Here is a 121,896-nt window from a genome sequence, read left to right on the forward strand (position 1 = left end):
AATCCTCTGAACCTAAGATCCAAAATGTTAAGTGGAAAAAAATTGTAAAGAGCAGAGCAGAAATAAAGCACCGAGAGAGAAAAATCATGGTCTGGACTCGGCGCCTGTAGCTCAAGTGGCTAAGGCACAGCCACAAACACCAGAGCTGGTGAGTTCAAGTCCAGCTGGGACCCGACAAACAACAATGACACCTACAAACAAAAAATGAGGAATGACCTGGGTGGGAGATGATTATAATCTGAATTAAGGTAAAGGAGAAGAAAAATGAATTGATTTAAGGGAAACTTTTAAGAGATTCAATTTATGGAACTTTGTGACAATGAATCTGAGAGCTATGGGCAGAGAGGTTTCCATCAGATGCTTAGAATGCTGCTAATATAAATAGGAAAGAAAAAGGGAAAAGCAGCTGAAGATGGAAGGAAACGAGTTTAGTTGGAGTTAGAGAGTCTAGAGATGTCCTACAAACTGAGGAAGTACAGGCCTGGAAATCCACAATAAATTAGGATGAAAGAAAATGATAACAGGAGACATCATTACAAAGATGATGTTTTAAAGATTCTGTGAGAACGAAAGCAAGACAGAAGGGAGGCACAGGCAGATCCTTAGAAATAGTACATCAAGGTGACAGAAAAGGAAGAAGGAATGTCCCACGAGGTAGGAAAAGATAAAAGAAGATGGATAAAGTGGAGGAGGAGGAGAATAAGAATATACTTTGGAAGCCAAAAAAGAAAATGTTTCAGGTGGGGCTAAGTGGATCGTGCCTGTAATCCTAGCACTCTGGGAGGCTGAGGCCAGCAGATTGCTTGAGCTCAGGAATTCAAGACCAGCCTGAATAAGAGAAAGACCCTATCTCTAAAAAACTATCTGGGCATTGTGATGGGCGCCAGTAGTCCCAGCTTGGGAGGCTGAGACAAGAGGACTGCTTGAGCCTCAGAGTTTGAGGTTGTTGTGAGCTACAAGGATGCTACGGCAATCTACCCAGAGCAACAAAGTGAGACTCTCTCAAAAAAAAAAAAAAGAAAGAAAAAGAAAAACTTTCAAAAAGAAGTAGTTGGTCTGAAGTGTTCAGTGCCTAGAGATTGTTTTCTTTCTTTCTTTTTTTTTTTTGCAGTTTTTGGCCAGGGCTGGGTTATGAACCCACCACCTCTGGCATATGGGGCCAGCTCCCTACTCCTTTGAGCCACAGGCGCCACCTGAGATTTTTTTTTTTTTTTTGTAGAGACAGAGTCTCACTTTATCGCCCTCAGTAGAGTGCCGTGGCATCACACAGCTCACAGCAACCTCCAACTCCTTGGCTTAGGCGATTCTCCTGCCTCAGCCTCCCGAGTAGCTGGGACTACAGGCACCCACCACAACGCCCGGCTATTTTTTTGTTGCAGTTTGGCCGGGGCTGGGTTTGAACCCACCACCCTCGGCATATGGGGCTGGCGCCCTGCTCACTGAGCCACAGGCGCCGCCCAAGATTTTTTTTTTTAAGAGGGTCTCACTCTGTGCTCAAGAGTTCGAGGCCAGTTCTTCTTTTCACTCTGTCTCCCAGGCTGCAGCACAATGATGTGATCATAGCACACTGTAGCCTCAAGTGATCCTCCCTCCTCACCATCACAAGTAGCTGGGATTACAGGTGTGAGCCACCACCCCTGGATCTAGCATAGAGATGGAGAGATAGAAGGATTGCAGAAAAGTTCTTAGATTTGGCAATTAAGAGGTAAGAGGGTAATCTGCAGAAAATAGTATGAGGGCACTCTGGTGAAGGTAGAAGACAGATTATAAAAGATAAGGTATAATTTGGTTTTTGGGGTGGGGGGACAGAGTCTCACTGTGTTGCCCTGGGTAGAGTGCTGTGGCTTCACAGCTCAGAGCAACCTACAACTCTTGGGCTAATCGATTTCTTGCCTCAGGTGCCCGCCACAACGCCCAGCTATTTTTTGGTTGTAGTTCTCATTGTTTGGCAGGCCCGGGCTGGATTTGAACCCGCCAGCTCTGGTGTATGTGGCTGGTGCCCTAGCCACTGAGCTACAGGCACCAAGCCTAAAGAATAAGTTTTGAGAAAAAAAAAAAAAAAACAACTTTTTTTTTTTAGATGGAGTCTTATTTTGTTGCCCTCAGTAGAGTGCCTTTGTATCATAGCTCACAGCAACCTTTTAAAGTTGAGAGGGCTTGATCCCTGGGCTCAAGCGATCCTCTGGTCTCAGCTTGAATCACTGGGTTCAAGAGATCTTCTTGCCTCAGCCTCCCCAGTAGGTGGGACTACAATGCCTGGCCATTTTAGAGATGGGGTCTCACTGTAGCTCAAGCTGGCCTTGAATTCTTGAGGACAGGCAATCCACCCACCTGGGCCTCCCAGAGTGCTAGAATTATAGGCATGAGTCACCTTGCCTGGCCTGAAAAAAAAAAGAACTTTTATCTGAGGAATGTGAGTCCTTTTAAATTATTAGACCCAGATGTGTGGTGGCTCATACCTATAATCCCAGAGTTTCTTTTTTTTCCTTGACAGTTCTCACTCTGTCACCCAGGGTAGAGTGTTGTGTTATCACAGCTTACAGCAACCTGAAACTCTTGGGCTCAAGTGATCCTCTTGCCTCAGCCTCCAAGTAGCTGCCATTACAGGCTCCTGCCACAACACCTGACTACTATTTCTACTTTTTTTTAGTACAGACAACATCTTATTCTTACACAGGCTAGTTTCGCACTCCTGAGCTGAAGTGATCCTCCCACCTTGGCCTCCCAGAGTACTAGGATTACAGGCATAAACCACCTTGCCCAGCCTTCAATCCCACAGCTTTGGGAGGCACACCAATATGTGAGACCCCATCACTATAAAATATTTAAAAATTAGCTGAGCGTGATGGCACATTTCTGTGGTTCCAGCTATTGGGAGGCTGAGATAGGAAGATTGTATATGAGCCCAGGGCTTCAAGGTTAATGTGAACTATGATTGTACTGCTGTATTCCAGCCTGGGCAGTAAAGTAAGACCCTGTGTCTTTAAAAAAAAAATTATAGGGTCCAAAGAGAAATTAAAATGAAACAGAAGCCAGGTGAGGTGGCTCACACCTATAATCCTAGCACTTGGGAGGCCAAGGCTGGAGGATTACCTGAGCTCACAGATTTGACCCCAGCCTGAGCAAGAGCGAGATCCCCATCTCTAAAAATATCCAGGCATTATGGCTGGCACCTGTAGTCCCTGCTACTCTGGAGGCTGAGGCAAGAGAATCACTTGAGCCCAAGAGTTTGAGGTTGCTGTGAACTATGACACTATGGCACTCTACTGAGTGAGACTGAGTGACAAAGTGAGATTCTGTCTCGAAAAAAAAAAAAAGAGAGGGCCGCGTCTGTGGCTCAAAGGGGTAGAGCGCTGGCCCCATATGCTGGAGGTGGCGGGTTCAAACCCAGCCCCGGCCAAAAACTGCAAAAATAAAATAAAATAAATAAAAATAAAGTACAGTGCTACAATACTTTATAAAAAAAAAAAGAGAGAGAGAGAGACAGAAATCACACCCTAATTGCCTTCTCCCCCTTTTGAGATATGTATTCATCTCTTGAAACTGCTTGCTACTGCTACAAGTAGCTTTAAATTAACCTAATAATGTCACACTGGGCACTATAACCCACACCTACAGCTTAACAATGTATAGCCAATCACGAATCCATGTTACTTCTGTAAACCAGTGAGAATTCCTGACAACTTTGTATGAGACCACTCCCTGTCCTTCTTTTATACCTTTAAAAAACTGCTTGTACAATTCTACCTGGCAGCCATGAAAAAAAAAACTGCTTATAACAAAGGCTGAATGGCGCTCATATCCAAGGTTACTTAGGGCTGAGTCTTCTGGGCAGCTGTCCTCACGTTAGCTCACGTAAACTCTTTAATTTTGTGTCTCAGCCTCTCCCTTTTAGGTTGACAGTATATAGTTGGATACTGAAGGGTAGAAAAGTAAAGAGAGGAAAGTAGCCTCAAGAAGACAGTAGGATCAAGGAAAAGCAGACTTTGAATTAATGATTACTGAAGTGATTCATTATTCATTAGTGAACTTTAAACTTGTCCTAGACATTGAGCTTACTGCTCAGAAAAGCCAGGTTTTCATTGTAGCAAAAAAGTGGATAAGCTTTTAAAGAAAAGGTTAATGGCTAAAGAGATTTGTTCACAAAAAAAAAAACAAAAAAAATTGAGTCAGCAGAGAAGCAGACAGGTGTATTTGATAGAAGGGAGGAGTAGAGCTGAGTTGTGTGAGAATAATTCAGAAGGAATGGCAGAGTTACAATGATCAGAAATGAGGAAAATAGAGGATTGGGCAGTGGGCTCGAGATGTGTATTAGTGATGGGATGGGGGAGGACAGGCAGGTAGCACCAATCAGATTATAAATCTAGACAGAAGCTTTGCAGTCGGTCCCACCTCCTACTTCCATTGCCACTCCTCCACCTTCCACTTTAAAACATTGATGAAGTATGGATTGGCACCTGTAGCACAGTGGTTATGGCACCAGCCACATGCACCGAGGCTGGCGGGTTCAAACCCAGCCCAGGCCAGCTGAACAACAATGACAACTGCAACAACAAAAAAATAACCGGGCATTGTGGCGGGTGCCTATAGTCCCAGCTACTTGGCAGGCAAGCGGCAAGAGAATTGCTTAAGCCCAGGAAAGAGTTTGAGGTTGCTGTGAGCTGTGATGCCATGGTACTCTACCCAGGGCGACATAGTGAGACTGTCCAAATTAAAAACAAAACAAAACAAAAAAAGCAAACCATGGATGAAATAATGTTTTAAAATGACTTTCAGAGACCAACCATTGTGGCTCACACCTGTAACCCTAGTACTGCAGAAGACCGAGGGAGGTAGATCCCTGGAGCTCAGGAGTTTGAGGCCAGCCTGAGCAAGAGTGAAACCCCCATCTCTACCAAAAATAGAAAAACTAGGTGGGAGCTATGGTGGGCACCTGTAGTGCCAGCTACTTGAGAGGCTGAGGCAGGAGGATTGCTTAAGCCCAAGAGTTTGGGGTTGCTGTGAACTGTGATGTTATAGCACTTAAACCAGGGGGTGATGGAGCGAGACTCTGTCTCAAAAAAAAGTTTTCAGAATTTCTACAACAATCTTATTCAGTCTTTCAAAAAAGTTTTTTAAATAAATAAATTTATCTTTTTATTTACTGAGATACCTTTTCCTTCTTGGAATCTTATGCAGTCTTTTTTTTTTTTTTAGCTTCACAAATTTGCGTGTCATCCTTGCGCAGGGGCCATGCTAATCTTCTCTGTATCGTTCCAATTTTAGTATATGTGCTGCCGAAGCGAGCATGGAATCTTATGCAGTCTTAACCATTTGCTTGTTTCTCAAATAATGCCCACATTCCTTGGTTAAATATTCAGGCTCTGAATTCAGATGGGTTGAGTTTGGAATCCTAGCTATATTCCTAATCAGCTGTGGTACCTTCCTGGAGACAACTTACTTGACTTCTTGGTGCTTTCCCATTTCCTCATCTGTGAGATGGGGGTAATACTAGGTTATATAGCCAGGTCCAGTGGCTCACGCTGTAATCCTAACACTCTGGGAGGCTGAGGCGGGTGGATTGGTTGAACTCACGAGTTCAAGACCAGCCTGAGCAAAAAGTGAGACCTACTCCATGTCTACTAAAAATAGAAAACCTGAGGCAAGAGAATCACTTAAGCCCAAGAGTTGGAGGTTGATGTGAGCTATGATGCCAGGGCACTATACACAGGGTGACAGCTTGAGACTTTGTCTCCAAAATAACAAAAAAAACAAAACAGGTTTGGCTCCATGCCAGTAGCACAGTGGTTATGGTGCTGGTCACATACACTGAGGCTGGCGGGTTCAAATCCAGCCTGGGCCAGCTAAACAACGACAACTGCAACAACAACAACAACAACAACAAAAAATAGCTGGGCGTTGTGGTGGGCGCCTGTAGTCCCAGCTACTCGGGAAGCCAAGGCAAAGGGATCTCTTAAGCCCAAGAGTTTGAGGTTGTTGTGAGCTGTGATGTTACAGCACTCAACTGAGGGTGACATAGACTCTGTCTCAAAAAAAAAAACCGAGGTTATATGAGACTTAGATGTGTTGACTTCCATACAGCGTTTTGGGTAGCATCTGGCATGTGGTAAACATGTTAGCTTTTTTATTCAAGAGCCTACCTTACATCATAATCATCTTTTTTTTTTTTTGAGACAGTCTCACTATGTCACCCTTGGTAAAGAGCTGTAGTGTCACAGCTCACAGCAACCTCAAACTCTTGGGCTTAAGCGATTCTCTTGCCTCAGTCTCCCAAGTAGCTGAGACTACAGGCACCCACCACAATGCCTAGCTATTTTTTGTTGCCGTTGTCATTATTGTTTAGCAGGCCTGGGCCAGGTTCGAACCCGCCAGCCTTAGTGTATGTGGCTGGCCCCATAACCACTGTGCTATGTGCGCCGAGCCTCATCATTATCTTCTGCTGTTCTCCTTCATGAACTCTACATTCCAGTTCCACAGGGCCTTGTTCAATTATTTATGCAATAAATATTTATCAAGCACCTGCAAAATGTTCAGCACTTGCTAGGGGACCATGGATAAAATGGCAAACAATGCAAATGAACCTTACAATATGGTACGGGAACCTGAACTCAGTACATATTGTATGTTTTGGAAGTTTATGATGGGCGAAAGAGACCTGAAAGGTCAGAGAAGCCTCCTTTGAGCAAGTGAGATTTTAATTGAGAAATGAATGGGAGTTAGGTAGTGAAAGAGAAGAGAAAGGATGTCTTATACCCCAAACTTATTTTGTACTTTCCTTCCCCAGGCTTTTGATCGTCACTGTATTCCTTCCCCACTTGAATACTTTTCTTTTCTGCCTATTAAAATGCTCCATGCCTTTCAGGCCCAGCTAAAATGTCTGCTCCTCAACAAAGCTTTCCCTGAACTCTCCAGCTGAAAGCAGTTTCTCCTTTTCCCACAGCACGGAGTTTTCATTTTCCTTTGACATTTCTCCCTTTCTACTGTATTTTCTGGTTATTTATCCACATGGCTTGTCTTTTTGTACTAAATTTTCAAACTGATTAAGAACAGAGTCTGCTTTTTATTCATCCTTGAGCTCCCGGAGGTTAGCACATTCCTCAGACACAGAAGTTCTGGAACATATATCTGTAGCATAAATTAATCCCTGTTTGACATCCCTTCTCAAGTATGTTGTAATTCAAATGAAGGTATTGTTCTAAGTTATGCCTTTGGGACTGAACTCACTCTTTGGTTAAACCAGAATGCCATAGTTGAGGTCCCCATGACTGATTAGTGTTCGCCACAATGACCACAACAACCCTAACAAACAAGCCACTGTTCTTGACTGACAAGCGTTTGGCAACAATTGCCAGTTCTCCAGGGTAGGCTAAAATGAACTGAGCAAAGACTGTGAATTGAGTGTCCAGTGGGGCTGTATTTATTTCTTTGCAGTTGGGCTACAACAGCCAGTGACCTAGGTTTTGCCTGATGTGAGTTGAGACTGCAGAGGATGGGTGGCAGTGAGGCTTTTTAGGATAACAGAAACATTAATACTTGTAACAAAATTATCAAGGATCAGAATCAGTGGAAAGCACAGTAATTTGAAGCAATGTGATAACAAGAAGGGAGCTTTGAAGACAGACCTGGGTTTGAATTCTAACTAGCTATGTGATTTCACCCGTGTGCCTTCTTTGATCATCAGGATTTTTTGTTTTATTTTATTTTTATTCATTTATTTATTATTCAGTACCCTGGAGAGATAAAGATTTTTTTTTTCCCTGACAGAGTCTCACTCTATTGGTCCAAGGATAGAGTGCCATGATGTCAGCCTAGCTCACAGCAGCTTCAAACTCTTAGGCTCAAGAAATTTCCTGCTTCAGCTTCCCGAGTAGCTTCCCGCCACAATGCCCAGCTAATTTTTTCTATTTTTAGTAGAGACGGGGGTCTCACTTCATTGCTCAGGCTGGTCTTAAACTTTTGAGCTCGAGCAATCCTCTCGTCTCAGCCTCCCAGAGTGGTAAGATTACAGATATAAGCCACCACACCAGTCAATACTTATTTATTCTAAAGACAGGGTCTAGCTCTGTTGCCCAGGCTGGAGTGCAGTGACCCAGAATAGCTCAATGTAACCTCAAACTCCTGGGCTCCAGCAATGCTCCCACCTCAGCTCCCTGAGTATGTAGGACTACAGAGGTACACTACCACACTGGGCTAATTAAAAAACTTTTGTTTGTAGAGATTGGGTCTTGCTAGGCTGCTCAGGCTGGCCTCCCACCTCCTGGTCTCTAGCAATCCTCCTGCCTCAGCTTTGATCTGGTCTCATTGCACGTCAGCCTGGGTGATAGAGTGAAACCGTGACTCTAAAAAGCTAAAATAAAATTCTTGATACGACGAATTTGGAAATAAAAACCAAGTGAAATTCATGCCATTCAATAAAAAAAGGTAAGATAGGGCGGCGCCTGTGGCTCAGTGAGTAGGGCGCCGGCCCCATATGCCGAGGGTGGCGGGTTCAAACCCAGCCCCGGCCAAACTGCAACAGAAAAATAGCCGGGCCTTGTGGCGGGTGCCTGTAGTCCCAGCTGCTCGGGAGGCTGAGGCAGGAGAATCGCGTAAGCCCAAGAGTTAGAGGTTGCTGTGAGCCATGTGACGCCACGGCACTCTACCCGAGGGCCGTACAGTGAGACTCTGTCTCTACAAAAAAAAAAAGGTAAGATACTTTATAAAACCTGAAAAGGAAAAAAGTATGGTGGAGAAAGAAGAAAGGAAGTAAATGTAAGAGTAACAGGAAGTAGGAAGAGAGACTTACGGGGAAAGACACAGAAAAGAATAAATTTTGAGTAGAATAAAAAATTACTTAATCAGAATAAGAGCTTGTACACTATCACTGTCCTTTAAAACAGTGATTTGCCCATTAATCACTCTTCCTAGTTCTTAAACTTTAATTTCTTTATCCTTAAACTATTTATTTACTAATTTGGTTATTTATTTGTTAATTTATTTAGAGACAGTCTCAAGCTGTTGCTCTGGGTAGAGTGCTGTGGTGTCACAGCTCACAGAAACCTCCAACTCATGGGCTTAAGTGGTTCTCTTGCCTCAGCCTTCCAAGTAGTGGGGACTACAGGCTCCACCACGATGCCCAGCTATCTTTGTTGTTGTTGTTGTTTTAGCAGGCCCTGGCTAGGTTCAAACTGGGCACACTCTTTGTATGTGACCTGCACCCTACCCACTGAGCTATGGGTACCACCCTTAAACATTATTTTTAATCTCTAAGAGTGGTTAAAGAGGTGGCTTGGTGCCTGTGGCTCAAGCGGCTAAGGCGCCAGCCACATACACCTGAGCTGGCAGGTTCGAATCCAGCCCAGACCTGCCAAGCAACAATGATGGCTGCAACCAAAAAAATAGCTGGGCATTGTGGCGGGTGCCTGTAGTCCCAACTGCTTGGGAGGCTGAGGCAGGAGACTCGCTTGAGCTGAGCCCAGGAGTTGGAGGTTGCTGTGAGCTGTGATGCCATAGCACTCTACCCAGGGCGACAGCTTGAGGCCTGTCTCAAAAGAAAAAAAAAAAGAGTGGTTAAAGAGGAAGAATTATTATTAATTTTTTTTTTGAGACACAGTTTCACTTTGTTGCCCTCAGTAGAGTGTTCTGGTGTCACAGCTCATAGCAACCTCAAACTCTTGGGCTCAAGCAATCTTCTTGCCTCAGCCTCCTGAGTAGCTAGGAATACCACAACACCAACTAAAAAGAATTATCTTTCAGAGCTTGACAAAAATTGAAGAGGTTTTTATCTTAGTAAAAAAATGGGGGAGATAAAGTTATTTCATACGACTGCAAACTAATACAATCTCTTTGGAAGAAAGTATGGAGAATCTTCAAAGAACTCAAATTAGATCTCCCTTTGATCCTGCATCCCATTACTAGGCATCTACCCAGAAGAAAAAAAAACCCTACATTTTACCATAAATTTGCACTAGACTTTGTCGCAGCTGAATTTACAATTACCAAAATATGGAAACAACCTAAATGTCCACCAACCCAGGAATGGTTTAACAAGCCGTGGTATATGTATACCGTGGAATACTATTCAGCCATTAAAAACTTGACTCGGCGCCCATAGCACAGTGGTTACGGCACCAGCCACATACACTGAAGGTGGTGGGTTCAAACCCGGCACAGGCCAGCTAAACAACTGTAACAAAAAAATAGCTCGGCATTGTGGTGGGTGCCTATAGTCCTAGCTACTTGGGAGGCTGAGGCAAAAGAATCGCTTAAGCCCAAGAGTTTGAGGTTGCTGTGAGCTGGGACGCCACAGCACTTTATTGAGGGCAACAGTGAGACTCTGTCTCAAAAAAAAAAAAAATGATAGAAACTTTACATCCTTTGTATTAACCTGGATTGAGATGGAACACATTCTTCTTAGTAAAGCATCACAAGAATGGAGAAGCAAGAATCCAATGTACTCAATTCTAATATGAAGCCAGTAGGTGATCCAATACAACGTGGGGGGAGGGTAGCAAGGAGAGGGGAGGAGGGAGGGGGATGGGGGCTCCTGGTATATGGCACTCCTGTCTTTTCCTAACAAATGCAATCAGGGTTGTGCCTGTGGCTCAAAGGAGTAGGGCACCCCATATGCCGGAGGTGGTGGGTTCAAACCCAGCCCCTGCCAAAAACTGCAAACAAAACAAAACAAAACAAAAAAGCCCCTTGGGCGGTGCCTGTGGCTCAAGGAGTAGGGCCCCGGTCCCATATGCCGGAGGTGGCGGGTTCAAACCCAGCCCCGGCCAAAAAAACAAACAAACAAACAAACAAAAAAAAAAACAAATGCAATCAGTGTAACCTAATTCTTTGTACCCTCAATGAATCCCAAGCAATATAAAAAAAGTTATCTCCAAAAAGTGAATGGCATTAGCAAAGATAAGAAAAGACTGTATCTGAAGAACATAGAATGCTCTTTTCGCAACAAAAGCTTAACATCTACTGAAGGGACAGTAGAAAATGTTGCCAGAAGGCCTTGATTAGCAAGCTAAGGAGTCAGATGTTATTCAGCAGGCAGTAATTGCTGTTAAAGGAAGCAGCAGTTGTGGTGTGAAAAAAAATTTCTAGTTGTGAGTTCAGAACACCAGAATTATTGTGTGTTATCCTGGGAAGTCCTATTGCTTCCCCGCCTTTTGGCTAAGATCAAGTGTATACTGGGAAGTCCTTACCCCAAACCTCTTTATTTCTAAATTAGGAATATTAAGGTAGTCGTAAGGATTAAATAATATAACCAAGTGTGTTTGCTTTGGAAATGTGAAAATGTTATAAAAGTGTCAGTCTTCATTGTTGTGAGGATATAATTGATGCTTAAGGAAGACTAAAGCTGTAAAGTCACTAACGTGAAGGCTGTAGGATTTAAAAGGGGGCAATTTGAATAATAATTGGGAAAAATTCAAAATTTACACATTTTTAACTTAGTGATTAGGGAAGAGGGATATTAATCATAGAAACTGGGAAGTCAGAGGGAAATAAGTTTGGCTTTAAACAAATACTGTAGATGTCAGAACATTTATTAGAAATGTAGAACTGTTGATGACAGTTGTGCAGTAGAAATAAAAACATGAACAAAAGAAATGTAGGCAAGGAGCTTCGGTAGGACATCAAATTATGAACTCTGAATAAAAGCAATAGTTGAAGCCTTTGAGCAGAATAGGTCACCAACTGAGTTAATAATGATCAAAAAAGGGGGAGGGTATTTTATTAATACCTGTATATTGGTAGAAGAAGAACCTGGATAAAAAGAACAATCAACTGGGAGAAGATCAGTGAAGATAGTGCAGTTCCACAATATTCAAAGAAGATTAAGCTTTTTGAGATGGCGGTGAACCATATAATTCATTCTAAATTAGTGAACGTAAATATGTTTAGGACCTGGTTAGGAATGTTTTGGGCTTTTATCCAGCCTTGGTGTGGGGATTGGACACTCAGCTGCTAGTGATGATTCTAGTGCTGATGCTGCTGGTGCTTTAGACAGCAATTGATGAAAGGTTCAAGGACCTAGGCAATAGTGATTTTTGTTCTGTTTTGTTTTTGAGTGGTCTGAAGCAGTTCTTTGGGCAGGGGAGGGATTTGTCTGGGTGGGTATGCACACCCATGTAATCTGAGGGGTTGTCTGCCCTTGTATAAGATTTTGAGATTTTGTTCCGTACATCTTCCATTCGTTTTTTGCATATGCACTTATCCATATTTTCTCAAAGATTCTCTCCCGCATTAGACTTTTTTTTGGCTTGTCTCTCCACCCCAACTTCTAGAAGGCTGCGTTGCCTGCTTTTCTTCTGGGTAACCAAGCAGGCCGCAGCCAGCAGATGGCACTGTTGCAGAGAGGAGCAGAGCCACTTTAGGTCCTAGGCAACCATCTCAGGCTGGTAGGTAACCTTAGAATTTCTGCCTCGGAAGACTCAGTGTTGCACTTTCTCTCGGATTCAAATAAAGCAGGCGAATTGTGTGCAGTTAAGGATTTCCGTTTACAAATCTCGTAGTTTTGTGTCCTCCTCCCTAACCCCATCATTAGACTGGCGATGTTTTTTGTCACCTTGTCAAAGTGTCATCAGAGAATAGATGTGCAGATATCCCCGATGTCTGGCTAACGTAGCGAGGTCACCCCAGCATGACGCGAACCCGTCAGGTTGCACTCCGGAGCTAACTTTGCAGCTCCACTCAAAAGCTACTTGGTTACCATGGCCACGCAGGAAGCCGAGGGCGTAGGTTCTTTTTGCCTTACGTAAGCACGCATCTTCTCTAGTTCGGCAATCGGCTAGCCACTCCCGATAGCATTCGGCACGCACCTACAGCCCCCTGCGCCTGCGTGCTGCGGCTCCTGCCCGTCACCGCGGCCCGGATCGGGAAGTGTCAAGCGGGAGTCGGGTTTCCCAGCCCTCGGCGCTATCACCGCTGAACCCAGACTTTCTATCTAGGTCCAGGCCCAGCCGCCATGACGAACGGTGAGAGCTGGTGCCCTGAGTGGAGGGTGGGAGTGAAGGACTTGGGGGAAACGTGGCGGGCGGGGCCGAGACTGACGTGGCGGTTCTCCCCGCCCCCTCCCAGTCCAGCCCCGCCTGGCCTCTCGGCCCCCCTAACTTGTGTTCCCTATACCAACCACTCCATGGATGCCCCCTTCCTGTATCCATCTAGGACCCCCTAACCCTTAGTGCCTGTCGTGTCCACACCTCGAATCTTCGCTCCCTGTCCTTTACTTTCCCTGTTCTCTTTCCTAGAAGTTCTGGCCCTTGGGAAGCCCAGTCCCCGTAGAACTGCTGTGTAGACACAGGGGAGAGGATCCTCCATCCGGCCCACTACGTTCTTATACTTTCAGACAGTAGGCTTGTTGAGAGGACTGAGAAATCATAGAGAATATAAAATCCTACACTTTTGGGAGTAGGTGAATGTAGACCTCCCAAAAGTTCCCCTTGTTTTGAGAAAATGCTGGGAAGCCTACCCTTGTTTATGAAGTTCTAAGTGGGTGATCCGGTCTGGACCCCCGGCTAGTGTTGCAAGGGATGGATTTGGACACTGCCTCTTCTAAATGATGTGGCAGTTGTCACCCTGTTTATCTGACCTAATTTTCCAGACCTCTTCAAGCTTTTTATAAACATTTCCAAACAGAACCTTTAGTCAGCCCACGAGAAAGGAGAAGAGAAAGCCTTTTAGGCAGTATGATTGAGGGTCTCAAGAAAGCATTGCTCAAAGGTCCCTTGTCTATTGACCTACTACTGGAGACTCAAATTTCACTTCCTTGTGAATTTTGGTCTTGTCTGCAAAAACTTATGGGAGAATAAGAGTAGTGTAAAGGTATAGTACCTCAAAAAAACTTAGTGTATTGATTTACAGTATCCTTTCTTAGTGACAGTTGTGGGACAGTTTACTGGAGGAAGAGGTAGGTAGTGTGGTCTAGAATTGGCAGACACCAGTTATACAGGGTGGCCATAAAGTTCACATGCAGTTAAAAATAGCACCCTGTATGTCATATTCATTTAGAGCTTCCTGGGAAGTTAGAGGCCTCTGGATGCTAAGCACAGTAAGAGAAGGGACATCACCTAAAGCAAGATAAAATCTGAACCAGGAAATAAGAGAGCATTCTGACACATAGTAATTGCTGAATAAATTTTAGTCATTTTCCTCACTGTTGTGTTCTAATATCTTTTCTTGCTGTGATTCATTGTGCTTACCTGTACACGAAATAGATTGGTTTACATCTGTAAGAAATAGAGAGCTTAAAGTTTTCTACTTTGTTGAACTCTTAATTTTTTTTTTTACAAGAATCTCTTATTATTCTGGCAGAAATTTGGTTTGTAAGTAGAATACTATGATAAGATGTAAGATAAGTATAGGAAAATTGTAATCACATGGATTTTAACTCTTGCAACAGATTTTTAGTCAACAGATGCAGATCTGACAGAATTGGCTAAATATCTAGCTCTCCTTTATCATTTATCATAAATGATTTATAACAACAACATGTTTAATTCTCTGTGCTCAGTCTCCAAGAATTCTTACACCTCTTTCAACTATTGCCAACATTAGTTGTTTCTGGGAAGCTAATTCCATCCACATAAATTGATGTACTCTATCCAGGCTTTCTGGCTTCTTGAAAGGTAAGGGGAGCAGTGAATTTGTTGTAAAGGGGATGGATGTCTACAAGAATTTTTTGGAAGCAATAAATTAACCTAGTTAGTCCTAGGACTTTGGTTCCCTTCTGTCAAGTGTTGGCATTCCCACTTGAGGTTATCATTTTGTTATCCTATCACACTCTGTCTTCCTGAGAGTTCAGGGGATTGCCTGTCACAAGGTAGATCCAAACCAAAGATTTTCTTTTCTTCTTTATGTAACAGTATACTCCTTGGATGGGATTCTGGTGTTTGGTTTGCTCTTTGTTTGCACCTGTGCCTACTTCAAGAAAGTACCTCGTCTCAAAACCTGGCTGCTATCAGAGAAGAAGGGTGTTTGGGGTGTGTTTTACAAAGGTAAGGCCATGTCTGGTAGGGAGAGGAGATTGCAATCTCTTTCGACAGTGTGGTGCTAGAAAGTGGGGGATGGGATGGTTTGGGATTGTATTTGTTATCTCTTTTGTTTTTTATATTTTTTCTGAGATAGAGTCTTACTCTGTTGCTCCCTGGATAGAGTGCCCTGGTGTCATAGCTCACAACAACTTTAAGATCTTAGGCTCAAAGGATCCTCTTGCCTCAGCCTCCCAAGTAGCTGGAACTACAAGTGCTCATCACAACGCCTGGCTAGTTTCTTCTATTTTAGTAAAGATGGGGTCTCACTCTTGTTCAGAGATGGTCTTGAACTCCTGAGCATAAGCAATCCACCTGCTTCAGTCTCCCAGAGTGCTAAGATTACAGGCATAAGCCACTGAGCCTGGCATTTGGCTTCACTTTCAGAAAAAAATCCCTGAGCCTGACAGTCTGCAAAATTAAATAATCATTTTGCAAAGTTGAGAGAAGAGGTAAATGTAAAAATTTGCTGTTATTTAAAAACATAATTGTTGGTTTAGCGCTGGTAGCACAGTGGTTACAATGCCAGCCACATACACCGAGGCTGGTGGGTTCAAAACCAGCCAGGGCCAGCTAAACAATAATGACAACTGTAACAAAAAAATAGCCAGGCGTTATGGCGGGCACCTATAGTCCCAGCTACTTGGGAGGCTGAGACAAGAGAATTGCTTAAGTCCAAGAGTTTGAGGTTGCTGTGAGCTGTGATGCCATAGCGCTCTACCAAGGGTGACATGGTAAGACTCTTGTCTCAAAAAAGTAAAATAAAATAAAAATAAACATAATTGTTTATTTTAACACCCATGTAATTTTAGTATTCTCCATGGAATAAAAAGTATACACATTAAACAATTTTAGGCTGGGCTGAAATTTTTCCCTTCAGTGGGAGAAATATTTTTCCCATTAAAATTTTTTTTTTTTCTCTTTCGGTTTGTTTTTTTTTCATTTTCTTTTTTTTTTTTTTGTTGCAGTTTGGCCGGGGCTGGGTTTGAACCCGCCACCCTCGGTATATGGGGCCGGCGTCCTGCTCACTGAGCCACAGGCGCCACCCCCCATTAAAAATTTTTATGGTCCAGGCACAGTGGCTCATGGCTATAATCCTAGCACTCTGGGAGGCTAAGGCGGGTGGATTGCCTGAACTCATGGGTTCAAGACCAACCTAAGCAAGAGCCAGACCCCCGTCTCTTACAAACAAACAAACAAAAAAAAATAGCTGGGCATTGTGGTGGGTGCCTATAGTCCCACCTACTCAGGAGGTTGAAGCAGAGAATTGCTTGAGCCCAAGAGTTTGAGGTTGCTGGGAGCTGTGATGCCATGGCACTCTACCAAGGGCAACAAACTGAGACTCTGTCTCAAAAGAAAAAAAAAGGGGCGGCGCCTGTGGCTCAGTCGGTAAGGCGCGGGCCCCATATACTGAGGGTGGCAGGTTCAAACCCGGCCCCGGCCAAACTGCAACAAAATAATAGCCGGGCGTTGTGGCGGGTGCCTGTAGTCCCAGCTACTCGGGAGGCTGAGGCAAGAGAATCGCTTAAGCCCATGAGTTGGAGGTTGCTGTGAGCTGTGTGAGGCCACGGCACTCTACCGAGGGACATAAAGTGAGACTCTGTCTCTACAAAAAAAAAAAAAAAGTTTTTGGATGATTGTCTATCAAGGATATATTAGAGTCTCTTTTAAGTTTTATTTTTCTTTTACTTTTGGGAACATTCTTCTGGAATCCTCACCTAAATCTTTTTTCAGAAAACGGCAAAATATGGTCAGATACAGTGGCTTACACCTGTAATCCCAGCATTTTGGAAGGCTAAGGCAGGAGGATTGCTTGAGGCCAGGAGTTCAAGGCCTTGTCTTTGCAAAAAATAAAAAAAAATTGACTGGGCATGGTGACACATGCCTGTAATCCCAGCTACTCAGGAGGCTGAGGCAAGAGCACTTGAGCCCAGGAGTTTGAGGTTGTAGTGAGCTCTAACTGTACTACTGCACTCCAGCCTGAATGACAGAGCAAGACTCTGTCAAACAAGCAAACAAACAAAAATACTCCCAGGTCCTTGAGACCCTTGATAAATGTCTTCATCTGTGACTAGAGATTTCAAAATATCACTTAGAAAATGAGAACTTTTGTGAAGAGCAGCATGTGGTTTTTTTCTCTTTTTACTTTGCCTGCTAGCTGCTGTGATCGGAACCAGGCTGCATGCTGCTGTGGCAATTGCTTGTGTTGTAATGGCCTTTTACGTCCTGTTCATAAAATGAATTCCAAAGTGTCCAGCTCATCAACTGCCAACCAAGGGGACAGGGATGAAGAACCTGTTGGAGGCCTGGACCCAGTGTAGGAGAGTTCAGCTAAAATCATCAGTCTCCAGGATGACACCACAGTATCTGCCCCTGCCACATGTGAGGAAAACTCCTTATAGTCATGAACATTACATATGCTTCAGAGGACTCTATAAAGCCAACTTCCTTTGATCTGTGTGTAAATCAGTCTTTGGCAGAGTGCATATATTGTCCAGATAAATTACACTCCTCGATGGTTAAGATTACATACCTTCTGCTTAAAAACCTGTCACCTGTTTTGTTCTTCAGCCCTTCAGTAGGGTCTTTGCAAAATGAGGTTCATTAGGGAAGGAAATAGGCTGTGTTCAGACCTCTTGGGAAGAAAGATAATTTTCAAGGCTTGAGTTTTTTTTTACTGTTTGATTTGGATCTGGCAAATTGGGGAAGGGGTACTAGGTGGAAAACAGGAATTATGCAATGCCAAGAAATTGTTTGGCTTTGGAAATCTATCTTTCATATACCCATCTGGGAGCATAAGCAACAGACATGGTCCTGTTGCAAAAAGAGAACAGATGATGTAGCTGTGCTATGTGCTGGTAGTTCAAGAGTTTTGCCAAGAAAATCTGGGCCTACATAAAATTTGCGATTATCTGTCTGTGATGAGACCAGAAAGCAGTGGTTTAGACAAAAAATTTGTTATCAGTACCCCCAAAAGGAGATGTCATTCAATCAAATGACATACGAAAATGAATCAACTCTTACTACGTGTATTTGCTAAAGTCTTTTTATGTTTTCTAAATTACTTAGCGCTAGATACTGTTGCTCAGTTTGAAATGCCACCAATAGGGGAGAAAGAAACTATTGAAAAAAATAATTGCTTAATATATTTACAGTTAGAGAAGAAGAATAAATCTAGTATGTTGATTGATATCCTAGTGAATTCATCTAGTATAAGAATTTATTGTAATGTCAAATGGAAGTTTTGTCATGTTATAAAAGATACAGACTTTTTTGTGTGTAAGTCTGGGTTGTTATGGCAATTTTTAGTTGAATACTTGTTTTTCTTGGCCAACTCTTATTTTTTTTCATATTGCAGTACTCTTTAGTTGTCTCTGAAAATTCTATGATATTTGTGGTAAGAACATGAGAAATTCAAATGAGAAATGTTGTTGATATGCATTAGCATGTTTGGACTGTACAGAGGATCCATGAATAAAATGAGGGTGTTTCCTAAAGTAAAGGAAAACAGGTTTGTCAGCGAGATTAAAGGTCTTTGCTATGGAGTATAGTAACTCCTGAGCAAATCATTTTAAGTGACTTAACATTCACAGGGAAGATTTCTCCATTCCATTTTTCTTATATCTGCAAAAGGATCAGCTATTAGGTTTATGAAATCTAGAACTTCTCTATTTAAAAAAAAGTTAAGTCTAAAATTAAATTGTTATAAGCAAGAGTAAGCATAGGTCAGTTGTCCAGTTGAACTGTCCACTATAGTAAAACTTAACTGCTGACAAGTTAGCTTAGCTGTGGTTGATTCCTGTGTTGCAATAAATTGTTTTTTGTAAGCAGACAAAAAAATAAAAGCTACTAGAAGTTTAGATTCTGAAATATGCAGTCCAGTGTTTGGAGGGTTTCTGGAAGTATAGAAAGTCATCAAGTGAACACTACATGTCTAATCATCTCAGAGTTGTGGCTGTTACCTCTTCAGGAATTGGTCCACAGGGTAAATTTCAATGATTCATCTATTTTTCCATTGTCATTTCTGAGGACTTTTCACGTGACAGAAAGGAAGTCTAATGGGACAAGAAAGAAGAGTTATACCTTGTGGGTTTGGGACATGTTGGCCAAAGGGAATGTCACTCCCTGGAACTAGGTTCAGCATGTTTTGCACTTACTATTTTGTAGCTTTAATGACTTCTTTTCTAATAGGGTTAATGTCTGTAAGCTTGATGCTTAGAGTTGCTTCATATTTAAAGTAGTTTCATTCCACAGTTCTAGTTCAAACTGATTTTTACAGCCTCCTGAGTCAAGTTTATCTTGATCTAAACTTTTGAGTTGTTATATTTTGAGATGTCTTCATACCAGAAAGTACCAAAAAGTGCACAAGGTGAAGGTAATTCACAGCAGGAAACAAATACACAGCTTATTTCATTTCTTGACTTTATGTAAGCAGATAAGCATAAACTTGTTTAACTCATTACTTTGATTGATGTGTCATGTATTTTTAAATAAAAATTATAGGAAGTTATTCCTCTGGGGGATTTTTTAGGGGTGGAGGAATGGGGATAGCAGTATTGCCTAAAATTCAAACTGGCATTACCAGAAACCCTGTTTGCCAAGGTGGAATGAAGTCAGCTCCTTTTTATAGATGAAATACAATTTTTTATTCACCATTGTATGCACAAATCCTTGAAAATAAACTTTCCTTCCCTAGAGTCTCTGTCCATTTTATTTGTCACATGCTGAATTTATTAAAATTTGTGTACTGGGCACGGTGGCTCACACCTGTAATCCCAGCACTCTGGGAGGTTGAGGTGGATGGATCACCTGAGCTCACGAGTTCCAGACCAGCCTGAGCTAGACCGAGACTCCGTCTCTAAAAAACAGCCCGGCATTGTGGCGGTGCCTGTAGTCCCAGCTACTTAGGAGGCTCAGGCAAGAGAATCGCTTGAGCCCAAGAGTCTGTCTAAAAAAAAAAAAAAATTTGTTCAGTAATCCCCTGGGTTCTGCCCATAGTGTACTTGTTAGCTTACATTAGTGAGTACCATCATTTGTATTTTTATATACTATATGAATAATTAGGTTTTGAGGTACATTAAATAAGGTAGCTATGGCTCCGCGCCTGTAGCACAGTGGTTACTGGTGCCAGCCACATGCACCAAGGGTGGCCAGTTCCAACCCGGCCCAGGCCAGCTAAACAACAATGACAACTACAACAAAAAAAATAGCCGGGCATTGTGGTGGGTGCCTGCAGTCCCAGCTACTTGGGAGGCTGAGGCAAGAGAATCACTTAAGCCCAGGGGTTTGAAGTTGCTGTGAGCTGTGATGCCATAACATTCTACAGAGGGTGATAAAGTGAGACTCTGTCTCAATAAAATAAATAAATAAATACTTTATTTCTCCCTTACCCTTTATAAAATGGTTGCCTTCTCCCTTGGGAGGACCAGGGATTGCTGTTTCCACGAGAAAGAAGTAATTCACCTATAAATCTGAAGTTGAATCATCTCATATCCAGAAATGGGTTAAATTTAAAACCAACAATGGGTTAATTTAATTAAAGTCAAGATCAAAGAAAAACTACTGCTTGTGCCTGTAAGCCTAGCACAATAGGAAGCCGAGGGGGTAGGTTCAATTACAGGTCAGTAGTTCAGCCTGAGCAAGAGCAAGACTCCGTCTTTACCAAAAATAGAAAAAATTAGCCAGACCTGGTAGCCTGCACCTGCCCTAGCTACTTGGGAGGCTGAGGCAGGATGATTGCTTGAGCCCAGGAATTAGAGGTTGCAAGTGAGCCGTGGTGACGCTACTGCATTCTAGCCAGGCCGTCAGAATGATACCTTGTCTCCAAAAAACGTCAAAAATTATTGATGCATGTATAAATATGTAGCTTAAACAAAAATCAAAAGACAACTACGATTCTGTATTGTAGGAATGAGTCCAGCCTTGCCATGGGATCTGGGTTCCCTTCCGAGCCTCAAGAGGGCAGCAACGCGCACTGGGACAAAACAGGCAGCAAAGTTGCCCGCCGGCGCGCGGTGTTTCCTCCCAGAATCCTCCGGGGCGCGAGAGGTGGGCGGAGGATTTAAAAGAGGCTGTGTACTTCCGGCGCTTACCGGAGGGAGAGCAGCCAGCGGCGAGGTTGTGCGTGTGGTGCTGCAGTGTCGCGTGGAAAGCGCGTGTGGGCCGAGTGTGAGTGGGCGCGCGAATGGATGAGTGTGCGCGCGTGGGGCGTGCTAGTGAGTGTGTGCGCCCGCCCTGTGCCTCTTCCTACACCTACACTTTGATCTTATTTGATCGGGTTGTGTCCCCAGCCCCGCCGGGCCGACCCGAAATGAAAAGCTCTCCTCCTGCGAAGCCTCCTTTCCGGGGCGCTGTGCAGCGAGGCCCTTTGGGCGGCGGCAACGCCGCGGTCTCCGAGGTCTCGGAGTCGGTCCTGCGGGGCCCGGCGCTCAGAAGTGATGAATTGATCAGATAGACGAGGCCGGGATCGTCCCGGGCCACTGATTATCGAGGCGATTCTGATCTGAGCCCGGCCCCAGAACACAGCCGCGGGTGGCGGCGTTGGGCCAGCACGTTAACGGTCGGCGACTGCCGGGGGCGAGTGAGCCGTCATCCCGTCCCCGGGAGCGGGAGCTGGAAGGTGGCAGAAGGCCTTCCTTGTTCGCCGCTGCAATTTTTCTTCCCTGGTTCTCTCTCTCTTTCTTCTTTTTTTTTTTTCTTTAGGCTGGGCTTGTCTTACGACTTGTGGTTTGGTGTCAAGGCTGGGGGCCCCTAGGCTAAAGCCTATACGGCCTCTAAGAACGTATACACACGTGTGTGTGTCTGTACAGGGTGGCTTGAAAGTTCGTGTGCATTAAATTGCACGCAGACTTTATGGTCACCCAGTATATGTAAATATGTCCATTAGGAGAACGTGAAGAGCTTATGGAGAGTCCAGAATCTGGGGACGCACCCGAGAGTTAATTAGAATTATCAGAGAAGTCTAGGACTCTGAATTTTAAAAGCTACTATCTTAACCCGCATGAGTTCTTCTTTGCCTTTATTTTATTTTAGACAGTCTCATTATATCGCCCTCGGTAGAGTGCTGTGGCGTCACAGCTCACGGTAACCTCCAACTCTTGGGCTTAAGAGAGTCTCTTGCCTCAGCCTTCCAAGTAGCTGAGACTACAAGGCGCCTGCCACAACGCCCACCTCATTTGTTCTATTTTAGTATACTTGAACTACTGAGCTCAAGCGATCTGCCCACCTCTGTCTTCTAGAGTGCTAGTTAGGATTATGGGCTTGAGCCAACCGCGCCGGCCCCTCATGAATTGATTATCCAGAGAGTCACCTCTCTGCCACTTTCAGCCATTCTAAATGAGAACTGAAACTTCATATTGCCATTTGGCAGCGGATGCTATCAGAATAGATAGGAAAGACCCAGTGGAAAGTGACTGTGACAGTTTGGTTTAAGAACCTGAGTATCTGTGTGGCACCCATGGCTTAAAGGAGTAGGGCACCAGCCCCATATACCGGAGGTGGCGGGTTCAAACCTGGCCCCGGGCAAAAACTGCAAAAAAAAAAAAAAAAAAACCTGAGTATCTAGCTCCGAGCCTGTAGCTCAGCGGTCAGGGTGCCAGTCACATACATGGAGGCTGCTGGGTTTGAACCCAGCCAGGGCCTGCTAAACAACAATGACAACTACAACAAAATAGCTGGACATTGTGGTGGACGCCTGCAGTCCCAGCTACTTGGGAGACTGAGGCAAGAGGATCTCTTTCTTTTTTTTTTTTTGTAGAGACAGAGTCTCACTGTACCGCCCTCGGGTAGAGTGCCGTGGCGACACACGGCTCACAGCAACCTCTGACTCTTGGGCTTACACAATTATCTTGCCTCAGCCTCCCGAGCAACTGGGACTACAGGCGCCCGCCACAACGCCCGGCTATTTTTTTGTTGCAGTTTGGCCGGGGCTGGGCTTGAACCTGCAACCCTCGGCATATGGGGCTGGCGCCTTACCAACTGAGCCACAGGCGCCGCCCGGCCGCCCGGCAAGAGGATCTCTTGAGCCCAAGAGTTTTGAGGTTGCTGTGAGCTATGATGAGGCCATGGCACTCTATCCAGGGTGACAGAGTGAGACTCTCAAAAAGAAAAGAATGGGCTATGTCCATTCTTGTTTCCTCAACACTTAGCTAAGTGCTTAATAAATAATGATTGATGGCTTGGTATGCTTGAAGTGACTTGCATTTACAAAATGTGAATAGCTGTGTTCTGCCAAGAACTACTGCCCTGTCCCGAAATCTTTTATCTTTTAAGGTAAAATAACTTTCTAAGTTGCAAGTATACTTAACAGATTAGTTTCTAGAAGTTGGGAAATTTCCCTCTCATGTTTTAGGAGTAAAGTAGCAACTCAGTCCGTGTATAACAGGCACTTCACACTTTATCTTGCACAAATCTATTTAATGGAGGTAAGCGGCAGGATGTTCCACTATAATTAGTCCAGGGGCCTGTGTACCTTAGGTGGAGAAGAAGCCACCATCATTCTTTCGGGAATAGCCTCCATTGGTGGCTGCAGTGTGAGGGGACACTGTGGAGAAAGAAGAGGGAGTGGGCTGTAAATTTCAGACCTTTTGCCTTTTCTGGGAGCCTTTAGTAACCCATACATTTGTGGATACTATGGGTACATATGCCAGTTTCCACCTGGGAAAACTGGCATACGGAGGCGTGAGAAGTTATTATAACTGTTACATGCCCAGGTTTCTGCCCTGTGCTGTAAATGTTTGTCCCCTAAAACCTAAGGCTGCACTAAGAGGCCCTGAAAATTTGAATTTCTTTTTTATCTCTATAGTCAGCATGTTCCTGGTATTAGTATGATATGTACCCAACTTAATTAGTGTCTTCCAAGATCCTTAGTAACCCCTGGTCATCCCTATTAGCCAGTCACCTCAAATCCCTAATTCCTGGACCCATTTAGGGAGATTGCACACCCCATCTACCCACCCAGTCTTCTAATGCTTACCTATGGATCCCAGGATGCTGTGGATGGACTCCTTCTTAGGATTGATCCAGTGTCTGATACTAGCCTGGGAAGTGATGGGGGTTGCTGAGGGAGAAGGTAAAAGTTTCCCAGAGAGTTTTATCTTGTATCTAGAAAATGGTGTGGGCAAGAAGAGAAGACAGTGAAATCAGAAAGATGAGGGAAAGGTAGTGGCGTACAACCTCAAAAATAAAGTAGGTAGGCTGGGTGTGGTAGCTCACACCTGTAATTCTAGCGCTCTAGGAGGCTGAGGCAAGAGGACTGCTTGAGCTCAGGAGTTCAAGGCCAGCCTGAGCAAGAGTGAGACCCATCTACAAAAAAATCGAGAAATTAGCTGGGTGAGGTGGCTAACATCTATAGTCCCAGCTACTCAGAAGCTCTGAAGGCTGAGGCAGGAGGATTGCTACAGCCCAGGAGGTTACGGTGAGCTATGATGATACTACTATAATCTACACTCCAGCCAGGGCAACAAAGTGAGACTGCCTCAAAAAACCCCTCAGCCAAAGAGGCCCTTTTCACCTATGTAGTTAACCAAATATTTTGTTTGTTTATGCAGATGAACACAACCTGAGGGAATTTTGTTCATTTTGGACAATGAAAATACAAAAATTACAGATAATAGATATAAAAATACAGACATATGTATACACACGAGTACCTGTTCATTGTTATTTCCCAGTTATCGTTAGCGTGCAGAGGCCTCTACCACTTACCCACGGGTATCCTGGATAGTCTCCTGGTGTAACAGTATCTCATTTTTGTTCTTGAACATCCCAGTGTGGTGGTTGTACAAGGCTGATAATCGGAAATCCAGGTCATCCTTTGGTACCTACAGAAGTCAATCCCCCAAGGTTAGCTTGGCCACCTATGCCCCTTTTCTAGGTAGTTCTTTTGGACTCTTAGCAGTATAGTGAAGGTCCTCTTGGGCCTGAAATCCACCAAGTCCTTACCCACTAAATTGTACATGATAACTTAAATCTTGTCAATATGGAATTGTTTACCTTACAGATAGACCAAAGGAGTATTGAGCTCTCACTGACTTGGGCTCACTCTACATTACCTCTTTTATATTTATATTCAGCCCTTGTTTTCATCAAAAGAATGAGAAAGCTGGTAAAATGATTTGTTCCAGTTAACTGCCCAGGGTAAAACTCAAGACTTCTCACATTCCAGAGGGCAAATAAATTGGCTTTTGGCTTTGGATTTGGTGGGATCTTTGGTTGGGAATAAAAGGAAAGATGCTAAAGCAGTCAGGGACAGACTGATTTCAAAAAGAATATTTTTTTTTTTTTTTTTAGAGACAGAGTCTCACTCTATGGCCCTCGGTAGAGTGCCGTGGCCTCACACAGCTCACAGCAACCTCCAACTCCTGGGGCTTAAGCGATTCTCTTGCCTCAGCCTCCCGAGTAGCTGGGACCACAGGCGCCCGCCACAACGCCCGGCTATTTTTTGTTGCAGTTTGGCCGGGGCCGGGCTTGAACCCGCCACCCTCGGTATATGGGGCCGGCACCTTACCGACTGAGCCACAGGCGCCGCCCTCAAAAAGAATATTAATGATTCCTAAGTGGAGGGAAAGAGAAATAGCTTTTCAATGCTCAGTACCTGGGAATCAAAAAAATAGGCTTCCCGCCTCATGGAAGTAATTGTGGGAGTAGAGCTGAGCCGACTCCAGGGTTCCTCTTGCTGAGCCAGGTGAGGTGGGTTCTTGTATGGCAATTTCTGCAAAAAAAGAAAAACCATATCCAGGATGACCTGGTTACAGGAGGCCTTGCTGATGTCGCTTCAGTGATATCCCCTTATTCTATCCTGTTTTGAGTCTCAGAAGGACATCTGCAAAGACTAGAATGAAATGGGATAACACTTCCCCAGGCTTTTTAAATTTTTTTCCCACTTCCCCAGGCTTTTGATGTAAGTTTTCTTAGTATGAACCAATAGAAATGGGCCAGGAGGCTCCGTGCCTGTAGTTCAGCGCCTAGGGCGCCAGCCTCATACACAGGAGTTGGTGGGTTTGAACCCAGCCTGGGCCTGCCAAACAATGACAACTACCACAAAAAATAGCCAGGCATTGTGGTGGGCGCCCATAGTCCCAGCTACTTGGGAGGCTGAAGCAAGCGAATCCCTTAAGCCCAAGAGTTTGAGGTTGCTGTAAGCTTGTGACACCACAGCACTCTACTGAGGGTGACATAGTGAAACTCTGTTAGAAAGAAGGAAGGAAGGAAGGAAAGAAGACATGAGAAGGATGGAGTGGAGCAAAGGTGAGGTGAAGGTTGGGCAGCAGATAGGAAAGATGAGGTGCTCAGGTTTTGATGTCCTGAGTTAGAAGAAAAGGTGGGAATGGGCAGGTGCAGTGGCTCATGCCTGTAATCCTAGCACGCTGGGGGGCCAAGGTGGGAGGATCCCTGAAGCTCAGGAGTTCATGAGCAAAGCAAAATCCCTGTCTTTACTAAAAATGGAAAAATTTTTAGGCTGGGTGAGGTGGCTCTCACGCCTGTCATCCCAGCACTTGGGAGGCCAAGGCGGGTAGATTGCTTGAGCTCAGGAGTTCAAGACCAGCCAGAGCGACACTGAGACCCCATTTCTAAAAACTAGCCAGGCGTTGTGGCAGGTGCCTGTAGTCCCACTACTTAGGAGGCTGAGGCAAGAGAATCATTTAAGCCCAAGAGATTGAGGTTGCTGTGAGCTGTGATGCCACAGCACTCTATTGAGGGTGACAAAGTGAGACTGTCTCAAAAAAAATTAGCCAGGCATAGTGGCACATGCTTGTAGTCTGAGCTTCTCAGGGAGGCTGAGGCAAGAAGATTGCTTGAGCCCAGGAGTTTGAGGTTGCTGAGAGCTAGGCTGAGGCTATGGCACTGTAGCCCAATACAAGTGAGTTGGGGGGGGGGAGCCCAAAAGGGGGTACAATCAGAAACAAAATCAGCAGAGTGCAATGTCTAAGCAGATGGGAAAAAGGTTTCAGTATAAGCAGGTCATTGATGGACCACAGGAATTCAAGCTCTGACAGCAGAGCAAGACTCTGTCTCAAAAAAAAAAAAAAAAAAAGGCCCCTTAATTGAACAGTATGTATCAGGCACCATGCTACCACCAGAGAGATGAAATATGAAAGAAAACTACAAATATATATGATGTGAGTACAGGTTCAGCTATCCTTTGATATGGCTACTTAAAGCTCATGTCTATCACAGAAGGATGAGATTATCTTTCACTGAGAAAGTCAAGATTGTCAAGCACAAATGCTATCTTCACATCCACTTTGCTTCTATATCAAGGAAAGGAATGTCCCTTTTGTTCAAGAATAACCCATCCTCCCTGAACTGAGCCACTCCCTGTTCTTCTGAGACCTGCACCGTCCCCTTTCTTCTGAGTTACCAACCACCCCATCACCTTTCCTGTAAAACCAGAGTTACTCAAGAACCAATATTTCCTATTTCCACTTCCTTTTCCCATCCCCTCCTCAGTTCACTACAGTCTGGCCTTTGCCTCAAGCACCCACTGAAATTGCTCTTACCAGTAACCGCCAACCTCTGTGGCGGGTGGATCCAGGTCAGGTGGATCCTTTTGAGACCTGATTTGATTTGATCTCTATGGTTTCCAGCACCACAACCCTGATTCCCTCAAATGCTTTCTCCAGTCTCTGTGAGCCCAGCTCCTCCTGGTTTTCCTCCTGCCTCTGGCTCTTGTCTGCTGCCCTCTGGGCTCTGCTTGCTCCCTGCCCCTGAGCAGTGGTATTCTCCAAGGGCCTGCTTTTCTTACTCTCACATTTGCTGGATGAGCTGATTCCTTCCCATGGCTTCATTCGGATACCATGGCTCCTGACATGCCTCTTCAACCTAGAGCTCTCAGCCCTATTGCCTACTATTAATCTTCACTTAAGTGTTCCTCAGGCACCACAAAAACATGTACGTAATTGATCTCAACACCTTCCTCCCCAAACCTTCGTCCCTGGAAGCATCTCAGTGAATGATATCAATTAATGCCTCAGAATCCTAAGAGTTATTTTAGACTTGTCCCCGCTCTTGGGCCCATATCCAGTCAGCCAGTGAGTCCTATCAGTCTGGCCTTTTGCATCTTTCTCACTTCTGCACCTTCTTGCCATCCCCGGTGTCACTGCTATAGATCCATTATTCTTCCTCCGGGATGTCAATGCACCTGCCTCTGCTGATCCCTTGTCTCATGCTCATCCTGTCCAGTCCTCTACCACTCGTGCTTTCTAAAAAACTCATCTAATTGTGTCACTTGAGTGCTTAAAATCCCCCACGATTTCCCACATCCTCAGGATGAACTCCAAGCTAACTAGCACGCTATACACAACACACCCAGCCCACCAAGGGCATTTCCCCAGCCCCTGTCATTTCACATCTCCATTTCACACCTACACTTCAGCACTTCTGGACTATTTATAGTTCCCCAAACAGGCCACTCTCCCTCTCCTTTCCAAGTATTTGCAAATGCTGTTTCTTTTGCTCTAGCTCCTTTTTTCCTTTTTCGAAACTCACATTCTACCCTCTCCCTCACCTGGTTCAACTAACTCATATTTGGATGTCAAAACCCACCCTATCTGGGAAGCTTTCCTTTAAGTTCCTGGTTCTCAGGGCACCCTACGTATGTCACAGCACATGTGCTATTGTGCAAACATTTTTGCTCTTGCTGCTGTTGGTCCATGTTTTCTACTAGAGTTCCGTGAGAGCAGGAGCTATATATACTTTACGTATATATTTTCAATGTTTTGCAGTGTCTGGTATACAGTAAATAATAAACATTGAATGAATAAAAAGAAGCTCTTTGATATTATTAAGCCACAATTACAATTTATTTCACTTTATTTTGCACTACTTTAAATATCCTGAATGCTTCTTCCAGAAGAAAGATCATCTGAATTTCTAAATCTCTGACCGCATCGTGTTAAACACGCACATATATAAACACATTGCTGCATTAGCCACAAGACTGACACAGAGGGCTCTCTCTGAGGGTTCTTTCCACTCCATATGTCTGCGTCTCTTCAAAGAACAGTTCTCTGAACAGGGAAAGTAGTTTGATTGAACTGTACCTTTCCATGGCTTATACCAATCAGTGCTTTGGGCTGAGAGAGTCCCTTGTTCCTCTGGACTAGCGCTCTACTCTCCTCTGCTCAGAAGCGCCTCTGAAATGTTTGCAGACCTGAATATGGGGACAGGCAGGCAGTCCCCGACTCACCAGAGTCCTTACTCATCTCTGCCTGTCACACCAACAGAAAGAAGACTTCCGGAGACCCTACCGGGAATCTGCGCAAAAAACCCACAGTACCTTGGAAGCCCGCGGTTCTCCCAAGTAGGAATCATCGTTATCTAACGTAGGGTGCTGGAAAGGGTCCCGGGTGGGAGGCATGGTTATATGGTCAACTAGACCTTCTTATGAGGGATGCGAGGCCAGTGCAACTGCAGCACAACCTGGCGGGCAGAGGATCCTCGGTCCCAATTGTTAGGAACGTCCTTTTGCGGTTGCCTGGCAACCGCCCCGCCATCTATGACCCAGATGAATTCCCTTCAAGAAGGGCGCCCCCTGGCGGCTGAACGCGGGAGGCCGCTCGGGAGGAAGTGGCCGCGGGTGTCCTGGAACCCTGAAGTCGCGCTCCTGAGCCTCGGTTGAAAAGCGCCGGCCTCCTACCGTACACGACTTCTGCGAAAGACTTAAACTGAGGAAAGACGTCCTAAAAGATGACCTAGAAATTTCCTTATCCCTCGCACATAACAGAAGGCTTTCCTATTTTCAAAGCAATGTGAGAATGAGGATGTCAAGAGACCAGCGAGCCCAAGAGTGGTACTTGGAAAATTGCCATCTAAAGCAAACTCGGTTTAACTACACGCATCTTAGTGCTTCTCATAGAACCAGTTGTAAAAGCACGGATGGATTTGGCGGGATGGAAGTAAGATTTCCGGAAGCGGTTTTTGTAGTGGGTAACACGGCCTGGAGTCGCTCTTGTAGGCGACAGGTTGTGGAAGGGACAGACGGCTCTCCACCTTCTATCAATCAGTTCACGTGCGGCATATGCAAAATCAGAGATGCTTATAAATGGCCCCTGGCCCGAAAGGGCAGTAGAAAACTGGAATTCGTGGGCAGGGGTTTGGAGAGGGTTTCCGCCGCGTTCCTCACGCGAGCCCCGGATCCGCCTGTTGGGTCGGTTGCCCGCCGCGGGCGCGCGCACTCACACGCCGCGCGCGCCCTTGGTGGCGGCTGCCATGGCGACCGGCAGGTGAGCGGCAGGGGCGCGCGTGGTCCCTGCCCCACCCGCGCGCAGCCAAAGAGGAGGCGGTTGTCAAGGCGACGCGGGTAGGAGGAGGAGAGGACGGAGGGAGGAGGAAGGATGGGCGGCCTTGGCGTAGCCGCCAGGAGGTGACTGAAGCGAGCCCAGCCCCTTGCATCCTCCCCCTGTGTACCTCCCTCCCCTTTTTTTCCGCCTGCTACCCCAGAAGCTGCGGCCGCAGCACCTGAGCCGCTACTGCCGCTCACTCCGGGCAACGCTATGGCTGAGCCGGGGCACGGCCACCAGCCCGGTGCCGGAGGCTGGGGAAGGAATGAGAGGCACGCGTTCCGGCTTCTGCGGCTGCTGCTGTGGGCTGGGACCGCCTTCCAGGTGACCCAGGGAACGGGACCAGAGCTTCACGCCTGCAAAGAGGTATTGCCACCCCCTGACCTGACCCCACTTAGGTCACAAAAATACTGGATCCAGGCAGAGACCTTGGGGACCAGGCGCAGACAGTTTCAGAGGCCGCGGAGTTTAGGTTTCTTTGGGGATGAAGCGTGGGGGGAGGAAGAGGAGCAGACTGGCGTCACGGGGAGGCCAGTCCGCTGAAGGACTCCCGAAGTAGATCATCCTCACAGCTTGGGGTGCTGAGCTCAGCGAGAAACGTCCCACCTCCAAGATGGGGAGTGACCTGGGCAGCTGGACTCAGAACGAGGGAGGAGGAAGGCTTGAGTTGTTTTCCACCTGGGGTGAAATTACCTTAAAAGTGGTTGACAGCAAATGACTAGGTACGGAGAAGGAAAGTAGAAAAAGGAGCGTGGTGGGATAAGAAAGGCGTTAGGAAGGCCAGAGAAAGTAGCAGAGTGAAGTGGGATCCTGTGGTTTTTATCATGGCTTCAAACAAGAGTGTCAAGGTGGGAGAATTGTGAGACGGTAGGATCCCATCGACTCTCCCGTTCCTCAGTGTTAGAGTTACCCTGCAGGCTGCTAACTGTGGATCCTCATCACAGCTCAGCCTTTCCCCAGCACACTTTGTTTAGTGTACGTACCTGACAGCACGTAACCCACCTTTGTGCTGATTTAGGGTTCTTTAATATCTCATTTTCTACCAGTTTCTACTCTTATCTGGATTTCGGCTAACATATGTCTTAAGTCTTTTTCAAGATGTTTCCAAAATGCAGGCAACAGAATTCAGACAATAGGTAGTGAGTGTCTTCCAACCAAAAATGTATTTTGACAAATCTTTTTGGAGGGGCACAAAAAGGTTGTTCAGAGTAATAAAAATAAGTAGTTTCTATATTATTGAAATAACCGTATTTTGGTTGTTCAGAGTAATAAAAGTGAGTAGTTTCTATATTATATAAAATAATCATATTTTGGGCACAAAAAAGTTGTTCAGAGTAATAAAATTGAGTAGTTTCTATATTATTGAAATAACCATATTTTGTTGTGCTCTGAGTAACCTTTTCTAACCATATGACAGAGGCAACAGTGAAATATTTACAAGAACTGTATTGTGGAAGGCAAAATAAAAGTTCTGTTAGCTCTGTGAAATGTGAAAGACTTCCTGAAAAGTCAAGAATCTAGCGCTGTGGATGTAATCCCAAATGCCAAATTTGACTAAGGTTTGAAGATGTTAAAATATTTTCATAAATTATTAGAGTTAACTGATTAGCAACAGCAACATTCCATATGGAGGTATATTAGTAAGCATATAAAGGTGTTCTAAGCCTTAGAAGGCCTACAGCATAGCAGATCATGGAGGAGGAGAGAGATTTTTGTGTGACTAAAGATGTTTGGCTTTGAAGATTCATGTATGTGACATAAGTGACCCCAGTCAGTGGGACTTTTGATAACTTTTGTTAGTCCTAATAACAACCTGCCTTGGGCCATCTGCATTTCCACACAGCCCCTTTATGACTTGTTTTAGAGATGTCTGGGAACAGGATGATCTTACCAGTGACTCTGACTCACTGGCCTTAATGTCCGATGGTCTAACCAACCAAAATAATGAGAATATAGCCTGAGATTCTTTGCCTAAGAATCAAACATGGGAGTCTCCTGAGTGGAAGGTAAGAATCTTACAGTTCAACTACCAATTCTTGTCAACTATGAAAAATATGAGACATTTAAGAAATTAAACACTTCATACACATGTCTTGTTTTAGAGGGAGGGAAGAATATTGATACTTGACAATGCAAGCTTGCATACAAAAATTTGCCTTTAGCCCTGTTTAAATGATCAATATTTGCCAAAGCAAAGGGTCTTTAAAAAGCATGAGCTTAGAGTAATGGAAAGCTATGGAGCTCAAAGTACCTGGGTTACTTACTTACCACAGTTTTGGGATCTGTAGAATGGGTATTACAATAACACATACTTCAGAAAGGATTGCTTTGAGTATTGAAAGAGAAAATACATATAAAGAGTTACACAATCCCGTTCCCTATTTGACTTTTTTTTTTTGAGACAGAGTCTAACTCTGTTGCCCAGGCTGGAGTGCAGTGGTGTCATCGTAGTTCACTGCAGTCTCAAACTCCTTGGCTCAAGAGTTTCCTCAGCCTCCCAAGTAGCTGGAACTACAGGCATGATCCCCCACACCCAGCTGATTTTTCTGTTTTGTAAAGAAGGGTCTTATATGTTGCTCAGATTATCTTGAACTCCTGGACCCAAGTGATCTTCCTGCCTCTGCCTCCCAAAGTGCTGGGATAACAGTTATAAGCCACTGTACCCAGCCCCTGTTCAGCTTCTTTACCATTAGATTTATACCCTATGCCAGTTGAAAATGACTTAGAAAGCATGCTCATTGGCCACAGGTGTCAGCAACTCCTGTTTACACTCCTCTTGAGCAAACAGTGGCCACTGAACACCCTTGACTCAAAAACAATAAGGAAGAGAATAAACCCATTATTAGAATGTTCTTCATTTGGCAATATGAACTGATCCAACAAGTTTGGGGGCTTCCAATGCTAAATAGTGTAAAACCAATTCAGGGTAGACTATCTCTTCTCTGTTCTTAATCTTCATATGAATTTCTTGTAAGCCTGTGCTGGGTGTTGATGGCAGGGACTCTTATCAGGCTAACGCTGACCCTACCAACAACACTGCCACCCCAGCCTTGTTTGTGAAAGCTGAGGCATTCCCCTGGATCTAATCAGGAAACAGAGAGGTTTAACTTGAGGCCTAAACTGAGGTGATAGAGAACTGAGAGTTCTAGACTGCTAAATATGTGCTGGGGCTTGGCGTTCCTCTCACAGTTTTACAATAATCAGGGCCACAAGTGGAAGTAAACATCCTGTATGATGTTTGTTTTTATGAATCATTTCTTAAGCCCTATGCTAGCCAGGCTAAGTACTGACTGAGAGTCAAAGGAGCATTTCCCATAGCACAATGAATCAAATCAAATGAGAGAGGAGCAGAAAACAGCCTTTAGGGCGGCGCCTGTGGCTCAGTGAGTAGGGCGCCGGCCCCATATGCCGAGGGTGGTGGGTTCAAACCCAGCCCCGGACAAACTGCAACAACAAAAAAATAGCCGGGCGTTGTGGCGGGCGCCTGTAGTCCCAGCTGCTCGGGAGGCTGAGGCAAGAGAATCACGTAAGCCCAAGAGTTAGAGGTTGCTGTGAGCCGTGTGATGCCACGGCACTCTACAGAGGGCAGTAAAGTGAGACTCTGTCTCTACAAAAAAAAAAAAAAAAAGGGCGGTGCCTGTGGCTCAGTCGGTAAGGTGCCAGCCCCATATACCGAGGGTGGTGGGTTCAAACCCGGCCCCGGCTGAACTGCAACCAGAAAATAGCCGGGCGTTGTGGCGGGCGCCTGTAGTCCCAGCTACTCGGGAGGCTGAGGCAAGAGAATCACTTAGGCCCAGGAGTTGGAGGTTGCTGTGAGCTGTGTGAGGCCATAGCACTCTACCGAGGGCCATAAAGTGAGACTCTGTCTCTACAAAAAAAAAAAAAAAGAAAACAGCCTTTAACAGGATCTGTCTTGTCCTGAGGTGCCAATGCTAATTGCCCCCAAAAGGATTTCTCACTGTATATTGAAATGCCCATGAGGCATAGGATCTGGCAGACATGATTTGGAATAAAATTTGTTGAATGAATGATGTGATTTAGTAAGAATGGGAGCAAGTTAATTAGCCTCTGACAGCCTCAGATTCCTATCTGTAAATGGGGGTAATAATACCTCACAACAGGGCCATATGAGAACTAAATTAAATGACATAACACTTGTAAAGCAGTTTATACCCCCCACTTTTTTTTTCTTTTGTAGAGACAGAGTCTCACTTTATCGCCCCTGGTACGGTGCCATGGCATCATACAGCTCACAGCAACCTCCAACTCCTGGGCCCAGGCGATTCTCTTGCCTCAGCCTCCCAAGTAACTGGGACTACAAGTGCCCGCCACAATGCCCGGCTATTTTTTTGTTGCAGTTTGGCTGGGGCTGAGTTTGAACCCGATACTCTCAGTATATGGGGCCAGAGCCCTACCCACTGAGCCACAGGCACTGCCCATAACCCATACGTTTTTTTTTTTTTTTTTGTAGAGACAGAGTCTCACTTTACTGCCCTTGGTAAAGTGCTGTGGCGTCACATGGCTCACAGCAACCTCCAACTCCTGGACTTACGCGATTCTCTTGCCTCAGCCTCCCGAGCAGCTGGGACTACAGGCGCCCGCCACAACGCCCGGCTATTTTTTTGTTGCAGTTTGGCCGGGGCCGGGTTTGAACCCGCCACCCTCAGCATATGGGGCCGGCGCCCTACTCACTGAGCCACAGGCGCTGCCCTAACCCACACTTTTTGAGACAGAGTCTTGCTGTCACCCTGGGTAGAGTGCCATGGTGTCATCATAGCTCACAGCAACCTCAAAGTGTTTTTTATTTTTTATTTTTTTGAGACAGAGTCTCATTATGTCACCCTGGGTAGAGTGCCGTGGCATAATAGCTCACAGCAACCTCAAACTCTTGCACTTAAGCAATTCCCTTGCCTCAGCCTCCCAAGTAGCTGGGACGACAGCTGCCCACCACAACCAGCTAGTTTTTCTATTTTTAGTAGAGACAGGGTCTCCACTCTTGCTCAGGCTGGTCTCTAACTTCTCAGCTCAAGCAATCCTCCTGCCTCGGCCTCACAGAGTGCTAGGATTACAAGTGTGAGCCACCACATCTGACCTTTATTGTACATACCTTTGACATGTCATAGGTGCCTAATAAATGTTGATGGGCTGAAAAGTTAAGTACATAAATAATGCCATATAAATGATGATGTAAGGTTAGCATGTGGTAAACAACATAGGAGCAGCAATAGAAAAGTTAATAGGAGGGCGGCACCTGTGGCTCAGAAGGTAAGGTGCCGGCCCCATATACCGAGGGTGGCGGGTTCAAACCCGGCCCCGGCCGAACTGCAACAAAAAGGCGGGGTATTGTGGCGGGCACCTGTAGTCCCAGCTACTTGGGAGGCTGAGGCAAGAGAATCGCTTAAGCCCAAGAGTTGGAGGTTGCTGTGAGCTATGTGATGCCATGGCACTCTACCTAGGGCCATAAAGTGAAACTCTGTCTCTACAAAAAAAAAAAGAAAAGTTAATAGGAAAAGAAGGAAGAAAACTTATTTGAACAGTTGAGACTTGATCTGCTTGTGGAATAATCAGTAGCATTTCAGTGGGCAGAGACAGAGGAAGGGTGCTTTCTAAATAGAGGGAGGAGCCTGAGGAAAAGTCCACAGATGGAAAAGGCAGGTGATGGAGAATTGCAAGTAGACTGTTAGCTGAAACGTGGTGAAGGGAGTGGGGGGTGGGGGAGAGGAGTACAACAGAAAATAAAGCTGGAAAGTTAGACGCTAAGTGCTAAGTGTGGAATCCCTGGAGGATTTCTGGCAGATAGCAGCCTGCTCAGAGCGGATTAGCATAAATAGTAAGTAAACTGGTTGAGGTGGGCTGAAAGGTGAGAGCCCAGGCTGGGGCATGGAGACCAGAAGAATTCACTGAGGTCAAGGAGGAGGTTAACAACAGCACTGTACTGGCTGGTGGCAGTGGGGTGACTGGAAAAGCAGAGATAAGAAAGATAAGCTGAAGGTACAGGTTAGAGGACTTGGCAACTGCCTGGAGGGGTGGGGTGATGGTGAGGGGCAGGTTGAGGATTTTTGTCAGGATTTTAGAGCGGGAGAATGGGAGGAGTTATTAGCCCAAATGAAGAAAGAACAGCTTTGGGGAGCAGAGTGATCCCTTTTCTTGGCTCTGACTTCCCTGGGATCAGCCCCTTTAGTAGGTGGGGGAAAGTTCTAAGCTTTTGGCATGTGGCTTCAAAGTAGGATCATAGTTTCTTGGCTTGTATATGTTTTCCTGCATTGGGCTCAAACAGATTAGTTGATGTTTGAACCCCACAAGGAAATGGCTACATCTAGAAAACATTTAGAACTTGTGAACGTTCAGGAAATATTTCAGGAAAGCATAAAATTTAAAATGACTCCTTTGGTGGAGAACCATTGAAGCTGGATGTTTAAACCGCCCTGCCATATTTGACGAAGAGAGAAAATGAAAACTCATCATTTATCATGAAGCGCAGATAGCATAGCAAGAGGGGCTGGTTTTGTTTGTTAACAGAGGGGGCTAAAAAATAGCACGTTCTTGGGATCTGAAGACATTTAAGAAGCCATTTTGTCTATTCTCCTAACTCAAGATAAGTGTATACTGAAACCAAACTAAATTGATAATCACACACACACAAAAAAGCTTTAAAATAACTCAATTTAATATAAATTAGGGGAAGAGGGAGGGAACTGGGGTGTTCTTATCTAATGGGTACAATGTAAGGGTAAAATATAGGGAAGTATTGGTGCCTGTGGCTCAAGCGGCTAAGGTGCCAGCCACGTACACCTGAGCTGACAGGTTCAAATCCAGCCTGGGCCCGCAAACAATGATGGCTGCAACTAAAAAATAGCCAGGCGATGTGGAGAACACCTGTAGTCTCAGCTACTTGGGAGGTGGAGGCAGGAGAATCGATTGAGCCCAAGAGTTGGAGGTTGCTGTGAGCTGTGATGCCACCACACTCTACCTGGGGCAACAGTTTGAGGCTCTGTCTCAAAAATGAATAAATAAATAAAATAAAATATAGGGGAAAATATAGGTAAGTAAGAAGAAGGAAATAAAATTACCTATAATCCCACCTCTCAAACTATCATTTTGATGTAAATACTTGTGAGAGAAAGGCAGAATAATGGTTCACAGTATAGGGCCTGGATAAAACTGGGTGGGCTGTGTTCAACTTCTGGCTCCTCTACTTAGCAATCACATGACCTTGGGGGATGTTAATTAATCCTCTCACGATTCAGTTTCTCCATCTTTAAGATGGAACTATTAATAGAGTCCCCTTAATTATTGTAATATGACAATTAAATGAGTTAACACATGAAAAGTGCACAGAACAGTTCTCAGTGCATAACAAATTCTCAATAAACGTCAACTGTCATAAATGGATTTTTTGTGGAAGTATAATTAATATTGTCTGGTGTCTGCTATGGACTCCTAATTGTACCATTTCTGCAACATTTCCTTGAGTACAATATTCACCTCTCTTAGCCTCTACTTTTTCATCTGGAAAATGGGGCTAATTTAGTTCTTGCCTTTTGTGGATTGCTGGGAGAATTAAGCAAGATAATATTTGAAAAGTGCTTGGCAAAATGCATTGCACACATACCTCAGTAAATTGCTTGTACTATTTTTTGATTTGCTTTTTTGTTGTTGTTATTGTTTTTAGAGACAGAATCTCACTTTATTGTCCTCACAGCAACCTCCAACTAGGTGATTCTCTTGCCTCAGCCTCCTGAGTAGCTGGGACTACAGGTGCCCGCCACAACGCCCGGCTATTTTTTGTTGCAGTTTGGCCGGGGCTGGGTTCAAACCTGCCACCCTTGGTATATGGGGCCGGCGCCCTACCCACTGAGCCACAGGCACCGCCCAATTGGTCTGCTTTTCAAAAACTTAACAGGAACATTGTTTCAAGTCATTAAATGGTCTTTTTATGACATAATCTTAGTGATGAACTGGGTGGACGTGGCTAATCTCTCTGGCCCTTTCACTTTGATTACCTGCCTTACGCTCATCCCTTCCCATCTACTATAGGCAACACCACAGCATTCATCCCTCTCTCTAGAGTTGTTCCTTTCCCCCTGTATTGAATTATTTCTATAAACCTTCAAAAGTGCTATTATTTTTCCTATTTTAAAAATAGAAAAATAGGAAAACAACTGAACAACTTCCTTTGGTTGTCACTTCCTCTCTAATGTACTGCTCCCCTATGCTGCAAAAGCCCCTGAAAATCATGTCTATAATCACTGTTTCTAAACCTTCTCTTACTTTTTTTTTCGAGATAGAGTCTTTCTGTCACCTGGACTAGAGTGCCGTGGTGTAGTTGTAGCTCACAGCAAGCTCAAATTCCTGGGCTCAAGTAATCCTTCCACCTTAGTCTCCCAAGTACCTGGGATTGCAAGCACATGCCACCACACCCAGCTAATTTTTTTATTTTTGTAGAGACAGAGTCTTGCTGTGTTCCCCAGGCTGGTCTTGAACTCCTGGGCTCAAGCAATCCTCTTGTCTCAGCCTCCCAAAGGATTACAGGTGTGAGCCACTGTGCCTGGCCACAGGTACAAAATTATTGAAGGTATAAACCTAGAAGTGGGTTGCTGGGTTGTGAGGTGTGTGCAGATTCACCTTTGTCAGAGAATGCCAAATTGTTTTCCAAAGTGAGGGAACTAATCCTAATTTGTTCTTCAGTGACTCTCTAGAGATTGAGATTCCATGAAGGACCTTAGTCACTGTTATGGTCTGAATGTCTGTGACCCTCAAAATTCATATGTTGCTACCTAATCCTCAATGGGGTAGTATTACGAAAGGCGGGGCCTTTTAGAGATGTTGGTTCCATGTGATTAGTGCCCCTAGATAGCTTGTTTGCCGTCGTGTGAGGACACATAAAAGGCACCATCGATGAGGAATAGGCCCTCACCAAATAATCGCCTGGTACCTTAATCTTGCATTTCCCAGCCTCCAGAACTGTGAGTAATAAATTTCTGTTGTTGTAAGTTACCCAGTCTAAGATGTTGTGTTATACCAGCCCTACCAGACCAAGATAGTCACTTTGGCCCCAGATATGCTAAGTGAGGGCTTAATTATGGGGCCACTCTTCCTTCATAAGTGGTATCATTTCTTCAGAGCCCTTGGGATCTATGTTTGCCTAGAATTTTAAAGCTTTCTTCAGTGATTTGTAATCTGATAAGTCCCAGGTTGGATGGGTTTTCTCCTATTGTAGAATCTGGACAGATGTATTCACACTCAGATCACTCACTAGAGTCTGGGCAAAAGCCTCTCTCGGGCGAGGCTTCTGGAAATCTGTAGCATCTAAGGTTTTCTTAGGGAAAAACACAAGTGTCACTAGATAGGAGCAAGCTACTGCTCTCCATTCTGCCTGAGAGGAGTCTTAGTTATTGTAATGGCTCTCAAGGAAGGGCCTATGGGCACAACTTGCCCCTGTATCCGTATTTGGTGGATTCTGTTACATTTTAGAGTTTCCCTTTACATTTAAGATGAATCCTCAAAAGAGGGGCATAATGCTGCTGGTACTGGAAGGACTAAGTTTTGAGTAAAGAAGATTACCAATATATTTTAAACACACACACACACATATTTTTTAGGGGCAGTGTTTCTCTCTTGTCACCCAGGCTGAAGTGCAATCTTATGATCATAGCTCACTGCAGCCTTGAACTCCTGGGCTCAAGCAGTCCTCCCACCTCAGTCTCTGAGTAGTTAGGATGACAGGCATACACCACCGTACCTGGCTAATTAAAAAAAATTGTTTTGTAAGACTCTGGCTATGTTGCTCAGGCTGTTCTTGAACTCCTGTGCTCCAGCAATCCTTCCATCTCAGCCTCCCAAAGTGCTGGGATTAGCCAGCCAGGCATGAGCCACCACACCCAGCCTACACACATATATTTTAGTTGTCCATCTCTTCTGACTAAATGTAAACTCTGTGAGAGCCAAAATTCTTGTATGTTTTATTCATTTCTATATTTCTAGTGCCTCCCACATAATAGATACTTAAAGATTTTCCTGAATGAATCCCTATTTTGCAGATGATGAAACTAAGACACAGACCAGCCTTCCAAGGCTACTTAGCTAGTGAATGGGCAGGAACTCAAGAAGCTGGGCTTTTACCTACAAAGCTATTTTCTGCCTGTCCATGCTAAAAATTCAAATAGTACAAAGGGAATAAGCTGAAAAATAAAAGTATCCCTTACCCCTGCAAATCTCAGAAGGCTAACCTCTGTCATCACTTGCTTAGATACCATATTCTTCTTGGAATGTCATATCCCTATAGAAGAATATCGATCTATTCACTTTTATTTTTTGTAAAAATCATGTCAGAATATTTGCCTTATTCTGTATTTTACTGTTTTCATTACTATAGCTCTGCCTCTTTATTTTTAACAACCAAATTGTGATTCATTTTGTGTGTGAACCATAATTCATTGAAACAGAAACTTCTTGATGGTCTAATTCGAGTAGTTTATATTATAAAAATGCTACGGTGAACATCCTCCTACATACATTGATGCATACTGGAGTCTTATCTGTAGAATAAATTCTGTTTGTTTTTTTTTTTTGTAGAGACAGAGTCTCACTGTACCGCCCTCGGATAGAGTGCCGTGGCGTCACACTGCTCACAGCAACCTCTAACTCTTGGGCTTACGCGATTCTCTTGCCTCAGCCTCAGGAGCAGCTGGGACTACAGGCGCCCGCCACAACGCCCGGCTATTTTTTTGTGGTTGCAGTTTAGCCGGGGCTGGGTTTGAACACGCCACCCTCAGCATATGGGGCCGGCGCCTTACTCGCTGAGCCACAGGCGCCACCCATGTAGAATAAATTCTTAAAAGTAGAATTAAAGAAATGTGATCAAAGAAAACGTCTATGAGTGTTGACATTTTGACAGAAGCATGTCCAGTTGGTGGCATGGATTTTTAAAGACATCATTAGCTTTCTCCCTCTCTGGTCAGCAGTCGTCGGGGTGGGGAGGAGACTTTGGCCATGAGGATAGCCAAGAGAGCTCATTTTCACCTGGAAACTTTGAGGACCAGGACCAAGAGCCTGTCAGCTTTATGAAGCCACCATCTTGTCCAAATCAGGGCAGATGGGCCAGGTGGCTAAATTCTGCCAAATTTTTTGAAAATAACTTAGCCAAACCTATCTTTTCCTCAGTCTGTATTGTCCCTCTGCTAAGGGATAAAAATCATGCTGTTTGTCACATTTCTTTCTTAAACTCTCCTTCTATGTCATACCAGATAAAGAATAGAACAGATAATTATAGTTAGTGGTTGACAGCCACTGAAAGGAAATATATTCTTCATACTTTGTGGGCTCTCTACCTTTAAAATTTTTTTAAGCCTGAGAAACCTAATATGAGGTTATCACATATATTTTTAATCTTGGATTTGCCATTTATCATTAAATTGAATTTTTACTGCTGATACAAAATAAAAGGCAAAAAAACCAATGGACATTAATTATAAAAATCTTGCATGCTGGCTTTGAACCCAGTCCAGGCCAGCTAAATAACAATGACAACTGCAACAAAAAAAAATAGTCAGGCATTGTGGTGGGTGCCTGTAGTCTCAGCTACTTGGGAGGCTGAGGCAAGAGAAGTGCCTAAGCCCAAGGATTTGAGGTTACTGTGAGCTGTGACGCCACCACACTCTACCGAGGGTGACACAGTGAGACTGTGTCTCAAAAAAATAAATAAATAAATATGGGCGGCGCTTGTGGCTCAGTGAGTAGGGCGCCAGCCCCATATACCGAGGGTGGTGGGTTCAAACCCAGCCCCGGCCAAACTGCAACAAAAAAATAGCCAGGCGTTGTGGCAGGCGCCTGTTGGCCCAGCTACTTGGGAAGCTGAGGCAGGAGAATCGCCTAAGCCCAGGAGTTGGAGGTAGCTGTGAGCTGTGTGATGCTAAAGCATTCTACCGAGGACAATAAAGTGAGACTCTATCTTTACAAAAATAAATAAATAAATAAATAAACAAAAAATAAAAATCCTGCACGCTATTTGGAGTATCCCCCTTTTTTACTCCATGCAAAACAATAAAAGAAAACAGAAATTGGCTAATTTTCTTCTTGAAATTGATTATTTCAACCTCCAGCCCGAATCACATGAAAATAAAGTGGCTAGGGTGGCGCCTGTGGCTCAAGGAGTAGGGCGCCGGTCCCATATACCGGAGGTGGCAGGTTCAAACCTAGCCCCGGCCAAAAACCACAAAAAAAAAAAAAAAAAAAAAAAAAAAAAAGAAAAGAAAGTGGCTAGTAAGCCACTAAGAGAATGTGTAATTGTGGCCAGTAGACTTGATTGCCTTTAATGCGGGAAATTGCTTCAACATTTTCATTTAGTGAAGTGATGAGTAACTAAAGGGGGTGGACATGAATGAATATGAGCAGATAAAGATTGTACCACTGGGATATGCAAATAGACTTCTAGGAGCTTCTCTGCAAGGGGAGACATCCCTTTTATCTTAATTTTTTATATGCAGAAACTGAGGCCTGTTGAGATCAACAGGTTTGTTCACTCTGGCAAGTGTTATTTACAGATAAAATTGTGACTTTATGAAATGCTGGCATCGGCATGGATCTTAGTGGCCATCCAGTCCCAAGGCATCCTTGCCAGCTCCCTATGATACCTGGATGTGGCCTTATCCTCAGGTGGACATGCACGTTTCTTGTTTAGCAAAGAGAAGCTCACTCTTTCTAAAGGAAATCCATGATATTGGGATATAAAAATTATTATTATTATTATTATTATTTTGAGACAGAGACTCGAGCTGTCACCCTCAGTAGAGTTCCATGGCATCACAGCTCACAGCAACCTCGAACTCTTGGGCTTAAGCGATTCTCTTGCCTCAGCATCCCAAGTAGCTGGGACTACAGGCACCCACCACAACGCCTGGCTATTTTTTGGTTGTAGTTGTCATTGTTGTTTTGGCAAGCCTGGGCTGGATTCGAACCTGCCAGCTTCGGTGTATGTGGCTGGTGCCCTAGCTGCTTGACCTACGGGTGCTGAGGCTAAAAATTATTATTTTTTAAATTATTATTAGTTTTTCAGAGACAGGATCTCACTCTGTTGCTCAGGCGGGAGTACGGTGATATGATCATAGCTCACTGTAACCTTGAATTACTAGGTTCAAGCAATCTTCCTGCCTTAGCCTCCCAAATAGCTGGTGCTATAGATGTATGCCACCACTCCCAGCTAGTTAAAAACATTTTTTTTTTTTTTTGAGACAGAGTCTCACTTTGTCATCCTGGGTAGAGTGCCGTGGCGTCATAGCTCACAGCAACCTCAAACTCATGGGCTAAAGTGATCTTCCTGCCTCAGCCTCCCGAGTAGCTGGGACTACCCACGCCTGCCACAATGCCCAGCTAGTTTTTGTAGAGACAGGATGTCACTCTTGCTCAAGCTGGTCTCAAATTCCTGAGCTCAAGCAATCCACCTGCCTCAGCCTCCCAGAGTGCTAGGATTACAAGCGTGAGCCACTGTGCTTGTCCTAAAAACATTTTTTCATCTATACCCACTCTTCCTATGTTGCCCAGGCTGGTCTCAAACTGCTGGCCTCAAGTTACCCTCCTGTTTCGGCCTCCCAAAGTACTGGCATTATAGGCCTGAGCCATTGCACCTGTCTAAACATTTCTAATTGTTAAACGATTCTTGAATATTGTGAGCTAAAACTTGTTACTACATCCCTTTCTAGATTTCACATGCTTCAAAAAATTTTTTGGTTTTTTTAATTTTTTTTGCAGTTTTTGGACAGGGCTGGGTTTGAACCTGCCACCTCCGGTATATGGGGCCGGTACCCTACTCCTTGAGCCACAGGCGCCGCCCCATGCTTCAAAATTTTTTACCTTAGATTTGAGACCAGAGTCCAAATGGATCAAAGACAGGGTATTTGTACAAATCCGTGCATTATTCCCTTTTGCCCAAGACCAAGGATATTATCTCTATAGAGCTCAATTTCCCAGAGTATAAAATAAGAGGCATCATCAGTCTCTTAAAGGCTTGGTTGGACTGAGAGCCTGCACTCTGCACATTTATCTAGCTCATTCTGGTATGCATTTAAGAAAGTAATTTAAGATTAACCTCTAGTGGTAACTGCACATTTTCCCTAAGACGTTGTGAATTGCTGTAACACATAGAAGGTTGTTAGACACTAGAAAGGAATCTTTGTTGTTGTTGTTGCAGTTGTCATTGTTGCTTTAGCTGGACTGGGCTGGGTTTGAACCCACTAGCCTCAGTGTATGTGGCCAGCGCCCTACTCACTGAGCTATGGGCGCCTCCACTAGAAAGGAATCTTGAAGAAGATTCTTTAGCTGAAATGCCTTTAAAAATCCTACAGATACCCATTATCCTCAGCTGAGAGGAAGAGGCTTTGTGAACCCTGTGCAGCCTTTAGAATCCAAATACATGATACAGGGAAAGGAAACATTTTTCCACTGTCACAGGAAGCTTCAAATTTACCAATTAAGCAGTGTAACTGGTCACTCGATGGCCCCATTATTTCTGACATTCATTTCCTCCACCCTATACCCTTTCTGGTTTTTATTCCTTTTAGGAATATTGATAAATATTATGCATTTTGGTACCTGGTTTCAGAGAACAGATATCATTAGAGAATTGTTATGTTTTTCTACCTGATAATTATTTTCCCTCTTATATTTTCAATTTTTTACCCTCCGAAAGTAGGATTTATTAAACATAATGGACTGGAAGAGACATAAAATTGTCTGATATAAAACCAATACTGATAGACTGGGCACCGTGGCTCATGCCTGTAATCCTAGCACTCTGGGAGGCTGAGGCGGGTGGATTGCTTAAGCTCACAGGTTTGAGACCAGCCTGAGCAAGAGCGAGACTCCGTCTCTAATAAAAACAGAAAAACTGGCTCGGCACCTGTGGCTCAAGCAGCTAAGGCGCCAGCCACATACACTTGAGCTGGAGGGTTCAAATCCAGGCCGGGCCTGCCAAACAACACTGACGGCTGCAACCAAAAAATTGCCAGGCATTCTGGTGGCCGCCTGTAGTCCCAGCTACTTGGGAGGCAGAGGCAGGAGACTCGCTTGAGTCCAGGAGTTGGAGGTTGCTGTGAGCTGTGATGCCACAGCACTCTACCCAGGGCAACAGCTTGAGGCTCTGTCTCAAAAAAAAAAAAAAAAAAATTAATTAATTAATTAGTTAAAAAAACAGAAAAACTGAGGCAACAAGATCGCTTGAGCCCAAGAATTGGAGGTTGCTGTGAGCTATGACGTGATAGCACTCTATACAGGGTGATAGCTTGAAACTGTGTCTCAAAAAAAAAAAAAACACAAAGAACCCAACACTGATGAAACAAACATCCTTAGGGGAAACCATTACAAGTAGTTACAGATAGAGATTAAGTGTATGATGGAATGAGGCCAGTTAGGAAGGAGAAATGGGCAGCCTTTGGGGATGAGTTCATATCCCAGGTGAAGCTGCACTGGCTGTGAGACTCAGGCAGATTGCTGAATGCCAGCATCTCATTTTTACCAAAGGAGCTAATCGTATTTGATTCAAAGAACTGCTGTGGAAACAGAAATAAGACGTGCACCAGTCGTATTAGTTTCCCAGGGTGCCGCAACAAAGTTCCACAAACTGGTGACTTAAAACAACAGAAATTCATTTTATCATCTGGCGCCTGTGGGCTCAGTGAGTAGGGCACTGGCCCCATATACCGAGGGTGGCGGGTTCAAACCCAGCCCCGGCCAAACTGCAACAACAACAAAACAAAATAGCCGGGCATTGTGGCGGGAGCCTGTCGTCCCAGCTACTCGGGAGGCTGAGGCAAGAGAATCGCCTCAGCCCAAGAGCTGGAGGTTGCTGTGAGCTGTGACGCTACGGAACTCTACTGAGGGCAACAAAGTGAGACTCTGTCTCTAAAAAGAAAAGAAATTCATTTTATCACAGATCTGGAGACTGGAAGTCTGAAATCAAAATATCTACAGGGCCACACCCCCTGTGAAGGCTCTAAGAAAGAATCTTCCCTTACCTTTTCCTGGCCTTGGTCTGCCAGCAGGCCTTGGTGTTCCTGGGCTTGCAGGTGTATCGTTCATTCCAGCCTCTGCCTCCATCGTGCATGGCGTTTTCCTGTGTGTCTCCTTGTGTCTTCACATGGCCTAAGGACACCACTCATTGAAATTAAGGCACATCCTGATTCAGTATGACCTCATCAATGCTGTTTCACAAAAAGGTTACATTCTGAGGTCTTGGGTAGTCATGAATATTGGAGGGACGCTGTTCAACCCAGTACACTGGCGTGGTATGTACTCAGTAGGTGGAAGCTGTTAAGGTTATCAAGTGCAAATTGCTAATAGCAGGGACAGATTATTTGCATGGGCTAGAGTGGTTAAGGAGAGCTTCACAGAAGTAAGAGTCATACAGGGCTTTAACAAAAGTAATAGAATTTAGATAAGAACTGAGAATTCAGGACAGCACCTGTGGCTCAGTGGGTAAGGCACCGGCCCCGTATACCAAGGATGGTGGGTTCAAACCCGGCCCCAGCCAAACTGCAACAACAACAAAAAAATAGCCAGGCGTTGTGGTGGGCGCCTGTAGTCCCAGCTGCTCAAGAGGCTGAGGGAAGAGAATTGCCTAAGCCCAGGAGTTGGAGGTTGATGTGAGCTGTGTGATACCACGGCACTCTACTGAGGGCGACAAAGTGAGACTCTGATCTCTACAAAAAAAAAAAACGCCCCCCGCCGCCAAAAAAGAACTGAGAATTCTGGTTCGGCGCCCATAGCTCAGTGATTGGGGCAATGGCCACATACACCAGGGATGGCAGGTTCGAACCCGGCCCAGGCCTGCCAAACAACAATGACAACTACAAAAAAAAAAAAAAATAGCCGGGCGTTGTGGCAGGTGTTTGTAGTCCCAGCTACTTGGGAGGCTGAGGCAAGAGAATCGCTTAAGTCTAAGAGTTTGAGGTTGCTGTGAACTGTGACACTACGGCACTCTCCCGAGGGTGACATAGTGAGACTCTGTCTCAAAAAAAAAAAAAAAAAAAGAAGACCTGTAGTCCCAGCTACTCGGGAGGCTGAGGCAAGAGAATCGCTTAAGCCCAGGAGTTGGAGGTTGCTATGAGCTGTGTGAGGCCACAGCACTCTACCCAGGGCCATAAAGTGAGACTCTGTCTCTACAAAAAAAAAAAAAGAAAGAAAAAGAAAAAGAAAGAACTGAAAATTCTTATTAGATAGGGAGAATAGCATATCAATATTTTTACTAATAAAGAGATACTAACCTTTATTAAAATCAGCGATTAGCAAAATAGAAATATCCTTTGGCCCAATAGGAGCTGAAAACTATAATCCTTTTCTGAATGGATACCCACATAAGTTAGTTATCTATTCCTTTATAACAATTTATCTCAAACTTCAGTGGCTTAAAATAACATTTATTGGCCGGGCATAGTAGCATGTGCCTGTATTCCCAGCTACTTGGGAGGCTGAGGTGGAAGAATCTCTTAGGCTCAGGAGTTCACAACTCCAGCCCTCATTCTCAGGGAGGAGAATTAAGCTCTATTTTTCTCTTTTTCTTTTTTCTTTCTTTTTTTTTTTTTTAGACAGAGTGTCACTTCATTGCCCTCGGTAGAATGCTGTGGCGTCACAGCTCACAGCAACCTCAAACTCTTGGGCTTAAGCGATTCTCTTGCCTCATCCTCCCAAGTAGCTGGGACTACAAGCACCCACCATAATGCCCAGCTATTTTTTTGTTGTAATTGTCATTGTTGTTTATCAGGCCTGGGCCAAGTTCAAACCCACCAGCTTTGGTGAATGTGGCCGGTGCCCTACACACTGAGGGAGGAATATCAAAGAATCTATGGACTTATTTTAAACCACTACAGTACAGTGTACAATTAAATCATCTGTTCTGTTAGCTGTTGGACTAATTTCGTAAATTTGATGTTCCTAAACCTACTTGTTATTATTTATTAATATTTATTTATTTAATATGTATTTACTAATACAGTAATAATTGTGAGCAATGACAATGTTGCCGAAACTATGCTTGAAGGTGAGAATTTGGAATGAATTAGTCTAGTTCTTGCCTTCAAGGGGTTTACAGTTTAGTAGGGGAAAGGAAACATGTCCATAAATACGATGTACTTATGTAAGAGATGAAAGTGAATATGAACAGAGGGCCTTGTGTTTGCAACTATCAGGGGGAAATTGAAGCTTTTTTTTTTTTTTTTTTTTTGAGACAGTCTCATTATATTGCCCTTGGTAGAGTGATATGGCGTCACAGCTCACAGCAACCTCAAATTCTTGGGCTTAAGTGATGCTCTTGCCTCCGCCTCCCAAGTAGCTAGGACTACAGGTGCCTGCCACAATGCCTGGCTATTTTTTTTTTTTTTTTTGTTACAGTTGTCATTGTTGTTTAGCAGGACAAGGCTAGATTCGAACCACCAGCCTCTGTGTATGTGGCTGGCCCCATAACCACTGTGCTACAGGTGCCAAGCCAAAATTGAAGATATTAAGGAAGACTTTAGAGGTAGGTGGTATTTCAGGACCTAGGGCAGTATCCAAAGCTTAGACCACCCTTTGGTATAGCATCGCCCTTGAGCAGGTCACTCAAGGAGGGCGATTCTGGGTCAGGAGATGGGAATGTGCGGGGTTGTATGGGAGGATGTTAGGTTGTCCAGAGTTGCTTCTAGTGGAAGGGGAAGAAAAGAAATGGGAAAGGCTTGGAAGTTCTTAGAAACTGTGGTAAAGAGAAAGATTGGACTTGATTCTAAACACACTGGAGGATGACTTGCATTTCTTGAGCAGGGGAGCATTGTGCTTAGATATGTGTTTTGGAGGACAGAAAATAATTGGAGCCAGAGAAACTCATGTTGTATGTATGTATGAACTCATTCATTGACTCATGTATTCAAATTTATTGCACACCCACCAATCATTGTTTAAAGAGAACTTATAGGGTGGTAAGAGACATAATCAAATTATCACAAAGATAAAATTACAAACTGAACAGTGTTACAAAGAGGGGTACAATGTGCAGTGAAAGCACATATTAGGGAATTTGACATCAGTAGGAATTTCAACAGAGATGAGGTCTGAAGGATGTCTAGAAGCATAAACCCTTTGAGGGTAAGAATCAGCACATGCAAAGGCCCTGAGATCAGTACAGAGGACTGAAAGAAGGCCAATGTAGTGGGGGAGCAGATAAAGAGGGAAAGAGAGAGGAAGGCAAGGATCAAACTATGAATGGTCTTATTTTAATTAATTAATAGCACATCCACTTATAAGGATTTCAGTTTTTAGGAAATACCTCCATCAAAATGGTAAAACACAAATATAAAATAAAAATTGAGACAGGAAAAACACTACTTAGAATGACAAATGCAGAAAGAATCATTAAAGAAATTTATGAATACTGTATAAGCAAATGGACTGTATGCCGAATCTGGAGCTTCCTGGTAGCCAAGGTGAGAGATGAAAATGTTATAGAACATGTAGTGCTCAGAGCCCATAAAAAAAAAACCACATGGGAAAATCATTTAACAGGCCCTTGCAACAGAAAGGTGTATTGATGGGGCCAGGTATGTCATGAGAATGGAAGAGAGAGAGAGAGAGAATGAATGCCAGGGTGCCAAAAAAATGTATACACATTATAAGTGATGTTATCTATATATCGTATGTTATATTATGTATATATTTGGAGCACTTCTTGTAATTGCATAAGTCAAATATGACTTGTATTCATCTTTTGTTATTGGTATACATTGAATACTACAATTTTAATTCAATTTTTCCCTTTATTAAAATATGTATACATTTTTTGACACTGTATAAACACACACATACATATATGAAATAGAAATGGAATATATCTTATTTTTTAACCCAGAGTAATTTCCTTTCATCTCACCTGGGACTCGCAGGGGACATGATGTTTAATTACTATCTATTCATTTCAGCCTCTGTCACTTTTCCTTGACACACCTGTCCATGGTGTGACATTATACTTCACAGGACCTATATTAGTCAGCGAGGGCTACTGTAATGAAGTATGACGGGGCAGGTGGCTTTAAACAACAGAAATTATAGAGGTTGGCACTTTTCAGAGTGGGAAGAACAAACAAGATGATTTAGCAGTAATTATAAAAATAAAGAAGTGGCAAGATTTGTCTCCCCCTGTGACAGCGGACGGATCATCTGATGCCTTCCTGAAAATTAAGGAGACTGGCATCCTGCCTTAATTTCTTCCACCAAATTTCACTCTTGGACCCAGGCCATTTCTGCTTTGGCAATTCATGAGGTGCTAATGTGAACTCCTGTTCCCAGTGAGGTTGCCCCAGCCTGGCCTCAAGGAGCTATCAGCACAGGGGCATGGGTGGGCAGAAGTGGGAGGGGGCAGAGAAGCACTGTTACTAATTTCAGTACCTTAAAAATGAGCTTTTCCTTTTCTACCTTGTGACAGAAGGCACCTGAGAAAGTAAATTTAGGCAAATGGCTTGCAGTGGAGCATTCTACTTTAGGTCTCATATTTTCCTTCAAGTCCCCTCCTTGTGCCCCTCCCCACTTTTCACAATGGCCCAAATCTCAGTTTCCCACAGGAAACACTGAAGACGGCTCAGTGGTGCTGCCCTTCTCCTGCTTGGGTGTTTTCAGACGTTTCTTAGCCAGGAACCTGGGTTGGGCCTCACATAGCACAGGCCTTCTCGACCCCACAGCCTCCAGCTGGCATCTGCCTGCCACCCTCTTTTGCCACCAAGACTCCCCGGAAGAAAATGATCTTCCTTCAAAAACCAAGTTATTCCTGCAAAGGTCCTGTGTAACATAAAAAGGAACCTCTGTCCAGGGAACAGCCAGCTTTTATGACAGTCTCCTTGGCTTACTGATAAGCAGAATCATGTTTACTTCTTAGGAGGGAAATAACATTAGTGTTTATTGGGCTTCCCTCATGGTCCTTTAACTTTGCAAACTTAATCTCTTTACTCTTCACAATCACCCAAAGCTCCATGATTCTGCTTTATTTTATTTTTGAGACATTTTTGAGTTTCGCTTTACTGGAACCAGTAGAGTGCTGTGGCATCATAGCTCACAGCAACCTCCAACTCTTGGACTCAAGTGATTCTCTTGCCTCAGCCTCCCAAATAGCTAGGACTACAGGCACCTGATTCTGCTTTACTTTTTATTTTTTGATTCAAGAAGTCATTCTCAAATTTCACAGCATGGAACGAAGAGCTATCCTTCTCTCCTCTGTCTAGATGAAAAATTTGAGAAATGGGAACTTTTATGAGTTAATTGTGTCCTCCAAAAATCCCTATGTGCTTAGAGTACCCCCTGTGCTCCCCAACATTTAAGAATGTGACTTGATTTAGAAATGGAGTCTTTGCAGATGTAGTCAAGTTAAGATAAGGTTAATTATGGTGGGCCCCAATCCAGTATGACTGGGGTCCTTATTGAAAATGGAAAATTTGGACATAGAGACGTACACACGGAAAATGCCATGTGAAGACTGGAGTTATGCTGCCACAAGCCAAAGAACATCAAGGATTTCTGACTGTCACAGATTCTTTCTCATAGCTTCAAAAGAAATCAATCCTGCTGACACCTTGACTTCAGCCTTCTAGCATTTAGAACTGTTAGACAACAAATTTCTGTTGTTTAAAGCCACCTGCTTTAGGCTGAGCTAGGTGGCTCATGCCTGTAATCCTAGCACTCTTGGGAGGCCAAGGCAGGTGGATTGCCTCAGTTCATAGGTTTGAGACCAGCTTGAGCCAGAGCGAGACCCCATTTCTAAAAATAGCAGGGTGTTGTGGCAGGCACCTGTAGTCCCAGCTACTCAGGGGGGCTGAGGCATGAGAATCATTGAGCCCAAGAGTTTTAAGTTGCTGTGAGCTATGATGCCATGGCACTCTACCCAAAGGTGACAAAGTGAGACTCTGCTCCAACAAAAAAAAGCTACCTGCTCTTTGATACTTTGTTAAGGTAGCCCTAGCTGACTACTACAGGCAGTATGAAGTATAATATAATACCACATCACGAACAGATGCATTGAGGAGAGGGGATGAAAACTTGTACTTTTCATTCCATACATCTCTTTCCAGTTTGTTCTGTTTAGAGACGGGGTCTTGCTCTGTCACCCAGGCTGAAGTTGAGTGGCCTGATCACAGTTCACTACAATCCTGGGCTCGATGAATTTTTTCTGCCTCAACCTCTTAAGTAGCTGGGATGACAGGCATGTACCACATTACCTGGCTAATTTTTAATTTTTTAATTTTCTGTAGAAATGAGGTGTTGCCATGTTGCCCAGGGCCTCTAACTCTTGGGCTCCAGTGATCCTCCTGCTTGGTCCTCCCAAAGTGCTGGTATTACAGACATAAGCAGCCTAGCTTATTGTTTGAATTTTTTAAATAAATATGCTTGTGATTTCTAAAAAAAAAATAGCTTTAGTTATAATCCCTGCTGAATACCCTTAAAAGAAGGAATTCCTGTGTTCCTAGGGTATTTTTAATGTCTCAGTTAACCAACAGGCCTAACAATGTGGCAGTCTATCAGGGAAGTATGCACTGGGTCAGAGTCTGGATTAGACTTCATTCTAATTGGAAAACAATGTGAAATTCTTCAAACTATCTGTGGAGTGTCTGTGGCCGGCAAAGCACTATTAGATATTTAAGGATTGTCACAGAGAAATGTGAGTTTGAGTATTTACCATCTAATTGGGATGAGGAGAACTGAAAAGTAACAAGAAGGCAGTTTATGATAGTGGTCCCATGAATGTTGTGGAAAAGGGCGCTGTCACCTTCTAGAAGGATCAGGAACAGTGCTGGGCTGTTGGCTCACGAGAGGTAAAGGGATTAGGCAGGTCATCCTGCAGGCTGCCGGAGTGGCTACGATCTTCTCTTCTCATGCTTTTTCTTAGAGGATCAATTGTAAACCCAGGTCACTCTGGAGGGGTAAACAAGAAAGTTTGTTTGTTTATTTTGTTTAGCAGTCCCGGGCCAGGTTTGAAGCCGCCACTCCCGGTGCACAGGGCCAGCACTCTAATCATTGAGCGACGGGCACCCAGTTTAAGAACGTTTTTTAATTTTATTTATTTATTTATTTATTTTTGAGACAGAGTCTCATTATGTTGCCCTTGGTAGAGTGCCGTGGCATTACAGCTCACAGCAACCTCAAACTCTTGGGCTTAAGCGAGTCTTTTGCCTCAGCCTCCTGAGTAGCTGGGACTACAGGTGCCCACCACAACACCCAGCTATTTTTTGGTTGTAGTTGTCATTGTTGTTTTTAGCAGGCCTGGGTGAGGTTCAAACCCGCCAGCCCTGGTGTACGTGGCTGGCGCCCTAGTCACTGAGATTTCTTTTCTTTAAAAAGAAAATTTTTTTAAAATATTTGATTTTTCAATTAATTTTTTGAACAGGTAACATGTTCACATGATGATCAATTCAAAAAGCATAAAGGGAACACAAGAAGATCTGCATTCTTTTCTCCCTTCACACATGTACAGACTTTTCTGATTTCTCGGCTACTTCTAGAATAAAGGTCAAGTTAACTGAGGCCCAGAAAGTATAGATTCCAGCTTCACTGAACACTGACTGAAACTCTATAAACCTCTGGAAATCTTTTTAAAAGCACCTACTAGAACACTCTTTCACCTAACCCTGCCCCCCAGATCTTGGCCCAGGCTGCGGGTGAACCTGCTTAAGAGTCAGGCTTCTATCAGTGTAACTGGCTTATTGTACCCTCAATGAATCCCCAACAATAAAAAAAAAAAAAAAAAAAAAAAAGTCAGGCTTCTGTTGCCTTTAGGATCAGGTTGACCAGGGGAGATCTGGCATCCTAGAGATGACTCTTCATTCGCCTATCGCCAGTTCTCCTGGTGATGGCAGAGGGCTGGATCAAAATCTCATTTAGTGACACTTGGCAATTGCCAAGGGTGAGGCTTTGTCCCAGAAAATGGCCTGTGATTTTGTCCAGTGTTCCCTTTACAAACATGATATAGATATCCATAGCCACACTAGTTGCCAAAAGTTTTCATCTAATGAGACAAAGAGGCACCTGACCAGGTGTGTATTAGGCCTATTTGGTTTAGAGCACTCGCACTTTATAGGTGTGCCTGTAGCTGACAAGATCCCTTTGTAAGGCACAGATAAAGTATCAAACATAGTATGAGAAATTGTTGCTGGCACTCTCCCTCTACCAGCAGACTAAGGCTTCCTGATTTCCTAGTTTTCTCTGTCTTTATTTATTTTTTGCAGTTTTGGCCGGGGCCAGGCTTGAACCCGCCACCTCCGGTATGTGGGGCCGGCACCCTACTCTGTGAGCCACAGGCGCCGCCCTTCTCTGTCTTTTTTTTGAGACAGAATCTCACTCCATCACCCTGGGTAGAGTACTGTGGGGGTCATAACTCAGAGCATCCTCAAACTCTTGGGCTCTCTTGCCTCAGTCTCCAAAGTAGCTGAGACTACAGGCACCCTCCACAATGCCTGGCTAGTTTTTCTATTTCTACTAGAGACAGGGTCTTGCTCTTGCTCAGGCAGGTCTCACACTCCTCAGCTCAAGCAGTCCACCAGCCTTGGCCTCCCAGAGTGTTAGTATTACAGGCATGAGCCACCACACCGGCCCTAATTTTCACTTTAAAGAACATTTTTTCCCATCGGTCACAGTCATCTGAGAAACATAACGCCTGTGTCAACTCCTGCCCAGGGTGATAAAATGCTGCTTCAGCCTTCTCGCTCTACTCCCACCTCTGAAAATCCTGCTAAAGAGTCTTCTAAGGTACACATTGCATTTTTTTAATACTTAATTCATTTTTTATTTCAGATCAATAGGAAGGTTCATGTGATTAGGTTGTGTAGTTTGCTTTTGTAAGGTTAAAGACCTAAGTTGTAGCTATGTCCTTCACTCACGATCAATACTTAATTTAAAGTTATTTTTTGAACAGTTAATTCATCTACATGGTCATCGTTTCAAAAAGTAGAAGGGGGTACAAGAATGCAAAGTAAGTGTCCCTCCCACTCCAGTCCCCAGGGCCCTAGATCTTCTTCCTAAAAGTAGCCCCTTGCTGCTTGGGACTTACTACTGACATTAGTTTGTATTGAACAAGCATTCCTGGGACAGCCTGCAGACACTGGGGTACACAGAAGACATAGCAGCCTTGATCACAGGCTTCTCTCTCTGGCACAGCAAAACCAGAGATAGGAGCATGCTCACAGAACAGTGTGCTAGCCACCAAATCAAAGCACACAGCACACAACACACAAGGCACAAGTAATGACGGGTTCCATTAAATTAATTTTTTTATTAAAATAAATTATTTTTTGAGGCAGAGTCAAACACTGTCAAGCAGGCTAGAGTGCAATGGCATCGCAGCTCACAGCAACCTCCAATACCTGGGCTCAAGCTATCCTCCTGCCTCAGCCTTCCTGAGTAGCTGGGATTACGAGTGCCCACCAGGACACCTGGCTAGTTTTTCTATTTTTAGTAGAGACGGGGTCTCACTCTTGCTCAGGGTGGTCTCAGACTCCTGGGCTCAAGCAATTCACCCGCCTCAGTCTCCCAGAGTTAAATTAATTTTAATTAGAACTATATGGTTCTCTATGACCTAGCCTTGGTAGTCACATAGTGTCACTTCCAGTGTGTTTTGCCTATTGGTCTAAGTAGTCACAGCCTGTCCACATTGTGGCATGGGAGCAGAACCCAGTTTGCTAAGGAAGGAATGTGAAAGAATTTGCATCCACCCTAGGTGAGGCAGCAGTCATCAACACAAATGCTAAAGCAGGAGGTGGAAACATGTGGCTGTTCTGGAGGGAAGATGGTCATCAAAATGCCCTCAGATATGTCTAAATTGTTTTGAGTACATCAAATACAGCAGTTTAAAAATGATTCCAAAATCAGCTCGGCACCTGTAGCTCAATGGTTAGGGCGCTGGCCACACACACACCGGTTCTGACGGGTGTGAACCTGGCCCGGGCCTGCTAAAACAACAATGACAACAACAACAACAAATAGCTGGGCACTGTGGCAGGTGCCTGTAGTCCCAGCTACTTGGGAGGCTGAGGCAAGAGAATCACTTAAGCCCAAGAGTTTGAGGTTGCTGTGAGCTGTGATGCCATAGCACTCTCCCGAGGATAACATAGTGAGATTCTGTCTCAAAAAAAAGAAAAATAAAATAAAAATAAAATAACAATTATTCCAAAATGATCTATCCAGCCATGAAAAGACATGAAGGAAACTTAAATGTGTATTGCTAAGTGAAGGAAACCAATCTGAAAAGGCTGCACAGAATACTGTATGATTCCAACTACAGGACATTCAGAAAAGGAGAAACTTTTGAAACAGTAAAAAGATCATTGGTAGCCAGAAGTTGTGGGAAGGTTGCTGAATAAACAGAGCACAGAGGATTTTTAGGGCAGTGAAACTACTCTGTGTGATACGGCTGGTATGTGTTATCATGTATTTGTCCAAACCCATAGAATGCACATCACCAAGAGGGAACCCTAATGTAAGATGTGGCCTCCGAGTGATAATGACGAGTCAGTGCAGGTCATGAATTGTACAAAGTGTACACTGACAGGAGATGGTGATGGGGAAAGGCTACACATGTGGAGGGGTACGGGGATGTATAGGAAATCTCCATACCATCTGCTCAATTTTGCTGTGAACCTAAAACTGCTCTCAAAAATAAAGTTTATTGTGGCCCAGTGAAGTGGCTCACTCCTGCACTCTGGGAAGCTGAAGCGGGTGGATTGCTTGAGCTCATGAGTTCGAAACCACCCTGAGCAAAAGCAAGATCCCGCCTCTACTAAAAGAAAAGAAAAGAAAAAATGAGGCAAGAGGATTGCTTGAGCCCAAGAATTGGAGGTTGCTGTGAACTATGACACCACAGCACTCACCCAGGGCAATAGCTTGAGACTCTGTCTCTAAACAAATAATAAAGTTTGTTATCTAAAAAGTTATTTCAGAGAATACTTTGAGGACTCTTTACAACACTTAGGGCACTTCTCAGGGGTCTCTGGACTCTAGTATAGGAGACAGTGTTCTAGGCAATTGGATATTGCAACCTCTCATTTATTTTTCTCTAGTAGAGTTATAGAAGTCCTGTCTGTTGGCCTGTTTCTCCAGAGTAGAAGTCTGTCCTCCAGGATCATGTTCTCCTTTATAGACACCAATACATATCCAAATAGCCTATGTGTTTGGAGAGTTTCCATAGGCCAAAGTCTGCCTGGAAGTTTCCATAGGCCAAAGTTTGCCTGGCTCTGACATATATGATTAAAAGCTCAAGTGAATTGGCATCTGATCTTTGATAAACCAAACAAAAGCATACACTGGGGGAAAGAATTCCTATTCAATACATGGTGCTGGGAGAACTGGATAACCACATGTGAAAGGCTAAACCTGGACCCGCACCTACCACCACTTACAAGAATTGACTCACGATGGCTAAAAGATTTAAGTCTAAGACATGCAGTGATAAAAATCCCAGAAGAGGGGCGGCACCTCTGGCTCAAAGGAGTAGGGCACCAGCTCCATATGCCAGAGGTGGTGGGTTCAAACCCAGCCCTGGCCAAAAACTGAAAAAAAAAAAAAAAAAAAAATAGTGTGCTGCATATGATACAATAAAGTAAAATACTTAAAAAAAAAAATCCCAGAAGAAAACATGGGAAAAACTCTTGATGATACTGGCCCTGGGGAAAGATTTATGAAAACTCCACTGGCAATCACAGCAGCAACAAAAATAAATAAATGGAGGGCGGTGCCTATGGCTCAGTGAGTAGGACGCCAGCCCCATATACAGAAGGTGGCAGGTTAAAACCTGGCTTGGCCAAACTGCAAAGAGAATCGCCTAAGCCCAGGAGTTGGAGGTGGCTGTGAGCTGTGTGAATGCCACAGCACTCTATGGAGGGCAATAAAGTGAGACTGTCTCTGGAAAAAAAAAAAAAAATTAATTAATTAATGGGACTTAATTAAACTAAAAGCTTCTGCATAGCTAAGGACACAACAATTAAAGCAAATAGATAACTTTCAGAATGGAAAAAGATATTTGCATGTTACAAATCTGACAAAGGGATGATAACTAGAATCTACAGAGAACTCAAATTAATCAACAAAAAAAACACCTATCACTGGGCAAGAGACACAAATAGAACCTTCCCTGAAGAAGACAGAAGGATGGCCAACAAACATGAAAAAATGCTCATCGTCCCTAATCATCAGGGAAATGCAAATCAAAACCACCCTGAGGGCTGGGCGGGGTGTCTCACACTTGTAATCCTGGCACTCTGGGAGGTCGAGGTATGTGGATTGCCTGAGCTCAGGAGTTCAAGACCAGCCTGACCTAGAGTGAGACCTTGTCTCTAAAAATAGCCGGGCATTGTGGTGGGCACCTGTAGTCCCGGCTACTTGGGAGGCTGAGGCAAGAGGATCTCTTGAGTCCAAGAGTCTGAGGTTGCTGTGAGCTGTGATGCCATAGCACTCTACCAAGGGTAACAAAGTGAGATTCTGTTTCAAACAACAACAACAACAATAACAATAAAACCCACCCAGAGATACCACCTAACCCAGTGAGAATAGGCCACATCACAAAGTCCCAAAGCTGCAGAGGTTGGTGCGGATTTGGAGAGAAGGGAACATTTTTATGTTGTCGTGGGATTGGAAACTAATATAGCCTCTTTGGAAGAAAGTATGGAGAATCCTCAAAGAACTCAAAATAAATCTTCCATTTGATTACATAATCCCATTACTAGGTATCTACCCAGAAAAAAAAAATCATTTTATCATGAGGACATTTGCACTAGACTATCACAGCTCCATTTACAATTGCCAAGATATGGAATCGGCCCAAGCACCCATTAACTCATGAATGGATTAATAATAAACTGTGGTATATGTATATCATGGAATACTATTCAGCCATGAAAAGAGATGGAGACTTTATATCTTTTGTATTAACCTGGATAGAGTTGGAGAACTTTCTCCTTATCACCGACTGATTTTAAAAAGATTATTCATCTTAGTAAAGTATCACAAGAATGGGAAATAAATATCCAATGTATTCAATACTAATATGAAGCCAGTAGACAGACTGATACACACCCACACAAGAGAAAAACTCAATTTAATTCATGGGGGGAGGGGGAGAGGGAGAGGGAGTGGGGTGCACATTGGCACAGTGTAGGGTACATGGCGCACCTCCTGAGTGAGGGACACAACTACAACAGGGACCTTACCTAACAAATGCAACATTGTAACCTGGTTGTTTGTACCCTCATATTAATCTGAAATTTAAAAAAAAAGCTTAGGTGAAAAATATTTAATGGAACTTTTTTTTAGAGACAGTCTCACCATGTTGCCCTTGGTAGAATGTCATGGCATCACAGCTCACAGCAACCTCAAACTCTTGGACTCAAGCAATTCTCTTGCTTCAGCCTCCCTAGTAGCTGGAACTACAGGCACCCGCCACAGTGCCCGGCTATTTTTTGGTTGCATTTGTCATTGTTGTTTAGCTGGCCCAGGCTGGGTTCGAACCTGACAGCCTGGGTGTATGTGGCTGGCACCGTAACCACTGTGCTACAGGCACCAAGCCTTTAACGGAACATTTTGATCTTATTAAAAAGCAAGAAAAGCACATCTTTGAAATACAGTTTCATCAAGCCCTGCCTTGTAGACAGATGTGTATACTATACACTCACCTATCAGAAAGGGATTGGAATTTATAAAAGGATATTTCATTTCTTGGCAACAAAGCTATTTCAATCCTAGGAATATTTACCACCAGTACTGAAAAATCTTCTGGCTACAGTTACTGAGTGTCATAAATGTTAGTAACCAGCATTTCTCTTAGGGAGATCAGGCTGGGGGAGAAAAAGTGGAAAGGGGACAAATGTTTTTCCATATGTATGAGAAGACTGGGATTAGAGAAGAGGGTGAGCCAGGGCGGACAGTAAACATCCAAAGGGAGCCCAGGGGTCTAACTGCTAAGGACCTTCACCGTCAGGCCAGAAGTGTCAGTGGGGCGCCTTTCTCTTAGCCCTGTTGCCAGAAAGAGGCAAGAACACCTAGGTGTCCCCTCATAAGCCCTCTTCAGGCAGAGTCATAGCAGTAGCTGAATTAAAAAGACCAAAAAAAGTTTACTAAGAGTTTCCTGAACATAATCTCTCCTACAACCCAAAGAGATCAGTGTTATTCAGGTTTTGGGGTGAGAGGATCTATTTAATCATCTTAGCAGTGTGTTACCGTCCCTGTTTTATGGATGACTGGCCACTATCATGCAAGGTCAGGTGACAGGACGATAGCATCGTCTGTACCTTTTGGGGCTCGTCTCAGCACCTGCACAGCTCTGGAGTGTTCTACTGCCACACCCTGTTCCACCATTAAGTCATTCGACCAATATTTATTGACAACCACTGTGCCAGGCACTGTTCTTGGCATTTGGGCTACATCCATGGACATAAGCCAAGATGTGTGTTCATATGGAGCTACAGCTGATCTGGAATGGGGGCTGGGCAAAAATAGACCTAAACGCAGTTATAAAGTGTGTTTGAAGGTGGTAAGTGCTATGGATAAAAAAATCTTTCAGATTTGAGCTATCGGTAGTTGAGGAGACACAGACACAATTGTAAACAGGGAGGTCAAGGCAGTAGGGATATCGGCAACACTTCAGAGGGCTTCTTGGAGGGCTAAAGGGAAAATTGCGTGTGCAGTTCCCAGCCCAGAGCCTGGCACATGGATGCTCATAGGTGCTCGATGTGGGGGCTGTTATTACTGCACTGGTCCTGTGTCCTACACTAGACTGGTCAGTGTCTCCCAGGAACAGCCAGGCCAAGGCTCTGCCTCAAGTAGGCTAGTTTAGGTACAGACAGGTTGGACAGCAAGGTCAGGGTCCTATCTGGCCCAGAGCTTGGAGGCACTGACTTCCTTAACTAGATGGAGAGACCCACTATCTGCTTTGTGTGATGTGTCCAGAGCCAAGCCAGCAGGCTAGGCCCTGCCAGCCTGACCAGGTGCTGTCTCTGCTGTTTTTGATCAACATAGATGCTGGAGACCCAGAGTTGAGCAATACTGAAAGAAGGGGCGGTGTTAGACCAGTGTTCCCCCAGACTAGTTCATGCTGGGAGCCCCAGAGGGACGGGCACCATGTTGCTAGGCAACAGTGCAGAGATTGAGGACAACCGGCAGGAGGCCAGCAGCTTGGGGTCTGTTTGCTTCTGCCGTTGCTGGGTCTGGTGCCTGCTCTGGGGGGAAAAGAGGTCTTACTTGTTGGTAGAAGAAACAGCCATGTGGGGGTGATTACAGAGAAGCCAAAGAGGCATCCTTGATTCCATGAATCTAAGAGGGATCTATGAATCTACTTTAGTACCTGCAATTTCACCTTTAGCAACTCATTCTTTTTTTTTTTTTTTCCTAATTGTTGGGGATTCATTAAGGGTATAAGAAACCAAGTTATACGATTGCATTTGTTAGGTAAAGTCCCTCTTACAATCATGTCTTGCCCCCAAAAGGAGTGTCACACACCAAGACCCCACCCCCCTCTCTCCTTCCCTCTCTCTGCTCTTCCTTTCCCCACCCCTCCCTCCTTCTTTCCCTCTCTGTTCTCCACTTCCCCCAACCCCACTGTGTCCTTAATTGTCATTAATTGTCCTAATATCAAAATTGAGTACATAGGATTCATCCTTCTCCATTCTTGTGATGCTTTACTAAGAATAATGTCTTCCACTTCCATCCAGGTTAATACAAAGGATGTAAAGTCTCCATTTTTTTTAATGGCTGAATAGTATGCCATGGTGTACATACCACAGCTTGTTAATCCATTCCTGGGTTGGTGGGCATTTAGGCTGGTTTCATATTTTTGGTGATTGTAAATTGAGCTGCAATAAACAGTCTAGTGCAAGTGTCCTTATGATAAAAGGATTTTTTTCCTTCTGGGTAGATGCCCAGTAATGGGATTGCAGGATCAAATGGGAGGTCTGGCTTGAGTTCTTTGAGGTTTCTCCATACTTCCTTCCAGAAAGGTTGTACTAGTTTGCAGTCCCACCAGCCGTGTAAAAGTGTTCCCTTCTCTCCACATCCACACCAGCATCTTCAGTTTTGAGATTTTGTGATTTGGGCCATTCTTGCTGTGGTTAGATGGTATCTCAGGGTGGTTTTGATTTGCATTTCTCTAATAAATAGGGATGATGAGCATTTTTTCATATGTTTGTTAGCCATTCGTCAAGCAACTCATTCTTTTACGCAAAGGCTCTGATATCCTAGCTTTTTGACGTGTGAAATGTTTGGCTTAAATAAAACTTTAACTTAGGCTTGGCACCTGTAGCTTAGTGGTTAGGGCACTGGCCACATACATGCAGCCTGGGCCAGCTAAATAACAATGACAACTGCAACAAAAAATAGCTGGGCATTGTGGCAGCTGCCTGTCATCCCAGCTACTGGGGAGGCTGAGGCAAGAGAATCGCTTAAGCCCAAGAGTTTGAGGTTGCTGTGAGCTGTGATGACACGGTACTCTACCGAGGGCAACATAGTGAAACTATCTCAAAAACAAAAACAAAAACAAAAAACCTTTAGCTTAGAAGCGTAAACATATAAAAGAGATTTTTAAAAATATTGCTCCATTAAAGCTGGGGTACTCTTGCTCCCCCTTCGTAGACTCTGGCTTTCCAAACCTCTAGGCCAGGGGTCCTCAAACTATGGCCTGCGGGCCACATGAGGTGGTGTGATTGTATTTGTTCCCATTTTGTTTTTTTACTTCAAAATAAGATATGTGCAGTGTGCATAGGAATTTGTTCATAGTTTGTTTTTTTTTTTTTTTAACTATAGTCCGACCCTCCAACCGTCTGAGGAACAGTGAATTGGCCCCCTGTTTAAAAAGTTTGAGGGCCCCTGCTAGGCTCTGGAATGTAATTTGAAACTCATTGGGTTAAAATTTTCAGCTACCCTGTTAAAAGTAAGGCAGGGAATGATGGCTCTGGAACGTAATTTGAAACTCAACTGGGTTAAAATTTTCAGCTACCCTGTTAAAAGTAAGGCAGGGCATGATGGCTCACTCCTGTAAAATCCTAGCATTTTGGGAGGCTGAGTTTGGAAGATCGCTGAGGCCAGTAGTTTAAGACCAGCTTAAGCAACATAGCGAGTGACCCTGAGTCTACAAAAAATACAAAAATTAGCTGGGCATCGTGGCATACGCCTGTGGTCCCAGCTAGCCTGTAGTCTCAGCTGCTTGGGAGGCTGAGGCAGGAGAATCGTGTGAGCCCAGGAGCTCGAGGTTGCTGTGAGTTATGATGATACCACGGTGCTCTGGCCTGGACAACAGAGCAAGAGCCCGTCTAAAAACAAACAAAAAAAGAAACAGCCTTGGTGTGGTAAAATATTAGACTACTTTAAAATTACTAATACATTATGGCAGGTGTCAATGTTTTTCATGTAGCCGAAGAAAAATACCAGACTGCTTAGAGGATTTGATGAAAACTATGGACCCCTGCTCATAAAAATGCACGGACCTGCACCTGGTTGTATGGGCAAAGTGGTCCGTGGACTTTAGGTTAGGGAACCCTGTCTTGTGTGAATTAGTTTAGCTGATTTATTTCCAAATGGGATAAATGCTTAGTCTTGAGGCAGAGAAGATTGAATTTTAAAAGAGTGAAGGAGAAGAAAATCTAGATGCAAGTCAGAATCTTGGGGATAGAGCCTAGGCATACGTGTTTTTATTTTATTTTTATTTATTTATTTATTTTGAGACAGAGTCTCAAGCTGTCGCCCTGGGTAGAGTGCCATGGTGTCACAGCTCATAGCAACCTCAAATTCTTGGGCTCAAGCGATTCCCTTGCCTCATCTCCCTGTAGCTGGGACTACAGGCACCCACCACATGCCCAGCTATTTTTTTTTGTTGTTGTTGTTGTTGCAGTTACCATTGTTGTTTTAGCTGAACCATGCCAGGTTTGAACCCATCAGCCTCCGTGTATGTGGTCAGCGCCCTACCCACCAAGCTACAGGCGCCACCCTATTTTATTTTATTTTTTTGAGACAGAGTCTCACTCTGTCACCTTGGGTAGAGTGCTGTAGCGTCATAGTTCACAGCAACTTTTGGGATCAAGCAATCATCTTGCCTCAGCCTTCTGAGTAGCTGGGACTATAGGGGCCCACCACAACTCCCAGCTAGTTTTTCTATTTTTAGTCTAGCAAGGGGTCTTGCTCTTGCTCAGGCTGGTCTTGAATTCCTGAGCTCAAGGAATCTACCTGCCCTGGCCTCCCAGAATGCTAGGATAACAGGTGTGAGCCACCTTGCCCAGCTAGCATATGAGTTGTTTGTTTTTTTTTTTTTTGAGACAGAGTCTCAAGCTGTTGCTCTGGGTAGAGTGCCGTGACATCACAGCTCACAGCAACCTCAAACTCTTGGGCTTAAGCAATTCTCTTGCCTCAGCCTCCCAAGTAGCTGGGACTACAGGCGCCTGCCACAACGCCTGGCTATTTTTTGTTCTTGTTGCTGTTGTTGTTGTTGCAGTTGTCGTTGTTGCTTAAGCAGGCCCAGGCCAGGTTCAAACCTGCCAGCCTCAGAGTATGTAGCGGGCGCCCTACCCACTGAGATACGGGCACCGCCTGACATATGTTTTTAACATGATCCCCAGGCAGTTTTCATGATCAGACAGACCAGACATGTAGAACTGGAATGTCCAGGCACTAAGACCCAGGAGATACAGCCCTGGAGTCAGCAGTCCTAAGTGGGAAAGGAGGAGGGAAGGGGATGGGAAGAAGTCCAGCTGCCCTCCCCAGGCTCCAGTCTGACCAGCTGGAGAACACGGAAAGGTCCTCTCCCCTCCACTTACACAATGGGACTCAGTGAGGTCGCCATGCCCCTGAGGCTCAACCAGAGCCATCCACCCAAAACTTGGCTCAACCATCCACCCAAAACTTAAGCACGGACACCCAGAGGCAAAAAGAACAAAGTTCTGGAAACCGTCAGTGAGGGCTGGGCCTGGGAGCAAAAAAATCTCATGGGGGGATTTATATTTCTAAACCTGACATTTCTCTGTAGTTTTCCATGTTCCTGTGCTAAGTGGAGCTCATTCCTACTTCCCTGCAAAAGTCTTATCTCTCCCTAACAGCCAGAGAACTTTGGGAGGACCCAGAAGTGACAAAGGGCTTCAATTAACTTTGGGATGATTAATGGGATCTCCTTTATCTGGGTCAGGTACATTCTGGAGACTGTGAGAGGAGAGGGAGGTGAGGCATGGAATAGGGGAAGAAGTCCGTATCCCCCCTCTTTGTCCCAAGGCCTCCAGTCAAAAGTTGGCTCTAGTCAAAACCTGGGTTTACTTAAGAACCTGTTTCTTGACTTGGGCCCCGTCCCAGCCACGACAAACCCAAGTTGTGTTGATCTGCTTCCTTGGCTGGTTGTGACTTTACGCTGCAGTGGCTTCCTGATCGGAAGACCTAGCATGTGAGACACCTGCTTGGCTCTGTTCTCCCTGGGGCTGAGAGGTGGCAGGGGAGTTATCCTTTCTCTCCCACAGTCCTTAAGTAGCTACTCTTAGCCCTGTTAATGTTTTACTCAAGTGTATCCACTTATCAAAGTTATACAGTTAAGATTTGTGCATTTCAACGTATATAAATTTTACTTAAAAAAGAACCATAAAAAACAATCTCTTTTGCCTGTAAGACAGAAAAAAATAATAACAATCTCATGTGAGGAGGAGCAAGTGGAGGTTGATGAAGCAAGAATGGCAAAAATGGGTAAATACTGATGCTGGGTGAAGATACCTGGGGGCTCATTGTAGTATTTTTGGTTTTTAAAAATACATATTTGACATTGAACCCCATGATTCCATTAATGCACACAGCTATGATTTAATTTAAAAAAAGAAAAGAAGAAAGACATATTTGAGGTTCAGCGCCTATAGTACAGTGGTTATAGCTCCGCCACATGCATTGAGGCTGGCGGGTTCGAGCCCAGCTTGGGCCAGCTAAACAACAATGACAACTGCAACAAGAAAATAGCTGGGCGTTGTGCCAGGAACCTGTAATCCCAGCTACTTGGGAGGCTGAGGCAAAAGAATCGCTTAAGCTCAAGAGTTTGAGGTTGCTGTGAGCTGTGATGCTACAGTACTCTACAGAGGGGAACATAGTGAAACTGTCTAAAAAAAAAAAGAAAAGATATTTAAAATAATATATTTCAAATTTACCATAATAAACCCTTTTTATTTACCAGAATAAAACTTTCTTTTTAAAAAGACTTAGAGATTTATTTTCTCTTAGAAATCTCCCTTCCCAATCAAGAACCTTTTTCTTTTTTTCAGGCTAATATGAGGGTACAGATGATTAGGTTACATTGTTTGCATGTGTTAGGTAAAGTCCAAGTTGTAGTTGTGCCTCTCATGATCAAGAATCTTAAAGAAAGGCATACTCTTTAACTTAGTACTTCCATTTCTGGGAATTTGTCCAGAGATATACAGAGATATACAGAAAACGTCATTGCAGTTCTGTTTAAAATAAGAAAAAATGGGACAAAACTCAAGGTCCAACAACAGGAGAACAGTTAAAGAAACTAAGATGCAGCTGTTAAAGACATGGGAAAGTGCTTGTGTCCTAAAATTAAATGGAAAAAAAGTCAGAACAGGAAACTGCATACCACGTGATCTTCATTTTGTTTTTTGAAATGCACATGCATGTATAGAAAAAGAATCTAGAAGGAAATACAGCAAAGTAGTCATCTCTGGTCAGTGGGTTTATGGCAGATTTTTAATTTCTTTTTTATTCTAGTTTGTATTGTTTTTTTTTTTTTTTTTTTTTTTTTCAGTTTTTGGCCAGGGCTGGGTTTGAACCCACCACCTCCAGTATATGGGACTGGAGCCCTACTTCTTTGAGCCACAGGTGCCACCCCAGTATTTTTTTTTTTTTAGACAGTCTCACTTTGTAACTCTTGGTAGAGTGCTGTGTCGTCATAGCTCACAGCAACCTCAACTCTTGGGCTCAAGTGATCCTCTTGCTTCTGCCTCCTGAGTAGCTGGGACTACAGGCACCCACCACAATGCTCAGCTATTTTTTTTTTTTAGAGATGAGGTCTTGCTCTTGCTCAGGCTGGTCTCCAACTCATCAGTTCAAGCAATCCACCTGCTTCGGCCTCCCAAAGTGCTAGGCTTACAGGCGTGGGCCACCGAGCCTGGCCTCTAGTCTGTATTTTCATCTTTTCTACAATTAACATGTGTTACTTTTACAATTATTTAAAAAAACTAAGTGGCACTGGCTGGGCACAGTGGCTTATGCTTGGAATTAGCATTCTGTGAGGCTGAGGCAGGTGGATTGCCTGAGTTCAGGAGTTCAAGACCAGCCTGAGCAAGAGTGAGACCTCGTCTCTACTAAAAATAGAAAAACTAGCTAGGTGTTGTAGAAAAACTAGCTGGGCCTTGTGGCAGGCACCTATAGTCCCAGCTAGTTGGGAGGCTGAAGCAAGAGGATCTCTTGAGCCCGGGAGTTTGAGGTTGCTCAATCCAGGGCACAAAGTGAGACTCTGTCTCAAAGAAACAAACGGCAAAAAACTAAGATGTGCTATTTTAAAGGAAAGGAGGAATATGGAAGGAAGGACAGATTTCCACGCAGGTACCAGCATAAAATAATAAGGTCTTGGAACTGGAAAGAATTTTAGAAATTAGAAATTTTCCACATCCAACTTTCTCATTTTGTAGATGAAGAGAGGTAGGTCTCGAGGAGTCAAATGACCACTTAGGCCATTTGTTCCTGGTTTGTCAGACTACTTGTATTAGTTTACCACCAAGCCCTCACATCCCCCGAGGACCTTTGCACGCCCAGGAAGCCTTATTTGAGGGGCAGCTCTGCTAACAGCATCCTTGGCCAATTGGGCTGGAGAAATGGCCTGGCAGGAAGAAGGCCAGTGGAATAGTACACCCCACTGCTCCCTTGTGCTTCTCCCTCCCGTAGTTCTTCTCAGCTCTGCTGTAGGTGAGGTTACTTCAAAGCAACTAGGCTAAATGTCTGTGGGGGCTGGCTTGTCTTGGCTTCCAGATCACCATGATTTGGAAAAGAAAAAATGTAATTCAATGTTTGGTGTCAGATTGGAGTCAGAGACATATGTTACTGTCTTTGCCACACTCCTTCTCTGGAGAAGGGGGGCAAGCACAAGTGTGCAGTGGCAGTTAAGCTTATTTGCATATGTATTTATGGTCTGTCTCTTCGCCAGCTGATCCCTGCCAGCGCGCTCCCCGCCACATATGCATCAACACTCTTTGACAGCTGGGGCTCTGTTTCAAACACCCCTGTGTCATCAGAACCTAGCACATAATAGGCCCCAATAAATGCTTGTTGAATGTGGAATGCATGAACATCATTTCCCTAGAATATAGAAGATCTATTCCAAGTTAATAATAACTCCTGAGTTTAAATTTTAATTCTATCACAGGCAGTGATTTAAATATGAAAAGAAAAAAGAAATTTCAATTCTAAGAGAGCAATATGTTTGAAAAAATTAGTACTTAATATTTATTTGCACAACTGCAATGCAAAGCTTTGGAAAGTTGTTAACAGCATACACATCAGCATCAGGGAACCATAGTGATGGTTCTGTCTCTATACATTTGACGACTCTGTGCATCACAGGCACATCCAGTGAGACGGCCAGGGTGTGCACTCTTTCTGCTGCCTGCCACCCTTCCCTCTTGGTGTCCTTGAGCTTGGCCAATCATTTGGATGATGGTTATTATTATTATTATTTTCCTAAAAAAGCTTTTAAGACAAATTCTATTTTGGGTCAAGTGCAGTAGCTCACCCCTGTCATCCTAGCACTTTGGGAGGCTGAGGCAAGTGGATCTCCTGAGCTCAGGAGTTTGAGACCAGCCTGAGCAACATAGCAAGACCCCATCTCTACAAACATAAAAGATTAGTGAGAGACTTGCAGCTTCTTGGGAAGCTAAAGATAGAGGATCACAAAATATAAACCAGTAAAATTGTATTACTATTTCAAAAAAAAAAAAAAAGAAAGAGGATCACTTCAACCCAGGAGTTTGAGGTTACAGTGAGCTATGGGGACACCACTGCACGCTAGCCCCAGCAACAGAGAGAGAACCTGTCTCAAAAAAAGAAAAAAATATATGGATATTTGGAGATATTTCTTTAGCTTAGTCTGTCAGATCATCAGGCTACTATTCTCTGAGGGACTTAAAAGAATAACTCAGAGATTGAGCATGTTCTCCAGGACCCATGGCATAACCTTTTTTTTTTTTTTAAATTTTTTTTTTTTTATTGTTGGGGATTCATTGAGGGTACAATAAGCCAGGTTACACTGATTGCAATTGTTAGGTAAAGTCCCTCTTGCAATCATGTCTTGCCCCCATAAAGTGTGACACACACCAAGGCCCCACCCCCCTCCCTCCTTCCCTCTTTCTGTTCCCCCCCATAACCATAATTGTCATTAATTGTCCTCATATCAAAATTGAGTACATAGGATTCATGCTTCTCCATTCTTGTGATGCTTTACTAAGAATAATGTCTTCCACGTCCATCCAGGTTAATACGAAGGATGTAAAGTCTCCATTTTTTTAATGGCTGAATAGTATTCCATGGTATACATATACCACAGCTTGTTAATCCATTCCTGGGTTGGTGGGCATTTAGGCTGTTTCCACACTTTGGCGATTGTAAATTGAGCTGCAATAAACAGTCTAGTACAAGTGTCCTTATGATAAAAGGATTTTTTTTCCTTCTGGGTAGATGCCCAGTAATGGGATTGCAGGATCAAATGGGAGGTCTAGCTTGAGTGCTTTGAGGTTTCTCCATACTTCCTTCCAGAAAGGTTGTACTAGTTTGCAGTCCCACCAGCAGTGTAAAAGTGTTCCCTTCTCTCCACATCCACGCCAGCATCTGCAGTTTTGAGATTTTGTGATGTGGGCCATTCTCACTGGGGTTAGATGATATCTCAGGGTTGTTTTGATTTGCATTTCTCTAATATATAGAGATGATGAACATTTTTTCATGTGTTTGTTAGCCATTCGTCTGTCATCTTTAGAGAAAGTTCTATTCATGTCTCTTGCCCATTGATATATGGGATTGTTGGCTTTTTGCATGTGGATTAATTTGAGTTCTCTAGTTATCAAGCTTTTGTGTGATTGAAAATATGCAAATATCCTTTCCCATTGTGTAGGTTGTCTCTTTGCTTTGGTTATTGTCTCCTTAGCTGTACAGAAGCTTTTCAGTTTAATGAAGTCCCATTTGTTTATTTTTGTTGTTGTTGCAATTGCCATGGCAGTCTTCTTCATGACGTCTTTCCCCAGGCCAATATCTTCCAGTGTTTTTCCTATGCTTTCTTAGAGGATTTTTATTGTTTCATGCCTTAAATTTAAGTCCTTTATCCATCTTGAATCAATTTTTGTGAGTGGGGAAAGGTGTGGGTCCAGTTTCAGTCTTTTACATGTAGACATCCAGTTCTCCCAACACCATGTATTGAATAGGGAGTCTTTCCCCCAAGGTATGTTCTTGTTTGGTTTATCAAAGATTAGGTGGTTGTAAAATGTTAGTTTCATTTCTTGGTTTTCAATTCGATTCCAAGTGTCTATGTCTCTGTTTTTGTGCCAGTACCATGCTGTCTTGAGCACTATGGCTTTGTAGTACAGACTAAAATCTGGTATGCTGATGCCCCCAGCTTTATTTTTGTTACTAAGAACTGCCTTAGCTATACGGGTTTTTTTCCGGTTCCATACAAAACGCAGAATCATTTTGTCCAAATCTTGAAAGTATGATGTTGGTATTTTGATAGGAATGGCATTGAATAGGTAGATTGCTTTGGGAAGTATAGACATTTTAACAATGTTGATTCTTCCCATCCATGAGCATGGTATGTTCTTCCATTTGTTAATATCTTCTGCTATTTCCTTTCTGAGGATTTCATAGTTTTCTTTATAGAGGTCCTTCACCTCCTTCGTTAGGTATATTCCTAGGTATTTCATTTTCTTTGAAACTATGGTGAAGGGAGTTGTGTCCTTAATTAGCTTCTCATCTTGACTGTTATTGGTGTACACAAAGGCTACTGACTTGTGGACATTGATTTTATATCCTGAAACATTACTGTATTTTTTGATGACTTCTAGGAGTCTTGTGGTTGAGTCTTTGGGGTTCTCTAAGTATAAGATCATGTCGTCAGCAAAGAGGGAGAGTTTGACCTCCTCTGCTCCCATTTGGATTCCCTTTATTTCCTTGTCTTGCCGAATTGTATTGGCTAGAACTTCCAGCACTACACTGAATAGTAAAGGTGACAGAGGACAACCTTGTCTGGTTCCAGTTCTAAGAGGAAAAGCTTTCAGTTTTACTCCATTCAGTAAAATATTGGCTGTGGGTTTGTCATAGATAGCTTCAATCAGTTTTAGAAATGTGCCACCTATGCCTATACTCTTCAGTGTTCTAATTAGAAAAGGATGCTGGATTTTATCAAATGCTTTTTCTGCATCTATTGAGAGGATCACGTGATCTTTATTTTTGCCTCTGTTAATATGGTGGATAACGTTTATGGACTTGCGTATGTTAAACCAGCCTTGCATCCCTGGGATGAAGCCTACTTGATCATGATGAATGACTTTTTTGATGATAAGCTGTAATCTATTGGCTAGGATTTTGTTGAGAATTTTTGCATCTATATTCATGAGTGAGATTGGTCTGAAATTCTCCTTTTTGTTTGGGTCTTTTCCTGGTTTTGGTATCAGGGTGATGTTTGCTTCATAGAATGTGTTGGGGAAGATTCCTTCTTCCTCAATTTTTTGGAATAATTTCTGCAGTACAGGAATAAGCTCTTCCTTGAAGGTTTGATAGAATTCTGGTGTGAAGCCATCTGGACCAGGGCATTTTTTGGTTGGAAGATTTTTTATTGTTTCTTTGATCTCAGTGCTTGAAATTGGTCTGTTCAGGAGCTCTATTTCTTCCTGGCTGAGTCTAGGGAGAGGGTGTAATTCCAAATATTGATCCATTTCTTTCACATTGTCAAATTTCTGGGCATAGAGTTTCTGGTAGTATTCAGAGATGATCTCTTGTATCTCTGTGGGATCAGTTGTTATTTCCCCTTTATCATTTCTGATTGAGGTTACTAGAGATTTTACTTTTCTATTCCTCGTTAGTCTGGCCAATGGTTTATCTATTTTATTTATTTTTTCAAAAAACCAACTCTTTGTTTCATTAATTTTCTGAATGATTCTTTTGTTTTCAATTTCATTGATCTCTGATTTGATTTTGGATATTTCTTTTCTTCTACTGAGTTTAGGCTTAGATTGTTCTTCTTTTTCCAATTCCATAAGATCTCTTGTGAGATTGTTGATGTGCTCTCTTTCTGTTTTTCGAATGTAGGCATCTAAAGCGATGAATTTTCCTCTCAAAACTGCTTTTGCAGTATCCCACAGGTTTTGGTAGCTTGTATCTTCATTGGTGTTATGCTCAAGGAAGTTAATGATTTCCTGTTTTATTTCTTCCTGCACCCATCTGTTATTCAACAGAAGATTGTTTAATTTCCATGCCTTTGGGTGGGGTCGAGCATTTTTGTTAGAGTTGAGTTCCACTTTTAGTGCCTTATGGTCTGAGAAGATACAAGGTAAAATTTCAATTCTTTTGATTCTGTTGATATTTGTTTTGTGTCCCAGGATATGATCAATTTTGGAGAATGTTCCATGAGGTGATGAGAAGAATGTATATTCTTTATCTTTGGGATGGAGTGTTCTATATGCGTCTATCAAGCACAGTTGTTCTAGGGTCTCATTTAAATCTCTTATATCCTTGTTTAATTTCTGTTTAGAGGATCTGTCCAGCTCTGTAAGAGGAGTGTTAAGGTCCCCTGTTATTATGGTATTATCAGATATCATATTGCTCAGACTGAGTAAGGCCTGTTTAAGAATCTGGGAGCATTTAAATTGGGTGCATAGATATTTAGAATTGAAATGTCTTCTTGTTGTATTTTTCCCTTGACCAATATGAAGTGACCATCTTTGTCTTTTTGACTTTAGTTGCTTTAAATCCACATGTATCTGAAAATAAGATTGCAACTCCTCTTTTCTTCTGAATTCCATTTGCCTGAAAAATTGTCTTCCAACCCTTGACTCGGAGCTTTAATTTGTCTTTTGAAGCCAGGTGTGTTTCTTGCAGACAGCAAATGGATGGCTTGTGTTTTTTAATCCAGTCAACCAATCTATGTCTCTTCAGTGGGGAATTTAAGCCATTAACATTTATTGAGATAATTGATAAGTGTGGTAGTATTCTATTCGTCTTATTTTGTGAGAGTCCATTGGTTAGTTTTATCTTTTGCATCAGTGTGGAGGTTAGGTTCTGTCCTTTAATTTCTGAGTTCTTACTTTGCTGCTGATCCATTGTGGTGGTCAGTGTGCAGAACAGGTTGAAGTATTTCCTGTAGAGCTGTTCTTGTTGTGGCGAATTTCCTCAATGTTTGTATATCCGTAAATGATTTGATTTCTCCGTCAATTTTGAAGCTTAGCTTAGCAGGGTACAGAATTCTGGGCTGGAAATTGTTCTGTTTAAGTAGATTAAAGGTAGATGACCATTGTCTTCTTGCTTGGAAAGTTTCATTAGAGAAGTCTGCGGTCACTCTGATGGATTTGCCCCTGTAGGTCAACTGGCGCTTACTCCTGGCAGCTTGCAGAATCTTTTCTTTTGTCTTGACTTTGGACAGGTTCATCACAATGTGTCTTGGAGAAGCTCGGTTAGAGTTGAGGCGACCTGGGCTTCGATAGCCCTCTGAAAGCAGTGTGTCAGAATCTTTGGTGATATTTGGGAAATTTTCTTTTATAATATTCTCTAGTATGGCTTCCATTCCTCTGAGGCATCCTTCTTTCCCTTCTGGAATTCCTATAACTCGTATGTTGGAATGCTTCATAAAGTCCCATAATTCTGACAGTGAACGTTCTGCTTTCTCTCTCTTCTTTTCTGCCTCTTTTACTATCTGAGTTATCTCAAGGACTTTGTCTTCTACCTCTGAAATTCTTTCTTCTGCATGGTCTAACCTGTTGCTGATACTTTCCATTGCATCTTTAAGTTCCCTAATTGACTGTTTCAGTTCCTTCAGCTCTGCTATATCCTTTTTATATTCTTCATATCGTTCATCTCTTATTTGATTCTGTTTTTGGATTTCCTTTTGGTTATTTTCCACTTTATTAGCAGTTTCCTTCATTGTTTCCATCATTTCTTTCATTGTTTTCAAACATGTGTATTCTAAATTCCCTTTCTGTCATTCCTAACATTTCTTTATAGGTGGAATCCTCTGCAGTAGCTACCTCATGGTCCCTTGGCGGGGTTGTTCTGGAGTGGTTCTTCATGTTGCCTGGAGTTTTCTGCTGATTCTTCCTCATGAGTGATTTCTTTTATCTGTTTCCTTGCCCTAATTTTCCTTTCACTTCCTCTTGCCCTTTAAGTTCTCGTACCTGTGGACTAAGGGTTACAGGACCAGAAGGGTGAGAAGGTTGACGAGCAAAAAAGGGATGAAAGAAAGGAGGACTGAGTGTTAAGGAAAAAAAAAGAAAAATAGAGAAAGGAGAGGGGGTGGGTAAAAGGAATATTGACAAAAAGAAGGGAGGCACTGAAAGAGGGAGACAGAGCAATATAGGTGTACAGTAGGGTACTTTGATAAAACCTTAAAAAAAAAAACCACCTTCTGGGGGTGCCCAGTTGGGTGGTTCCCTTGAGGTCAGCAGCTCTTTGCTAACCTGATCAGACACAGTACCCCACCTCCACCAAGTAGAGAGGAAAGACAAAAATGCTGTAAATCAAACCAAAACAAGCAAACAGAAAACTTTACGGGATAAAATTGGCTGGAAAAACCAAATAATAGCGGTAGAAACACTAATAAAAATGAAGTTCTAATTATTGAAATAGGCAGCAATGGGAAATTATAATTAAACTAGAAAAATTGAGAAAGAAAAAGGATCTGTATGTAAAAGGTTGAACTTAAAAAACAAAACAACATCAACAATATCAAAATAAACAAAAAAAACAACCAAACCAAAAAAAAAAAAAAAAAACACAACCAAAAACAAAGCTGTATGTATATGTTATTGAATATTGTCTGGGCAACACGTGGTCTTCTGGGGTATGAGATGTTAATCACAGTTCTGATACGACTGGAGGCTGCTAGTTTCTCAAACCCCAGCAGGTAGACACCCTAAATCTCTCTTCAGCCCACTGAAAAGGCACTTTGAACTTGTTCACTTGCTGAGCAGAAGCTTTCCCAGGGAAGTGCTTGTCGCTGGAATCACTGCTGAAGTGGCTATCCACTTACCCTGTGTGCCAAAACTGGTCTCCCTCTGCCCCCGAGGGTTAGGGCTGCATGGAGGCTCAGACCCCACCCTTAGGCTGCTTGGTCGCTGGGTTACCAGCTCCCACCCAATTCTAGCTCTGCGACCCTGAGGGCGGAGCTTGCCGGGGCAGATCGCTCACAATGGCTGCCTGTGACCCAGAGCCAAACACTATTAGCTCCGTCTGGCTCAGCAGCTCAGACTAGGGCCCTAGACAAAGGCCAAAGTTCTCCACACTCCCGCTCAGGCTCTCCCCAAGGCAGTTCAGCTGAGTGCCAAGTCCAAAGACACCAAAACAGTTCACAGGTAAGGCCTTTCTGGTTTGCAGTCTTGCTGCTACTGAACTTACAGTTGCGGGCGGGTTTAGACAGATTGAACACACGCGACCACTTGCCGGTTTTCCACTGTTTTAGTCCTCCTCTTGGGGTCCAGAAGTCTCTCGCTGACTCCCTGTATCCTCTCAGGGGTGATGATAGGCAGATCCCACCAGCCAGAGATGCCTGGAGTCCTATCTCCCCAGACTCATGGTGCCCAGATGCAAGGAAGCTGTTACTCGGCTGCCATCTTGCTCTGCCTCTCAGCATAACCTTTTTTAAACAAGTAATTTAAGGCCAGGCATGGTGGCTCAGTCTGTATTCCTGGCCCTCCAGGAGGTCGAGCCAGAGGATTGCTTGAGGTCAGGAGTTCAAGATCAACCTGAGCAAGAGCAAGACACCATCTCCACTAAAAATAGAAAAAGAATTAGCCAGATGTGGTGGTATACGCTTGTGATATTAGCTTTTTAGGAGGCTGAGGTGGGGGGATTGCTTGAACCCAGGAGTTTGAGGTTGTCGTGAACTAGGCTGATGCCACTGCACTCTAGCCTGGGCAACAGAGCAAGATTCTGCTTCAAAATAATAATTTAAAATTGCGGTAAAATACACATAACAAAATTTTTCATTTTGGCCATTTTTAAGTATATCGCTCAGTGGCATTAAAATCATTCACATCTTGTGCTAACATCACTGTCATCCACAGAACTCTTCATCCTGCAAAACTGAAACACTATGCTGGTTAAATAGTAACTCCCCAGACCCCTTTCCCAGCCCCTGGCAACCATGATTCTACTTTCTGTCTCTATAAATTTGACTACTCTGTACATCATGTACATGGAATCATACAGTATTTGTCCTTTTGTGGCTGGCTTGTTTTACTATTTTACTATGGTGGATTTCTGTTAGGCCCCAAGGCCACACCTAGGCAGAACTGGGAAGTAAGGTGGAAGCTTATCCCCAGCTGTCCCCACTTTCCTGTCCCATCCCTCTCTCAGTTACAACCCACCTGAGGCCCCTACTCAGTGGCTAAGTGTCCTCAGCCCCCTCATTACATTTCCCACTTATCCAGGGAGAGCATCCTACTGGCCTAGTGTGGGTTGAGTGTCCATCTCATGACAGAGGAGGGTGGGCCACCTCATTTGACAATCCCACGAGACTGTATATAATAAGGAGGTGACACATCCTCCCACAGGGGTGCTGTTACCAGCAGGAGAGGGGTGGACACCGGGCAGGCAAAAACAATAGATGTCCTTGTTGAATCTCCAAGGTTCCAGTGCCTTTCAAGTCTTCTTATTTCACACGGCTTTGGACTTGAACCTTTTCCCTTTGGGCCTCATTTGTGAAGTTTTTGATATGCTTGGCTTTCCTTGCAAAGTTTTCAGCAGCTTGAGAGCCAGCGCTGAAACCTAGACACACCTTGTGAGTGTGATAGGAGCCTACACAGGATGCTTTCAAATACCAGCAACCCTGACTAGAAACTCTGCACTGGGTCCAGAAACTCTGGACAGCCTGGATCCAGTCATGGCTTGGAGACCTCTTGGCTGTGTGGTCTTGAGTAAGCAAACTCACCTGTCAATGCTTTAGTTTTCTCATCTGTAAAATGGTAAAATAGTGGTACCCACCTTGTTGGGTTGTTTTGAGAATTAAAAAGCCTACTATGCTAAGTACTTAACTTACAGCAACTTCATTATGCTCACAGCTGACAAACTGCACATGAGAAAAAGGCACCCACCTCCAGCAGATGAAGGCCCACAGTAGGGCATACCACCTAGCAGCTTGAGCTAGATTTCACTTTGCACTTCGCCCTGAGCTAGGCAGCCTTGCAGGCAGCCTGCACAACTGTATAAGCAACCTGGCTAACAAGGCAGGTATTCATATGTGCTCATTTTTTGATGAGTCAACTATGATTCAGGGAAGTTGAGCACCCTGTGTTAATGGGGTGGTGGAATGTCTTCTAACTGGCCTGTTGATTTGGTCATACCCAAGAGGCTAACCCAGTCCTTAAGGCCCTCCCACCACCAGCGTTGTGGACTACATCTCTGTGTCACCAGCTCATCAGCTTAAATCCTATCTATTTCCCACAGTGGATGGCAACAAATACTTCTCTAGCATCTAACCCAGGGATTACCGCCAATCTCTACTCTCTAATGTATTACTTTGATAATAATTTTTAAAAGGAAGACATGTTATTTTGAAAGAAAGGGGTAGGGGATAGGTAGAAGGAAGGACAGATTTCCATCTAGATACCATCCTGACTGGGCAGTTAAAGAAAAATCATTTCAACAGTGCATTCAATAACTAGACAGCAGGATTAAAACAGTTGTGGGTATGAGTGGATTCTGGAGCTGAAAGATCAGTGTTACTAACAGAGAACTCAATATTAGGCAAAGCAGATTTCAAATTCAGAGTTTTTTCCTCTTCCTTCTCATGTGCAGGGAGTATTACGCAGCTGGGTGATGAGAGGGAGGGTGGATTTGATTAATGGTCCCCTTCCCTTATTTCCTTGATGAACAAACAGCAGCTCCTATCTGCTGCGTCCCGTTTAGCATTGTGATTTGGATATGTGTCATGTAATTGTGCATGGTGGGGAGGAAGAAACTGATGCTGTATATATATACTGAATGTGTTTGTGTGCCTCCTTTGTGAAATCTGTACAATATGCAGATTGCACACTTTCAAAAATAGATCACTGGGTAAACTGAGGCACCGTTGGGGAATTATTCACGGACAACTGAATATAATCAAGGAGTCCTGCTATTTATATCCCTGATGTAACACTCTCTAGGCTTGTGTCTTGAATGATGCCATCTCAAAATGTAGTTCAGATTTGAAACAGGTGCATCAGAGCCAGCCACATCGAATGCTGTAAATATCCCCAAGTGGCATGAAGTAAATGAAAACACATTGAAAGGGACATTTTCTAAGGCTTGGAACTACCATTTTCCCCAGAAAACCTCCCATTTGAGTGGGACCCAGGGGACACCAAATGAAAGGCTATCAAAAGTAATGGACTTGGCCCATGTGCTTCCCAAGGGCCAAATGCAGTCAGACTGAATGGAAATTATCTGCTTGAGCAGATCAGATATTTTAACACTGATTCTCAGGCCTGAGATGGGAGCCTGGCTTCTGGCAGACACCCAACACTGGCATATTTAATTTTTAGATGTGGCTTTTAAATTTGGCCCAATCTGAGTTTGTGTTTGATCAGCTCTATGTGGTTGGAAGAGGATTCGTGGTGGGAAGGCCTGGGTTCTAGCTCAGTGACGTACAGGCTATATGACCTTGGATGAGCCGTTTCACCTCCTTGAGGGTCAGTTTTTTTCATCAGTGCGTTGAGGGGAACAATCCTTGCTCTGTTTGCCCTGTAGGGAGTTGTAAAGATCAAAGGAGGTGTTTGGGAAGTGGGAAATCACTACTGTGAATAAAAAGACGAATAAAAAGACCACACAATTATGCTTATAGGCAGAATGCTGAGTTCTTTCTGCCTTGATCACTCAATTTTCCATTTAATTTATGTACTGTGGATTTGACCGATCATTCTTGTAGCAAAGCCCTTTTGAGAATATCATTTTCAGAACTGGAATTGATATATGTGTAGTTGTCTTATTTACCCGCTGCAGCCTGAGATGAGGAAAAGAGCAGAATTATGAAGAAAAATAGCCCCAGAGAGAGGGTAAACCCAGGGCACAGAGACCTCCCATTCCAATCATTTTTCTTTCCTAGATGACACTGACATCTAAATTAAAGGCTGAAGATGCTGGTCAAAATTTAGGCTTGCAGGCAGCACCTGTAGCTCAAGTGGCTAGGGCGCCAGCCACATACACTGGAGGTGGCGGGTTCAAGCCCAGCCTGGGCCCACCAAATAGCAATGACAACTACAGCCAAAAAAATAGCCAGGCATTGTGCTGGGCATCTGTAGTCCCAGCTACCTAGGAGTCTGAGGCAGGAGAATTGCTTAAGCCCAAAGAGTTTGAGGTTGCTGTGAGCTGTAACACCACAGCACTCTACAGAGGACAACACAGTGAGACTCTGTCTCAAAAAAAAAAAAAAAATTTAGGCTTGCAGCTCCCTAAATCTTCCCCCATCTTCTCTTCTTCTTTATCCTCTAGATGAAAATGCAGAGGTTAAGTGTTGTCCTGAGCTCACCAGGCACATCTCCTACCTCTAGGTGCTTGGCAAACAATAAGTATTTAAATTAAAATGAAGCTCTAAAGAGAGCTCTGAAGTTCTCTGATCATTCTAAGTTTCACCACATTTGAGATTGAGAAACACCACATTTATTGTATTTCAACAAACATGTTGGCTGGGCTTGGTGGCTCACACCTGTAAATCCTAGCTCTCTCTGGGAGGCTGAAGTGGGTGGATCAATTGAGCTCAAGAGTTTGAGATCAGCCCGAGCAGGAGTGAGACCATCTGTACTAAAAATAGAAAAGCTACCTGGGCATTGTCATGGGTGCCTGTAGTCTCAGCTACTCGGGAGGCTGAGTCAAGAGGCTCACCTGAGCCCAAGAGTTTGAAGATGCTGTGAGTTGTGATGGCGCCATGGCATTCTACCCAGGGTGAGGGAGTGAGACTCTGTCTCAAAAAATAAATAAATAAATATATCCCCCTCAAAAAAATATGTTTATCATATTTCAACAAGCCTGAGATGCCACTCTTCTAAGACACATCATTTTTTGTGTGGCATAAAGAAAGAAACAACTCTTATCAGTTAAAAGATGATGCAATGCTTCTTTACCGGGTCAATTATAAGATACATCTTAATTTCATAGAAGTTAAATGTAAGAAAAAACATGCATCCTAGATGGATAAAATCAGTATGTTTACCTCTCCCAAAAAGTAAAACTTTTTCCTTTTGGTCCTGCTGTATTATTAGATTAGGAAACTGAGAACTGTCTCATTTTTAGTCCCAGCTCTTGAAGTCATGTAGGCTGAAGGGGAACATTAATCTTGTTTTTCTTTCTTTTTTTTTTTTTTTTTGCAGTTTTTTGGCTGGGGCTGGGTTTGAACCCACCACCTCCGGCATATGGGACAGGCGCCCTACCACTTTGAGCCACAGGCGCCGCCCAATCTTGTTTTTCTTATGGATACTCTAATACGAAGTAGCTCTGGTCTTGAATATAGTTTTAGGGGCTCGGCGCCTTTAGCTCAGTGGTTAAGGCACTGGTCACATACACCGAGGCTGGCGGTTTGAACCCAGTCCGGGCTTGCTAAACAACAATGACAACTACACCCAAAAAATTGCTGAGTGTTGTGGCGGGTGCCTGTAGTCTCAGCTACTTGGGAGGCTGAGGCAAGAGAATCACTTAAGCCCAAGAGTGAGGTTGCTGTGAGCTGTGACGCCACAACCCTCTACCAAGGGCGACATAATGAGACTCTGTCTCAAAAAAAAAAAAAAATATCTTGAATATAGTTTTAGGTAAGTGCAGATTATAAAATATTTGTCACTCATGGAATCATCACTAATTCCAGGGTCTATTGTTTATTACAAGATTTAAAAGAGTAAGAAATACTTAAGGCAGCCAGGCATGGTGGCTCACGCCTGTAATTCTTGCACTCTGGGAGGCCAGGGCAGGTGGATTCTTTGAGCTCAGGAATTTGAGAATAGCCTGAGAAAGAGTGAGACCCTGTCTCTACTGAAAATAGAAAAACTGAGGCATGAGGATAGCTCAAACCTAAGAATTTGAGGTTGCCGTGAGCTCTAATACCACGGCACTCCAGTCAGTGTGCCAGAGTGAGACTCAGTCTTCAAAAAAAAAGAAAGAAAAGAAATACTTAAAGGCATTTGACACGTCAACTGTGTTTCCTTTCTCCTGACTAGTACTTTTTGTTGTTTTGCTATTGTTTCATTGTTTCATTTGGCTGTTTTGTTGTTATTCTTCAGTTATTCTTAGTTCCGCTAAAACAATTGGACTGAGTTTCTGGCTGCACAGAGAAAGTAGGCAGTGTGAACAGACTCATGTGATGAGAGCACATCGCCTGTCTGGGCTAAATAGGACTTTTCATAAAATGCAAGGGGGAATCGGTGACCTTTCTGGCCATACAGACCGTGAGGAACACAGGGGAATAGAAATATAGCTTCTGTGACAATCCTTTGTAAATGTTTTGTGAACCAGCCCTTCCATTTAGAACGTCATTCCATTTGAAACGTCCTTGCTCATAAATTCTACGGTTTAGTATAAGAAAATCTTCACCCGTTTCTAGCCTGCTCTTTAGTTACCTTCCCACATTCCTCTGTTCCATCAGGACATCACTTATACACAACACCAAAGGGAAGCACACACAAAAAAATGTATTTCTAGGGACTAGACCATAGCCAGGTGGAAAGGAATGACCCAGATTGCTGTAGCTCTCGTCCTTGCATCATAGGCATTTCAGTACCGTGATGCCTTGCTCCCTGCCGGGGGTTCCAGGGCCTGTTACTGTGACTTACTGTGTGATGAGTGTCAGTAGTCCCGGGTGGGAAGCTGTTAATGTCTGATCACTGCTAATGGACGTTTTGCCACTGTTCTCTCCCCTACAGTCTGAATACCACTATGAGTATACTGCGTGTGACAGCACAGGTTCCAGGTGGAGAGTCGCCGTGCCACACACCCCAGGCTTGTGCACCAGTCTCCCAGACCCGGTCAAGGGCACTGAATGCTGTAAGCAGCCACCCTGCTCCAGGGCCTCCCTGCCACTTGCTTTGGTTTCCCCTCCAAGCCTCCTGCTATCCAAGATAGGCCCTTCCTGACAGTGCCGCTGCATTAAGGAATCAGATCCTTCCCCTCATTCGTCCTCATCCCCAACCCTTTTGAAATCTGATGCAGAAATATTATATCGCATATGCTAACAGGATATTTGAATTTGCTTTCATTAAAAGATGTCTTAATCCCATGAGTGGATACAGCATAAGGAAAAATTCCAGCTGTGTGCCACTCAGATTGTTTTCTCTTTTTGCATACATTTTCTCTTTTGCCTATGTACTTCTCTCCAATCTATACTCACCCACCACAATCAGTCATTAGGGAAGATTGAAATTTGCTTGTGTTCATGAAAAGGAAAGCCAGAGAGGATAAACTTCTGCAGAGACATCCTTTAAAATGCACCAGGTTGGAGGCACCCATAGCTCAGTGGGTAGGGCGCTGGCCACATACATCGAGGCTGGAGGGTTTGAACCCAGCCCCAGCCAGCTAAAACAACAATGAAAACTGCAACAAAAAAAATAGCCGGGCGCTGTGGCAGGTGCCTTATAGTCCCAGCTATTTGGGAGGTTGAGGCCAGAGAATTGCTTAAGCCCAAGAGTTTGAGATTGCTGTGAGCTGTGACATCACAGCGCTCTACCCAGGGTGACAGCTTGAGACTCTTGTCTCAAAAAAAAAAAAATTAATTAAATTAAATTAAATTGAATGCACCAGGCATTAGTTCAGAGGACAGAACCTTCCCGATGGTGGATCTGACTGTCTAATAAGAAAGACAGTGATGCGATGCACCGCCCATCCCTGCCTCTGTGACTCCATGTCACAATTTTTCTGCAGTTGGAAATTTCCCCGTCACTATTCTATAAAAGTACCATGGCCTCACCAATTGGAGCTCCACCCTTGCTCTGTTCTTTTAGGAATGCAAAGAGCATAACAATAAAAATCAGACACTAGAGTTAAGGAATGATTTGAAGAGTTGGAAAGGAGATGGAGGGTCTTCAAATCCTAAAATCAGCTTAGCACCGTGCCTGGTTGAGTAGGGGAGCAAATAAATGCTTATTAAATTAATAAACGGATATTGCTGAGATCTGAGCAGATTACATGCCAGAACCGAGGGGTGCCCAATGGAGACAGGTGAGGGCTCTTCAGTTCACTCTGCTGACTTTAGTGCGCTCTGGCTACTGTGGCACTGGGATGCTCGTGCGCAGGGTGAACCACAGCGATGAGTGCGGCACCGTCTCTGTCTTCAGAAGCTTACAGTGTGGTGGAAGGAGCATTCATTCATCTGCTCATTGTTTCAGCAAACCTTTGTGGAGCTCCCACCCTGTGCCAGCTGCTGAGCCAGCTGTCCTTAGAGGAGATCAGAGCCTGGTGGGCGGCAGACATACACAGCGTGAGAAAGAGCAAGCACAATGGATGCTTAGAAATCAGGAATGGCTGGGAGGACGACTTGAGCAAAAGTTTGGAGGTGGAGGAACAGTGACATGACTGGGGAAGAGCCTGTGGTCCAGGGTGGAGGCAACATTGAAAAGGTGACAGATGGGATTGAGGCAGAGAAGGACTTTAGTAGGAGGTCAAGATGGAGAGTCAGGGCGGGGAGGGTTGTGGAACAATTGGAATGCCAGCCTGAGAGCTTAATTCCATAACCAAAAGGGAATGGTGACTATTTTTGAAATAAGCAGACTAGTAGTATGTATCAGTGTTTAGAAAGGTACCTCTGGCCACAGAACAAGCAAAAAGAAGAACAGGGAACTAGTTAGGAGGGCATTACGATGATTCTGTTAATAGATCATAGGACTCTCACCTAGTATGGTAGATGCAGAAAGGAGGAGACAGAGCCAGAAGAGCCAAGAAGGAAATTCAAGGTGAAGGGCTGTGCACCATTCAGAGAGACATGGCATCCTCTTCCCTGGAGAGTGCCAGAGGAAACAAGACAGCCAGGGATAAGCCCAAAGTCCTGGAATCAGGCAGAGCACCTACGGCCCTAAATCTCTCTCTTTTTTTTTTGTGAAACGGAGTCACCCTCAGTAGAGTGCTGTGCCGTCACAGCTCACAGCAACCTCAAATTCTTGGACTTAAGCGATTCTCTTGCCTCAGCCTCCCAAGTAGCTGGGACTACAGGTGCCTGTCACAACGCCCAGCTATTTTCTTTTGGTTGTAGTTGTCATTGTTGTTTACGAGGTCCAGGCTGGGTTTGAACCCTCTAGCTCCGTGGCTGGCACCCTTGCTGCTGAGTGATAGGCAACAAGCCTCTCCCTTTTTTTTTTAAGTGACAGTTTTATTGGGATAAAATTTACATGCCAGGCCATGCGCGGTGGTTCATGCCTGAAATCCTAGCACTCTGGGAGGGCGAAGCAGGTGGATGGCTTGACCTCTTGAGTTTGAGACCAGCCTGAGCAATAATGAGACCTCCGTCTCTACTAAAAATGAAAAACTGAGGCAAGAGGATTTCGCGAGCCCAAGAGTTTGAGGTTGCTGTGAGCTATGACTCCATAGCACTCTACCAAGGGTAGTGAGACTCTGTCTCAATAAATAAATAAATAAATAGGCTTGCCACCTATAGCACAGTGGTTATGGTGCCGGCCACATACACCCAGGCTGGCGGGTTCAAACCCAGCCTGGGCCAGCTAAACAACAATGACAACTGCAACAAAAAAATAGCCAGGTTGTGGCAGGTGCCTGTAGTCCCAGCTACTTGGGAGGCTGAGGCAAGAGAATTGCTTGAGCCCAAGACTCGGAGGTTGCTGTGAGCTGTGATGCTACGGCCCTATACTGAGGGCAACATAGTAAGACTCTGTCTCAAAAAATAAAATAAAATTTACATGCCATAAAATTCATCCCCATTAAGGGTAAAATTCATTGGTTTTTAGAATATTCATAGCAACCATCATCATTCTATAATTTCAGAACATTTTAATCTCCCTGAAAAGAAACCTCATATTATTAGCAATCTCTCCCCAGGTCTCTCCCAACAGCCCCTGGGAAACAGAAATCGACTTTCTGTCTCCGCGGCGTTGCCTTTTCTGGACATTCCATGCAAGTAGAGCCGCACAACACGTGCCATGGCCCTAAGTCTAGGGTCAACTCCTAGCACCCAACCCTGTGCTCCTCCCATGGGAATGCCCACAGCCTGCCCACCTCTTCTGCAGCTGCTGTGACCTTGACCCTCTCCCTTGTCCCTGTCCTCTTTTCTAGCGTTCTCTTGCAATGCCGGGGAGTTTCTGGATATGAAGGACCAGTCCTGTAAGCCATGTGCTGAGGGCCGTTACTCCCTCGGCACTGGCATCCGGTTCGACGAGTGGGATGAGCTGCCCCATGGCTTTGCCAGCCTCTCCGCCAACATGGAGCTCGATGACAGCACCTCTGAGTCCACTGAGAACTGCACTTCGTGAGTTTGCATGTCACCCACCACCCCTCTGCTGCTCCTCAGGCTGGGCTGGGAGGACGGGAAAGAGGAGCCACACTGCCAGGGTGAGAGCTGCAGCACGTCCCACCTTGCTGTCGGACAGGACTCTGCCTTGGCCCACTCACTGCCCTAAGCTCATCAGGGATTGACAGGCATTTTGTGGGAGGTGAAAAACACGGGGAAATAGAGAAAAAATAGAGCAGATCAGGGGGACAAGGATTAAATGGCCCAGCCTGCTTAAAACATAACCCACCTGGATTTCCACTGAGAAATCTGGGATCAGCCAATAGCACTTCCTCGACTGGACTGGAACACATGCTTGATTGCCAAGAGTTGGGTTTCTTCCTGGCTTGGGTGCTAACTTCTAAAACTAGTTCTACCTAACTTGAGTTTATGAGTAGCAGGGAAGAGAGTAGGACCAGACCAGAGCTTTGGTCAGTGCTGGCTGACATTTTCCCAGCACCTTGAGGCCCCAGTGATCAGAAATGTCTCAGCTCAGAAGGAGACTTTTCTCAGTAATTGAAGAGCTTAGTCCAGAGTATGTGGAGATGTGGATATTTATTTTAGATGCGCATAACACATCCATAACTCTCATCCTTTCTCGGGCTGTATGCCAATGCCAGGCACTATTCTGGATACTGTACACGTATTATTTTCTCTAATCCTCAAGAGACCCCTGTGAAATCCTATTACAGAGATGAGGAACTGAAGACTCATTGAGGTTAAGTGACCTGCCCTTTGTCATCCACTTTACAACTGGTGAGATTGGAATTCAAACCCAGTCTCCAGCTTCCCGCTGCCCCATAATGCTGCCTTTAGACGACATTTATTATGTGCAAGGCAATGTCGGGTTCTAGGGGGCAAAAGAGGGGGGCTGCAGGATGTGAAAGGAATTGTACATTGCTTTTGGGGGACACTACAAAAGTTTTGAGATACACAAAAATTGAGATACATAAAATCATTTTGATTACTATATTTTCTCAAAATAATCACCACGATATTCTATGCACTTTTGCATTCTTGTAAACCATTTTTGAAAACCCTCTTTCCACTTATGTTCTTCAAGTGGTGTAAGTTCGTTTTCATAGGGGCAAACACTTCTTTGGGGCTGGATAACCTCCTTCAACGCATGTGATTTTTTATTGTAGGGAATAAGACATAATCACATGGGACCAAGTCAGGACTGTCGAGGGGATGACTCAGAACTGTAACCTCTGTGGACTCCAGAAACTGAGTGGTGATGTTGGCTGTGTGGGTGGACGCATTGTCATCATGCAAGATGGTCCTCTGCAGTCCTGTCCTTGGCTATCATTCTTGAAGCTTCCCGAAAAGTTTTGGAAGGCATATTGCTGTGTGCCACTGAGCAGTGACAGTCCTTTGTTCCTCCAGAGGAACAGTGGCAACATGACTGCTTTTGGAGAAAAAAGTTGCTACCATTTTCTTCCTGACACTTCAGGATGCTTCACTTTTGTTGGTGGATTTTCTTTTCTTTTTATTTTGGAGACAAGTCTCACTTTGTCGCTCTCGGTAGAGTGCCGTGGCCTCACACAGCTCACAGCAACCTCCAACTCCTGGGCTTAGGTGATTCTCCTGCCTCAGCCTCCCGAGTAGCTGGGACTACAGGCGCCCGCCACAACGCCCGGCTATTTTTTGGTTGCAGTTTGGCTGGGGCCAGGTTAGAATCTGCCACCCTTGATATATGGGGCCGGTGCCCTACCCACTGAGCCACAGGCACCGCCCTTGTTGGTGGATTTTCTTTTTTTTTTTTGCATTTTTTTTTTATTAAATCATAGCTGTGTACATTGATATATTCATGGGGCATCATTCACTAGCTTCACAGACCGTTTTGTTGGTGGATTTTCATTGGGAAAAAGATTCTACCATGTCAACTGATGCTTATTCTCTGGATCAAACTGGTAAATCCAGGTTTCATCACCAGTAACGATAGCAGAAACACATCTAGACTTGCCTCTCGAGAATCTTACCAGTATTTCTTCACACCATTCATCACGGATGCACTTTTGCTGGTCTGTCAAAGTGTGAGCATCCATCAGGATGAAACTTTCCTGACTGGAAGATTACTGTGTAGGATGTTAGACATGCCAGTGATCCAGTCTGTAGGAGGATCGCTTTTGCTGAAGAGTTTGAGGTTGCTGTGAGCTGCCTTGTCCTTAAATGTTTTCGTGAACCATTTTTCTACAGCGGTGATGTTTTTCCCCAGTCTCTGCAGTTGTCAGATGCCCACTCCTCTCCTCATCTTTCAGTGAAGTTCTACCTCTTCTAAATTCTTGAGACCAACAAAAAATTGTCTCATGGGAAGGAGTAACATCCCTGAACAAAATCCCATTACAAACACTCAAAGCTTTTTTTTTTTTTTTCTTTTTTTGTAGAGACAGAGTTTCACTTTATTGCCCTCAGTAGAGTGCCGTGGCGTCACACAGCTCACAGCAACCTCCAACTCCTGGGCTTAGGCAATTCTCCTGCCTCAGCCTCCCGAGTAGCTGGGACTACAGGCGCCCGCCACAATGCCCGGCTAACACTCAAAGCTTTTTTAATTTAATTTTTTTTTTGAGACAGAGTCTCACTTTCTTGCCCCCAGTAGAGTGTCACGGTGTCACAGCTCACAGCAACCTCAAACTCTTGGGCTTAAGCGATTCTCTTGCCTCAGCCTCCCAAGTAGCTGGGACTGCAGGTGCCTACCACAACACCCAGCTAGTTTTAGAGACAGGGTCTCGCTCTTGCATAGGCTGGTCTCAAACTCGTGAGCTCAAGTGATCCATTCACCTCAGTCTCCCAGAGTGCTAGGATTACAGGCATAAGCCACTGTGCCCAGCCACACTCAAGGCTTGGAGACAACTTTAACCACCACCACCTCCCTTTTTTTTTGAGACAGAGTCTCACTCTGTGAGAGAGTGTTCCCCTGGGGTCGAGTGCATGGCATCATAGCTCACAGCAACCTCAAACTCTTGGGCTAAAGTGATCCTCTTGCCTCAGCCTCCCACATTACTGAGAATAGAGGTCCCTGGCCACAACACCTGGCTAGTTTTTCTATTTTTAGTAGAGACAGGATCTAGCTCTTTCACAGGATGGTTTTAAGCTCTTGAGCTCAGGTGACCCACCCCACCTCAGCCTTCCAGAGTGCTAGAATTACAAGCATGAGCTACCATGCCCAGCTTTTTAAATCATAGAAAGTCATTGCATGGAAGTGCTCTCTTCCCAGCTCCATAGCTGACTCCGACTGAGTGCCGCTTGGATGGAAACAAATGAGGCCCTCCCAGCAACACTGATAAGCTGAACAAGTTGAAACTGGCATGAGTGAATCAGAAAGGACACCACTGTCAGCTGTATTTCATGGAAGTGAAATAATGGACCATGACACCATATGTCTCACAACTTTCAAGTTTTGAAAGTAAATGGGTTTCTCTTATACCCAAGCAATCAAATGGATAGAAAAATTGTATGACACTTGGATTTCTAAAACTGGAAGTGATATCTCCCTTTCCTATTCTTAAATCTTGTCTCAGCAAAGCAGCAGCAAAGCAGCATTCAATATGTCATCCAGTTTTAATGTTATTTTAGAGTTCAATTTTATGTGTCAAATTTATTAGCATGACAACGAATGTTGGAAGCAGAGATAAAACTAGAGAGGACTAAAGCTGAAAGGAGAGAGAAAGTGTGGGTTAAGACAACCAATCCCATTGAGTCCTAATGGAGAATGTCATTTGACCCTGGATGAGATACAGACCAGGCTGAATCAATTCCTACCTGTGTAAAGGAAGGATTTCTCTTTCTGGGGATGAAATCATTATTGCTCAGCAAGGCAGGAAAAGGGCACGTTACTAACCTGTTTCCACAGCACAGACTATTTCAGGGCCTGGATCTTAAGGCATCCTTGGGAGGGAGGAAGAGGATGTTTCTTCTCTGTGGAAATGGACAGGAAATGACCACCTGGAGAGGTTTTGTGGGTGCCCCACCATCCTTCTGAAAGGCAATAATTGAGCTGGTCCTACAAGCCCATGTGTCTGGCTTTCCCGTTTAGCTGTGTATTTGCCCAAATCCAGCCCCATGGCCTCAAACCTCACCCAAGCCAGCATCACCTCCTGCCTGCTCTGTCTCAAGAGTTTCCCAGCTGGTCTTCTGCGTCCATTCCCAGGCTCCTCTAGGCTGCTGTCCTCCCAGCAGTCAGATTCATCTTTTTAAAACAAAAATACAATCACAGCACTTTCTTGTTCAAAACCCTGGATTCTATGGTTACAGATTGGCCTTAGGATAAAAACTCCTGCCTTCGTACAGCCTGCAGGGCCCTGCCGCTCTGGCCTCTGCTCTCTAGCCATCTGCCCACCTCTCCCGATTATCTTCTCTCTTGCTTGCTGTGCTCCAGCCACCACGATCCCTTCCCTCCATGGCACTTTGAACTCTGTCCCTTCTTATGACTCCTACTTACTCCTCAGATCTCTGCCTCAAAGTCAAAGAAACTATCCTTGACCCTAGAGACTCCTGTTACACACTCTCATATCATCTTGTATTTCTCCTGTGGTACCACTTATCACAGTCATTACCATGCAATTGATTATGTGATCAGTTAAGTTTCTGTCTCCTCAGCTAGAAACAAAATGCTGGCCCAGCTCTAATCTGTTGTTGCGGTGTTTCCAGCATCTCCATAGTGTCTAGCCCAAAGTAAACACAAAATAAATAACTGGGACAAAACAGACCAACTGGATGCAGGCTTCATGGTAGTATCCTGAACTTCAAGAATTCTCCACGATTTTTGGGTAGATGTGCCAGGGCCAAGGTGTTAGAAATAGTCCAAGATCAGAGACTGGGGTAAGCAACAGGCAGTAGGAGTGAAGAGGGAGTAAGCGAAAGGGTGTTGGTTTGGTTTTGTTTTTAGAAGGCCATTCCTTCCGAAAATAGGCCGAGTTTGATGGTTGGTTGGTTTGTTTTTGAGATAGGGTCTTGCAATGTTGCCCAGCCTGGTCTCCAACTCTTGGCTCAAGTGGTTCTTCTGCCTCAGCCTACCAAGTAGCTGGGATTATAGGCGCCTGCTATATCTTCAGGATGTCATATAGAAAAAGAGTGAGCAGAAGCTCAAGTACTGTGACAGTAAAATAAGAATAAGAGAAAAATAGACATGAACTTTAAAAATTAAAAACCTTACATGCAGATCACAACTAAATGAACTACCATTTCTTAATCACCTCTGCGTGTCAGTGATCTTATCCTAAAAACTATGGAAAAAATGGTAGTCTTATAGGTTGTGGTGAAGGTTAAATGAGATGATACACGTGAAGAATTTATAGTGATGCCTGGCACTAGAAATCAATCAGAACATGTTATTACATTATTCAGTGGGAAATGTCTTCATCAGGGACAGCACTGACAAAATCAGAATGGTGATGCATTTTACAAATGTGACCCACTTGTAGCATTCTTTTAATTATTCATCAGACTTCAGGAGTTATTTATAGCTGATGCCACAGAGCACATCAGCATTAAGTGCCTCTTTCAACAAGGAGAAATCAGTGCTGTTAGGTTAGCTAGGATGTTTTGGATGAGCTCAGTTTATGTTTCCATTTTGAGAATAATATTGACTGTTTAAGAGCAGAAAATACCACGTTATTCTAGCAAACACAGGGGGAAACCTGTCAATTGATTTGAGGTTCCCTCAACTGGCCATTATTAAGCAGTTGGAGACCTGGGCTAGTCTCAGGCAAAACAGTGAAATAGTGGGGTTGTCCTTGGTCACTCATTCCTCTGTTTAATCCCCTGAGTCCTTCCTCTGTTGCCAGGGCTTTGAGATGGGGAATCGTTGGTGAGCAAGGTAAATTTGATCTCTACCCTCACAGAATCTCTAGGGCAGCCAGGAAGATAGACAGCTGAAGAAGAATTAAAGTTTGATCTGAAGAGGAAACCCACATTTAAAATAAACTAAGATGCTCAACCTCACTAGTAATCAAGCAAATAAGATTTAAAGCCCAGTTAGATGCTACTACCTACCACATTGTATCAGCAACATTTTTAAGGTCTGACAGTTCCAAACTCAGAGACGATGCAGGACTACACTGCTCGGGTGGGGAGCTGGGAGGGGGTAATGGATACAAGCATTTTAGAGAACAGTGTAGCAGGAGCCAGCAAAGTTGGGGGGTGACATATCCTCTGACCCACCAGGTCCACTCCCAGGCATTCCACTCAGACATGTGGATAAGGAGACAAAAACAAAAATGTTCGGGCGGCGCCTGTGGCTCAGTGAGTTGGGCGCCGGCCCCATATGCCGAGGGTAGCGGGTTCAAACCCAGCCCCGGCCAAACTGCAACAACAACAACAAAAAAATAGCCGGGCGTTGTGGTGGGCGCCTGTAGTCCCAGCTGCTCGGGAGGCTGAGGCAAGAGAATCGCGTAAGCCCAAGAGTTAGAGGTTACTGTGAGCCGTGTGACGCCACGGCACTCTACCTGAGGGCGGTACAGTGAGACTCTGCCTCTACAAAAAAAAAAAAAAAAAAGAATGTTCATAGCAAAGTGTGCACAACAGCCAACAATTGGAAACAATTTAAATGTCCATTCACAAGTAGTGTGTAATTAAAAATGGTACAGCCATAAAAAGCAATCTTTGTAGTAAAAATGAAGGGAGAAGAGCTACCTGTGAGAATATGGATGAATCTTTTTTTTTGAGACAGAGCCTCAAGCTATCACCTTGAGTAGAGTGCCATGGCATCATAGCTCACAGCAACCTCCAAATCCTAGGCTCAAGCAATTCTCCTGCCTCCTCCTCCCAAGTAGCTGGGACTATAGGTGCCCGCCACAATGCCTGGCTATTTTTTGGTTATAGCTGTCATCATTGTTGTTTGGCGTGCCCGGGCTGGATTTGAACCCGCCAGCTCAGGTGTATGTGGCTGGCACCTTAGCCACTTGAGCCACAGGTGCCGAGGCATAATATGGATGAATTTTACAACCATCATATGGAAGCCTCCTCTGCCCCCCAAAGCAAGTTGCAGAACATGAAATTATAACACCATTTATGTAAAGTTTAAAAACATGCAAAGGACTACTATACAATATATTGTGTAAAGATACATACATATGGAGGGCCACATGGGATGTTGAATGCCAGCTTCAGGAAAGTAGTCACTTGGTGATGGAGAAGGGAGTCTGTTGCAGGAAAGGGGACGAGGTCAGCCAGGGGCACGTAGAGGCTTCTGCTGTGTTCTTTTCTTAAGCAGGGTGGCAGGTAGGTGAGTGATCCTTATGACTTTGTGTGGGTCTTAAATATTTCATAATATACTAAAGATAAAATAGAATGTGGTTATGGATATGAGAAGGGAAGCAAAGAGAGTTAAGGGTACCCAAAGCAGTGCCAGACAGTCAAGGAAGACTTCTTAGATCAAATGTCATTTACTCTAAGAGATGAGTAGGAATCAAATACAGCAGTGATTTTCAACTGGTGTGCCATGGAAGTTTACCTATAGATTCAAGTGTGCAGTGAGATACAAAAAGTTGAAAAGCCCTGAAATAGAGGGAAGGAGGAGGAAGTTTGTTCCAGAAAGAGGGAACAGGGTGGGGGGAGGCCCAGGAGTAAGAGAAATTTGGCAGACGAATTGATAGAAATTCTGTAGGGCTAGGAATTTGTACCCCATCCTAAGGGAAGTCACAGGGGTTTTAAGCGGGGAGTGATGTGGTCAAATTTTTTGTTCTGCAAGATCTCTCCACACACTGGCCACAGTGTACGGAGGGTACAGACAAATCTGGAGGCTAGTTCAGAGACAGTGTGGTGGTGGTGGGCATAGGAAAGGCCCTAGGGTAGGCTGGGTAGAGTTGAGACGTATTTAGCAGACAAAACAGACATGACTTACTCCTTCCCGTAAAAAACCATTTACATGTAGCATCTTCAAGTGAATGTTTCCATGAATTGAAAATTCAGCTGATAAATGAAAAAGAAAGAATAAAATGGACATTTCCAAACAATAGGCAGATTAGATTGGGTGGACTTGGGAGTTCTGAAGAATATGCATGTTTACTTTTTTGTGTGTGTGTGTGATTTTTGGCCAGGGCTGTGTTTGAACCCACCACCTCTGGCATATGGGACCGGCGCCCTACTCCTTGAGCCACAGGCGCCGCCTCCAGAATATGCATGTTTACTGATGGACTTTGTCAGCTTTGGAGTTAGACAGACCTGGGTGTCCGTCTTAGCCCTGCCACTTGCGGGCTGGCTTTGTGAAATTGGGCATGGACTCACTAAGCTTCAGTTTCATCATCTATTATGTGGAAAGAAATAGCACTTCCACTTATTGAGGAAAAGAAATCACGAACTTAAAAAACCTAGGTCAGCCGGGCAGGGTAGCACACTCCTGTAGTCCCGGCTGCTCAGACTCAGGGGGCTGAACTGGGGGGCATCACTTGCACCCAGGAGTTTGGGGCTGCAGTGAGCTATGATTGCACTACTGCATTCCAGCCTGGGTGGCTGAACAAGTCCCCATCTCTAAAATCAATAAACAATTACCTTAAAAGAAAACAAACACCCTGTAGTTCAATACCCAGGCCATAGTAAGCAACCAATAAATGTTTACTCCTCCACCCCAATTCCCTTGCTGTCTGTCTCCTGCGTGGTTCTGTAATGGGGAGGTACACCTGTCTGCTGGCCTCTTGTTGGCTGTACCCCGTGCTCCTGGATCTACTTTACAGCCTCTTTAGTCACTCTTCACTGAACATTTTCAGATCCAAACTTGGATTGTGAATCACAAGTCTGGAATTCCCCAGAGACCCGGCAGAACAGGGGCCTGCACATGGCACAAAGGTTGGTGGGCCATGCTTCTGCCGGTGAACTTGGTTCCCGTTCCCTCACAGGTCTAAGTGGGTCCCCCGGGGCGACTACATCGCCTCCAACACGGATGAATGCACAGCCACGCTGATGTATGCCGTCAACTTAAAGCAGTCCGGCACTGTTAACTTCGAATACTACTACCCAGATTCCAGCATCATCTTTGAGTTTTTTGTAAGACCCTGGCCCAGGGAGAGGGTGGGAGGTAAAGACTCTCTGAGGCTCAGATTTATTTGCAGAAATCAATCACGAGCCTGCTTGGGACATCATGGTTGCTGTTTTCCCTCTGGACAGAAAGAACTGTGGGCAAAATGAGCTGAAGCCTCAGAGGCAAAGAGAAAAGGCCAAAGTCAAGGGAACTTGTGGAGGGAGAATAGAATCTGGGAGATTTCTAGGTGTTTTGTCTGGCTCAGACAAGAAAACAGCACTCCTGAGTCACAAGTTATTTCTTTGATATCAGAGCTCAGACATCTGTGTGTGGCTCTAGCTCCTGCCCTACTTTAAGGCCCACGTGTTCTGAGATCAGTTCCTAAAGGAAATTGACCGCTCTTCTCCCCAAAGAAGGTCTTTTAGGCGGTTTGGTGCAGTGTGGGGTAAGGCACCTGTTTCCTTAGACAGCTGAGGCTCTGATCCCAAACTCCTGTCCTGCAGGTCCAGAACGACCAGTGCCAGCCCAATGCGGATGATTCCAGGTGGATGAAAACCACAGAGAAAGGATGGGAATTCCATAGTGTGAGTATCACACCAGCCTTCTCCTGGAAAGCCCAGAAAAGGGTCCTTTCCTCAGAGAGTGCCTCCTCCCAGTGTGAGCCTCCACCCACCCACTCGCCTTGTCCCTGGAAAGAAGGACTCCGATGTGAGGAGGATGCTACACCTTCCTCTCTCCGCGGGAGTTGATGGAATATGGATGTGTGCCAACTTGTTGCTCCTAAGGCTTGACCCAAAGACCAGCAGCTTTCTAGCTTTAAGGCTAGGTTTCCTGGGGGTGGGGGCTCTTTTTTATAGAACTAAGAAGAATGAGGGAATGCCAGGACCTAAGCTAAGGTGGGAGGAAGGGCAAAGCCGAGCAAGGGGAGGGAGAGGGTCAGAGGAGGCGCTGCCAGGCAGACTATGAAGGGAGGGGTCCCAGCGAGAGGCAACACCAATAGATAAGAGGTATCTGTCTCTGTGATGAACTTCTGCCTCCTGTTTGTGGTTTGTAGGTTGAGTTAAATCGAGGCAATAATGTCCTCTACTGGAGAACCACAGCCTTCTCGGTGTGGTCCAAGGTTTCCAAGCCTGTGCTGGTGAGAAACATCGCCATAACAGGTACTGAGCGCGGGGCTGGATCTCGGGCCTGTGATTGACTTTCTGACCTCTTGACCTTGCAGGGAGGTGGGTGTTGGTCCCCAGGGCCCCCAGTCCCCAGGCTCAATCCTCGCTTTTCTATGCTGTCTTTTTCTCCCCAGGGGTAGCCTACACTTCAGAATGTTTCCCCTGCAAACCTGGCACATACGCAGCCAAGCAGGGCTCCTCTTTCTGCAAACTTTGCCCAGCCAACACTTATTCAAATAAAGGAGAAACTTCTTGCCACCAGTGTGACCCTGACAAATATTCAGGTGATGTTTCCGAGGATGGAGAGAGTTTGGGAGCATGTGCGTATGTGTGGGAAGAACCAACAAATACACAGGGATTAAAACCAGGAAACAGAGCCATCCTTCTGGCTAGGCTGAGGACAATAATTCTTTTTTTTTTTTTTTTTGTAGAGACAGAGTCTCACTTTATGGCCCTCGGTAGAGTGCCGTGGCCTCACACAGCTCACAGCAACCTCCAACTCCTGGGCTTACGCGATTCTCTTGCCTCAGCCTCCCGAGTAGCTGGGACTACAGGCGCCCGCCACAACGCCCGGCTATTTTTTTGTTGTTGCAGTTTGGCCGGGGCTGGGCCTGAACCCGCCACCCTCGGCATATGGGGCCGGCGCCCTACTCACTGAGCCACAGGCGCCGCCCGAGGACAATAATTCTTAAACCCTTCCCTTCTGGGCCCTGGAAGACCCTTGCCAATCCATATTTCCACTAATTACTCTGCAAATAAAAATGAAGTCATTTGGTAAATATTTATTGAGGCTCTCCCATCTGCCAGGCCCCCATCTGCCAGGCCCTATTTTATGTGCTTGGAATACATCTGTGAAGAAAACAGACAAAGGTCCCTATCTTTATGGAGTTTGCATTCCAGTGGGGAGAAGACAGACTACAAAAAATAACAATAAGAAATAGGCCAAGTGTGGTGGCTCATGCCTGTAATCCCAGCACTTTGGGAGGCCAAGGCAGGAGGATCACTTGAGGCTAGGACTTTAAGACCAGCTACCACAATATAGTGAAACCCTATCTCTATACAAAACTAAAACAATTACCTGGGCACAGTGGTGCCCAACTGAGGTCCAGAGGCTGAAGCAGGAGGATTGCTTGAGCTGAGGAGTCGGAGGCTGTGGTGAATTATGATGGTACCCCTTCACTCCAGCCTGGGTGACAGAATGAAACCCTGTCTCTAAAAAATGAATAATTTGGCTTGGCGCCTGCAGTACAGTGGTTATGGGGCCAGCCACAGGCACCGTGGTTGGCGGGTTCCAACCCAGCCTGGGCCAGCTAAACGACAATGACAACTGCAATAGAAAAATAGCAGGGCATTGTGGTGGGCGCCTGTAGTCGCAGCTACTTGGGAGACTGAGGCAAGAGAATCACTTAAGCCCAAGAGTTTGAGATTGCTGTGAGCTGTGACACCACAACACTCTACCCAGGGGACAGAGTGAGACTCTGTCTCAAAAAAAATAAAAAAATAAAAAATAAAAATGAAACCTTATATAAGGTTATAATTATAAACAATAGATATAGTAGACAAAGAGGTATAAATGTATGCATTTTAATTTATAGCAATTATTATCAAGTTTATTTATAATAACCACAAGTTTGCACTGATGAGATGACACAGAAGTTATGATCTTTTTTTTTTTTTTTTGCAGTTTTTGGCCAGGGCTGGGTTTGAACCCAGCACCTCCGGCATATGGGGCCGGCGCCCTACCCCTGTGAGCGACAGCACCACCCAAGTTACAATCTTTTTTATCAACCTCAGAAGCTATTGAATTCAATGCAGGGTTTCTTGGAACACAGTTTGAAAACTGCTACTCTAAGGGACACTGAAGGGACAGCCAGAAGTAGCTTGTTTTTACAATTCTTGGATAGCTTCCTAAAGCATCCCAATTTGATAAACAGAACTTGGTCATTTAAGGGAGCTCTAGGGGGTCTTGAGGCCCTGGTGTGAGATGGGCAGTGCCTCCAGATGGCCCTTTGCTCAGGCAGTTCCATGGGGTCTAATCTTCAAGGCAGGTTCTGTAACAGACAAGAAGGAAGAGAGAATTCCCTCTTTTCTCCTAGAAACACTCATAACTATTTTATTTTTCCTTTCTTACACAGAACCATATGTAAACCTAGCACAAGGCCTCTTCTCAAACAAAACCTTACACAGACACACCCACACCTCACACAGGTGTTATACTATGTGTTTGCTCAGGCAAGACCAGCCAAATTGCTTATTTATACTTTTTCTAAAACAAAAGTCCTATTTATCTACACAGATCTTGCCAAATGAATGTAGTTTTCAATCAGAACCATACTTTTTAGATCTTGGAGGAAGCTTTTATCTATAAGCCTAAGTTCCTATTTTTCCACTTGAATTTCTTCCATGTATTCCTCTTCTCTGTTCTACCTCTATCTGTGGCAGCCTTTGTTAGTCGAAGCCTCTGGTTCCATTTCCAGCCCAGCAGTTGTGCAAGGGTTTCATTGGAGAGGTGGTTCTAGAAAAACTGCCTAGGTGTGTTTTGATCAACTCTATGCAACTGATTTTTTATTCACAGCGCTGTTATGAAAGCATTAGGTTGGCAGTCTGAATTCTTGGAGTTAATTCTCCTTCTGCCACCAATTTCTCAGTCTACTTATTTGAGAAGTGAGTTTTTATTATGAAGAATGTGGTCAACTTGTTAACTACCTCACCAGCTTGGGGTACAAAGAAAATCACATTTCTTAGAGACTAGACTCTACCAGAATTCATGGTCAGTGGGAGGCTGGCAAAATGCAGAGTCTGATGACAGTGTATGATGGAATGAATGTGTGTGAAGGGAGTGAGAGAAGACCCATCCACTTACAAAAATATGCTGAGTGCCTGCCAGGTGCCAATGACAGGGCTTGGTGCTAGGGGTAGAGCTGGTGCCTGCCCTTCAGCTTATGTCAAAAGTGGTTATGGATACACCTGAGTGCAGTAACTCTCCGTGGTGCAGCAGATGCTGGATAGGAGTGCCGGGTGTTGCATGAGTGAAAGAAAAAAAAAAGAGAGAAATGCTTGAACCTCTCTAGGAAAGGAGAAAAAGCTTCACCAGCCGAGGTCTTGAAAGGTGAAAGGGTGAGTTGATGGGGGCAGGTATTTGGGGACAGGAGAAGTGAGCCAAAGCCAAAAGGCTCGGGGACTGTGAGTAACTCACTTTGGAGATGAGGTAGAGGGAAGTAGCATCCGAGGCCAGGAGCAGGCAGGGAACACGTCATGGACCAGCACTTCTGTGCTATTGTAAAAACAAATTGAGATTTGGCCATTGAAGAATTTTAAACTGGACAGTGATATGATCAATCTGGCTGGTGTTTTTGAAAGACCCCTCTGGCTGCCACATGGAGTAGGGAGAGAATGGCTGGAGGCAGAGGTCACAATTGGCATAGATTATATAGGACTTTCAAAATGGCAAAACATTATCTCATTTATTTCTCATGGCATAGTATTGGAGTGATTTTACCATTTACAAGTGAATAAAGAGAAGCCCAGAGCCATTAAGGACTTTGCCAAGAGTTTAAACTGGTGTCTTGAGTTGGGCCTTGTGTTCACTAGGTACTTAATCCCTCAGGGGAAATGTTTTCCTTTGATAAAATGGATCCTAGCGAGAATGTTGTACTCCTGGAGGCAGTGTGAAGATAAGGAAAGAAGAATTAGTAAAACATGGTATCTGTATACCGTGGAGTATTACCAAGCCATCAAAAAGGTGAACTAACACCTTTTGTAACAACCTGGATGGAACTAGAGACCATCCTCCTAGGGGAAGCACCACAAGAATGGAAAACAAACATCATATGTGCTCACTTTAAAACTGGAACTAAATGACCAACCTGCATGTGTACATATGGTAGTAAAATTCTATGGAGATCAAGCAGGCAGAAGTGGGGAGGAGGGGATGAGTAAATTTATACCTAATGGCACAGTGCATGCCGTCTGGGGCATGTACACAATTATAACCTTGCCTCAAATGGTACAAAAGTAATGCATGTGACCAAAACATTTGTACCCCTGTAACATTCTAAAATTAAAAAAAAAAAAAAAAAATGGAGGAGGTAGGTGCAGAAAGAGGAGTTGGAGGCCCTGAGACAAATTTGATCTTCTTACAGTTTTGCTCAGGGCCAGTCCTGCTCAAATCCCTTTCCACTCCCTCAACCAAACATTAGGCTGATCTTTTGAACTTGACTGGTATCCAACTTAAACACCTCAATGAAACCTGAGCTAAGAAAGTGAGGTCTGTCTCAGCTTTTAGGTTAATCATTTATTAAAAAACACTTTAACAGTGGCCAGTGTGTAAACAGCTGGGCCATTTTTGCTAAAACCCAGAACTGGGATGTCAGGCTGAGCAAATATTTGACAAGCAGAGAAAGGGCTTTGCGTGGGATGCATTTTCTAACACAGAGCTTGTACTTTGCCAGACTCAATACACAAGGTCCTGGGAATTGGCACATTTTCATCACCTCTCCCCAGGTTTCTCCTGGCCAAGGCAGTCCAAAGCAGGAGTCCCTGCGTCCCTCCATGCTGAATTCTGCTTGTTAACAAAGTAAATGAGCTGAAAAGACCCCAGCTGTTTCTCAGCCAGTCATTCCCTCTTGCCCAGCCTAATAAGACAGGGACAGAAGAGGTGTGGAGATGTGTAGCTGAGGGGGACTTCCCAGTACCCGCCAGCTACATGGTCATTAGGAGAGACTATGATCTGGGAACTCATGTGGTGCATTGGGAGAAAGAAGGGATCAATTGAGAAATAAGCCCTTAATTGGAAAGAAAGGAAAGAATCTTTTAATCCTTATTAAATCTCCCATGACAGTTCCCAAATAAAAATAATCCCCAAACATGTGTAGTTGTTACTGCTATTTAGTGAGTATCTACTTATAATGTGCCAGGTATGTGATGGTTCCAGCAAGGCAGATAGTATTATTCCTGCTCTACAGATGAGAAGGCTGAGGCTGAGACAGAGATTAACTTGCCTAAAATGACACAGCTACTAAATAATGAAGCAGGATCCAAACCCAAGTTTTATCTAACTTAAAATCTCATTCCCGTAACCCTAGTGCCTGCCAGGTGATATGTCCTGCCAGTAGGACCTTCTTTGTAAGTTGACCACACAGGGGACTAACAAAGTGGTCAACATATTGAAGTGGTCAACATAAGAAACTAGGCCCATTATACTGACATGTGGTACATGTCCGGTCTATAAAAGTTAGCTCAACTTGGGCAGTGCCTGTGGCTCAGTGAGTAGGGTGCCAGGCAAACTATATACTGAGGGTGGCAGCTTTGAACCCGGCCCCAGCCAAACTATGACAAAAAAATAGCCGGGCGTTGTGGCGAGCACCTGTAGTCCCAGCTACTTGGGAGGTTGAGGCAAGAGAATCGCCTAAGCCCAAGAGGTGGAGGTTGCTATGAGCTGTGACGCCATGGCACTCTACCGAGGGTGACAAAGTGAGACTCTTGTCTCTAAAAAAAAAAAAAAAAGCTCAACTTAAGGAGGAGGTTAATGTAGGGAGGTGGTCGGCTATGGAGGTTCTACTATATAGAGAGAAGATCTTATCATTATGAAATGCTTACCTGCAGGTGACACAGTAGTCATATCAGAAGCAGTGGTGGTAGTTCTAATTGTAGAATTGTCATGTGCTCTCTGTAAGGCAATGTTTTTTATTTCAGAGAAGGTCAGTTCCTTGGAAAAATTTTTAAAATTTTATTTATGTGGATTAAACATCTTCAAATTTTCAAAAAGGTTTCTAAATTCAAAAAAGGTGAAATCTATTGTTTTAAAGAGGGATTTATTGAAATAGTTCTTGCCATCTAGAGGTTCACCAGTTAAAGTGGAGCTGTACTAACAGAAACCAGGAGACGGACAATATAGCAAGCAGGATGATATCTGTAGTGAGCAGTTTCCATCAGACAAAGGTCAAGGGTTAAAGATGATGTTATGATGCTTGGGTTAAAGCAGGGGGAAAGACCCTTGGGTCTTAAGTGGAGTCCAAGGAAAGTACAAGGATTTTGTACAGGTTGGTTACATGAAGGAGAAATTTTGGCTGGGTGCAATGGCTCACCCCTGTAATCCTAGCCTCTGGGAGGCTGAGACAGGTGGATTGCTTGAGTTCATGGATTTGAGACCAGCCTGAGCAAGAGTGAGACCCCTATCTCTACTGAAAAAAAAAGTAGGAAAAAATTAGCCAGGCATTGTAGTGGGCGTCTGTAGTCCCAGCTGCTTGGGAGACAGGCAAGAGGATCATTTGAGCCCAAGAATTTGAGGTTAGCGTGAGCTGTGACACCACGGCACTCTACCAAGGGCAACAGAGTGAGACTCTATCTCAAAAAAAAAAAAGAGAGAGAGAGAGAAATTTCAAAAATAGAAGACCTTCATAGACCTTCATGTTAGCCATATGTTAAGAGAACATTCAAAGAAAGGCTTGCAATAAAAGTATAAAAGCAATATCCTAAGGAGTAGAAAATCCACACCTACAGTCAGGAGACTAAGGCACCTGGCAGATGGCAGGTTTCCAGGAAGTTGGCTTGGTGGTGGCTACCCTGCAAGAAGCCATTTGCACGCCCACCCCTCCTTGCTGGTCTGTTGGCCCAGCCACTTCTCCATACCCTGTCCCACAGTGTAAGGTCAGTGTCTTCACATCCACACTCAGGAGAGGTGAAAAGGATATTTGAGCAGGGTTTTGGGAGCTGGAAAGAATGCCACTGGGGCAAGGGGCAGGTTGGGCATGTGGTAATGTATCCCAGGGGCTTGGGAGTCCCGGGGTGATGAACAAGTGGTCAAGAGCCCAGCTTTCTCATGTGACTTCAAGTATTTTTTTCTTGCTTCGGCAATTTAGAAAAAGGATCCTCCTCTTGCAAAGTGCGCCCAGCCTGCACAGACAAAGACTATTTCTACACACACACAGCCTGTGATGCCAACGGAGAGGTGGGTAATGAGGTCACGGAGCCCCTCGGCCCCAGATGGACTGTCTCCAGTTCCCTGGGCTTTACCGCTGTCCAGCAGTCATAGAAGCCAGCCCCAGATAAAACCCCACAGACCTTTCAGGTTACCCCAGGGCTAGTCAGGGGGCAAAAGGAGATGGCTTCATTCATTTTCAGGTCAGAAACTGTTTTGCCACATTTGTTTCACTGCTTATTCACATGTGCTCTGTTTTTTAAAAAAGATTCATTTTCTTTTGCTTGCTTTCCTGGATTTGTTCAGCCCCTCTGGGCACTGCCTGCCTGTCCAGGCACACTTATTTCCTCCCGCTGGTCCAACTTGTCCCTCAGCACTGCTGTTGTGGGTTGGCAAGGGGAATCAATTCCTACGTCCTGGCTCACAAGAGTGGCCTGACTTGTTTCGTTCCCCCTTGTCTCTTTCCCCCAGGCTTTCTGCCTCCGAAAAGAGCTTTCCTTCCTAGTCTGCACTGTCACTGACAAGTACCTGCTGGGTGCTGAGTGGCTGTCAGACCCCTTGCCGCAGGCTGGGGACTCAGGTGTGACTGGGACGGCTCCTGCCCTCAGGGAGCCGCAGTCCTGTGTGGGAGGCTGAGCAAGGAGAGAGGAGCCTGAGTGAGGCAGAGATGAACAGGGACCTGGGGGAGCCCAGAAGAGGCGTGACCGGCGCTGGGCCCAGAGAAGGCCGCTCGGAGGAGGCCATTTGTTCTTTTTGACAGTCAACAACTACTTACTGAGCAGCTACCCTGTGTGGGCACTGTGCTGAGCACTGCATAGCTATCAGTTCACAAAACCAGGGCACACCCAGCTCTCGTGGAGCGTAATTCTGAGGGAGCAGAGAGGACGATGACAGACACCAAATGGATGTGTGGAATGGTAACAAGTGGTAGGAAGGTAAAAAAGAAAACAGGAGAAGGAGATAGAGAATGATGGAAGGTGAGGATGCTGTTCTAGAAAGGAAGAGGACGGCCTCTCTGAGCAGACCCCTGGATGAGAAGAGGGAGGAACCATGGGGATGTGCAGGCAGGGGACACAGAGGGAGCAGAGGAGGCAGCTGTCCACCCGGTGAGTTCAAGGAGCAATGATGAGCCAGGCTGGGCTCACAGGCACAGGACAGAGATCTGTCTTGGGTTAGGCGCTCTGGATGAACTGTCTGTGTCCCTAAACAAGAGGCTCTCCAGGAGAAAGAATGAACAGGAAGGAATTCTGCATTCAGCACTAAGCATAATACTTGGCTATTAGGAGGCATAAATGTTTGCTGGCTGGGCGGCTGGCTGAATTATCTCTTGGCTAATTAAGCATGGACTAACGTCTGGTCCTCAGCAGTGCTTATTTGCCATCACAGTCTCTGACCACCACCTTCCTCCCTCTCTTTGGAGCATCCTTCCCTTCCCTCGCAAAGAGAGAATGGCTGTGTGTCTTGTCAGTTGCATCTTAGACTCGCTTCCATAGTGTCCAATGTTCTGTATGACCTTGTGAAACCGATCTTCATTTTCTTGGTCTCAGTTGACTTACTAATAAGATGGGCACAATTAATCCTGCTCCTCTTCTCCCGCCTATTCATAGCATGTGACCAAATATGACTGACTTTCCTCCTTTCCACGCTCTTACCCACCAGGCACAGACCAAAGGCCCTTTAGATCTATAAGGTTTGTTCTGCTGCTTGCCAGCCTGGGCATCCGCCTTGGCCTGACCACCCCTGGGCCTCTAGATGCTGGGTCGGGCCATAGGCCATGTTCCCACCTTGTAGCACAGCCAAAGCCCAGGTCAGAGGAGGTGCGCTGCAGCGTGTGGGTTAAGGGGCGGTGTGCAGTCACCAGCAGCACCCTCCAGGTCTCCAGCTTTGTGCTTCGTGTCCACTGGTTCTGCTCAGTCTACTGATTCCAGTCTGTCCTCTGAACCTTATTTTAAAATGAACTGACGCACCTGGAGCTGGTGCCTGCAACTGATCTTCTGACCTTTGCTGTGCCTTTCTGGTTTCTTGGGGACCAAGATGGCCCACGCATTGGGGTTGCTGAATGTGCTGATCCAGGAGACGACCCAAGAGGAGGGCTGAGCTGAGCAGGGGGAGGCATCAGTGTGGTCTCTCCCTAAGAGCCTCTCATTTCCCCGCCCAAATAAAGGAACGGAGGCCTTACTCGTTCTTTTCACACGTACGGTACGCTGCACAGACTTTTCGTCATCCCCTCAGTGCAGTCCGTAAAGGCGCCTTTTTGCCTCTGACTTGGTCTGACAGACATACAGGAAGAACAGAACTGTCCAACCTCACCCCTGACTCACCGGGGTCTCCTGCAGGTCACTTCCCCTTCCCCTCCTGTACCCAGTGCAGGAGCCACATCTCGTGTGTCTCTGAGACACCAGGTCTGGCCTGGCATGCACATGTATTAGGCTTTCTATAAATGTTTCCCGAGTAAACTACAAGAGCAAAGAATTGGACCACCTGGGAAAAAAATTGGGACATCTTAGCCTCCTCCTCTTTCCCCCGAAGTTATGTAAGCTGCCTCCATAGTTTGCCTTTTCGTATTCTGTGATTTTCACCACCTGCTTTTCCTGTGACCTTGGTGGTAATAAGACTCGACATTGGAATCAGAGCTTTCTCTGAAGACAACTGGCCCCATCCCCTCTCCACAGAGTCCTCATTAGGTGTATCCCTCTTCATCCAGGCAACATTCACGTGGCAGGTCGTTGAGCACAACCAATAACTTAGGCTTGGTGCTTGGGATCTATCAGTGACCAACACCAAGTTCCCCACCTGGGGTGGGGCTCTCATCTGGCCCAGAATCCCACCTCAAACCCCTAGCCCCCATCCTCAAGTTAGAGTCCTGAAGATGGGTTAAATCCCACACAGGCTGAGCTGTGCTTAATCCGTTTTCTGCAGACGCAGCTCATGTACAAATGGGCCATGCCAAAAATCTGTGGCGAGGAACTTGAGGGGGCAGTGAAGCTACCTGCCTCTGGCGTGAAGACCCGATGTCCACCCTGCAACCCAGGCTTCTTCAAAACCAACAATAGCACCTGCGAGCCCTGCCCGTATGGGTCCTACTCCAACGGCTCCGGTAACCTCCTCACCATACTGTTCCCGTGTCACATCCATCCCCACATCAACCATGGGGATGGGCCATATGGGCACTCAGAGTGGCTGGTGGGAGGTGGACTCTGCTTTTCCAAGGGAGGCAGAAAGACCAGGCCATCTCTGAGGACTGAGTTTAGGAGGAGAGATGGTCTGCCTGTAGGTCAGAGTTAGACTTGGGAACTACTCTCCTGCCTCTTAGTTCCAGCAGCAAATGTGACTCAGGTCTGAAGATACCCAAGCCTCACAACAGAGTCTCGCAGCATGTAGTGGAGATGCTCTCTAGGTTGAAGGGGCTGGGGAGATCAGCTTGAGCTATGCTGCCTTGGAGGGACTTCTGTATCTATTAATAGTAATGTGGCAATAATATGAACTACATGTATCGGACTAAAAGGTACATTTGAGGGTTTTTTTTTGTTTTTTCTGAGACAGAGTCTCAAGCTGTCACCCGCAGTAGAGTGCTGTGGCATCACAGCTCACAGCAACCTCCAACTCTTGGACTCAAGAAATTCTCTTGACTCAGCCTTCCAAGTAGCTGTGACTACAGGTGCCTGCCACAATGCTTGGCTATTTTTTTTTTTGCAGCTGTCATTGTTGTTTAGCTGGGTTCGAACCTGCCAGCTTTGGTGTATGTGGCTGGCACCGTAACCACTGTGCTATGAACGCTGAGCCCATGCATTTAAGTTTTGAAATGAAAATTTTGGTGGGCAAGTAGTGTTGTTGGCATATTGGAATGAAGGCTCAGTGTTTACCTCATGAGTTAGTGAAACAGGCTGTCAGAATGTTTTCGAGTCAACTTGATAGATCCTGTGCAACAGCACTCAGTAGCACCCTCGGGCTGCAGGGCAACAGCTTCTATCACGGTGGCTGCAGCCTTCCTGCTGAATTCCTGGATCTGTGCGTCCCCAGATTGTACCCACTGCCCAGCTGGGACTGAACCTGCCGTGGGATTTGAATACAAGTGGTGGAACACACTGCCCACAAACATGGAAACCACCGTTCTCAGTGGGATCAACTTCGAGTACAAGGGCATGACAGGTAACTGCCTCTCGCCTTACCATGAGCTCCCTGCACTCCCACTGTTCTCCCAACTTCTCATTTCTTCCTAATAGTGATATCTGAGAAAAATAAGCTAATTATCTGGTGCATTCCCTTGAAAGTTGTACTCTTCATGGACGTATCATCTGACACAACTTTCAGATGCAAGATTAGAGCTAGAAATAACAAGCATGCGTCCCAAAGGTCTTGCTCTGAGACCTTCAGTCTTTGACCAAAGTAACATAGTTTGCGCCCGGTGGTAGTTCTGGAGGCCTCCAAGGGTGGGGTGCCATATCTCTTTTTCAGGGTGTCATGTGGGTGCACATTTGCACCAGGGCATTAACTCTCCCCTCTCCTTTTCCAGGCTGGGAGGTGGCTGGTGATCACATTTATACAGCTGTTGGAGCCTCAGACAATGACTTCATGATTCTCACTCTGGTTGTGCCAGGATTTAGGTGAGGACTACAAGACCAAGGAGAAATCTAGGCCACCTTGGGCGTACCCGAATCCCCTGCACTATGGAATGTTGTAGAGGAGAGGGCTTCGGGAACTGAATTTCCTTTCAGTGTCAGAGGGCACAGTGTAGTTAGGCCAAGTGGGCATGAAAGCTCACGCATTTTCTCTCAGCCTATCAACTAGCCACCTGATACTCAAATTCTTCCTTAAATTAAAAACAAAACAAAACAGGGTGGCGCCTGTGGCTCAGCGAGTAGGGCGCCGGACCGAGGGTGGCAGGTTCAAACCCGGCCCCGGCCAAACTTCAACAACAACAAAAAATAGCCGGATGTTGTGCCAGGCACCTGTAATCCCAGCTACTCGGGAGGCTGAGGCAAGAGAATCGCCTAAGCCCAAGAGCTAGAGGTTGCTGTGAGCTGTGATGTCACAGCACTCTACCGGGGGTGACACAGTGAGACTCTGTCTCAAAAAAAAACAAAGCAAAACAAAACAAAAGAAAACTTAACAAAAATAGGCCCCAAATAGCCCATAGACCATCCGTCTTTATTTGGGACAAGAAGATTGGGAGGGATTGTTCGTATTTTTTTATTTGTCTTTATATCCCAAGAGGACCTAAGACAACAAATAATTTGTTTGTCACTTAAAAAAAGTTACTCCTGGCAGTGTGGGATGGTGGAAAAGTACACTGGACTGAAAGACAGGTACTTGAACTCTGCCACTTACTGGCTTTGTGAACTTGAGGATATCATTTTACCTCTACAGGCTTTAGGCCCCTTATCTATAAAACAAGCCTCTGATTTAGGATTATCTGAGGTTAAGATGATTCTTCCAGCTCATTGGCTACCACAACTATGCAGAGAAGGGCTGGGAACTGGAGGGCCTTAGACTTTAAGCAAATGGCTAAAACCAAAAGAGAAGCCATGAGTGGATTTCAAAAGCCAAAGTGAACTCTTCTGCCCATGTGTGCTTTGGAGATGAGGGGGAACCACTGAACAGGCTGCCCTATTGCCAGTTTGACTTCTCCATTCCCTCCCCTGGGGTCTCTGCTTTCTACCCCTGGGATGGTGTTGCTCAGTTTCCCTTTCCTTAACCCACATCACCAGGAGCTGACCAGATACATCCCATGTATGCAAGGTGAGCAAATTTTTTAGGCTTTTTTGGAGTAACATTTAAAAGGCACTTTTCAATTAGGAAATCTGATTACTGTAGTAAAGTGCTGCCTCGCTCTCCACCCTCCATCCCACTTGGCCTGGCTCTCTCTTGCCCAAAAGTTGGAACAACCTGAGAACTTTGTTGAAGATACCACAAATCCTGCTCATTTCACCCAGGCAGAGCTCCCACTGTGCTGGAGAATGAGAGGCTGAGTAAATGTAGGCAATCTATACCTTAGGATAGCAGTGCTTCTCAGACTTTAAGACATAAATCACTTGGGAATTGTGTTAACATGCAGGTTCTGATTCACTGGCGGGGTGGGGGAGGGGAGTCTGAGGTTCTGCGATTTTATTAAACTCCTAAAGATGGTCATGCTGCTAGTCTACAGACCATACTCAGCTTGAAGCTATATAGTTTTTTTGTTTTGTTTTGTTTTGTTGTTGTTGTCGTTTTGACACAGAGTCTCACTCTGTTGCCCTGGATAGAGCGCCATGGCGTCACAGTTCACAGCAACCACAAACTCTTGGCCTTAAAACATCCTCTTGCTTCAGCCTCCTGAGTAGCTGTGACTACAGGCGCCCACTATGACGCCTGGCTAGTTTTTCTATTTCTGGTAGAGACAGGGGGTCTTGTCTTGCTCAGGCTGGTCTTGAACTCCTGAGCTCAAGCAATCCACTCACCTCAGCCTCCCAGAGTGCTAGGATTATAGGTGAGAGCCACCCAACCTGGCTTTTTTTTTTTTTTTTTTTTTGAGATAGTGTTACTTTATCAACCTCAGTAGAGAGCCATGGCATAGCTCACAGCAACCTCAAACTCTTGGGCTCAAGGAATCCCCAAGTAGCTGGGACTATAGGCACCTGCCACAATGCCTGGCTATTTTTAGAGACAGGGTCTCACTCTTGCTCAGGCTGGTCTCGAACTCATGAGCTCAAGCAATCCATCCGGCTTGGCCTCCCAGAGTGCTAGGATTACAGGCATGAATCACCGCACGCGGCCTTTATTTATTTATTTTGAGACAAGGTCTTACTACCTTACCCAGGTGGATCTTGAACTTCTGACTCAAGTGATCATCCTACCTCAGCCTCCTGAGTAGCTAGGACTATATAGGCACACACACAACCCCTGGGTGTGAGGTTATATTCCATTTTATAAAGCACTTCCACATATGTATATCTGTATACAGATGCCTTGGGATCTTACCACAATGATGGGAGGTCAGCAAATAAAGACATATCATCACCTCCATTTTTTGTTCTTCGAGAGAGTTTCACTCTGTTGCCCAGGCTAGAGTGCTGTGGTGTCAGCCTAGCTCACAGCAACCTTAAACTAGTATTCAAACAATCCTCCTGCCTCAGCCTCCTGAATAGTTGGGACTATAAGCATCTGCCACAATACCCACCTAATTTTCCTATTTTTAGTAGAGACAGGGTCTTGCTCTTTCTCATGCTGGTCTTGAACTCTTGATCTCAAAAGATCTTCCCTCCTTAGCCTCCCAGAGTGCTAGGATTACAGACAGGAGCCACTGTGCCCAGCCATTACCTGTATTTTACAGATGAGAAAATTACGGCTTGGCTAGGTCAAAGTCACACAGCTGGGAGGATAAAACTGAACTTAGTCCATACTCTCCAGAGTGCAAATAACCTGATCCCATCCCCAAGTAGACCCTTTGCAGCTGTCTGGGTTCTTCAGTAAGCACCTCTTGACCTCTAGGACTGACTTTTCTTTTTTCTTTCTTTCTTTTTTTTTTTTTTTTTGAGGCAGAGTCTCATTATGTTGCCCTCAGTAGAGTGCTGTAGCATCACAGCTCACAGCAACTTCAAACTCTTGGGCTTAAGTGATTCTCTTGCCTCAATCTCCCGAATGGCTTGGGACTATAGGCACCTGCCACAACACCCGGCTGTTTTTTTGTTTTGTTTTGTTTTGTTTTTAATTGTAGTTGTCATTGTTTAGCAGGCTGGGCCGGGCTCAAACCCACAAGCCCCGGTGTATGTGGCTGGTCCCGTAACTACTGAGCTAGGGATGCAGAGCCTGGGACTGACTTTTCATTTCTCCCCCATAGACCTCCACAGTCGGTGATGGCAGACACAGAGAATAAAGAAGTGGCCAGAATCACATTTGTCTTTGAGACCATCTGTTCTGTGAACTGTGAGCTCTACTTCATGGTGGTATGTTTTTCTTTGCCGGTTATGGGGCTTCCAGGGAGGCTAGGTCCCATCTGTCCCACTGGTGCATCAACATAACTCAAGTCCACCTATAGTGATTCCACTGAGGAAAGGCCTGAGCTGACCCTCAGGGACTTTACAGTTTACCATGGGTCCGACCACCTGTGATCGCCCCTGGGATGGCAGCAGTACGGGCACCCACTCCCCCTCCAGCTGTCACACTTTCTTCACTTGTCTGTCCTGGGGTCAGGGTGTGAATTCTAGGACCAACACTCCCGTGGAGACGTGGAAAGGTTCCAAAGGCAAACAGTCCTATACCTACATTGTTGAGGAGAACGCTACCATGAGCTTCACCTGGGCCTTCCAGAGGACCACATTTCGTGAGGCAGTAAGTTCTTCCCCTTCCTCAGACCCCTGACTCCCAGAGAAGACCCTTTGAACCCAGGAGGATGTCTGGCATTATCCTAAGTTCTGAGGTTCAGAATCTCAAAGAATCAGGCAGGAAAGGGCCTGAGCCAGCCCTCTGAGGATCACGCAGCCTTAGCCAGCGACTTCCCGGGAAGATGCCAATGCAGTTGCTTTAAGTGGCCTGTCTGCCCTTGTAGCCCCTGCCCCAAAGGGCATGTGCAGGTCCAGATCTGTTGTTGTTTTCAATGATCATAACTCGGGTTTTATTTCTTAACTCAAAGTAATACAGGTTTATTGCAGAAAACTCAAAGAAAAGAAATAGGCAAAAAGAAGAAATAAAGTCAGCCAGAGATATCCTACTACCCAGAGATAACACAATTAATGTCTAGAGTATCTCCTAGTCTTTGTTTCCCTACAAATACTTGTGTGTGTGTGTGTCTTTTACAAGGAAAAGAGCTGTTTTTTCCATATAACCGTAGCTACTGCATACTTCCCTTATGGTACTTAACATTTTACTACATCATTTAAAATGGCTCAATCTTGTTTTAAAATGACGCAGAATGTAAGTAAAGAGCCACTGTTAAGTGAGTAAAAAGAGTAGGATGCTTCTAATGTTTTTCTTGAGTATTGTAGGATAAAAGATTAAAAAGTCCTTGCTTGGGAGACTGAAATGGGAGAATCGCTTGAGGCTAGCAATTTGAAGCTATAGTGTGCTATGATTGTGCCTGTGACTAGCCACTGTACTCCAGCCTGGGCAACATAGCAAGATCCTATCTTTCAAAACAAAAGAAAAGAAAGAACTACTTTGCTATTTCCAGAGGCCTCAATTGTTGTTGACATTTTGGCCTTCACTCTCTCCCCTCTTGTTCCCTTGTCTCCAGGGCAGGAAGTATACCAACGATGTTGCCAAGATCTACTCTATCAATGTCACCAATGTCCTGGACGGGGTGGCCTCCTACTGCCGTCCCTGTGCCCTAGAAGCCTCTGACATGGGCTCCTCCTGCACCTCTTGTCCTGCTGGTTACTACATTGACCGAGATTCAGGAACCTGCCACTCCTGTCCCCCTAACACAATCCTGAGAGCCCACCAGCCTTATGGTGTCCAGGCCTGTGTGTCCTGCGGTACAGGGACCAAGAACAACAAGGTGCCAGAAGTTTGTCATGCATCCTAAACTTGACCCTCCAGGTGGATGGGTCCTGGATGGGGTTCTTGAGTGCTGATCTCAAAGCGTGTGCCTCTGGCATACTCCCAGCTTGGAGTTCTGGAGGATACCCATCTAGGCTATGACTCTGGGTGGCAATTCAGGGTTCCAAGATTTAGTCATGGACTAGTCCCATTTTCAGTTGATGGGTAAGGGAAACCGATGTCTGGTCTAGAAGGTTATTTGGCATCTGTGCAGAGATCTGAAGGGAAGGAATAGCAGGGCCTGTGGCTTGAATTTAACCTAGTTCAATCCAGCCTGTTCTCAAGGGAATTTGCTCCCACTTCTTTGGGAAGGTAACCAAACCTTTGCTGGGACACTTGGTTAATTGGCATTGCTGTCTTTCATCCCAGTGGCTTCTCAAGTTGACAGGTATAAAGACTCCTTTCTAAAGTGGAAAAACAGTGCTGTTGCCTCCATCTACTTTCTGCCTCTGAGGAAGTACATGTGACTAAAAGCTCTTCGGTATTCACTGATGCTTTCAAATGAATTTGTATTTTACTGATCTCAACCACATGCACATACATTTCTGTAAGGCTTTATTTATTTTTACATTTTTATTTTATATATTTTTTCCAGTCGGCTGAAGTCTAGATAGAATGTAAGGCATTATTTATATGTGCTCTGCAAATGTTGCTCAGTTCAGTTCTACAAGTTCAAGGATTCTGCAGATCCCGGGCGACCTCTTTTGGGCACCCTGGACTTTTGCCACAATCTTCTTCCCCTGGAGCGCCCCCTGCTGCAATGGGAGGGAATGACATTTGTATAAGGCTGCTACTGAACGGGGATCCTGAAACAGAGCAAGAAATCGGTTTATAGGAAGTAAAACCCCCTCTGGAGATCAATTTCCTATAGAGAACCTGAGAAAGAGGGAGCAGTGTTCAGGGGGTGAGGGGGAAAGACACACAGTTTCTCTTCTGCCATCCTGGGCACCCTTCTTTGGGTTAGTATTCATTTGTCTTCTGCTTGGAAGTAAGAAGGTTATCCTGGGTCTTGAGAGGCACAGGGACAGGGCTATAGAATTTGACTGAACTATCTACTGGAAAAAACAGATTTGGGTTTGTACATCACATATGTGCTAATAATTGAATGCAAAATGGACATGAATTCCACTAGTGCTGCTACATTGCTTTTTGTGCTGACCCCTAATCCTTTATTTCTCTTCTTTCACCTCATCTGGGCTGGAGCAGGCTGGGGAGGAGACTGTTACTTTCTCCTACAGCCTCTCAAGGCCCTGCCTACCCAACTGACCTGACACTGTCTCTCCCCTCCCCAGATCCACTCTCTGTGCTACAACGATTGTACCTTCACACGCAACACCCCGGCTAGGACTTTCAACTACAACTTCTCCGCTTTGGCAAATACTGTCACTCTGACTGGAGGGTCAAGCTTCACTTCCAAAGGGTTGAAATATTTCCATCACTTTACTTTCAGTCTCTGCGGAAACCAGGTAAGATACGCAGTCTGACAGTGACGTAATTGAGAAGGGAAGCCAGTAGGTTAGAGGCCAGAGACAGACACAGGATAGAACCAGAGATTAATCAGATAGCAGAGGATTCTGGAGGTTAAAAGGTGTTTAAATGTTTATAAATCTCCCTGAAAACTTTTCCCCAAAAGGCCAAATGTGCAAATAAATTTCTCTGATTTCAGCTGACCCACGCCTGTAGTTCCAGCTATTCAGGAGGCTAAGGTGGGAGGATCACATGAAGCCAGGAGTTTGAGAACGGCCTGGGCAACATAGTAAGACCCAGCCACAAAAATAAATGTCACTGGTTTGGGGATTGGACATATATTTCAGTTTCTGTCTAAGAAACTGATTAGGATAAGGAAGGCCCTTTAACTGGTGGGCTGATAGGTTAGAATTCTAAATCAGTTGCCACCATTACAATCCAGCTTATGTAGGGGCTCTCAGGTGAAACAAACTCCAAGGAAACAAACAAACAAAAAAAACTGGGGACCCTGGGCCAGAGTTCCAAAGCCTAGGGCATCTACACCTTATTTTTGGCTTTAAAAAAAAATGTACATCTTGGGCAGCGTCTATGGCTCAAAGGGGTAGGGCACCGTCCCCATATGCCAAAGGTGGTGGTTCAAACCCAGCCCCGGCCAAAAAGTGAAAGAAAAAAATAATTTTTACATCTTGTGCTAGGCACCTGTAGCTTAGCAGGTAGGGTGCCAGCCACATACGCCAGAGCTGGCAGGTTCGAATCCAGCCCGGGCCTGCCAAACAAGAATGACAACTACAACCAAAAAATAGCCAGGTGTTGTGGCGGGTGCCTGTAGTCCCAGCTACCTGGGAGGCTGAGGCAAAAGAATCACTTAAGCTCGAGAGTTGGAGGTTGCTGTGAGCTGTGATGCCACAGCACTTTACCCAGGGCAACAGCTTGAGACTCTGTCTCAAAAAAAAGGGTGGCACCTGTAGCTCAAGTGGCTAAGGCCAGCCACATACACCAGAGCTGGCAGGTTTGAATCCAGCTTGGGCCTGCCAAACAATGACAACTACAACCAAAAAATAACCGGGCATTATGGCGGGCACCTGTAGTCCCAGTTACTCGGGAGGCTGAGGCAAGAGAATCACTGTGCTGTGACATCACACTCTACCAAGGGCGATAGCTTGAGGTTCTGTCTCAAAAAAATAAAAATAAAAACAATTTACATCTTGTCGTTAGATCTGAGATGAATCATTGCACTGCAACATATTGTTGGAAGGCCAAAACGTTAGATGTGAAAAAAAAAACTTTCCCTGTGCTCTTTTGGGAATTCCTCTGTGACTATGCACTTCTCACTTCTTTCTCCTCACATCCCACACCCTTCCTCCCACCAGGGTAAGAAGATGTCTGTGTGCACTGACAATGTCACTGACCTCCGGATTCCTGAGGGTGAGTCAGGGTTCTCCAAATCCATCGTATCCTACGTCTGCCAGGCAGTCTTCATCCCCCCGGAGGTGACAGGCTACAAGGCTGGGGTATCCTCACAGCCTGTCAGCCTGGCTGACCGACTGATTGGTGAGTACCTTCGCTGCTCCAGCTTTGTTTGAGTGAGTGTGCGTGTGTGCGAGCGTGCATGTCTGTGCGGGAGAGAATGAAGCTACCAGGCTTGGGAGAAAAGGCATCCTGTGAGGGGCCTGACCTCCTGACCCCAACTTTCTATTCCGTCCTCTGTGCCGTGTGTCCCGGGGGCCTCTGACAAACCTTTGTTCACCCTTTCATGAGCCACTCGGGGATGTCATGAGATGAAGTGAGGTTGGATGTTGATAGGTATTGAAAGAATTAAAGTGGGTTACTAGCTGATGCTGCTAGTAAGAACTAATTAGGAGCTCTAATTTGGCAGGGGTGACAACAGATATGACTCTGGATGGAATCACCTCCCCAGCTGAACTTTTCCACCCGGAGTCCTTGGGAATACCGGACGTGATCTTCTTTTATAGGTGAAGATGAGAGGCCAGGCTAATGCAAGTGAAACCTAGGACTCCTCCAAGTTCTGCTGCATCCCATCCTCTCTTGCCACCTATCATTTATCAAGTCTAGCAGATCGGCCTAGACATGTTAGCCAAAGGCCGGGAGTTCCCTGATCCCAGCTTTTGGGTATCACTGCGGCAGGTCTGCCCTGGAGGCAGAGAGAAAGATCGGATGATCTGCAGTGGACTTCCCTTCCAGCCTAAGGATCCTCCAGTGTGTGCCGTGCCTTTCCTAGACCATTGCATTTCCTCCTTGACTAGATCTTGCTGATTCCCACCCTCCATGTATAAACCAAGGCTTGTGCATTCCCTGTGTGTCAGGCTAGAGCCCAAGTCCTGACTTCCCCAGCAAGGGAATCATTCCATCCTGGCTGCACTTAGTGGCTGTCCAACAACATGGTTGAGTGACTTGTTCCCCCATGGGGGCTGGCTTTCTCTGCAGGTCCAATGATGTGACCCAATCCTGCAGTTCTGGAAGATCAACCACCATCCGTGTCAGGTGCAGTCCCCAGAAATCTGCCCCTGGAAGTCTGTTGCTGCCAAGGTAAGCCCTACAAAGATATGTAATGAAGGCCAAAATCTCCTTTCCTTGGACTCATTCTATCCCAAGAGCCAGGGATTACTGAAAAAAAGCAAAAGGGAAAAGAGTTTGAGATCCATTATTAGGCTATTGGGGGCATAGTCATGGCCCCAAATTCTCAGTCATCAGAAGGCCTGAATGGGGCAGAAGGAAGACTCAAAGCTGCTCCCAAGTTCCCAGTATAGTGGCAGCTGTGCAGCATGGTGGCCCATGGCTCTGGTCAAGAGCTGTATTTGAATCAGCTCCTCCATTTCCTACCTGTGCTATCAGGGATATATTTCTAATCTTCTCTAGGCCTTTTTCCCCCTTACCTGTACAATTGACATCATAGTAAGTTCCCTCAGGTTATTTTAAGGACTAAAGGAACCAGTTGGACTTTAGGTACAGGGATGTCCAAGCCTGTGGCTTCTCTGGGCTACATAGGAAGAAGAGTCATCTTGGGTCACACATTAAATCCACAAACACTAAGGAAAGCTGAGAAGTGCAAACAAACACACACAAAAAGGTCTGTGCATAATTTTCGTGATATCTACCGCCACAGATAAGCAAAAAAGTCCTCAGATCGTTTGCATGCAAGCTCACATGGGCCACACTTTGGCCCTTGCTAGGAGTTAAGGATTAGTAAATGTTTAGGGATCCTAAGAATGGATCTCTCTGCAACTAAAAGATCCAATTCTGAGTTCAGGTACTAAATTGAAAGTTTCCAAACTAATATGACCATAGGCCTCCCCCTTTTTTCCCCATATAACACCAGCTAACAATGTTTTTTTTTCAAGACAGTCTCACTATGTCGTCCGCAGTAGAGGGGCATGGTGTCATACCTCATAGCAACCTCAAACTCTTGGGCTTAAGCGATTCTCTTGCCTCCCAAGTATCTGGGACTACAGGCACCCACCACAATGCCTGGCTATTTTTTTGTTGCGGTTGTCATTGTTGTTTTAGCTGGCCCAGGCCAGGTTCAAACCTGCCAGCCTCAGTGTATGTGGCTGGCGCCGTAACCACTGTGCTACGGGTGCCAAGCTGCCAGCTAACATCTTCATGGGCATTAGAGTCTTGAGGAAGACAGTCTGAGATAATGCTACTTCTAAGCGGCAATTGATGGGGAGATGGGGAGCAGAGCAGGGCATCTTGACCAAGCATAAAGGCACTGTTCTTGCCATTTGAAAATCACAGTGAAGTGCAGATATCCGTGACTTGAAGTTCATTCCTCGGCTCGGCGCCTGTGGCTCAAGCAGCTAAGGCACCAGCCACATACACCTAAGCTGGCAGGTTAGAATCCAGCCTGGGCCTGCCAAACAACAATGACGGCTGCAACCAAAAAAATAGCCGGGCATTGTGGCAGGCGCCTGCTGTCCCAGCTACTTGGGAGGCTGAGGCAAGAGAATTACCGACCCAAGAGCTGGAGGTTGCTGTGAGCTGTGATGCTATGGCACTCTACCCAGGGCAACAGCTTGAGGCTCCGTCTCAAAAAAAAAAAGTTCATTCCTCAAGGCCAATCCCAGCCCCAACCCCAGGATGCTGCACCAAAGTGCTATTGTAAAATGTCACATGTCCATGGGAGGACAGGAACTTCAGGGGTTGATGAGGCAGCCACGTTCGAACTCAGACACCTTATATCAGCTCTCATCTGGTGTCAGCAAAGGCATAAACAGGTAGAGGGTGGGAAGGCCTCTTACCATCAGGGATATTGGAGATCATCCTTGTCCTGGTAGGGCTAACATTTTGGGCAGGAAGAGGATGAATCAGGCAAGCTATGAGACAACAGGCCTCCAACCAGATCTCCCCCATGGTCCAGCGAGTGGAGCTCAGACCTCCTTCCTGTTTTGCTAGCATGTGCTCCGACGGGACCTGTGATGGCTGCAATTTCCACTTCCTGTGGGAGAGCGTGGCCGCTTGCCCGCTCTGCTCGGAGGCTGACTACCACGCCATCGTCAGCAGCTGTGTGGCTGGGATCCAGGTAGGTTTCCTTCCGATTGGAGACTTCTCAGGAGAAAAGGGAATGTGAAATCTGAGTTCCTGGTTTTCCTCTCCAACAGAAAACTACTTATGTGTGGCGAGAACCAAAGCTATGCTCTGGAGGCATTTCTCTGCCTGAGCAGAGAGTCACCATCTGCAAAACGATAGATTTCTGGCTGAAAGTGGGCATCTCTGCAGGCACCTGTACTGCCATCCTGCTCACCGTCTTGACCTGCTACTTTTGGAAAAAGAATCAGAAGTACGTGATGGGGTATTAGAGTTTGAAGACAAAAAGGGTTGGATGATCGATCAAGCAGAACGTGTGAGGGTGTAAGTTAATAAGGCTTTTCACGGGCAGCGCCTGTGGCTCAGTGAGTAGGGCGCCGCCCCATATACTGAGGGTGGCGGGTTCAAACCCAGCCCCGGCCAAACTGCAACAAAAAATAGCCGGGCGTTGTGGTGGGCGCCTGTAGTCCCAGCTACTCGGGAGGCTGAGGCAAGAGAATCACCAAAGCCTAAGAACTAGAGGTTGCTGTGAGCTGTGACGCCATGGCACTCTACTGAGGGCGACAAAGTGAGACTCTGTCTCTCAAAAAAAAAAAAAAAAAAAGATGAAGCTTTTCTCTGAGGTTGGCTACAGACCCTGTGACTCTGGCCAGAGACTTGTTGAGCCACATAGCCGTGTATGCCCTGGTTAATCCAACCCCTGAACAGGGGTGGTGCCATGTGACAGTCTAAAATGGCTTTAGATTCTCAGAGGTAAAGCAAAGAGTATCCCACTTTTTTTTCGAGACAGAATCTCACTTTGTCACGTGGGTAGAGTGCCCTGGCATCATAGCTCACAGCAACCTCAAACACTTGTGCTCAAGTGGTTCTCTTGCCTCAGCCTCCCTAGCAGCTGGGACTACAGGCAATGCCTGGCCAGTTTTTAGAGATGGGGTCTCGCTATGACTCAGGCTGGTCTCAAACCTGTGAGCTCAGGCAATCCACCCACTTCAGCTTCCCAGAGTGCTAGGATCACTCACAGGCGTGAGCCACTATGCCCGGCCAGTAGCCTACATTTGTTATTATTTACAATACAAATAATGATTTCATGGTTTTAATATTTCTATTAAGCTTTGAGGTCACAGAAATAATTAGCTTTAAGGAAAAATGATCACCGAAGTGGAAGCTATGATTCCTTCTATATACTCAGCCCTTACACCATTTTGCTACGCCTCAGTTTTCTTACCCATGGCATGGGAGTAGTATCTGTGTATACCCCAATCTCTCTCCCTCTTTCCCCTTATTCCCACATTTTGATGTCTTGTCTTTCCCATCCTCCTGTTTCACAGACTAGAGTACAAGTACTCCAAGCTGGTGATGAACGCTACCCTGAAGGACTGTGACCTGCCAGCAGCTGACAGCTGTGCCATCATGGAAGGTGAGGATGTGGAAGATGACCTCATCTTTACCAGCAAGAAGTCACTCTTTGGGAAGATCAAATCATTTACCTCCAAGGTAAGGTGCCTAGCCAGTGTGCTGAAAGTCAGCATGGAGGGCTGGAAAAGTCACTGCTGCCAGAACAATGATGGGTCCTGCACCATTCAGGGATCATCACTGTGCTCCCCACTCCCCCACCTATATTGTTTCCCCCTCTGAAAATCCTGCCTCTGCCTTCTGAATTCCTACACTGACACTCTTTCCAGTGGACCCCAAGGCTGCCCTTGACCAGGCTCCTTCTCTTCCAACATGCATTCCAGTTGGTAGACTGGGCCTTTTAACTTCCAGGAGTATTGAACTGTCCATGTTATAAGAATCATCCTCCCCACTCCTCTTTTGTTTTGGAAGGGGGAAGAGGTGTTGCTAGGATCAACTTCTGATAGAAGTGGGGCTCTCCTTTGACCAGTGGAGGGTGCTGTCCCGCAGGTGTCTGGGCCTGGTCTTTTGGGGGCTGAATCATAGCTAAGTCTAAGCTGTTCCCTGCTGAGCAATTCTGAGCTGGAAGGGTTGGCTCTGTGTGGGTGGGGGAGTGAATGTGAAGCTCATAAATGCAATAGGGACAACTCTGTCACTGGGTGTGGGGCCAGCACAGAGCATCCAAGCAACGCCCCCAGTGCTACAGAGGGCTGCAGCCCCACTCTGCCAGTGCCCAAACCTGACCACTGCCCTGAACCAGGTCATCCCAGCAGTGTGGGTGGGGAGGGTGGAAAGAGGGAGGAGAGCACAGGTGGTGAAAAAGGATGGCGCCTAGGCATTTGGATTGCTGAATCTGTTCCCTTTGCACTGACCTGCCAAGGTGACTCCCGTGGCCTCCTTAGACTGTGATTTATTTTTATTTTTTATTTTTTTGGTTGTAGTTGTCATTGTTGTTTGGCAGGCCCCGGCTGGGTTCGCACCTGCCAGCTCCGGTGTATGTGGCTGGCACCCTAGCTGCTGAGCTACAGGTGCCAAGCCCAATTTTTTTTTTTTTTTAACCAATGAGACAACAGTTCACCCTGGGACTCTTGAGTCAATCTGGGACTTCTAGAGTTCAGAAACGTTATAAAGTGGGAGATTTTTAAGATTTTTCTTATTCTCTGACTGACCCTAAAGGGAGCAAGAAGAATAGAGGGTCTCTCATTTCTGTGTTTCCACAAAGCCACTGAAAAACAGAGATTCCATAAGGATTCCTTCTGTCACCTGCTTTCCATTTCTCTCCTTTGTCCCCCAAACTTGCCCCTGTGTAGCAGCCAGCTCCTGTCACCATCTCTCTTTCAGAGAACTCCTGATGGATTTGACTCAGTGCCACTGAAGACATCCTCAGGAGGCCCCGACATGGACCTGTGAGAGGCACTGCCCTGCCCCGCCCGCCTCCACCTCGGCGTGTCACTTTACAAGCCTGTGACAATTTGGGTGCCCTCATCCTGCAACACCCACTGCTGGAAATCTCTTCATTGTGGCCTTATCAGAAGAATTTTGAATTTCCGATATTTGGGTTTTTTTATAGAGTACTCAAACCTTCCTTTCTGCTTGCCTCAAACCTGCCAAATATACCCACGCTTTGTTTGTAAATTATTCCCTTGCTTGCATTTTGTTTCCCCAAATGGCCCATCCGCCATAGCCATCGCTTCCAGACCAAAATTCTTACTGCTCTGGAATGAAAACATTTCTCTCTTAAGTATAGAATCTACTTCCTCTGTCCTTTTGGGGAGGGGTTCCTGACTATATGCCCTCAGCTCATGATCTCTTTGGGAGAGAGGCTGGGTGAGAGGGATATTTGGGTTCCCTGATAGACAGTTTTCACGGCAGCCTGGATTTATTGCTCCCGGATAATCAGCTCAAGCTGGGAGTAATGGGTAGTCTGAGGGAAAAGTGAGTAAGGCCTGGGTAAGGAAAGGCTTGATAGCACAAGAGAGGCATTAAGGGCTTTTGTTTTTTAAACCAGGTGCC

General features: G+C 44.9%; 3 protein-coding genes, 1 long non-coding RNA gene and 2 other non-coding genes across 6 annotated transcripts; 3 read left to right on the forward strand and 3 right to left on the reverse strand.

Moving 5' to 3' along the window:
• Nucleotides 1-5,182: 5,182 nt before the first annotated feature.
• LOC128586918 (U6 spliceosomal RNA) lies at nt 5,183-5,289 on the reverse strand. The gene has a single exon (XR_008380375.1). It is a non-coding gene; the product is annotated as a U6 spliceosomal RNA (small nuclear RNA).
• A 7,517-nt stretch (nt 5,290-12,806) lies between these two features.
• On the forward strand, nt 12,807-19,700 carry TMEM167B (transmembrane protein 167B). Its single transcript, XM_053592043.1, has 3 exons — nt 12,807-12,953; nt 14,841-14,972; nt 17,164-19,700. Exons 1-3 carry the CDS (start codon nt 12,944-12,946, stop codon nt 17,244-17,246), a joined length of 225 nt encoding a protein of 74 aa, XP_053448018.1. The 5' UTR covers nt 12,807-12,943; the 3' UTR covers nt 17,247-19,700.
• Nucleotides 19,701-21,091: 1,391 nt separating this feature from the next.
• Nucleotides 21,092-21,511, forward strand: LOC128587096 (small Cajal body-specific RNA 2). The gene has a single exon (XR_008380512.1). It is a non-coding gene; the product is annotated as a small Cajal body-specific RNA 2 (non-coding RNA).
• A 1,891-nt stretch (nt 21,512-23,402) lies between these two features.
• On the reverse strand, nt 23,403-29,435 carry CFAP276 (cilia and flagella associated protein 276). The gene is made up of 5 exons (XM_053592038.1): nt 29,284-29,435; nt 25,600-25,716; nt 24,711-24,826; nt 23,980-24,107; nt 23,403-23,547 (listed from the first exon to the last, which is right to left on the reverse strand). Exons 1-5 carry the CDS (start codon nt 29,362-29,364, stop codon nt 23,477-23,479), a joined length of 513 nt encoding a protein of 170 aa, XP_053448013.1. The 5' UTR covers nt 29,365-29,435; the 3' UTR covers nt 23,403-23,476.
• Nucleotides 29,436-30,278: 843 nt separating this feature from the next.
• Nucleotides 30,279-121,521, forward strand: ELAPOR1 (endosome-lysosome associated apoptosis and autophagy regulator 1). The gene is made up of 22 exons (XM_053592023.1): nt 30,279-30,652; nt 82,360-82,480; nt 85,712-85,904; nt 94,760-94,907; nt 95,385-95,465; nt 95,936-96,041; nt 96,182-96,331; nt 102,908-102,996; nt 105,886-106,063; nt 106,987-107,115; nt 107,480-107,570; nt 110,783-110,888; nt 111,136-111,273; nt 112,175-112,438; nt 113,772-113,945; nt 115,317-115,497; nt 115,823-115,919; nt 116,392-116,493; nt 118,360-118,486; nt 118,566-118,744; nt 119,820-119,985; nt 121,225-121,521. The coding sequence occupies exons 1-22, from the start codon at nt 30,500-30,502 to the stop codon at nt 121,291-121,293; spliced, it is 3,042 nt and encodes a 1,013-aa protein (XP_053447998.1). The 5' UTR covers nt 30,279-30,499; the 3' UTR covers nt 121,294-121,521.
• On the reverse strand, nt 97,853-102,700 carry LOC128586327 (uncharacterized). The gene is made up of 3 exons (XR_008380218.1): nt 102,543-102,700; nt 101,646-101,715; nt 97,853-98,098 (listed from the first exon to the last, which is right to left on the reverse strand). It is a non-coding gene; the product is annotated as an uncharacterized LOC128586327 (long non-coding RNA).
• Nucleotides 121,522-121,896: the final 375 nt, after the last annotated feature.

Source organism: Nycticebus coucang, chromosome 5 (genome assembly GCF_027406575.1).
Source record: "Nycticebus coucang isolate mNycCou1 chromosome 5, mNycCou1.pri, whole genome shotgun sequence".
NCBI lineage: Eukaryota > Metazoa > Chordata > Mammalia > Primates > Lorisidae > Nycticebus > Nycticebus coucang.

Coding starts and splice junctions, on each gene's coding strand:
- TMEM167B (XM_053592043.1), top strand. Junction 14,973..17,163: donor TTGGGGTGTGTTTTACAAAG/GTAAGGCCATGT, acceptor TTTGCCTGCTAG/CTGCTGTGATCGGAACCAGG.
- CFAP276 (XM_053592038.1), bottom strand. CDS start 29,364: ATGCCTCCCACCCGGGACCCTTTCCAGCACCCTACGTTAGATAACGAT. Junction 25,717..29,283: donor GAGAACCGCGGGCTTCCAAG/GTACTGTGGGTT, acceptor CTTTTTTTGCAG/AAATTGCCATACAAGAACCC. Junction 23,548..23,979: donor CAGCATCCTGGGATCCATAG/GTAAGCATTAGA, acceptor CTTTCTCCACAG/TGTCCCCTCACACTGCAGCC.
- ELAPOR1 (XM_053592023.1), top strand. CDS start 30,500: ATGGCTGAGCCGGGGCACGGCCACCAGCCCGGTGCCGGAGGCTGGGGA. Junction 95,466..95,935: donor AAGGATGGGAATTCCATAGT/GTGAGTATCACA, acceptor TGTGGTTTGTAG/GTTGAGTTAAATCGAGGCAA. Junction 111,274..112,174: donor GGACCACATTTCGTGAGGCA/GTAAGTTCTTCC, acceptor CCTTGTCTCCAG/GGCAGGAAGTATACCAACGA.